This window comes from Oreochromis niloticus, linkage group LG4 (assembly GCF_001858045.2).
Source record: "Oreochromis niloticus isolate F11D_XX linkage group LG4, O_niloticus_UMD_NMBU, whole genome shotgun sequence".
NCBI lineage: Eukaryota > Metazoa > Chordata > Actinopteri > Cichliformes > Cichlidae > Oreochromis > Oreochromis niloticus.
The window spans coordinates 13,882,541-13,986,173 of NC_031969.2; the positions used below are offsets into that span (position 1 = coordinate 13,882,541).

General features: G+C 41.5%; 4 protein-coding genes and 2 long non-coding RNA genes across 7 annotated transcripts; 4 read left to right on the forward strand and 2 right to left on the reverse strand.

The window, feature by feature from the left end:
• The first annotated feature begins 6,882 nt into the window (after positions 1 to 6,882).
• On the forward strand, positions 6,883 to 18,701 carry zgc:112183 (ras-related protein Rab-37). Its single transcript, XM_003454019.5, has 9 exons — positions 6,883 to 7,575; positions 8,565 to 8,675; positions 11,090 to 11,131; positions 13,149 to 13,215; positions 13,335 to 13,387; positions 13,808 to 13,873; positions 14,614 to 14,670; positions 14,752 to 14,828; positions 17,622 to 18,701. Exons 1-9 carry the CDS (start codon positions 7,465 to 7,467, stop codon positions 17,722 to 17,724), a joined length of 687 nt encoding a protein of 228 aa, XP_003454067.1. The 5' UTR covers positions 6,883 to 7,464; the 3' UTR covers positions 17,725 to 18,701.
• A 2,036-nt stretch (positions 18,702 to 20,737) lies between these two features.
• nherf1b (NHERF family PDZ scaffold protein 1b) lies at positions 20,738 to 48,626 on the forward strand. Its single transcript, XM_005468301.4, has 6 exons — positions 20,738 to 21,886; positions 39,560 to 39,736; positions 42,362 to 42,515; positions 44,376 to 44,419; positions 47,155 to 47,274; positions 47,364 to 48,626. Exons 1-6 carry the CDS (start codon positions 21,134 to 21,136, stop codon positions 47,499 to 47,501), a joined length of 1,386 nt encoding a protein of 461 aa, XP_005468358.1. The 5' UTR covers positions 20,738 to 21,133; the 3' UTR covers positions 47,502 to 48,626.
• LOC112846784 (uncharacterized) lies at positions 21,893 to 23,619 on the forward strand. The gene is made up of 2 exons (XR_003219938.1): positions 21,893 to 23,138; positions 23,227 to 23,619. It is a non-coding gene; the product is annotated as an uncharacterized LOC112846784 (long non-coding RNA).
• A 7,948-nt stretch (positions 48,627 to 56,574) lies between the features above and the next one.
• LOC102079059 (uncharacterized) lies at positions 56,575 to 59,642 on the reverse strand. The gene is made up of 3 exons (XR_269091.4): positions 59,583 to 59,642; positions 58,530 to 58,850; positions 56,575 to 57,659 (listed from the first exon to the last, which is right to left on the reverse strand). It is a non-coding gene; the product is annotated as an uncharacterized LOC102079059 (long non-coding RNA).
• A 6,954-nt stretch (positions 59,643 to 66,596) lies between these two features.
• On the forward strand, positions 66,597 to 86,629 carry atp2a1 (ATPase sarcoplasmic/endoplasmic reticulum Ca2+ transporting 1). Of its 2 annotated transcripts, XM_005468302.4 has the most exons (26): positions 66,597 to 66,757; positions 66,850 to 66,986; positions 67,973 to 67,990; positions 68,441 to 68,523; positions 71,725 to 71,829; positions 74,073 to 74,211; positions 74,817 to 74,897; positions 74,988 to 75,073; positions 77,417 to 77,572; positions 77,719 to 77,860; positions 79,163 to 79,329; positions 79,419 to 79,507; positions 79,595 to 79,697; positions 79,789 to 79,920; positions 81,022 to 81,147; positions 81,271 to 81,489; positions 81,603 to 81,714; positions 81,809 to 82,032; positions 82,132 to 82,352; positions 82,467 to 82,669; positions 82,824 to 82,909; positions 83,079 to 83,212; positions 84,432 to 84,549; positions 84,814 to 84,931; positions 85,425 to 85,472; positions 86,320 to 86,622. In XM_005468302.4, the coding sequence occupies exons 2-25, from the start codon at positions 66,869 to 66,871 to the stop codon at positions 85,427 to 85,429; spliced, it is 2,985 nt and encodes a 994-aa protein (XP_005468359.1). In that variant the 5' UTR covers positions 66,597 to 66,757; positions 66,850 to 66,868; the 3' UTR covers positions 85,430 to 85,472; positions 86,320 to 86,622. The 2 variants fall into 2 exon arrangements, with proteins under 2 accessions (XP_005468359.1, XP_003454037.1); XM_003453989.5 differs by lacking the exon at positions 85,425 to 85,472 and having other exon boundaries at positions 86,320 to 86,629.
• A 912-nt stretch (positions 86,630 to 87,541) lies between these two features.
• On the reverse strand, positions 87,542 to 101,884 carry rabep2 (rabaptin, RAB GTPase binding effector protein 2). Its single transcript, XM_003454017.5, has 12 exons — positions 101,576 to 101,884; positions 97,138 to 97,293; positions 96,683 to 96,765; positions 96,260 to 96,610; positions 95,990 to 96,085; positions 95,802 to 95,900; positions 90,930 to 91,043; positions 90,375 to 90,453; positions 90,240 to 90,251; positions 89,985 to 90,139; positions 89,705 to 89,821; positions 87,542 to 88,895 (listed from the first exon to the last, which is right to left on the reverse strand). Exons 1-12 carry the CDS (start codon positions 101,622 to 101,624, stop codon positions 88,791 to 88,793), a joined length of 1,416 nt encoding a protein of 471 aa, XP_003454065.2. The 5' UTR covers positions 101,625 to 101,884; the 3' UTR covers positions 87,542 to 88,790.
• Between the last annotated feature and the right edge of the window lie 1,749 nt (positions 101,885 to 103,633).

The following is a 103,633-nucleotide window of genomic DNA, read 5'->3' on the forward strand; positions in this document are numbered from 1 at the left end:
TGCTTCGACTTCTGTTTCCTGGCTGCTCTCGTCTCCAGCGTCAGTCCTGAAAACGTTGCCAGCATGCTGACATCAAAATTTCATGTAGGTGGTATGAAATAGTAATCTGATGGTTTCAGACGGGGCCACACGCTACATCTAACCTGGTCTGCATTGTTTCTACTTCAGGTGCTCATACCTGCTCCCTCTGTGAAAGGGATGCAAGCAAACACTTTATGTTATATCTGCTATTGAAAACTAAAAGCATCCTGCTCCGGAGTTTCCATCAAAAGGAAGCACGCTGGAGAGCGAGGGAGCAAGCCACATAGCCTCAGATGTTCGGTCTGCATGTCACCTTGTTAGATTTTTAATGTGGGGAGCAAATTGAATGTGCAGAACATGAATATCGGTGATTAAAGTGAGGCGTACAGAGGCTGCCTGCTGTCACGCTGCACTCTATCTGAGCTCCTTGACACTGCAGATAAGAAGCAGGCGGTGGAGTCTGGCCTGCTGGAGGAGGAGGAGGAGGGTGAGGAGGACTTCTGTGTGTGGGGAGGCGGTGGGGTGAATAATGTCAATAAAGAAGGCAAGCATCTGCTGCCAAGGACCTCAAGGCTGGGTACTCTAGAAGCCAGGGAGACAATAACCATGGCGACAAGGCCAGTTGTTGCCAGAGCTGCGGTGGCAAATCAGCAGATGGCAGCTGGGGTGATGGATAACCCTCAGCAAACAGAGCCAGCGGCCGTTTCTGTGGCGCTGCGTGTTGCTTTTGTGCGTGCGTCAGATTCTCAGTCTGTAACGTGTACAAGAACATTTCATACCTGCATGAAGTCTTAAAACATGTTTGTGTGAGATCTTTTCAGTTAAATTAAGCTGGCAGTAAAATAACAAATCAAGTAAAACTGCAGTATTACCACCAAAATGTTTTTGTTCCAAAGAAACGTGTCCCCTGTAGGACCCTAATGTGGTAATATAGCTATTCTCAAAGTCAACACCCTGAAAATCCCAGGGCTTCCACCCAAATATTAAATCTTCACTCTAATCAAATTACAAGAGAAAGTACTTTGGCTCACCTGCAGTACCTTTGAAGGCCATCAGGGGGCCCTGGCTCTCTCTTTGGGAATCACTGTGTTAACGAGTTGTGGCCCCACGTGAGCTTCTGGTGAAACTGCTGCCGAAGCATTTTCTTAAATCAACATTATGTTGCAAATAAATAATAAAATTTAAAAGACCAAATTATTACACATAATTTATGGACATCTATGGTTTGATTTCTTTGCATGCGTGGATTGGATGGGTTGTTAAGACATCTGGTGAGAATTTCATTTCAACGGCACCTTTAGAAATAGATTTACTTAGAAAACTGCTGACGTGTTCAGTTCTTATTTTACCTGCTGTATCTTCCAGGTGAGATGATGGTAGTATTACTGCACAGCAAGGTTGTTATAGTTAACTAAAACTAAACTGAAACTAAATGGGAAACAAGATTTTATAAATAAAAACACATTTATATTACAGCTTGCCTGATGAGGCTTTGGTCGTCTACACGACTGTGAGTCCACTGCTTTTAAAATGTGTGTTTTTATTGTAATACCTGCACTGATTTTCCTAAATCTTCCCTCTAGTATGACTTACAAAATACAACAACACCTAAAAAGACTAAAACTCACACTGAAGGTAATAAAAACTAAACTAAAACTAAAGATTTTGAACCAATGAACTAAAACAAACAATCAAAAAATAACTGAAACTAAACCGAACTAAAACCAACAGTATGAATGTCAGTATGAAATAAAAGTTCAAACCTATGAGAAAATACAAAACTATAATGACTCTGCTGCCCAGAACCTTAGAATATATTTAGATTTAAAACCTCCACATGTGACGTTTTTGTGCTCTTTCTATAGATCCACTGTGATCTGTAATGCATATGTGACATGATGCAGTGGGGGGGATAATTATTGATCTCCTGCTGAATTTAGTTTGTAAGTTTGCTCACTTCCAAAAAACCCGGTCAGAAATCTGACTACCACTGATCTTTTAAAGTGAGCAAACTTACAAATTCAGCAGGAGGATCAATAATTCTTCCTCATGCATAGCGTGGTAGTGGATCAGTGTTAACTCTGTCACCTCATAGCAAGAAAGTCCTGGGTTCAAATCCAGCCTGGAGCCTTTCTGTATGGAATTTGAATGGATGGTTGTCTGTTTGTGTAAACCCTGTGATGGACAGGTTAGCTGGGATAGACTCCAAACTCTAATTTGGACAAGCAGAAGAAAATAAATAGATTGCACTTGCTTATTTTTAAGATATCCTAACCTGATGCTAAGAAGTTGTTTTACTAAACTGTAACTAGCCTGAACTAAAATTAGTTGGTGACACTTTATAAAGTGGCGCATGACTATAAGAAATTTCAACATATTTTATATGAAATTACAATGTAATTATATTTACCTACAAATCCTTAAAGGTAGATGAACTAGAATAAGGGGGTAGCAAGTCTGGCTTTTACACAAAAAGATATTACCCTGCTGTGAGAACATTTAAGTGCAATTTCATAGTAATTTTGCATCCAACAATATTTCCCAGACTTACATCCAAAATATGTTGTACTTTTCAGTGCACGGGCTGTATTATGAAGTGCATTCAACTCACCTGAATATTCGTTAGGTTAATGTACGTGATGGATGTTTTATTATTCAACAGTCCTTTTATGTATATTACAAATATACATGTGACGAAGACTGTTCTCCCTGACCAGCTTAAAGTAAAAATAAATGTGTGTGACCTATTATAGAGCCAAAGTTAAGCCACTCCATAATATGGATGTAAGATGGGGAAATACACTTTATTTTTCCACAGAATTCATATATTATTCAACACTTTACTGAAAGAATAGTTTGTTTCCTGTGAAATTTCCATAGGTATGCGATACTTAAAGTTAATCAAATTATTTTGGCACATTGCACACTACTTAAAATGAGTTATACACAACTTAAATGTACTCACAACATAGTCATTTCTTTGTTTCATGTAAACTCTGACTTCTTACCCCTTTATTCTAGTGTAGCTACCTGTAAGTATTTGTAGGTAAATATATTTATATTGTAGTTTAAATAAAGTACACTAAAATTCCATGTAATTACAGGGTAATTACACCTTTAGTCACAGGCTGTATTATAACATGTTACCTGTTAGTTAATACCTCTGTATGCAAAGCTCTTTACTTTGATGAGCTGTACTTAGGTTAACAGTTAGAACTGAAGATGAATCTGTGATGTCTAAGAGAAAAATGGGAGTAACAGAGAGATGGTGGCACCTTGAGGGTACAGGAGCAGATGTGAGGCATCAGTCTGAGACGTGAGCATGGATCTCGCACACATAACCCGATTACATTCCCGCTTCACCGGTGCCCATTGTGCTTCCCCCTTTTTGCTGTTATTGACTCCCAGCTCCGGCTGTCACACAGCATCATGGAGCACAGAGCTCCACACTGAGCAGCCTATGAACACACGCATTGTCCTACACTGCCTGTGCCCACACAGCGCAGGGCCTCGGGCGACAAGTAGAAGCTGCGGCACTGAAGCCTGCATGATGTTGCCTCTGTCTCTCTGTAAATCTGTCTGCAGACCATCCTGGTGGGGGACAGCGGAGTGGGCAAGACCTCCCTGCTGGTTCAGTTTGACCAGGGCAAGTTCATCGCAGGGTCCTTCACCTCCACCGTGGGCATCGGCTTCACGGTGAGTCCACTTTTCATGTCCACCGCTCACCCCACCCACTCTGTATTTGTTCTGGCTCACTCATACTTCTGCCTTGCTCGCCCGTGTGTCTGTGTGTGTGTGAGTATATATATATGTGTATGCTTTCTCTCCCTCCTCCTCCCACCTCATTAAGCCGCTGACTTCACCCGAGTGTTGAGGGACATGTCACCGTGATGGGCTGTTTGCACTAAAGTCGTGACATTTGCTGCGAAGCAAATCTTCTCTGTTTGGGTGCTGGGGAGTGTTTGACTCCTTCGGTATGTGTCAGTGAAGTGCGGCGTGAATCAGCGGCGCTTCTCCACTGCGCCAATGTTGCATTTTATCACTGCATTCATTATAATCCTTACCACACTGCAGGGGTTAAGGATTATAGTCAATGATGCCAATGCTACAATTGAAATTACTATCAGGAGAGCACAAGTGATGGATGCTGAGGCATGCAGGCTGTTTGCTGCTGGATGTTTGTTGCAAAGATGCTTCCAACAAGACTGATTTGATGCTTCGTGACATTTGTTTTTTTTGTGTGTGTGGCTGAGGGTTAGGCTGGGTGACAAGTGAAGGCCAAAGGAGACAAACAGGAGGCATGCATGGCTTAGTCTGGTGCATTTTTTTCCCCTTGTTGCCACACTGATGATAACTTTGGCTTTGTGTCATTGCCATTAGTGCAGCACAAAGGAGGGGGAAAAAATCTGCGGGAAAGTAGAAAACTGGCTTTGGCATTGCACATTTGCATAAGTTTGCATAAATGTATGATTCAAGGTTCAAAAGCCCTGCAGAAAGATGCACTACAAAAATAAATAGATAAATAAATAAATCTTCTGGAAGCGTAAGTGTGCTGGATTAAAGTCAGGGGTGAGACAGGGTGTGCAAAAAGCGCCTTTCATTGGGTGTCTGCAGGCGACACTTTGAAAGGACCTGGCTGAGATGATCAGCAAGGTGGAAATTCAGGCAGTTGTGCTGAGCTGGCTGGAACAAATTGAGATTTAAAGCTCTTTCAGTCTCTGCGTTCAGATATTTTAGACATGTCTTCTCTTCATAAGTCGTAAAGCAGTGAATCGGGGGGGGAAATGGGCACGCAGGAACTCGTAACTGACAGTTTATCTGATATGATCTGAAATGTTAAATTGACTCATTTTCCTCAGCTGCACCTCCAACGTGCTGCCCTGACACGGCTCTGTCATGTCAGTTAGTGAGTGTTTTTTCCATGTGGAGTAATTTGCTGAGAGTGAGAGACGCGAGTTCTTTAATGAGAACTGTGCAGGTTTGATTTAAATTACTATAACTGGGCAAATAAAGCAACACGACAAAAGTGGCAGGAGGTTAAAAAAAAAGACTTACACAGAGCTGTGAAAGTATTTGCCGCCTTCCTGAATTCTTAGCTTTTTTGCACATTTGTTGAACTTAAATGTTTCAGATCATCAAACAAGTTTCAGTATCAGACAAAGAAAACCTGAGTCAATGCAAAACACAGTTTTTAATGGTGATTTAATTGATGGAGGGGAAAAAAGTTATCCAAACTTACCTGGCCCTGTGTGAAAAAGTCATTGGCCTCTAAACCTAATAACTGGCTGTGCCACCCTTAGTAGCAAGAACTGCAATCAAGTGTTTGTGATAACTGGCAGTGAATCCTTCACATCATAGGAGGAATTTTGGCCCACTCTTCTTTGCAGATTTGTTTTAATTAAGCCACGCTGGAGGGTTTTCAAGCACGAATGGCCTATTTAAGGTCATGCCACAGCATCTCAATATGAATTAGGTCCACACTTTGACTCGACCAGTCCAAAAGCTTAGTTTTGATGTTTTTTAGACATTCAGAGGCCAACTTGCTGGTGTGATTCAGATAATTGTCTTGCTGCAGAACCCAGGGGCCTTACAGCTTCAGGGGACAAACTCATGGTCAGAAATCATCCTTCAGGATTTTCTAGTAGAGAGCAGAATTCATTGTTCCAACATTTGCAACAAGTTGTTTAAGTCCTGAAGCAGCAAAGCAGCCCTAGACCATCACACTACCACCACCATGTCTGACTGTGGTGGTAGTGATGTTCTCTTTAAATGCTCTGTCAGTTTTACGCAGATGGACTGAAACCTTCTAAAATGTTCAACTTTGGTCTCATCAGTTCACAGAATATTTCCCAGGAAATTTTGGAGATCATCAAGATGGGTTTTTTTTGGCAAATGTGAGCCTTTGTGTTTTTTGGTCAGCAGTGGTTTTCTCCATAGATTCCAGTCGCCTTTTTTCAGCTGTTTCTTTTAGAAATCTGTTGCATTTTGAAATCATCTCAGGAGCCTGGAAAGAAAAGTGACTGGACTTTTCGCTTTTCTTTCCAGGCTCCTTAGAGTCCTGTGACCTGGATGACTGACAAACCAGACAGACATATTGCATTTTGAAATCTTTTCGCCTGCTTCAGTTTGTCAGACAGCTTCCGTTTCATTGATTTCTTTATCCAACATGTCTGGCAGTAATGAGGCCTGGGTGTGGCTTTCAGCTCTCCAGGAAAAAACAATGTGGTTAATCACAGTTAACTCATGATTTAACAAAGGATCACACAGAGCCACGTAGATTGGGGTCGCTTTTTCCCTCCATAATGAATGAAATATCCATTTTAAAAAGAAACTCAGGAGTAAAACAGAAAACAAATGCGGACACAGACGGCTAGGAAACCACAAAACAACGACATTCCCAGCTCCTTGTTTTCTCATTATGTTAATGCCAGAGGGGGAGACGCTGCTGCCGCTGACGGGGACTCATGAGCTCATATATGTGAGCGGCAGATCGCATGTCAGTTACGTAACATTAATGATCTGTGACCGTGCCGCCCTTAGTCCCGTCTGAGCTCGGAGAGTCTCCTCTCCGGACGGCAGGTGGAGACAAACACTGTCTGCTGCTGTAGCTGGAACCTGGGAAGAAAACTGGTCGATCAAGAAACGCAAGAATAACAAAAGACTCGAACCAGTTAATCAAGACTCGATAGAATGTCCCAGGATAACAAAATAAATGTTTTTTTTAAATGGGGCACATATTATGGCTGAGGTTTTTGTGTGTGCGCAGCGATGTTGATGATGGTGTAAATGAACAGCCAAGTATGATTTGTGGGTCTGTAAACTAGTGGTCCGTCCGTCCACCTGTCACCTGTGTGTATTGGGGAGGAGGGGGGGTTGATCCTCGCGATCGAGCACCACCACCTGTGGCAGATGAGACAGCCGTCAGCGCGTCTGACCCCCGCGGCTCCAATGTCAGCGTGAAAGACACACCACCGTCCGCGGAGCCGCCGTCGACGTCCTCGCATAGCTGCTCACTTAATGATCTGCCCACGCCACGATGCACCGCTTCCCTCTGAACAATCACACTAATGTTTCCGCCTGCTTGTCATCGCTGCCTTCTTCTTGACTGCTGGATGGCGCCGCTGCAGCTGATGTTTAAGTTTTGACCGTCTTCTTCCGCGTCTTCTCACAGTGCGCGAGTTGAGGTGTGATTTTTTTTCTCCTCCTTTCTTTACTTGGGAAGGTGATCCTTTCGTGGCCACACGCAGTATGCGAGCAGAGGTGGAGGCTGGCGGACACTGGGACTGAGTTGGCGGAGATCTCACTGGAGGCTCGGTGCGCGTCTCTCTTCCTTTTTTTGTTTTCTTGGACACCTTCGGAGATCGGAACTGTTTGGGGTTTTTAATTTTTAATTTTGGAAGGGGGGAAGGCTCTTTAGCCTGCGCTCTTTCCCTTGGCACTGCGATGTCCACGAGAAAGGCATCGTTGACGGAGAAGCAGGCAAAAAACGGCACATCAAAATATGTCTTGGAGAGATGCGCTTCTATTAACGAGTATTACGATATTGCCTTCAAGGTGTGTATTTCCATCTTGTTGTGTCTGTGTTCGGGGGGCTTGTTTTTGCCTTTTTTCGTGGTGCTACTGTTGGAACAGGTGTGTACATTTATTGCACTGTGACAGCTGGGTGTACCTGCAGTAGCAGCAACACGATTATTGACTTTTCACATGTGCAGCGCTCACTGGTGATCACAAGCGAGAGAGAGAAAAAGAAATGCAATCTGAAGGCTCTGCCTTTTAGCAGGCCATTATTTTTTTTACAGTTTGCACAATGACAGCAGAGCAGACAAGTCATCCACCCGGTTTGGTGCTGAATAAGCCTCTCTTTGAGGAGGCTCTAAATCCTCGTTCGCCCAGATGTTTGCAGAGGGTGTACTTGTTGCTCCTCACAGCTTCTGCTGAATGAGAGCCGCCCAGGTTTTTCACACTGTTCCATCAACTCACAGAGACGGCAGCAAAACTTGCATTAAAGCGCAACTGTGTTAGCCCGTGTGCATTTGCACGGTGTGTTTTTTTCTTTTATTGAAGCAGACATGACTCTGTGTGTGAGCAACGTGTAATATTTTCACCTTCATGCTGCTGGATTGATTGTATAATTATGCACCCCCGTTGTTGTAATTATATTGATTGGAAAGGGGTGCCTGCTTAAAAAACAAATAAAAAAAATGATGAGAGTAAAATTACAGAGTTGGCTGATCACATCTTAACCCCCCCCCCACTTGCAAAGTGTCACATCCTGGTGGCAGCTAAGTCAACACTGTAGCGTACTGTGGCTGTATTTGCCTACATTATACAAGGTTACCGACATGATATACTGCACAGCGTGGTCGTGGGTGTCAAACTGTATGGTTCCAGCTGTGAAATGTTCATGCAGTGTGTTTAATGCAACGCACATCTGTCGGTTTATTTTTGTGTCAGTGGGTTTTTGTTTTGTTTTGTTTGTCTGTTTTGATCAGCTGTAACCTGTTGTCCCCTCTTCTTCTTCTTTGGTGGTGGGTCTGCTCTAGGTGATGTTGCTGGGAGATTCGGCCGTGGGGAAGACATGCCTCTTGGTGCGCTTCAAAGATGGGGCATTTCTGGGAGGCAACTTTATAGCCACCGTTGGAATAGACTTTAGGGTGAGAGAGAGATTCTATAGAACTCACCCAATGAGTCATAATGATGCTCAATTTCTCTATGAGCCTTTCCGTGTGTGTGTGTGTGTGTGTGTGTGTGTGTGTGCGTGCGTGTGTGGGTTATTATTCTTGTTAATCATATGAAGCAATAACTTGCGTGTGCAAAAACAACCTAATGCTAAAAACAACAAAAACAACAATAATCTGTCTGTTAACGAGCGACATCGACCCAATTATCACCCTGCAGTTTCCGCGAGGAACACTTCGTCATTCTGCGATGATAGCACCAAATGTACAAACGAGAAAAAAAAAAAATCAGTGGAGTTCACAGACCACTTGTGCTGTTAGGCTGCGGACTGCTTCATAAATGTCTTGGCAGATGCCTGCCCACGTCCCTATCTCCTGGAAAGATTGGCTGCAGCTCAGCTCAGTCCTGGAGGAGTCACCATGCTGACAGACGAGCTCTTATTCACACACACCTCATGTGCGCGCACACACACACAACCCACACAGTGCTGAATTTGATGCAAACGGGCAAATGTGCTGCTCGGACCGAGTGGACAGGCTCATCCTCAGCCTCCCCGTTTTCCTCCAATCAGAGCAAAGCACTCTCACTAATGGCAAGTCAAGTAGGGGGTTGGATGGGTAGGTGGGTGGGGGTGGTTCGAGGAGGAAATTGTGCTGCATTAGCCAAAGTGATGTATTGTCTTCTCTGGATGGAGGTGCAGACACGAAGGAGCGTAATGGATGTCTGACAGGTACATGAAGCATCAGCGTCTCTCACTCTGCCTCCCCTCGCTCAGCAGCAAGTGCTGCAGCCAGTTCATAAAATGCATCAACACCGATCAACACTTGCATTCGTTTGTAGTGTCAGACTGAGGGCAGAGAGTCACTTTTTGCTGTCACCTTTGGGAGAAAGGTGAAGAGGTTGTCTTCTACGCATGCACAGGCAGACAGGCAGCGTGTTGTTGCAGCTTGTAACATGGCCGGTCTATTTTCGGCATGCTTCCTTGTAGCAGTTACTCAGCATGCGGGCTCCTCTCACGTCATAATTTTGTGGGGGGGGAGAAAATGGAAACCCATGGCAACTAATGCAGGGGTTGAACCATGTCCATTCCGCCAAAAGCAGACGATTCAGCAGGTGGCAGCTCGTTGCTGCCAGTGACAGCCTTGCACACGTCATAGAGGTTTCGTTATTTGTGTTTCTGTGCGGCTTTTATGTTGTTTTTCTGTCTTTTTTCTTTTTTTCTTTTTGACGTGCGTGCTTCCGTGCTTTGCAGGAAAGGCAGGGAGCGTTTGAGACGACCTGTCACTGATATGAAGTTTCAGACTGATTAAGGAAGTGCACTTGCGAGTCATACTTCCTTCGTGTCGTGGTGGTTTTTGCAGTACATGCTTGAAAAATACATGTGACCTGGTTTCGTCCTGCAGGTCACGGTGGCATGAAACCCCCCCTCAAACTCTCCCTTCACCCCCATGATGACGCACGGGAGAACTCGTGTTGTTTGCTCCTCTTTTGCACCCTTCCCAATAATCTGTTTTCTCATTTCAGCCACAGCATTTAGTCTTTTGTTGTTGTTGTTTGTTTGTTTTAGCAGAGGTGGGCAGTTTATCCAAACATCGATAGTATCGATACGAATGTTGGTACTGGTATTGGATCGATACTAGTGCAACAGGATCGATATTTTGTTTCTATCCTCAGTTCAGTATGTAAACCTCTGAATTTTGTTTAAGTAATTTATATATATATAAACCTCCAACTCCAAGCATGCACTATATTCACAGATTTCACATAGATGAAAGTGTAAAATCTGTGTTTTGTTGTGTCAATCTATTATTGTGGAAAACAATACTCATTAGCCTTCATTAAAATGTGTTCCCAGACTGATGTCATAAATCATGACACACTGCTCTCACCTGCTGCCTTTATGGGTTAAAAGTATCGATACTGGGATTGGTATCTGCAATAATGGCCCTGTATTTACTCGTTATCGGATCAGTACCAAAATTTGCAGCATCTTAATCACAGCACTATTTTTTAGCCTGGTCGCCTAAACTATTTTAGACCGATCTTTTCTTTTCTTTTTTTAAAACAGGAAATCAGAGGGCACCCCTACAGGGCAGCAGGAAATTAACGGGGGAGTCCGTTGTTCTGCTGCCAGTCCTCTTTCTCACTGTTGTGTAATTAAGTCTCTTATCCCAAAGACCTCGCTGTTGTGTGGGTGTTGCAAATTACTTTCCCTGCCAGCATTCAAAGCCACTTTTAGTCGCCTTGTTTCTTTTTGTCACACACTGAGTCCATGAGCTTTTTTGGTCCGCTGTGATGTTCGTCATTCATTTCTGTGCCATTTCCGCAGCACTCCAGTTTCTAAGGCATATGGTGACTTGTCTCACGCAGACTCTCCTTGTTTTCCTAGAATAAAGTGGTGGATGTCGACAACCTGAAAGTCAAGCTACAGGTGAGAGCGTTGCACCTTGTCGGTGTCTGCCTGCATTTCACCTCATCGCATGACAGCTCCTCTTTCATCCCTCAAGCAGCTTTAATGGCCTCAGCTTTAGGTTCACCTCAGTTCATCCAGGGTGGGAGATTATAGAGAATCCAAAATTACCTGGAAAAGATAAAGTGATTTCTCCCTTTAAATGAAATCTGTGATTTTAACTACTGTTAAATATATCCAGTTAAAGATATTGTGATAGTAAAAAGGAATTTGGGGTTTTATTCCGGCAGCATGTTGTTGGCACACAGTCCCCCAAAACATGGCAGTCTATCATCATGACCTGTTCATTCAACACTGAGTGGGTGGCAACAGATTTAGACTCCTCTGCTATCTTAGCTTCTCTTTTTTTGCAAGCATTATACATTAGAAAAAAAAATCCTGTGATTAATCCCAAACTAGACGTAATGAGTAACAGCAGAAAATCTAAAGTCTCAAAACGGTTCAGCGACTTCAAAGGGGCTGGATGAATTGCAGCAGGTGGATAGGATGTATTCAGCATTTCCTCATACCATTTATTTTACATTACAAATCATAACATTTGTTTAGTGTGACTAGCTTCGCTCTTTGATTTGTGTTTTGGAAACACTGTTTTTTTTTTTGTTTTTTTTTAAAAAGCATATAGCTTAATATTGTATGTTAACCTACATAGTGATTCAGGAAGTTCAGAAGCAGCTCCACAACCTGCCAACATGCTGAATTAACAGAAACACCACGTGTCTATATACAAACAACTAGATTAATTTCATTTGATATTGAACTACAGGTGTTTTTTGGCAGCCAGCTTTTAATTAATTTAGCTTTCATGCACTTAAAGTTTGGTTTGTGTTTGTTATACATATAATAGTGTAAAATAAATGCTGAGAAATGCCTAGAATATAGTAAAAATGCAGGATTTATTTAAGGATTTATTCAAGAAAACAGCTGCTACACTAGGCCAACTAATTTAGCAGTTGCTCTACTAGAGCCAGTAATTTTGCAAGACAATGAGCTAAACGGGCAAGCTGGTCATTTATTATAATTATACTCCCGGGCCGCTTCATTAGGTACACCTGTTCAGCTGCTGTTGCAACGCAAATATCTAATCACCCAATCACATGGCAGCAACATTTAGGCATGTAGAGATGGTTAGGGCGACATGCTCAAATCGAGCATCAGAATGAGGAAGAAAGATGATTAAAAGCGACTTTGAACGTGGTATGTTTGTTGGTGCCAGATGGGCTGGTCTGAGTATTTCAGAAATTGCTGATCTGCTGAGATTTTCCAGAACAACATTTCTTGACTTGGCTGAAAAAAGAGGAAATATCCAGTGAGCGGCAGTTCTCTGGGAGAAAATGCTTCGTCCATGCCAGAGGTGAGAGGAGAATGCTTTGAGCTGACAGGAAGGCAGCAGTAACTCAAACAACCACTTGTTATGAACAGCATGTGCAGAAGAGCATCTCTGAGGGTGTAACATGGGCTAAGGAAACAGGAAATTGAGGCTACATGTTCACCAAATCATCTCAAACTGGATTCTTGAACATGACAATGAGTTTACTGTAGTGCAGCGGCCTCCACAGTCACCAGATCTCAATCCCACAGAGCACCTTTGGGATGTGGTGGAAGGGGAGATTCACATCAATGACGTGCAGCTGACATGAACCAAAATTTCTAAGGAATATTTGCAGCATCTTCATGAATTGAGGCAGATCTGAGGGTCCAATCCGGTTCTAGCAAGGTGTACTTAATGAAGTGACCAGTGAGCAAAAAGCTACAAAAACACAAAGTTTAGCTTTATCTGCAAGCTTTAACTTCTAACTTCAACTACTCAGATTCTGGATTTGAATCAAATCTTCACTCATTACTGCATTAGAGCTTTGTGGAGAGGTATTATCGCTCGCAGTGCGTGCTGCTGACAACAGGCTGTCTTGTATTTCGTGAGGGTGGATCAGGATGCACACCAGTGTTTGCATACCATGTAACTGTGTGCTTTGTTACCCAGATCTGGGATACAGCCGGCCAAGAGAGATTCCGCAGTGTAACGCACGCCTACTACAGAGATGCCCAAGGTAACCTTTGCATTTTTATATATTTTACTTCCTGATGCTCTCCGTGTGGGGGAAGGTCTAGAGTAGGTAATGAAGCAAAGCAGTGTGTAGCCCTTTTTTAAATGTTTCCTTTCTCACAGCGTTACTCCTGCTTTATGATATCACCAGCAAGCCATCATTTGACAACATCAGGGTAAGACTTTCTCAGATTACTTTCCCCCTTGTGCTTTTGCTGCCTCTGCCTCTCATTGCTCCTCTCTGCTCTGTGTTTATTTTCACTTCCTGCTCCCAAGCCCCCTCAAGCTGAACGTTAAACTCTATTTACATGCAAAGTACTGCGGGGGCCCGTAGCATCTTCTCTCTTTAGAATGACAAGATGTTATCATTTGCTTGGTTACACAGTTTCAATAATGAAAAGCAATAAAAGCATTCAAGGACAAGAGTGACTCAGTGACACCATGATTGATTGGAGGGTGGTAATAACGCACTGCTCAGGAGGAACAGCAGAGCGCTTGCTTCATCTGGTGGTGTTTGCTTCTTCTTTTTTTTATTCAATTGACCAATACCCCCCAACCTCTCCTCCTTTGACTGTCTATCTTTTCTACTTTTGAAGGCTTGGCTGACTGAAATACACGAGCATGCCCAGAAGGATGTGGTCATCATGTTGCTCGGCAACAAGGTGAGCATAGCTTCCGTTTAGTGTTACATAAAAGATTAGGAGCATAACAAGTCCTTCGCACAATTTTAACACACCGTTGTCACACTTTGTCACACATGCACGAATGCAAACTCTTAATCTCTTGATATAACGTTCACAAGCGCACAAATTGATGTCCTGATCGTGTTGCTGCGTGTCTCCTCTGATTTGTGTGCTTTTAATGTGCACACTTGTGCACACAGAGACGGCCTGTTTTCAAATCTGTTGCTTTCATCCATCATCCGGTGTTATTCCATCATCATGACTATTAAGGATACATTCATCCAAAAACAGTGCCTCACTAAACTGCTGTTGATTTGCTTCAAGCGGCCGATGCATTGAATATTTCCTGCACAGCGCTTCTGATGATGAAAAGAGACATTTTCCTGTCTCACTGCAACAGTAGTCATTGCTAATATATCTAAAAGCTCCCTCTGGTGGCTCAGAGAAAACTCACTTGTCTCAAGGGTCTTAGATGTCACGTAGCAGCAGCTCAGATTGTTAGCTGTGAAAGCAGCAGGACTGGTGGCATCGGTCTTCTGCTGGAGGTGGAGATTCTGACATTTCACCAGTCTGAAGGAGATCTGGCTCACCAGCTGGCGGCCCGGCTGCCAGATAAGAGACAGGACGTGCCGGCTGACGAGATGTAGCGGATGGCATGGTGAATCTGTGACCCGTCACCTACACTGTGATGACTTGTTTTTCCGTTTGCTGTCTTACAGTCAGACATGGCTGCAGAGAGGGTCGTGAAGACGGAGGACGGAGAGAAGCTGGCCAAGGTAATGCGTGACATTTTCAAGTGGTTATGTTCTCCACAGCAGAGGAGAGTCTTTACTCTTCTAATGTTTTTTCCATCTCAGGAATATGGAGTACCGTTTATGGAGACCAGTGCCAAGACTGGAGTCAATGTGGACCTGGCTTTTCACGCTATAGGAAAGTAAGTTTTAAACCTCCTGTAATCAATACCTATGTTTAGACAATGGATGAGATTACATTATGTAATGGAAATTAGTTGACCGGAGCAAGGAACCCACTTTGGTGTAGGTCAGCTGATAATTTTTGGTTTTACAGAATGTGGCTTTGAAGATTTAGTTGGTTTTCAGCATGCACATAGCATCATTTTACCAGGTAAAGCACCAATATGTCTGCCTAATGTGACAGTAGGCAGTTTTGTTGCCATGGTAGCATAATAGGGTAATATTATGTTATTCTTTTTTAAATTTTTCAGGCTTTTTTACATTTTTCCTCAAGTCTTACAAAGAGCAAATAATGCAGGTTTAAGAGATGTATGATCAAATATCCAAAAGTTACTTAGAGTCACATCTATTAAGAGATGGCTTTTGAACTGTACGTTGTAGAGGTGCTCTTATTTATAAATAAGGGGATACAAAGCTTGGTTCCCAATAGAAATTAGTAAAAGTATATATATATATATAATGCAGCTCATTCTACCTTTGAAGCACAGTGGAGGTAGTGTCATGATTTGTGCCAGCTTGGCTAAACTGGGACTGGGACATCTTGTTGGCTTGGTGCATTAGCAGACAACCACATGCTGCAGTGGTCTGGGTTCAACTCCAACCAGGAGCCGTTTGCTGCATGTCTTCCCCTCTCTTGATTTCCTGTCAGGCAGGAGTGTCATACAGCAGTGCATGGCCTGAATCTTAAGAGATACTGAGTGATGCAAGAAGAAAATAATGCAAAACCAACAAATAAATTAAATGGGTGATGGGGCAAAAAAAAATTAAGGTTTTGGACAGACCAAGTCAGAGTTCTGTTGCAGTTATGAGCACGAGGTGCATGTTTTGAATACTTTTGGTCTGCTGCTGTTTGTCTTTTTTGGAACAGGGTGGTTGCAATATGGGAAAAAGAAATCCCACAACATTTAATTTTTTAAACAATATGCTGCCAGCATTGTGGGGTGAGTTTAACCATAACCTCATCCGGTAGCTTTGGGATAAACTGGATCATAGACTACAGTGGTATTTGTGGCTGAATTTGGGCACATCCTTGGAGCCAGTTTATAAACTCTAATGGGATTTATTCCCAGAAGTCTCTAGGCTTATGTAATAGCTTATTAATGTGCATAATTTTAGAATAACTTTAATGGCCACATATGGGTAGGATATCTGAGGGTCAATACACTTTTAGCCTTGTAGTGTATTTAGTGTTGTATTCTGATCTCAGAATGGACTAAAGGTTTATTTAAAAAATGACCTGGTACTCAGTCTAAAAAGTAAACTAAAAAGACTGCACAGAATATACATAGCAGCAAAAAAATATATATACCTAAATTTAAAAAAATGAGTCATTTTTTAGCTTATTTAATGGAACAAAAAGAATGTTGCATTCATAAATATACACTGATTAATGTGTAACTTCTGTCAGAGTGTCCAAAGCTGACAATGTTAGATCCACTTCAAACACTGTTTCATTAGCAACAGCTAACAGAGCACCCAGCATATTGACACCTGAGGTAAACAGCAGCTTGACAGCCCTACACTCACTACAGATAAACAGCAGCCAGAGGTGTTTGTCCCACAGGGACCACCATAGCTTGGAATATGCACTTGAATTAGAAGGGGTAAGAAAACACACTTCAGTTGACTGCAATCTGGAACTTACTGAAATCTAGTGGTGAGATTTTACACAATATGTGTTTAAATTTTGCGACTTTTCCCCTTCTTGTGTGCCTCTGCACCACTTCCACCACTTGCCTGGAAGTAGCCTATTTGTCAATTTCACCACGGACCTCAAACTTGTGCAAAGAAAATTAAGAAAAGAAAAGAAAACAAAGAAAAAAGCCCCGGATTTGATGTTGAGGATCATTAGTGGCCAAGAAAGCTGGACGACCAATGCTGGCCTTGTAAACACAATCATTCACACAATCAACATTTGGCTTTCTTCTCTTTTCTAAATAAAAAATGAAGTTGCGGGGTGCAGGGAAAATCATCGCTGATGATATCTCGTATCTTAGACTTCAAAAGCTATTCTCCTTTTAAAGATAGAACCCTTTGCAGTACGAACTGAATATAAATTGCACTAAATTGTGCATGTTTTTGTGCTCGGTCGACAAAGGTAACAAACTAATGAATTCTCTTCAGCTCGGGTCATGCTTGTGGAATAATGAACGCTGAGCTTTCACATGAGGGTTGTTATCCGCTTCATGCATACGCCTGACCTCTGTTGTTTACTCTGATGTTCTCCTCTCGGTTATGTGGTTGGTTTTTTTCTTCTTCTCTGTCTCAGACTTTAAATTGATGCAATCAAGCCTTCCTCTTCAACTACTGCAAACCACTGTTTTTTGTTTAGTTTGTTGTTTGCTCCTGTTGTCTATAATTATTATTAGTATGGGACTGTTTGCATGTCAGGCTTTCTCTGGACTCTAAATAATAAGTGTGTGATTGCTGTATTTTAATGAGTTACTGAATGGAAGCAAATCTACAAAAGGTTCACATGAAGTCTGCAATGACTGCATATAATGTGTGCTTCCAGACCTGCAAATGAGACTAATGCAGGTGATTTGTAATGGTAATGTGATGGCAGTCTTAAGTGGATGTCAGATTAAATGATAGCATGCCTGAGGCATTCTGATAAAATCTCAGAACACGGAGATCCTGATATGTTTCTCTTCGTTTCTCATATTCTTTATTTGCTCAGCCTGTCTGTGCTCCATCCCACACATCCGCCACCTCTGCATCTAACTTCCTGCATCTCTCTCTTTCTCTATCAGGGAGCTGAAGCACAGAGCGACGCAGCAGCCAAATGAGCCCAAGTTCCAGATACACGACTACATCGAGTCTCAGAAGCACAAGACTGGCTGCTGTGGCCCGTAGCTGATGCTGATAATCTGGCAGAGAGAGACACATACAGATAAAGAAATGTGGAGGGAGGGAAAGTTTAAAAAAAAAAAGAAGAAAAAAAAAGGCTGGTCTCTCTTATGAAAGCCAATCCCTGCACCAAAACCTGAGAAGCAGACGTCCTCGTCTTCGCTCCACCGAGCTTACGGCTGAATGAAAGTGAATCTGGATTGGCTGCCATCCCCTATTTGAAATGTGAATTTCTACCTTTTATGTCACGTGTAGAGATATTTGTGGGGTTTTTTGTGGTGACAGTTGTGTCAAAGCTACCAGTCAGGAGTTGCAGACTGAAATGCTATATCCATCTGCAGGGATGGGAAGAATGAACAGGTTAAACAACCGCTGGTGCCGGCGATTGCCAGCGTGGATATAGCATTTCATTGCTGCGAAACTCTTTGCTTAATCCCAGTTATATCAGGCTGTGAACAGAATCCTTTTTTGGCCTTACAGTCTTTTAAATCTTTAAGTGAGTCTGAGTCTCACGATGAGATTGTAGCTAAAATGATCCCATCTGTTCACATCTGTACTGCTGTTAGATAGAATAAAGCCAACGTTTGGAGGGCGTTTACCTACTCTGTGTCTGTCTGTACATTCAATTCAGGGCCAGTGAAACGCCATCCCGAGTACTGTATGTGTAACTATACACAGTGGGATTATTTCCACTGTTCCCTCCACATGCACCACTCACACACAGCAACAGCACAGCACTCCCCCTCACACAAACGTTGTTATGTCCCCTTCGGTGGTGGATGTCAGTGTGTGTAGCCTGTAGCCAAGCTGTATTTGTGCATCACTTTTCTTTGTACGCTGTTCTTTGCTCATTATGAACGTTTGCTCGTCAGACTTGCTCTGTGTCACATTTGTCCTCTCTTGAGAGGTTGTCACGGTGATCACAAAGTGCCATGAAAAAGTGCTTTGTTGTCATATGATCTATAAAATATATATATATTTTGTAATGTACGTGCTGCTGCTTTATTGAAGTCTGTCTCGTCTGCGTTTCTGTGTGTGTGTGTGTGTGTGTGTGCGTGTGTGTGTGTTTGGGTGGGAGTCGCTGACGAACGGCAAGATGTGCTGCAGTTAATGAGCCACTGTGTGGCAGCAGCTGCCCTGTTTATTCTCCAACATGCACAGCTAGAGAAAATAAAGTGCTTTATCAATCCGATAGAAAACTGTACACATGTTAATAACTGTGGATTTGTGAGTGTGTTTTATGATGTATGTAGGCAAGCTTTTTGCGAAAGGATGCTCAGGATCTGTGTGGTTGCACAGGTTAGATGGACTCGTGCACTGGGGTGATGTGAGAAGACGTGAAATACTTAAGAACACAGTCGTGATTCACTGTACACCTGAAGGCAGCTCGCCTCCTCTTTGGCTCACATCCATCTAAAGTATGACTCACTTAGCAGACCCACTGAGGCTTTCTGTCCTTTCCTGTGGAAAAAAAAGTGCATTATTTGAGCGACTTTCCATCACCAACTTGAACCCACTGCTGCACGTGGTCAGCATACTGCTGAGAGCTTCTGCGTCTGTTCTCTTATCAGGGCTGGCAGCATTCTCAGCTGAGAAGTCAAATCCTGCCCGAGGTTTTAGCCGAGCAGCTTCCTGTCAGGATCTATTTTCACTGCCATGTCACTCATATCTCTGAGATGAGTTTGGGGTGACAGTGGAGTTGAAAACTGATGCTGATTATCGTTGACAGACAATCGCATAGCCAGAAGTGAATCTTTTGATGGAGTTTAGGAGTACTGAAAGTCGATGCAGGGCTCCTAAAACGCCCAGTTTGTTCACATCGATCATTTAAATCCTGGTTATCTCCAGCTTCACCTGTTTTTACTGGACTCCACTCGGGTACTTTAGCACGACTTAACTTTCTTTTGATTGGTCGCCCCTCGCAAACAGCAGGTGGGTGGGGCATCTGTGCTCACAGCCAGAGCAGTGTGCATGAGATGACCATATGGAGTACATTCACTCTCTTTGACGTCATACAGAGACAAAAGCAGGAAACAAAATATTTGAAGCTGAGCATTTAGAGCAATCTTTGCTCTCTAGGACTATCTGCACATATGCAGACTTCATTATTTGAGTCTGCCAAAGGAAAGTCCCCTTAAGTCCGATCTGGTGAGTCAGAAAGTCATAACTAGGTCTTGTCTGGTTACTAATTTGAGGTTGCAAGTCTTTATCAACCCCCAAACACTCTCATTAAAAACAGTATACAGTATCCTGCAGGGACATCAAACTCATCTCAGTGTGGGCCACACACAGCCCACTTTGATGTTAAGTGGGTCAGACCAGTAAAACTCCCTCTACATCAGTGTAAGAAGTTTAACTGAACATTTAATACCTGAAATATCTTAATATAAGAAAAAACTAATTTCAACAGTATGTATTGATTTGTCTACACAATAAAGAAATAATAAAAAAAAAATAGAAATAATTAAAAGAAAATTAAAAAAATAATTAAATCTGTCAGCATGATTCTTTGGAAAAAATAAAGAAAATAAGTTGAAAAAATTAATTTAGTAGCTCAATGCCCAAACAAATTTCTAAGGTAGTCTGGTAAATAAATATAAAAAAAAACAGGAACTTTTCAGTCATTTAATTGTTTCTCTATTACTTAATTACTTTGATGTAGTATGAATTTAACAAAAGCTGTAAAACTGAAGAAAATACAGTTAAAAGTTCATAATTTATGGGCTCCACCCCTACCTGAGTGGAATAACTGTTTATACAGCAGTGTGTGGAGTGAATATGCTAATGACAAGCAAATGTTTTACCTATGACTTCAGAAAGCTAAAAATAAAACTAAGAATTAACTGATTAAGATTTTAAAATCCCCAGGATTACTCTGTGTGTATTTTTATATGTATTGTTTTCATCAAATGCTGTTTTTTCTTCTTATTATTATTATTATTATTTTTTGGAAATCATCGCTCCTCGATTTGTATTTGCTCCTCCACTGGCCCCTAGTTTGCATGAAGCTGCCAGCTGGGCCGTTCAGTGAACGCACCTCCCTCTTCCTGAGTGGCTTTTCCACTTGTTTTGTGCAGCAACACTGAAAGGGAGCGTCGGCTGATTGAGTTTAATCGGCCTCAGCCCAGTCCCCGGGTCAGGACCTTCAGTGCGCACAGGAGCAGGAGCTTCGCTCAGGATTTAGACCACCTCAGCTGCAAAGAGCACATTAGGAAGAAGCAAAGCAGCAGCAGCAGCAGCGTTTCTCACGGGCTGGTCTCCTCAGCAGGGCGGGGGTGGGTGTTTTTTTTTGTTTTGTTTTTAAGAGGGTTCCTCTCATTCACACATAATCTTCCTCAGCAGCATCCTGAGGAGGCTTTCTAGTCATTTCCACAGTGAACCAGCAACAGGTTGAGCAGCAGCAGCAGCAGCGTGAATGCGAGTGAAGCCGAACATGCCGAGCAAAAGCCAGTATCTGCGCCCCCGGCTGTGCACGCTGGAGAAGGGGGACAACGGCTACGGCTTTCACCTCCACGGGGAGAAAGGTAAGACGGGCCAGTTCATCCGGTTAGTGGAGCCCGACAGCCCGGCAGAGACCTCCGGGCTCCGTGCCGGCGACCGGCTGGTGTACGTGAACGGGGAGGACGTGGAGAACGAGAGCCACCAGCAGGTCGTGTCCCGGATACGAGCCACCGTGGGTCGGCTGGAGCTCATAGTGGTGGATCCGGACACGGAGCAGCTGCTGAAGAAGCACAACTTGAAGTGCCTGAAAGCTTTTGTCACCGACGGGGTCCCCCTACCCTTCGAGGAGGAAGAAGAGGAGGAGGTGGTAGTGGTGGAAAAAGAGGAGGAGGAGGAGGAGAAGAAGAAGGAGGAGGGCGAGGTAGTGGTGGAGGAGAAGCAGGAGGATGGAGAAGTGAACGGGACAGAAAACGGAGATGAGCCGCGAGAAGAAGAGGTGGTGGAGGAGGTGAAGCAGGAGGAGACACCAGAGGAGACGCCAGAGGAGACGACACCAGAGGAGACACCTGAGGAGACGACACCAGAGGAGACACCTGAGGAGACGACACCAGAGGAGACACCTGAGGAGACACCTGAAGAGACGCCCAGAGAGTCCACGCCGATCCCAGCGACTAACGGGCAAATCCACGGACACGTGGAGAAGAAGCTGAGCATCAGCTCTGAGAAGGTGAGACACATGAAAGTGGTAAATTCCCGCATTTCACGAGAATTTTCGTGCACCAAGTTTTGCAGTTTCTGCGTTGTGAAAATGTTTCACTATAAAATCAGGCACCAGGTTTCCCACAGATCAAAACTTTCCCCCCATAACTTTTCAAAATAAAAGCCCCCTCTTTCTGTGGTTTTATTCCAGTCATCCCCACCCAGAATCTATGCCAATGATGGCACTTAGATATAAGTGCTGATAACTGCATCAAACCTCCCTGCTCTTACCCAGGTACTGTTTCTTGCAGATAATAGGTGCTCTGTGTCAGCTGCATCCACATGTTGCCAGGTTGTGGGCAGGGTTTGCTGGCAGGGCATTTGCTGTGGGTGAAAGGCTTGGGATCACAAAAACAGGGCCTCAGACTGTGCCTTTCTTCTCCCAAATAACTGATTTCCTAATGTTTTTCACAGTGCTGTGAGATACAGGGCTTATATTGCCAATGCCAATATTTTTAAGCTATAAAGGCAGCTTATGTAGGGGAGAGCAGTGTGTCATGAGATGAATCATCATCAGTCTGAACACATTTCATGACCACTAAATCACTGTGATGTTTACTTTCTACAATTCATTTTGTTGTGTTATCTAACACAAAAAAACGAACCTTTCAGCTATGCTATGATACCAGCGATCGATATTCGTACCAATCTGCTCATCTTTAGTTTTCTGGCATTAAAGAGAACTTACTTGAAAATGTGAGGACAGTGACACATTGAAGTTGAGCAGTTTTTAAAAAAAAGAAAAAGAGAAAAAAATGTACCCTCAGTGTAGAAAACAACAAAAAACAAATGACTTACATTTGTGTGCCATCCACAACAATCACCAGGAAATAGTTTGGTCCCCCCCCTCCCCTTTTAAAAAAATATATCTGAAACAAAATGAAGCCCACTAAGTGCCTTTTTTTTTCACCCTTTGATCTTTTTCTCTTTAAAAATTAGGGACACATTCTCAATCTGCGTCAGCCACTTGTTGTTTCCCGAGTGTAAGCACTCAAGAGGACGAGGGTCCCTGCAGTCTGGAACATCTGTGTCCCTCGCTGCAGCGTCTCGGATGTTTATCCCCGAGGCTGTTTGTGTCTGTGTGCGGTGCTCATCCTCCGTACTTAACTGTGGGTGGAAAGAAGGGTCATAACATACACAGCCAGCAGCCATCGCAAAGAGACAGAGAGGGACCGGCTAAGCTTTAACGTTTTCTTTAATATAATAATCATCTTCTGCAGGTGAAGTGAAGCGTTAAGTGCTGATTAATTGGAAGATGTTTCCATTAACACTTAATTGCGAGCCAACTTCTTTCTTTCTCCTTCACAGGTGTTAAAAGATAAAACAAACGGGCGATGACACTGCAAATTGAAATGAGGTTATTTTGCTGGGAGTTGGCCACAGCTGTACCGATGTCTGCCTCTTTTTCCATCTAATGGAACCAAAAATAAATTCAGAAACTAACCAGAAATGCTTGTTTTCAGGAATCATGACCTGGTTACTCAAAAACAAAAAACCCAGACCCTGCTGTCAGCAGTTTCATGTAGGAACTAGTTTCTTGCTAACAAACTTCACTTGCCAACCATATTGCCATGCAGAGAGGGACGAAGCTGTGACAGTGTGAGAAGATGCCAACTCCATGTGGACTGCATGTGTAGCTAACTCCACCCGTCTTTTGTTGGTAGATTATGATGATAATAAACTTTATTTGTATCAGAACCAGTGATTAACAGGGCTTCTGAAAAACACATAATGAACAAACAATAGATTTAATAAAGAAACTCGAGTAAAGAATAAATTGAAATAAACTTAAAATGCAAAAATTAAAGCGGAGCCATTAAACCTGGTGTCGTATGTTGTTAGAAGTCTTGAACAATCTGAAGTATTTATTGATTTCTGATTGATAACTGTTTAAATGTTTACAATAATCCAGAAGAGAAGAAATAAAACATGAGTGATCGCCTGATTGTCAAACAAACAGAACTTGGTGACCTTGTTTATGCTTTTTCAAAAATTAGATTAGAATAAAATACCACACCCGAGTTTCCGACAGCTGATTTCACATGAAAGGATAAAAGACCAAGAGAGGAGTTGATGCTTGGATACAGCTTGTCTGGACCAACAGTAAGAATTTCTGTTATCTGAGTTTAAAGTCAATAATATTTGCATTCACTTCCATTTCTTGGTGTTGATTAGGCAGTTGTTAAGTTCAGAGAGGTTTGTTGAGTCTGTGGACTTGATTGGTTGATAGAGCGGTTTGTCGTTGACGTAATGAAGGGATGAAAGAAGGATGGGCCCCATAATAGACCCATAAGGACTCCAGAGTCACCAATGTAAACAAAAAAACAATTCAGTTATGAGCTAAATCACTGCATCCCAGTGCTGCAGCCTCACAAACAAAACTTTATGGCCTGCTATATCAAATGCCGCACTTAATTCAAGTGCTACGAGAACGGAGCACTGTTAGCAGTAATAAATAGTCTTCGGGAAAGGTTTTGCTATAAAAGATAACTTTGAATCTTGTAGTTTTTGTAATCTAATGCGTCAAGGCCAGATTTATTCTTTTACATGCTAAAAAAATAACTTGTTTTACTGATTAACAGCACTCCAAAACCAGAGGAAAAATATGCAACCAGATCTGTTAACCATGTTATTTTGATTATAGATGGCTAATGTTTTGCTGTAAATGAGTAAAATTGCCTTCACCAGAAGAGCAGTCCAGTTACACTGCTTAGTAAACCCGAAGAGATGCAGCAACAAAACCAAGTGGAGCATAAAGCGATCGGTTGTCTAGATGAAATAAATGAAATTATTCATCTGTTCTCAAAAGTCTGACACTCATGCTCAACTGACACAGTGTCATATTGCATGTGTGTGTATATATATATGTTTATATATTTTCCCTCACTTGCAGTATAATGACAGCATTCACATGCCCAGAGCATGCAGGACTTTTCTGGAAACATGTTTCTGGTATTTATTTAAGATTCTTTTTTTCCCCTCGCATGAAAATAGCAACAGCCTACGCTTGTGCACAGCACTTGAGCACTGCTCAGTTATGTTGTTTGTCCTAGGAATATACAGCGATTGTTCCTGTGTTTACTCTCGATAGTCTCCACAGATGGCCTAATGGAGCTGTGGCAGTGTGGTGCACGCTGGCACGCAAACCAGCGGGAAACAAACGACAGCACTCCTAACAAATTCATTCTCACCACTCGGATCTTTTATTCCAGCTGTCTCCCAGAGTTTAACATACGGAGGATCTGGAGTGAGTAGGGAGCCTAGCTGGGAATTTCTGTTTTTGTGTAAAGGCACAAACCACAGGCTGACGAAGTAACTTGGGGACACAGTAGAGTGTATAAGAGTGTAAATTGGACTCAAGGGATGCTGTTTAAAGTCTGCTTACTTCTACGTTGCATTCACAGGCACCCTCAGGGTGTTTTTGGCATTGACTTTACTGTTTCTGGAATTTTCTTCCTACATCCTGTCCGGCATTCCTGTCCCGAGTCCCGTTGCCAAGCCAATAACACACACACACACACACACACACACACACACACACACACACACAGCCTTGAAAAACACAGTGTTGGTTTAGTGGCCACACGGACACTCCGCCTGTCTGGCTTCATCTTTGAAGCGACACAAAAGAGGGTTCGAAGAGACAACGCCCTCCCCGGAAGCTGAGGAGCCCCGGTTTCCATGGTTACACTGATGGCGCTTGTGTGCAGTTTGTGTGAAGTTGGTGCGTGTATATATATGAGCGAGGATGGAGGTAGGCGAGAGTGAGAAAGCGAGGTGTGAAAAACTGGATGAGCAGAGACGAAGGTCGAAGTGATCAGCTCGGCCGCTGTCGTCAGCGGCGAACAAAACACACAGGAAAAAAAAAGCAAAAAAAAAAGCAAAACACATCAGCCGTTCCAAAGGTCGTCGTTTTGTTTACCAGGCAGTAAAATTTTACCCTGCTATTGTGGAGGTCAGTGAAGTGTGCCCAATACGCTCTTCTCTGAGCTCTTGCTGCAAGACTTGTGGCGATGAGAGTCTATTTTTTTCTGGCGGCGTTTGAGCGATTGAGATGGTTGTATAACATCCCATCAATGCTGGAGCTGAAACAATCAGCCAGTTATTTGCTCAGTCAACACAAAGATTTATTAGCACCTGCTGTATTTTTGACAATTTGATGTTCTTAGTCATTTTCCTACTAACTGGAATACAACCTTGAGCTGTGGGAAAATGAGATTTTTTAATCTTTTTTAATGTGTTTTAAGAGGTTTCTCTAACGTGGACTTCAGAGAGAGCGTGAGAGTGGGAAATTTTGAGGACTTGACTTCTTGCTGCTTGCTTAAACCCGACTTTAAACACTAATTAGAGGGAGAGGCAGGACCGCTAGTGTCGGATGTAATTGACTGAATCTAGTTGAGATTGTATACAGAGGAAAGTGTGTGTGTGTGTGTAAGTACAGCCGACAGAAACCACACAGACTGCAGAAGCCTAAATTGAGCCGAGAAAGGGACTCGTCTATTGATGTGCTGGCTGTTTGTCACTCCTCTCTCCTCTAATCTGGACTTTCATATAAAACCTGCTTATTAAAGACCTCTCCTGAACATACGTGCCTTTTTTTTTTTTTTTTAATGCAGTCCGTACATAGAAAGCACAATTCTCAGGATTACATGTTTTCCCTAAACAAACTGTACTCAAACTGTTGTGTGGGTGGACTTAATCTATATTTGTATGTTCTCCACTGTGTGGCCTGCAGTGCTGGATTTACATAGCTCTTTTTAATTGTTTTTTCAGCAAAGACACTAAACTCTCGCTTCCGCCCCCAGCAGCAGAACTTCCACTAAAGGTTTTGTGATTTGTATCTACTAATTTGAAAGACGTGATTTGTCTTTCATTCCCTGACATCTGATGTAACGCCTTCAGAGGCAGATGCTGGGTAAATTTAACTTTCTCTTAATAGATCAGTAGTCATCTCGCTGTGAACGTTTGTCATGCAGTTGAGGCTGAAGCGGCCACACCTACACTGACTCTTTGAGCCAGCATAGTTAGGGCTGTGATTCTGGCTGCTTGCGGGCGTCTAGGGGAGTCTTGGCCTGTGCTCAGTTCCTGGGAAGTTTGTGCTGGTTTCCTGTCATTGTTGTTGGTGAAAGATTCTACCACCTCGTCATCGTGATCCTCCGTCCACCCAAACCCCCCCCTCCTCGTGGGCAGCAAGAAGACTCTCAGCAGTTTAGTGCAGAGTCAACTGTGGTCTAAACGCTGGGGAAGCAATCTCACCATTGCTTGGCAGTGAAAAGGGCACACACATACATTACGAGTACTAATGCTGGCCAGATGAATAGGGATCTCCCAGGGGTGGACTCTGAGTTATGGTTCTAAGTAAACAGTACGTCCAGCTGATAAGTTGTATGTTAGTCAGTCTGGTTATCATTGTGACAAAGCCAGGTATTGTTCAAGGCTGTGTTTGGCCAATGAATTGCGCGTCATTGTGTTTGTCTGACAGGATCAGATATTCTCCATGATTCATTCTGACCGACTGACGTTTGCTCATGCGCTCGGGCATGTCTTTGCGTTTCTATTTGTTCTGTGTGGGCGCTTTCATGTGTGTGCGCAAGCTGTTTTTTTTTTTTTACGCCCCTGTGTGAGAAAGTTCAGGAGTCACCCTTCTCTGCCCTTTTGTTTGTTAGATATGTGGGGCGGAGGATGTCATGTGCTTCATCATGTTTCATCTCGGAGATCTGTATTTGTGAACTTAACGACTTTCCCGCTGCGTGTTTGTTTATGCGAAACTAGAAGTGCAATATCAACAAATCATTAATAATGTGGACACAGCAGCAGAAACATTCATGACCTGTTATGGTCTTCTGTAGCAGCTACGTAAAGATAAATGACCCGCACTCCACAGAATTGTATCAGGCAGTTGCCAAGGAGCCATGGAGTCAGATCTAGTCAATCCAGTTCACTTCAGTTTTATTTATATAGCTCCAAATCATAACAACAGTCCCCTCACATTGCTTTATATTGTAAGGTAAAGACCTTGGAATAATACAGAGAAAACACCAACAATAAACTCATGTGAGCAAGCACTTTGGCGACTGTGGGAAGGAAAAACTCCCTTTTAACAGGAAGAACCCTCCAGCAGAACCAGGCTCAGGGAGTTGAGGCCATCTGGGGTGATGGGAGGAAGAAAGGAAAAAAGCCACACTGTGGCCAATAATAATAAATAATTAATAGAAATAACTAATGATTAAATGCAGAGTTCTGTATAAACACACAGTGAGTTAAGAAGAAAGCCCACAGCAGTTTAAGCGTATTGCAGCATAACTAAGGGAGTTGAGTAACTGATCGTTTTAAGCTTTTTATTTAAGACTGACAGCAAAAAACATATTATCTACGTTTTCTGACTCTTATTTTGGAGCGGAGCTCAAGTGGCCATTCAAGGAACTGCGGTTTTCTGCACCCTAGTATTAATATCTTGGTTAATTGCCTCTATAATGTCAAGTAAAAATGTTAAAGTGAATAACCAAAAATGGCAATATGGATCCATTTAGTGTTTTAGTAACTGCTGCTGGGCGCTACCACTGAGCACACTTTACTCACTCATCTATTATCAGCCAGCTTTCATTTGAGACGCTGTTTTTGTGTAACTTAAGGGTGGGAATTGCATGAAACTCGAAAGTATTTTATCACATAATGCTGCCCAAGATGACGAGAGTATCAGGAATGTTTTGCAAGGCAGTCACATTGCAGTTTGTTGCAATATCGAGGAAAGCAAACAGGAGCCCGAGGAAAGGAAATGAAGGTAGAGCAGCGATGAGAGGCGTGCAACAAAGGCCCCGTCGGTACTCTTCAACCCGGGAAATTGCCACGGTTTCGTTTTTTAACCCGCAGGCCATCAGAGTAAATGAGCATTAGTTTCTTAATGCCAGCACATGTTCATATACCCTGTTGTTTAAATGTCAGACAATCATGAACTGGGAAAAGAAAAAACTGTCAGGGAGCACTCCGGTGTAAGCGTCTGCAGTAAAGCTGGATCAGCAGCACACTGTTGTATTGATCGTGGAGGTAATAAATAATCAATGGCGTCAGTGTATCATGCAATTAACGGCGCTCTGTTTCACTGAAACCTTTGTGACACCAGCCAAACAACGACGCCACTGTCCCCGACAGCCAAGGCCACTGTGGCCCAGGTCAGGGGTGGAACCTGAACCCTTACTGCGTGGGTGTGTGGGTGGTGTGGTCGCTGCCTGGCAATTGGGTCCCGTGGGATATTGGATGGAGACTCTACAATGTCACATTCCATTTCGCTCTCCATTCTGCTGAAGGTTCACCACCCCGGCCGGACAATGAGCTGAGGCGCCGCGCCCTGCCGGGGCGGAGGGGGAAATGACTCGTTGTGCACCCTGAAATAACCCCCCTTCCCAAGCACAAGGTCCTCTCCACCCCCGCCACCCCCAGAGAGAGTTAATACACTTAAGTAGCACAAATATCCATTTAAACAATCTCACGCTGTTTTTTTTATAAATAAAATCCTAAATATATCGTGTTGGCGAGGTCATCTTAAGAGGTTGGCTCCAATTTTCAGAACCGTTTTTCACATTTTAGGCTCAAAGTCAAACTTGAAAGTCCATTTAAGTAATAATGAAACATCAGGTGGTTAAAATCAGCAGTTTCTAATGCACTGAGACCTCTATCCACAATTTTGGTTACTCGTGATGATGATGATGGTGATAGTGTTTCTGTGGCTATGTCTGTGAAGGTTCTAAGTCATCCAGGTCATCGTAGTCAAAGGAGCTTGCAAAGAAAAGCGTCTGGACTTCTTTAAGTTGCTTGAAGACGTTTCACCTCTCATCTGAGAAGCTTCTTCTGAAGAAGAAGAACTGAAGAAGCTTCTCGGATGAGAGGTGAAACGTCTTCAAGCAACTTAAAGAAGTCCAGACGCTTTTCTTTGCAAGCTCCTTTGACCCCGTTTCTGTGGCTAGCACACATGACAAACATACAATAGACCTTTCCTGTGCAGCGCTGACGAGAGACAGCCCTTCCTGGGCTAATTTTAAAGTTTGCTTACATTAACTTGTGACACGAGGAGGAGGGGAGAGAAATGAATTTAGAAGATTGCTTTTCTTAACTAAGTGTGGCTTTAATAATGCGACGCAGCCTCTTGGCATGTTTTGAGTGATAACAATGAGCTGGAATTTCTTTTTTTTATGAGGCCTTGAGCAGTAGCCTCCAGGCTTTCTGAAGGTCTTTCAAAGGTTGTTTTTTTTTTTTAAAAAACATTGGATGCTCTTTCACTCATTTTCAGTCCAGTCCTTGTACCTGACCATGTTCAGACTAATGTGTGTATATATATATTTTTTTTTTTGTTTTATTTATTTATTTATTAAGCCACTTAACACCAACCTAAGTGACATTCTGGCCACTTTGTTACTACCAACAAAAATACATAATTTCTTTCCATTTCTTTAGCTCAGTCTACGATTGATATGTATATCAAAGATAACACACTTTCATAGGCTTAAAATAACATTTTAGCACCAATGAGCTGATTCCAAAAGAGCTCCTAGCTGCAAACCTGGCATATCTCAGCAGGGTGTGCAATGTGTGCTTGAAAAATTTGAGGAAAGTGGACACACTGGAGAGGGACAAAACAAAACAGAAGAAAGAACTGGCAGGCCTAGAACAGCATCTAAAAGTCATGTCCTTAAGAAAAAGGAAAAATGTCCTGTTCTTCAAAAAGCCTGGAGAAATATTTCTGACGACTGTTAAAAAAAAAATGACAAAGCTGCACGAGAGAGTTTGTGTTGAAGAACAGAGGTGGTGATACCAAATGTTGACCTTCAAACTCGTTGTGTTTGCGCATGTTTCAATAAATCACTGGACCTATTTCCCATTTTCCTACAGCAAAATAAAAAGATTAGTGGTGGCTTGAGACTATTGCACAGTACTATACAGTCTCATGTGGAAAAATACAACACACTGAATACATGAGATGAGACAATGTAAAAAAATATCAATATGTACTATATAAGGTGATGTCATCATCATGTGGCTTCCACTCAAATCTGCATGTTCTGCTTTGTTAGAGCCAAATTTAAAAGTAAAGCCCTCTGACACCTTTTTTATGTTCTATATTTACTCCTCCCTTCCTCTTGGTGCATTTTCTTATAACCACATCAACTGCTGTGTATGCATGCATATTTGTACATGAGAGGTCAGACTTGGTTTGTTGGGCTCGTGCGGCGCTCAGGTCCGCAGGGGTGGAGGGTCAAGGACAGGAAGACTGGCTGAGGAGATAAAAACCGTGTTGATTTGCGATGGAACAAACCATCTGGCTGATCTGATGCAACTGTGAGTTTAAAACTGAGGACTGATGGGTGGACGAACAACAAAAACCTCTCGAGCAAAGCCAGAACCTTCACTTTAACATTTTCAAAGATGCTGAAGTGAAGTCTAGGCCCCTCTGGTATCTTATCAGTGCGTGTACCCCTGCTGTGTTGACTGACATTACCGTTCTGTTTTCAGGACTTCCCCCTAAAGAGTTCATTGTAACGGGAACCCTCTGTAAAACCTTTCTTTGCTATCTTTTGTACAGCTAGTTTGTCCCATCCTCAGATGGAAGTGTGGGGGACAGTAGGGTGCTTTGTTCAGCTCTCCGCTTGCCTCCCAGCTGGTTTAATGATCCAGCTTGAAACCAAACACCCCTATCCCGCCTGAGAGAGTGGTGCGCTCCATACACTCAAGAGGACAAAACTTGTGCCGTGGTTAAAAAGGAACCAGGTTTGCATCAAACATTAATTAAGTCTGCCCTTGAGGCTGTTGATCTCCGTCAGAAACTACACATGACAATCACAAGGAACCGGGAGGTCAGCAGTTTGTCGCGTCACTGTGTAACCACGATGCCTGGCAGCGTGTCGTTTTAGTGCTTATTAGTTATGCTGATCAAAGAGGCCAAACTGGAAGAGCTGCCCCACTCTTAGTAAAACGACAGGGGGTATGAAGTAATCAGCAAAAAGATGAAAGCGTGACTGCTTTAGATGACATCTGCATTCAGAGCCCAGCTGAGTGTGACAGGTTGCAGTTGATGATTTGCAGGACTTGAGTTTTATTGGATGTCATCAGCAGTCGACAGCAGCTGCTTGGGTTGGAGAACAGTTTATGTAATAGGAAATTTCAACATGCAGCCTTTTTTTCTGAGTATGTGAAACAAAAAAAAGAGTAGTTGAGTTGCGCAGGAATGACACAAGCCTACAGTAATAGATGGTCCGGCATGTGTGCTTCTTTATTGAGGCCTGTAGTTAGACATCAAACACTGGCTAAGTGCAGGGAAAATATGAAGTAACTGAGTGGCAAAGCTTTCTTATTCTCACACAAACACACACATAGAGACTGATCGCTCTTTCCAGCAGCTCTCCTCTGTCAAACAGCATCTGAACTCTCTGGGCCGAGTAAGAAGGCGATAAACATGATGTATGGGTGTCACCGAGGTCTCTCAAAAGATCCAAATCACTCAGTCTGGCTTGTCACTCAGCTGTTGTTACCTCTAAGGTAAAAATGAAGACTGAGTGCCTCCTGATATTTAATCAATTTTAGTTATTATAGAAACTCCAGGGCTCTGTAGATGCCAGTGTGTGCCTGCTGCTTTTTGCCAGACAGAAATATCTTGGCCACTATTGGATAGATTTCCATACACCCCACCCATCCCCCCACCCCCTCCCCTCCAAGTTGAATCGTAATGACTCTGATGATCCCCTGACTTTTATTCCAATGTCATCATCAGGTAAACATTCCTGTTTGTCCAGTACTTTGTTTTTATGGCTACACACTGTAAAACTAATGCCGTTCCCATCGCACTCATCTTTACAATATGGTGACCGTAGCAGAGGCTTACATAGACTGTACTTAAAAAATGGACATAGCCCCTGTGAAACCACAGATTTATAGCTTCACAGGCTTTTTTTATTTGTTTGTTTTGTTTGTTGTTTTGAAGCAAGAGGTTGACCATATTTGGACTGGAAGGTGGAATGCTATGGTGTTAGCTAATGCTAAGAAGCTTGGTTAGCAAGGAACATCCACAAACTGTAGGAGTGCATTGCTTAGACAGTCCTAGAAAGTGATTGGCAACTACTTGGCAACGAATGGTGGCTAAGGAGTAATATTTATTTCCTGACCAGTTGAGTGGCTGCTGAAAGTTGCTGGCAGTCATGGCATGAAATTGGTTGCGAAGAGGTATAAAGTGCCTCTTGGTAAGCATGATTGGCTTGATCACTAGCAGGATGCTGCGGTCACCCGTAGTTTCCACGGAAGATACTGACTTAGCTTGAAAAAGTGCTGTTTCCATTACACTTTTTCAAGTTTGATTACCGCTCAGTGGTTATCTGATGAGTGTCAGCAACTTACATTCAAGCTACGGGTGACCATAAACAATCATCATCTTTTGTTGCAGCACCCTCTTTCCATCCAGTTTCACCCAAACTCTAGCAAACACCAGACAGGGAATACTAACTTTTTCCCTAGTGATTGAAGGTTACCAGGCGGTAACTAGCTGGCCTGGGGGGCATAATATAACACGAAAACCTCATTCATAAAAACACACACACTTCTCGTGTGAACTGTTAGTACTATTAACATCACAACAAGTAATAATATTTGTAAGATAATAGCATTGAAAGGGCTCTAAAGGCACTACTGTCACACTGACAAGAATTACAGCAAAGAGTGATACTGTACATGTCATCCTGTGAGTTGATCACCCCTACCTAAACCCATTATAGGGCTTGATTTGAATCATAACAATGAGTTTGTACAAAACCAACAAAAAAAGTCTTATAATGTCCTCCAATAACACACTGCTCCAGCGAGTGACCTTTAAAGAGTTCATTTTATGTAAGTGAAGTGCGCTTTTCATATAGTTTTTTTATTACAGTGAAAAATTACTTTCAGATAGCAAAACAGTGGCTATAAACTTTTTTATTTCTTTGGGTTTTAACATGTAAATGTATGGGAATTGACTCTTTTTAGATCCGGACTCAAGTGGCCATTAAAGGAACTGCAGTTTGTGCCGTTTTGTTTTTAAGTTGCTTGAGTAACTATTGCCTACTTAACATCAGCTAACATCTAATTGAACGTTTGCTTCTACAGAAGTATGAGCACAAAACCATAAGTTTACTGCAGCAGTTTGCAGTTTCGTCTCTTGTCTCGTGTGCCTGTTTAAGTTTCTTTCATATCTAAATAAAACTTATAGATAAGAGAGCTTCATTTTCAGCATCATCTCCTCCCCATGTGATTTTTAAGTGCTGCCTTTTGTTCACTCAGAGGCCTGTGAGTTGAACTTTGCCATCATGTCTTATCTCCTGGTTATCACAGCTTCCTGAGGAAAGCCAGAAACAAGTCTTAAAGAGGGCCACGCAAATCTGGGTGGGGGGATCTGTTAAAAAAAGCTCCATAAGAAACCTCTAAAAGCTGCTGTGTTGTGAAGCAGCCGTGTGACTCAGAAGTGTGGATTTGGAATATTAAAATGGGACCTCGTATTGTCTCGGAGTTATTGGTATTCAAAGCAAGATAGAAGCTGCTCTCTCGCACACGAGTCGCCTGGAAGAAGGTGTGTGAGAGTGAAAACCAGCCGGCAGCAGCTGGGAAGCAGTTTTTTTTTTTCTTTCTTTTTTTTTTTCAATAGAGATTTCTCTAGATGCAAACAAATATTACGCAACTACCTTCCTACTGACAAAAAATGGTTTGGCTTTGTGTGGACTGCCCACTGTTACTTAACTGAGTATTGGTGCTGTTTCAGTATCAGCGGCTACAAGTGGTTTAATAACTACTAGATTATGTGAAGTAACGTGTTATTTTATCACGTTTAAAAGTCAGCTCATGGTCAGTTCGATCGCTTATCAGAAATTATGTCAGTGTTTTATTGCTGGAAATCACAATATGACGTCATACCCGCTGTGAATAACCCTGGTATCATGGGATGTATCAGTCCCACCCCTGTGTTGTATAAACTTAGCATGTTTGTCAGGTTTTTCTATTTGCCCTCCTTTCTTTCTGCTGTGTGCACACTACAAGTGACAAACTGATGCAGTGGATAAGCACAGTTGCCTGCATTGCCACATAGCCAACATACATGAACATAGGAACACATGACTGCAGACTGAAAAGAGTTCGAATCTGCAGCCAGTTGCTTCTGCACAGATAGCATGAGGTCAGATTAGCTCTTCTTGGCATTTTAATGAAAGTGGTTTCATTTATTAACATACGGCGGCACATCCTGGTGGCATTTCTGTTTCATGCTGAGAAGTAAAGGCAGCACAGGGGGAAGCATACTGAGGAAAGATGTGTCACCATTTCCTGTTTGGCACTTCTCTCCTTAAAGGGAAAGTGTGTGTCACTTGGAGAGTGTGTGTTCATCTTGAGACACACTTTTTTTTTTTTTGATCCAAAGAGAAGTTGTTTACACAACAGAAAAACTTGCGTGTCGTTGACTGTAAAGTGACAGTGACAGTCGTCTTCATGATGGCAAAACAACATGACAAAGTCATAAATGAAAATATTGGTAGTTAGAGAAAAGGACCTTTTTCAGGGGTGTGATGATGTCATGTGTTTCACATTAGGAAAGGTTAGAAAATTCTTTGGCTTTACTGTAACCAGGCAAAATCTGAGGAAGCAGCACGTGAAGAAGATTTAATCAAAGACTGTATATGATAGACGGCTGCCATCATGCCCTCTAATCCTTTTTTCTTTTTCTTAACCCTGATGTGACGGCAACCTGCCCTCACAGGATGAGAGAGGCAAGGTCCACTCTGGACATGAACCTGTCACTCAAAGCTGTCACGCCCCCATTAATACTTCAGTGTAAACAGGTTTAAATGTCATGACAGGGACATCAGCTGTGAAAACTAGGAGCCTGAGTACTTTTGTTTTTTTTATTCAATTGGGCTGAAAATGAGGATTTTTCTGTGAAACTGTGTGTTTTAACATTCCAGTATATTGGGATTGTCTTGATTTTAGAGCGACTGTTTTACTTAGGCATTATTTTCCTGTCCTGGAGGTTGCTTAAATGGGCTGTAATAGTGAAACTCCCCATTCCTTTAGTGTAAAGAACTTGAACCTGATTTATCTTGATATAAGGAAGAAGTGCAATTTCAACAGTACATCTCAGTACCTTTGAAACTGTACTTCATCATAAAGAGATACTGAAAGTAATCTCTTACTACTATCATTTACAGCACTTTGGGCTCAGTTATAAGAAACAAATTTAAAATTGAAGAGAAAGATTTGAAAGCTAGACTGTCCTGTAATTATAACACAGAAATTGTTTAATTCACAGAAATGCCACCATCTACTGGAAGCTTTTTCTAGTAGATGGTGAAAAAGAAAACAGTAATTTCTCTGTCATTTAATTATTTATCTATTACTTATTTACTTTGGTTTAGTATGAATGGTCATGGTGCAGGTCTGTATCAGTAGGCAAAGCTGTTAAAGTTATGAAAATGCAGTTAAAAGTCCTCAATTAATCCCAGCGTTCACGTTTTTCTAAAGCCGTGGGCCAGATTGGAGTCTTTACAGGGCCAATTCTGGCCAGCAGACTTAATGTTTGACACCTCTTTGCTTGGATTAATTTATTTTTCCTACCACATATTATGTGCTTGGACTGGGAAGTGCCCTAATCCAAGTAAAGTTTTACACAGATGTTCCTAATCTAAGCTGAGCTCAGGCCAAGAGCGAGTCTGCCTGAAAGGGAAGACACAGCTTCACAGTTCAGCATATCGCTCTGATTTAACCACGGGGGTCAGCTGGTTATACTGGGAAGAGCAGCGGTATGAGAGAGTGAGGGAGTTTACACAACATGCCATGAATGTTAAGTCCTGTGGGTCCAGCGTATCTGAACCTCATTTTGTAACCGATCATCAGGTGTTATCAGTAGTGGAACTGATAACAAGTAATATGAGTGAAGCGTAGCAGCAGCATAATCGCGCACACACACACACGCACACACACACATGCACATTTGGCATCTTCAGTTGTCCTCCTGGCTTGTGTGTGTTCAGCAGATTCCACAGATTTCAGACCCGCGTGGAGATTCCTCGGCCCTCCACTCCTCTCTGATACAAATCCTCCCTTGTTGTTCCTGCCAGAGACTCTCTCGCCCTCTCTTTCCTAAGCAGGAACTGCTAATGTCAGCCAGAGCACCAGATGATGAGATTCAGGCCCGTCTGACGCTTCGATGTGTCTGAATGACACTCGATATTTTCACCCACTTTTGGGTTTTTTTTCTTTTAAATGGCACATGGTGAACTGAGTGACTGTGGATCACACAGACTCAGAGGTCTTACATCCAGTAGATGATAACTTGTAATCATATTTGTGGTGAGAGTCAGCCTTTTTATACAGATAAAGCCTCTCTGTGCCACCGCACAGAAGCACAGCGCATGGAGCTCTCTTATTCAGGATTTCAGAATGAGGGAAGGTCAGTAATAAGAAACGCCGAGCCACCAATTCAGACACGGTCTCCAATTTTCCCTTTAGTCTCTACTTTTAAATGCCTCTGTTAGATTTATAGGACTTGTAAGGGAGGGCTCACTCTTCCTTTTAGCTTGGGTGTAACTCTAGAAGATAAAGGTTAAGCAATGCGCGAAATTTTTTTTGTGTAAGTGGTTCGCAGCGTGATGAAACTGTTGCTCTTATCGGGAGCGCATTTGATCGGTAGCGTGCACGTTCTGCTGCACGATGGGGCTCTCGAAAGAGACAAAGATGGCCAGTCTGCATCACTGATGAAACAGACAGTGCAGTTTACAGAAGTGCCTTCACATTTCAGACATCGTTCTGTATCTGCTACTCTGTGTGGTGTGACGTATCCTGTTTTGTTGCGCTATCTTGTATCTTGGTTGCTTAGTGTAGACACATCCTGTGGAGGACAGTTTCTTGCATTATTCAAGTGAACATTATCCTTTAACGTGTATACAAAACGATTACTAATGGAGTGGAAAGGAAATGATAAATATGTGTGTTTGGGGCTGACTGCCAGTCGACAGATTTTACACTATTAGTTTAACGTGGAATGACGGTGGTAAATATTGAGTTTGAGCTACAATTGTTTCTATTTATGATCATAAACTCTTACAGCTCACAGGCATACACGATTCTCTTAATCTTCTCATCTAATGTTATGATGGAAATAAAAAGGGAACATTTTCTCCTAATAGTTTAAACTGTGCTTTCAAAGCAGACGCGATGTTGTAATATAAATGGTATAATTCTGCAGAAATGAACCTTTTTCTGCTTCAGCACACAAACAGCTCGCAGGAGGCAGCTGTTTGTGTGCTGAAATGAAAACTCATTTGTCACAGGATGCATTAACTCTTTGTTGGAGTCGTCGCCTGTTTCCCTGAAGTGGGCAAAGTTCCTGTGCTGATGAACACTGTGCGGTGCACTGTTGTCAGATCACATGATTTCTAGGACGTGGAAGTTCCTTGTTTTGGAGCCACCAGTGTTCATAGTTTCCTTTTTAATTCCTCTATTTTGTATATAATTTACATGAATTCAGTTCCTGTTTTTTTTCCTTTAGGTTTTAATAGGAAATATGTGTCTCTTGACATGAAACATGTTTCCCACCTGGAAAATCGATGTTATCTTTTTTCAGGTGCTTTATGTAGGGGTGGCGGAGGTGGGATGCATGCTGGCTCAGAATAATTGGTTTACATAATGCAGTGAAGTCATTCGGTGCTGCTGTGGAGTTTTATTATGAGAGGAACTGTTGAGTCAGACTGCCTCGGTTATTATCATGTCCACTGTTCAGCGATGTTTAAAAGGGATTTTAATCAATAAGGCTTCTGCAAGAACTTCCTGCAGAAAAGCGAGTCATTCATACCTGATTTTTATTTATAGAGCTGGCTCATTGTCTTCCAGTGTACAGTTGATCTAGGGCGGGGGAGCACAGCACAGCCGCTGTGATGTGGAGGGAGTGTCGGGTCAGATTTGGTCACGGTGACAAAGATTACCCTGACCAGTGCTCCTGTATGTCGCTGTTTTGACCTCTTTGATGACAAAGCCTTTAAAGTTCTCCTTTTGCTAAATAAAGAAACTGCTTCATCCATGCAGCGGAAGGGAGGTTCTGGGACCGAGCTCCAGTTTTGGTTTTTTTTTTCTGAATGACAATATGGCTCTAACTCTTCCTGCCATCCCAGAAACAGGACAGGACATGGGAGAGAGGGGAGGCGGTCAGAGGTCAACACCCAGCTTCCATTGTCCTGCAGACCCCGAAATGAGTTAGGTTGTGGACCGGAACCGGTCCCTTCCTTAGAGCCACCCCCCTGCCTCTCTCGGTTTTTCTCGAAAAACCTTCCCAGCAGACCTCCAATCACATGCCTCCGAGACCCCTTTCCTTCCTGTTGAGCAAACAGAGTCACGTGGGCTCAAACAGCGGCTGTAGTTTACTCTCGATTATCAAAATCACAGCGGACAACAAACCAGCATGCAGCAGGCAGCTGCATGTTCAACCTGGGCTCTATATTCATGGTTAACGACTCACTGGAGCTCTCTGTGATCTTTGTGCCTCTTGTTCTTGCTGAACAGACACCCATGGTGGAGGTATTTTCATAAACATGTTGGTATACCCTGTGCATGTCACATGCATGTTGTTTACATCCGATGTCTCTCCCTCCAGGAGCAAGAGGTGCGCGCTGAACTGCGGCCACGTCTCTGCGTGATCCAGCGAGGCACCAGCGGATATGGCTTCAACCTGCACAGTGAGCGGGCGCGACCGGGACAGTACATCAGAGCTGTGGATGAAGACTCTCCAGCAGAAAGGGCAGGCCTGCTGCCCAAAGACAGGATAGTAGAGGTAAAGTGAGAGCGTGCGGGCTGTATCTCAGTAACATGAAACATTTTTATCTGCTAGGAACAAAAAATATTATCTGACTAGTTTTTTTTAGTCTGAAAAAAGTCTGAAAATTTTTATAAAGAGGTGCCAAATAGTTACAAAGTGTTTTGTTATTCATGAGAAACAGCTTATTATGAGCCTTTCAAGCTCCCTAAAAATATCCCTGCATTGTATCCTGATTAGTCTGCCATACTTCCGCTCCATACAGCCTCCACTGTTTTTCTTTGTAGTTGGATAAAAATAGAGAATAATTGTGCAGCGTGTAATCAGGCCTCACCTAAAGCCTGGTTGGAGATGGAGACCTTTGTTCACGTTCAATAATTCAAGTTTTTTACCTCATTTGTATTTTAAATGTTTGTCATATGTGTTGCAATCTTTGTAAGTATCATTTTCCTCTTTGCCTGCTCAGCCGCGGAAACCCTTGCCATGAAGCTCCCAGTACAGTTTTTTGTGCTGATGTTAATGTCAGGAGGGTTTGAACTATGCAGTTATTGAGCCAGTAGAGCTTGTCTGACGTTTACACACTATCAGTGTAACTGTGCATGGTCTGCCACTTTGAGGCTGAGCTGCTGTGGTTTCTAAACACATCCACTATGCAGTATTACCACTTACAGCTTATCGTGAAATATCTAGGAGGGAAGAAATTTCACAAACGAACTGCCTACAGCGTATGCAAAAATGAATCTATGTTTCAAGGATGGAAAATAACCAATTACATAAACAGACTGGTTAACTAAAAAAAAAAAAAAACTAAAGCTGCCTTCACACGTGAACTCCCAAAAATGTCAGGAGAACACGGCCATCAAACACGGCCTGAAGCAGTCTTTCTCGTGTGTGCAGGATTGCATGAGGTCATTTCTTTCTCACTGCTGGAAAAACTTGGTTTGTTTTTAGGACAGGGAGCCTGAACAGATCATGAAGGTGGCAGGACACAGAGCATTCACTCGCTGTGAATTCACTGCACTGTTACCTGTATTATTTTCACATCAGTGTATGTTAGTGTCATGCAGACTTTGCGTGATACTAATATGCATCATTTTTTTTTAAGGTTTCTCCCTGACCAAACCTACCATACCCTGCAGAAAACGAATCCAAAAAAGTGCATGCAGATCATTTTTTTTCTCACCTTTATTTGCATACCCATGCATGAGCCTGTTTCCCACTCATTAGAATGATGTCACACCCTTATTTATCATCTGCATATGAAATTCTGTTTGCATTCATTTTTATGAAATGTAAAAATCTTATCAGCTGTAAACAATCGGAGTAAAGGAGCCAGGCAAAGGCATAAAAGAAATGATCAGATCGGCAAAAGCAGACCTTTATGCACTGCCTAGGCAAAAATAATAATAGCCTGACAAAATAAGTGCACACTAAATTATTCACAATGTCGCTTGGGAATTATGCACGAGGTACCCACATTCTCACCGCACGGTATTCCTATAAATGAGGTGTTGTGAACACTGAACTCAGAACTGAAGAGGTGTTATCGTTTCCAAATGTTTACTGTGTGTTTAGGGGAATATGATGTGAACTAACAGCCGCCGTGTGAGGTCTTTGGTCCTTCAGAGGGCTCGACTGTAACGGCCTCACACTGAAATAATCGGCTTTTAACAAGGCCTGATGTCGGTCTGCCTCATTAGTGAAGACACGGGCCTCTTTGTATGATCTGCATAGTATAAATGCAAAAAATATATATATACAGTTTGATGAGAAGCAAGAAAAAACATAAGGTCTGAGTGAACGGACTCTTTCTGGGCAGTACTTAAAAACGCTATCAGAGCAAAGTATCGTCTTCTGATGTGAAGGACGCACGCCTCGTCTCTCTCCCTTTGAAAGTGAATAGAATTTATAACACAGTAAAGTAGAGAAGGATTAAAAGGACTACAGGGTCTGCATGGGAGTCTTTAGAGGGGCTTGCAGTCCCTGAGAGGTGCCCCAGACAGCCACACCACCCACTGAGGTCCGGGGCTTTGTGAGGAGCCGACAGCCATTGTTACTGCTGTTATTGGCTGAGCAGCTATTGTCCGGCTTCCTCTGTAGGACTGGCTTTGACGTGCAGGTCCACCCTGTGACCTAAACGCACGCACACACACACCCTTCATAGTTCACATGCTTTCCCATAGAGATTTTACACCAGAGGACTCAGCTGGTCTTCTGGGAGACACGTGACACTTGTACCAGACTTAAAGGGCAACTGTCACAGTGACGTAGTAAATAGGATTTATAAATATATACAGACATATATATGAGAGATAATGGAAAGTTTGAAGATTCTTTTGTAAGCTGCTGAAAGTCTGTGCGTGTGCAATTGTGTGTGGACACACAGGATTTCCTGTTCTGGAGCCTTTTGGAAACAAAGCGATAATATTCAGGGAAAAAAAAAATTCCTGACAGTGATGAAGTTTGTTCACTTCTGTGTGGGAATAAAGATGGACAACCATGAAAAGCAACAATGGGGACTTTTTTTTTTGTTTTGTTTTTTTTGTTTTTTTTTTGTCGTGTTTTGAAGGGTTTGCAGTCGAGCTGCAAAGTTTAAATATCTCATTCATCTCTCTTTTATTTTTGTCTTTTTGTCTTCTTCAGGTGAACAGTATGTCGGTGGAGGGTAAGACGCATTCAGATGTCGTCGCTGCCATTAAAGCCGGCGGGCACGAGGCCCGGCTGCTGGTGGTGGACCCCGAAACGGACGCCTTCTTCAAGAGGTGCCGGGTCACCCCCACCTCTGAGCACCTGACTGGTGAGAAGACGATTTCATCCTCATTGTGAGGCTTTACAGTACAGAAGGGGCGGAGCAAATGAGTGCAATAGCTGCTTTATCAGACATGTTCTGTCTTCCCAAACCAGCAGCATATTAAAACCCCGCTTTTTTTTTCCTCCCTCTTCGCTCATTTTTTTCTGTCTTTATTCTTTTGCCAAGGATCACAGAGAGACAGAGATGCTGAGCCACTTCCTGATATCTCCTCCCATGTTTTCGATCTAAAAACATCAGCCTAAGCTAACAAGACTGAAGGCTTTAATGCTGAAGTCTCTCTTCTAAAGTTTACTATTACACGGCAACTTAAATAAACCACAAGTGGATCGTTTGACCCTCCCCACCCAAAAAAAAAAGTCAGCACATTTTTTCCTTCATCAGAGGAGTAATAGCAATAATATTTAAATGTAATTACAGGCATGAGAGATGCCTCTAATTCCTTAAGGCATTGCTCGAAGACTTTCTTGCCTCAGGACTGGGTGTACCCACCCAAGCCCCCAGGGGGAGCCCTAGCATAGCCTGTGACCCGGGGTCCCTCCCCAGTGCAACAGCTGGTCCTGTGGCTGGCTGTGGCTGTCTGTCTGAGTGCCACTCTGCCACAGGAGATCCCACATATTAACATGATGCCACTGGCTGTTGGCATGGCAAAAGCCTGGGCACGCTCAGTGGGGAGGGGGTCAGCTGTCAGGGCCAAGGTCCTGAGTTGCCAAATCTTGTTGCTGGTATATATGACAAACCTGCTAGAGATTAATATGCATCGCCTAGTTTAGTACAATTCAGATTGTGTTTAGTCTGACTAAAAGTCCAAAACCCAAAAGATACTCAGATTACTTTAGAGCATCACAGCAAAAAAGGAAAACTTTAATTTAAGAGGGAGAAACCATCAACTCTTTGATATTTATGTTACAAATGACTTAAATTATTATTTCATTACTTAAATCTCTTTTGCACCTGATGTTTGTATTAAACGTCTCATGATTATTTGAGTTTCTTTGTAAAATGAACTTGAGTAAAAGCATAAAGTGGCATTAAAATGGAAGATGGGTGAAATTTAAGCACAGTGCTTAAATAATCATAGTTGGTTTATTCCACCTTTGTGGTCAGACCTAGTGCAGGATTAAAATAATAGCGCTCTACAGGAGAAGGATTCCACTGAGGTGTTTCCCAGGTAACTGCCTGCACTTCACTTCACATGCTGCCCACTCAGAGGGCACCTGCCTACACCGACTCTTCGTGTCAGCGCACACACACTCTCTCACACTCTCTCTCACACACACACACACAATGTAGCCCCGCTGGCCAGCACCTTTTGTTTGGTTTCCAAGGTGCCGGCTCCAAGTGGCCTCTCAGCCTGGAGCTGGATCTGTATTAGGACTTGGAGAGGCTCCTTTCAGAGTCAGGGGTGCAAACACGCTCACACACAGCAAAGACCTGAGGGCTCAAATCTCAGATTAGCTCTGAAGGAGCAGCTGATAGAAGCTACAATAACAAAAAGGCAATTCTTGGCTGTGCAGAGAAGCAGAGGGATCGAAGGTAAGGGTGAGAGATGGGAATGTGGTTTGAATCTTGTTTGTGGGGAAAATAAATAAACATGGGGAAAATGTTTGACTTCAGCTTTTTGAAAGATAGCTGATCAGAGGAGGACCATCACATAGAAGAGATGGCCCACTGGTGAATTATAGATGATCCAGAGCAGGTGCTGGCGAGATGAAAGTTGAGCTTAAGAGGAACTCTTGATCTAGGAAAGTGGAGGACAGAAGGTATCATGACAGTGCCAGGCCAGCAGGCAGGGAGCCTGAGAGCTGATGCTGATGATTAATAGTTGCTTTATTTTGTTTTTGACAGGTCCGCTGCCGGAGCCCGTCGTTAACGGAGGGATGGAGGAGAAGGTAAGACCCACCAGAAACACTTAGAGGTTTGCTTTAGCAGGGAAATGTCTTTTTTTTAGATTCAAGAACAAGAAGTGCTCCTGCTTTAAATGCTCTGTTGCTCTTCATGTGCTGCTTAACCCAGCGGGCCAAGGCCAGGCGAGGAAAGCAGCATTCAGCTTTTGTTTCGGAGTGCTGCGCCACACGAGAACCGATAGGCTGGTGAAATGAGTTATTAATCGCACTTTCCTGTAATTGTGTGTGTAATTCCTGTAGAAAACTCCACCCAGTCAGCCACCATTAACTTCAAATTACTTGCAAAAGTTTGACAGAGTAATGTACAAAATAAAAATCCTCCAATAGGATTTTTTTCCCCACGCACTTTGGGTTGAGGCGTGGAGAATGTTGGAGCTTCCTGTAAATCCCGCCGGAGGATTGGGTGTAATGCCGCTGAGACGCAACAGTCAACACACTCCCAGTTAGACAAGAAATCCGTTATTCCCTTTGTTACTGCAGAAAAAACGCTGTGCTTTACACCGAAAGCCACGTTTGCTTACTCACACAGCTTTGTTGTACCTGCTTACATCTCTCTAACATCTACACCACCCACACATGACACAGGCGGAGGAAGAACTTTGAAACTCCACACAGGCGCACAGTTTCTGTTAACTGAAATACTGGAGAGCTTTTAGTTTGAAGTGGAAACAGGAAATGTTGAGTCTTTTATAAATGGTATCTTTAACAGAGTGGCCTCGGATCAAAAGTAATTAAGCGCCACCACGAGGAATAAGAAATGGGAAGTAGGAAACATGAACATTGTTCTTAGTCTTTTAACTTTTATTGTTTAAAAATTTCAAATCCTGTTGTGACTGCTTTTATCTTTACTGGTTAAGATGAGGAGTAATAAAGGAAATTTGAAGTCACGGTGCCATTGAACGTAGCTAGCAGGTACCAACTGTTTTTAAGGTGGATTGTGGTATTTCATGTTATGAGGAGCAATCAACACACCTTAAATACCATTTTATAGTGTGTGTGTGTGTGTACATATACGTATATATGTTATATATTTAAAAGTTCAGAAATTAAAGACATTATTAAACATAGATAACTGGGCATTGTGTCATCTGAGTGAGCGTGCGCTATGAAGACTGGTTTTGCAAGCCAGCTCGACAAAATCTTAAAAAACCCTGTTGGAGATGCCGGGTTATCAGCATTCTCTTTGGAGCCAGTCTTTCTGCTACAGCCACTGAAAACTGGTTTTAAGCTCAACAGACCAACTACTCTCACTTCATAGAAAACCTCTCTGGGCAAACGCTGCAGCGGGTGGCGGCACCAGCTTCACCTCTGGCATTAGCTTTATTTGCTGCTAGGTTGAGACATTTAACCTAACTCTCGCTAAAGGAAACCAGATCTGCCAGCTGTAGATCGGGATAGCTGTTTTTTCCCCGATTTCAGTCTTTATGCTAAGCTAAGCTAATCAGTGACTTGCTTTACTGAACTACTATCTCTGGCTCCTTTTCACATCATTTCTTTTGTCCTGTCAACATCCCATCTGCCCCAACTGGTCGTGAAGATGGCTGCCCCTCACTGAGCCTGGTTCTTTTAAAAAGGGAGTTCTTCCTTCCTACTGTTGCCAGGTGTTTGCTCAAAACGGTTGTCTGATTGTTGGGCTTTTCATTGTAAGGTAAAGATCCTACAATAATACAGAGAAAAGCACCTTGAGGTGACTGCTGCTGCCATTTGGCGCTGTGTAATGAGTGGTTTCAGTATTCCAGCAAATTTAGGAAAATATCAAACTATTCCTTTGAAATTCGTGTGTGTGTGTGTGTGTGTGCATAGCTGCGTCACAGGAATGCTTTCTGAGGGCCTCTCAAGTAACAGAGTCTTTCGTTCCCATGTGAATACCTTAGACTTTTATGTAAATCAGGCGATGACTTGAGATAATGGCCGGGCTCGGATGAAGAGCACAAACTGAAAGAAGCTACTGTGTTTAAAAGCAGCAGCCTTTCACTTTGGGCCTTTTTCCAAAAACGTTCAAAGTGAAGCCCGACCCTGGACTTCCCGCCAGTCAGGATCTACATGTGCTGTGGTGAAGTTGCATGTTCCACGTATTGTTGCGTAACAAAAGGTCGAAGAGCTGAGAGGGAGGGGGGCGGTGGAAGCAAGAGGTCAGAGAGAAATCGTCACGGAGGTGAAGGGTATTTTTAGTGGCCTGTAGAGCAAAAATGCAGTCAGGATTTACAGGCTTAGTGCTGATTCTTCCTGTTATGCTGCAGCAAGGGTTAGGGTTTAAAACTCATGCACGCTGCTGGAAAAATGAGGGAATGTTGAAAGTTTTAACCAGGAAGAATTTCTCAGGTTTCACCTGTCACCACTCTTATCAAAACAAAGATTCACTTAGAGATTTTACTGATTAGATAACATTTTTTGCCCTCAGATATTTCCAGAAGTATTAAAAGCATCTCATGTGTCACTAAATCGAACACATTTAACAGTAAGAATTGACCTCAGAGCTGTGAAGTGTATTTAGTTGTTTTTACTAAATGTATTTTTAATGTGTGAAAATCCTCTTGAAAAAGCTGCAACCTGTTTGTCATTCATAGGCGGAAAGTACCTTTTTTCTTAATAAGGGAAAAAATAACTCTAATCCAATGCTGCCTCCTAGTGGTGAGGTTTGGTATTGACAGAAATGTTGGGAAAAAGTTGGAATTTTACAAATCTTCATCAGTGATGCTCACTGGCGTTTGTGTTTGCAGGTGAACGGCAGCATGGCGAAAGAAGCGACGAGGGACTCGAAGGTGTCCGTCAGCCCCTCCCCGTCCAACGCCTCGTCTAACGCCTCGCTCACAACCCCGCCCGCAAACACCCCGCCTGAGGTAATGCCACACAGGACAGCACAGAGTGCAGCACTCACTCTTGTTAGAGTTTCCCTGGTTTTCTTACTCGCTTGCTTTTCTTTCAACAGGGAGCAATCACAGACGCCATCCCGGCTCTCAACCTGACGCTGCAGCAGGTCAAAGAGCTCGCCCACCGGAAACGTTCCAACAAGAGAGCCCCGCCCATGGACTGGACCAAGAAAAACGAACTCTTCAGCAACCTATAGGGCACATCACCTCACCTGAGACACACACACACAAAGCAATCAGACAGATTTCTTTTTAATAATTATTATTATCTTAAAGAAAAGTTCCAGCCTTTGGGTAAATTATTCCTTTTATTATGCTCTTCGTGCTATTATAACTCAGATATTATGCTATAAAATGTCCTACTACCAAGAAAAGTGCATATGCCAATGAGAGAGAACTGCATGTGTGCGACCATGGCCATGTGTGTATGCGGGTGTGGGTTATTTGAGCTTGTGTGGATCCAAGGAGGGGGGCTAAGATTCCTTATCGGCCTTTTAAAAGTTTATACTAATGTTTAAAACACTGAAGTGTCTTCTGATAAAACAGCGCGACAATCAATACGTTTCTCTCTGTTTTTGGGAGCAAACCTCTGGCAGTAGACCGAGTTAAACTGCTTTTCATGTCCTTAATTTCACTGGATTTCTTTTCTTTTATCGGATATCACCATAGAGCTCTGTCTTCTCTAATTATTTCTTACATTTTGGGAAATGCTTACTGATGCCTTTTAAAACTGGAAATTGCTGTATTTTAAAGTGTGTTCTATTATAATATATGTACATATATCATATATCATGTATATTTTTTACGCATATGACTTAAATCCCGCACTGTAACGAACGTGGTCTCAACTTTAACCCTTTGTTGCAACAGTGTCGTCCTGCCACTCGACCATACCTGCGTTCTCTTTTATAAAATGTGAACTCCAGCATATTATTAGTGTAACTTATACCGCCCTTATAACCATTATTGTTACTGTGAATGACTGCTCACACAGTTCACATTTTTAGCATACTGAATATTTTTATTGGAAATTAGAAATTGTGAGTTGTTTGTTTTTTTGTTTTTTTTGTTTTTTACTTATTTCTGTGTTAAAAGCTATAATTGTGTAGGGTTTGGATGATGTTCATAAGAGGGAGTGGCTGCGTGTCTTTTAGATTATATGCATTTGTCCAGTATTGATAAAGGCTATCATTTTAATGACTGAATTATATGAAGAGTTTTTGTAGTTTGTGTAAGCAGTAAGAGATTTCTATTCTGTAATGCGTCGATCATCGCAGCGTTATCCTGGTCTTTGAGAATAAATAAAAGTACTATACACTGCTGGTCTGTTTGGACAAACTGTGTGTGTGTGTGTGTGTGTGTGTGTGTGTGTGTGTGTGTGTGTGTGTGTGTGTGTGTGTGTGTGTGTGTGTGTGTCTCATCATCAATAAACACCAGTGACTGGCAGCCACAACGTTGCCTCCACCATGTTCATATACTTTGAATCAGCCGTTTCTCTGGCTCAAGAGTTGGGAGTTCGCCTTGTAATTGGAAGGTTGCAGGTTCGAGCCCCGGCTCGGACAGTCTCGTTCGTTGTGTCCTTGGGCAAGACACTTCACCCGTTGCCTACTGGTGGTGGTCAGAGGGCCCGGTGGCGCCAGTGTCCGGCAGCCTCGCCTCTGTCAGTGCGCCCCAGGGTGGCTGTGGCTACAACGTAGCTTGCCATCACCAGTGTGTGAATGTGTGCGTGAATGGGTGAATGACTGGATATGTAAAGCGCTTTGGGGTCCTTAGGGACTAGAAAGCGCTATATAAATACAGGCCATTTACCATTTTACTTTCCCCTCCACATCATCTGGTAAAAGATCGTCTTGGTTTCGTTTTCATTTGCTGAAAGAATTTTCTCCCTTCTCAATTTAAGTGTTCATTTTATTTTTGGGGGGTTTTTTCAGTCTAACGATGAACTCTTATTAAAAAGTAGGAGCGTTGAACAACAAGTTGAAGCACTTTATATTGTAAGGTAGACCCTAAAATCATAGGACCCCCTATGAGCAAGCACTTTGGTGACGGTGAGAAGGAAAAACTCCCTTTTAACAGGAAGAAACTTCCAGCAGAACCAGGCTCAGGGAGGGGCGGGGCCATCTGCAGCAACCAGTTGGGGTAAGAGAAGGAAGACAGGACAACAGACATGCTGTGGAAGAGAGCCAGAGTTTAATAACAAGTATGATTCAGTGCAGAGAGGTCTATTAACAGATAGTGAGTGAGAAAGGTGACTGAAGAAGAAACACTCAATGCATCATGGGAATCCCCCAGCAGCCTGCACCTATTGCAGCATTACTAAGGGAGGGTTCAGGGTCACCTGGTCCAGCCCTAACTATATGTTTTAGCAACAAGGAAAGTTTGAAGCCTAATCTTAAAAGTAGAGATAGTGTCTGTTTCCCGAATCCAAACTGGAAGCCGGTTCCACGGAAGAGGGGCCTGAAAAATGAAGGCTCTCCCTCCCATTCTACTTTTAAATACTCTAGGAACCAGAGTGTTTGTAAAATTGTGTGTAAAATATCTATAACTTGTAAACAGTTTATATAATACTTAAACCCCAGCAGCCAGATCAATGGAAGAGTTTAGCAGCATATAAAATAGTGTCATCTGCATAAAAATGTACACTCTGGTAGAGATAAAATTGCATGTGTACAATGTGAATAAACAAACCTTGGCGTTTAATCAGAAAGACTCATATTTTAAAAATACATAGATAAAATAAAACACAATTTTAAATATAAGCGTGATGCTTTCAGTGTCCTCATTTCCTCAGATAAAGTTTTCTGAGATTTTTGATGCCATGTTTTGCTCATCGGTTACTACCTTTTGCTCTCCAACTGTCAATTTAAGTATTATAGCCTACAAGTCAGGACAGCAGAGTGGTGCCCGAGCCACTCGTCTATCCTCCATCATGTCACCGTGTCTCCAGCAGCTGTCTCTTACTAATGGCCTCGACCTTTCTGCTCTTCCTTTATAACCCCACCATCATTATCACATCTCACTGTCACACCCCGAGCTGTACACTTTCTGTCTCTAGGGTTCAATTAACCTAATTGGACTTCATGACACTGATGGAGGGTGAAATTAGGTAAAATGATGACTCGGTAAGGATACATAATAATAATAATGATGTTTGTTATAATTGCCTATTAAGATTAAACAGCAGGGTGATTGTTACAGCGACAGTATGAATTCTGCTCGTATAAACTAGAAATACTTTGAGTAACCACATAATGTCTGTGAAACTTTTTATTAAAGAACTCTTTAACCTTTGGGGGCAACTAAATAGCTTTATTGTGCAAAACAAAAACTAGGAATTTAAATTTAAGGACATCTGATATCCACTCTGATGCTAAAGTTTACACTAATCGTAATAAGAGAGCGCTTTATTTGTGAGTGTTGAGAGTGGAGGACAGTTATAGCGCTGTATGAAACTGCAGCCAGCAGGTGCTTAACTTAGCATTAGCACATAGACTGGTGTATGTGTCAATTAAACAAACAAAGGATAATATATTAAACGGTAAGCAGTTACACGTGTAAGCAGTTTCTAGTCTTAACGTTTATGTTAAAACAAATCTTTTATAGCACTTTCAACAAAAACAGTGGATTTTTCTTACTAATGCTAAACTGTACTAAGTTTATAATAGTTATAAAACTGATTTTTGGCACCAGAAGCTTTCTACTGTAGTCGAAATGAACATTCAGGACTGTTAATGCTGCTGTGGGACGTCCACCTGAAAAAAAACCTCTTTAATTCACCCATCTATAACTTATGCAACAGCAAATAGAGCTGTTTTTATTTTGTGTTGTTGTTTTTTAGCTGCCTTTGTTTTCCTCTGCTGGTATTCTATATAACCATGTTGGAAGCTGAGTGTATTCATTAGAATCAGAATGGAAGTTGAAATAGTTTCTATTCTTTTAGTCTCGTTTTATATTTACATTAACAGTGAGTTTTAGTGAGCTTTGTACAAAATAGTTGGTAAGAATCTCCTCCAAAGGGCTACTTTTTTACTTTGAGTACATTTCAGAGGTTTTACTTTTTCATTTTTACTTGAGTAAGAAAGTCAAATCTCTACTTCAACTTTTGCTGCGGTAATTGTTTAAAGGAATTTCACCTTTATTTGACAGAGTACTGAATCCATGTACAGACAGCCTTTCTAGAGTATCTGTACTTGTAGGGGAGACCGGGGATAGTTGTAACGGGGGTCAGTTGTAACACTTCCAATTTCTCCAATCAGGGCTAAGTTTCAAATGATGTGATTCATCCTGTGCATGCCCAATTCAGTTCTTCTATCACATGTGAAAAATCAGCACATTTTGTCAAACACAGACAATTTAACACGAAAAAAAGTAATTTGTATGCCAAAAAGTAAGTTTTTCTACTTTATTTCAATTTCTAATAGCATTATCTGCTTTGCAGTTAAACTCATCAAACTTAAATTATGTTATTTGTATGTCTATGGGGATATATTCTGTGTAGGTCTTTAGTGCTAATGTTTTAGCCGTTGGCTGTAATGTTAGCTGGTTCATGGCTATAGGAGTCTGGGTCAGTTGTAACAGCAACAGTTTGGGTTAGTTGTAACAATAATGCAGATGTTACAACTTACCACACTATTACTTTAACTTATATTAAACAAGTTGGGGCAACGACATCAGCAGAGAGAGGTTCACTGGTCGCCTTTGTATATGCGGTTAATGCCATTGGCAACACAATTCCTCCACTGTTTGTGTTCCCACACATACATTATGCAGACCACTGTGTCAGAGATGGACCAGTAGGAAGTATTGGTAGTGGAAATAAATCAGGATGGGTGCAAGAAACAGATTTCCTCATCTTTCTGAAGCACTTTGCAAACCACACCAAGGTAAGCCATGATAAAAAGTAATGGAATTGCGATGCTGGTGCACAACTACATTTTTTCAGCTTCATTGTTATGTTCAAAAGTTGGTGCAAGAGTTGTAGGTTATAATGCCCACTGAGCCAATGAGGCCAAACTCAAGGAAGACCAACCAAAATTAATGAAATATTCAGTTGCAGAAAATTCCATCATCTGTCTTTTTTGGGGGGTTGGAAAATGTTCAAAAGCTAGATTTCTGCATTCTGTCACACACACAAAGCTACATAAATGGCTCTATGTGCATTCATGTGTTGAATAAAAAAGATTACATGTTAATGTTTTGTCAGTACCCTTATTTCATTGTGTTACATTTCACCCCAGGATATGTTACAACTAACCCAGACTATGGGGTTAATTGTAACATTTCACTCTTTGTGTTTGAGACCATACCATGCAATGGGTAATTGTGCTGCAGAGAAAATAGCTGCACTATTTAATAGCTGAGACATGTAAATACTTTGCATTAAATTTTCAATCCACTACCTTAAAAGAGCTCCAATTTACAGACAGAAATGTCAAAAATGTTACAACTATCCCCGGTCTCCCCTACCTAATTGACACCCGTGTGTACTTTTGCCACCTCTGTCCAAAGATGCACCAGAAGCACTGAAACACAGACACTCAGTTCCTAAATAGCACAGAATCGGATAAATAACTTGTCTTTTGTTACTTCTGCTTGAGTCCAAGGACTAGGAAAGAACTGAGTGTGCCGCACTCCTATAATCCATGTTTTATATTTTACAAGCCAGCACCTGAAGGCTGCGTAAACTGTTAGTGCTCATGTTGAGGTTGAGGTTAGTGCAGGCATTAAAGGTGGGAGGATAGATCCAAATATCAATAGCACTGATATCAAGTCTGGTATCAGATCAGTACTTGTGCAACAGGATTGATACTTTTTTCTGTCCCCATAGTTCAGTGTGTTTCCCAGTGAGTTGTGTTAATTATGGGGTGGGTTTTTTTGTGGAAATGAAAAAAATATACTTAAGACATGCACTAGAAAATGTCTGAAGCTTTTTGTGTTGACTGTCAGGTCTATTTTATTTGTACTGTACAGCACATTTAAACAACAGAAGGAGACCCAAAGTTCACAAATCCCTCCAAAAAAAGCTGAGAGGTGTGTTTTATTGTGTTAATAAATTATTACGGAAAATAAAAAGCACCTTGACTTAGTGATTAGTTAAATGTGTTCAGAATTTGCAAAGTGACGATGATTCATCTCATAAATCATGACACACTGCTCTACTTTACATTAGCACAAGTTAAAAGTATCGGGTGGTATCGACAATATTTGTCAATACCAAAATTTGCAGCATCTTACATGTGATGTAAGCATGGAGGTTTATTGTGCAGTACTTTGAGCTGGGCAGTGTGTTCGGGAGAATTTACCCTCTTCTCGTGATGCTGCCTTTTTCACAGCCAGATGCACATTTTAATTTCACCAGAGAGCACTACATGCATCTTTACAGCAGGCGCGTAAAATGTTTAAGCGCCTCGGACGATCATTACAAACCAGCTGCCAACTGTAAACTCTCCGATTTCCGCACAACAACCGGAGAAATAATAGCACGTCTTTTACGCCGCTCTTCCTGTATTAGCACACCGCGATAAAGATAACGACGATGATATGAAGACGAATGGGGGGTGGCGATAATTAAGATGATGAAGGGCAGGTGTGGGTTGAGCGGTGGACCTTCACAGCTTAGGTGCAAACACAGGCTGGTTGCTAGACAACCGTGTCCTCCAGAGGGTCCTTGTAAGGCCTGGAGCTGGGGTGAGACAAGGGGTCAACACAACCCTACCTTCAAACCCCACAGCGCACTAAAAATAGACTAGGATTTAGTGTGTGTTTAAGAGAGAGTACAGTGGAGAAAATTACAGATAAAATCTAAGCTACATGGAATAAGTGACATTAGCTGTGTGGAGGAAGATGGAGGAGGAGGAGGACGTTTTGGGATGAGCAAAGTCTGACGCATTAGCAGAGCAGTGCGTAAGGCTGCTGTAATACGAGCTTTTTCCTATCTGTCTTCTCCGAGAAAGCCTCATCCCCTTCTGCCTTACTTTCCTCATGCACGCACACTCACACTCCTTTTATAAAAATACCCAAGGACAATCCTCACTATTAATAGGAAGTGTTGTCAACTGGCTCTGGAGAAATGGGACCTGCTGTTCAGCTAACTATTTTTGCAGTCCTTTGTAGTGGTGACCCCTTGCACTGTCAATTACATCGTTAATAATGCAGATTATTAACGACCCTATAACCTGTTTCACTTTTTAAAAACAAAAGTTATTTTGCAAAATGCTTAAATATGGCATGTGTGTTATTATTATTATTATTATTTTGTTCATCATGAGCTCCCTCAGTAAGCTGTTCCAGAGCTCATATTATTTACTTGGCTCATCTTTCATCACCGGGCTCTTTTGGTTCGATCACCAGTGCAGTAATTGAGCTCCACGCATACTGCAGGTGATTTAGAGGCCTCGGCATCGACATCCAGTGATCCCGCAGTCAGCTATTCCCCGATGCTGACTGCATGTACAGTAAATAAGCTGCAGTTCACCGCTGACAACAAACCACGTGTGAGAAAGTTCTGATTTAATTTGTTGGCTGTCTTTTAATTTCTTTGAGCTGTATGAAAGTAGTAGACAAGTGACATGCAGATAGACTTGTCCAGATCTCTTTTAATGTTTGACGCTGTATCCTCCTGAAACTGCACAGAAAAGCACTGCCTCGAGGTAATCATTTCTATGTGGATGTAGCTCAGGAGGTAGAGCAGGTCGTCTACCAATCCGAAGTTCACTCGTGTCTGGCTCCTCTCCTTGGACAAGATACAGAACCCCGAGTTACCAAAGCACAGAGTGGAGTATGTGAATTTTATGTTAAAAGTGCTTAGGCATAGAAAAAGGCTCTTGTATAAATGTGTGGGTGAATGAAGCTTGTAGCAAGGATGTGCTTTGAGAGCTCAAATAGAGTAAAGAAAAGTGGAAAAGTACCAACCCATGCATAAATTCTCACATCACTGTGGAGGAATGTTGGTCCACTCTGCTTCCCAGCATTACTTCATATCAGTGAGGTTTGCAGGCAATGGTTCTAATTGTCGTACCACAGCATTTCAGTCAGGTTGACGGGCAGTTGCAACAGCCTGATTCTTTTATTTTTCAGCCATTCTGCCATAAATTTGCTGCTGTGCTTTGGGTCATTGTCCTGATGCACAGCACAATTTTAGTCAAGCTTTAGCTGTCGGCAACACACCAAGAGGAAAATCTTCAGCTCCAATGTGAACTCATTGTTGCTCTGTGGTGCAGAATCTCTAAGATCATTGATATCTGCCTAAGAAAAATGTACAAGATTTGCAATCACAACCTCTGGGAAAACCAAAACAACCTGTGGTGGAAGAGATAAACAGAAGTAGATGGCAAAGGATAGGACATAAGCTGAGGAACCAGGCAACAACATTACCAGACAAACCCTGACATGGAAACGGGCCATGGAGGCAGGCCAAAGCATACACAGTGGAGAGACCACCAAAAGGATACCGAGAAACTGGGATACACTTGGCCTCAGATTAAGGTCATGGCTCAAGACCGAGCACTTTGGAGGACTTCTGTCGACTGCTTATATCCCAAGAGGGGTGTGAGGCATAAACAAGTAAGTTTAGCTGTCGGACAGATATCCTCACATTTGATTCTAGAATACTTTGGGATACAGAGAAGTTCACGGTTGACTCAATGACTGCAAGATCCTGTAGCTAAATAACAAATCCTAACCTAAACTGAGCCCCTATGTTCTTTTTAGAGAGAAGAGGCTTTCTTCTGTCAACGCTTCCTAACAAGCCATACTTGTTCAGTGTTTTTCTAATTGTACTGTTGTTCAGTTTATTTACATGTGGCTTTATAATCCATCCCAGATTAATGTGCAGCCAAATCTGCTGTTCTCAAGATCATTGCTGATGTTTTTATCCTTGAAATTTTGTTAAAACACACCTGAATTCTCCAAAACTGCTGCTTTTCCTGATGATCAGTTAATCAGGTGCATTTGATTAGCAGCACCTGGCTGTCCCTGACCCTCTTAATTCCCATGGAAACAGTAAGGGTGCGCTTAGTTTTTCACATCTCTGATCTTTTTTCATAATTACTGTATGAATTATTGAGTTGTCTCCGAAACCTGATTGATAAGGCGATGGTGACTTAAGAAGTTCATCCTTTATGCCAAATTTGAAGAATTTCTGTGAGACATTCAAGAAATATTGGTCCATAAAAATGGTCGCCAGTGTGCGGTAATAAAAAATCAGAGAGTAATTGTAAACTTAAATTGTCCCATTTGTATTAGCTGACTTGGATGATTGAGAGAGAGAAGCTTCATCTTATTAGTTGGATTATAAACAGCTTATTATCGTTAAATATTACAAGACAAAGCTCAGCAAAAATACTATACATACTGGACTGTTTTCCAGGGATAGTTAAAATAATGTGCAACTGATGAATAGTTTAATAGAGTGTGTGTGCCTGTGTCTGTGTGGCTGTGTGTCTGTGTACACCAGGAATAGGGCTTGGGCTGGGAGAGTACTTAAAGCTTAGCACCATTCCAGCTAAACACCTGTCACACACACACAAATACACACACGCTTGTTTGTGCACTCGCAATTGCATCTTGGTGCGCACACTTGTCCAGTGCATACCATACACTCTGTCTGTCCGTCTGTCTGTCTGCCTGCCTCACACTCACACTTGAACATACTGTGACATGCTCAGAAAAGTTGACACTTGTGTCTGCAAGGTCACATTTATACCTTCTCTCACACGGCTGTTGTTACATTTGGGGGGTATTTTGTGTATCACAGTGTGCATCCATCCTTCAAACAGCTTCTTTCACACATTTTTCAGGATTGTCTTTGTTTAATAGTTAAGGGAGTGCATGTAATGTGCGGTCTGTGCATTCTATTATTTTTTATTAAATAAAAAAATAGCAGGACTCTTCAGTGTAGTGGCTTTCTCCCTGTTTCTGCAGAAACAATGAGTCTGCCACAGGTATTCAATAAAAAATGAGCATAGAGTGTTAAACTCTGTACATCGCCGTGCTCTGTTGTCCTCACTCTCCTTCTCGGCTCCTTCACAGCAGGCTCCCTCCATCTTTGCTCAAATCTCATCCATCACCCTGTCATCGCCGCCGTTCCTCCAACCCTTTGCACACAGACATTCTCGGCCTGCCCGCGCTCAGGGCCGTATATGGAGGGGCCATCCTGGCAGGGGAGCCACAGGGTTAAATATACTCCCAAGCTCCAAGAATGTCAAACTGCTCCAACGGGGTGATGCACCGCTGAGCACGGGGGCACACAATGGGCACATGTGCTCATTGTCTCATTAGCATAAGCATTTTCTGTTTGTTGCAGCGTGAGCTGAAGTCACAGCTCCGAGGTCCATTCAGAAAATTCTTCTCTTCTTCTGGTAGAAAAAACACAAATTAAGATATAATATTTAAAGTCTTCATACTCATTAAAGAAAATGATAACAGCAGTAATTTGATAAACATTTCTTTGTTATTAACTGGGAATTAGAAAGCAGTTCTATAGGTTATTTATTTATTTATTTTTCCCCACTTTTTTGCTTCACTACACTTTTTCATTATAATATCTTCCTTTGTTTTTTTTAACATGAAGGCAAAATCATGATGTAATTAATTGATTATGCACTTTTCAGAAACTATTGATCAGTCTGGGATAACCCTTTAAGCTCTTTTCTTATTGTTTTTTGTCTTATTTCAGGCCTGCTTATTGAACAGGATGACTGGGTTTCCATCAGTTAGTGAGGGTGTCCTCTGCCTATGCAGCCACCCTTAGGAAAACCCAGAAACTATTCAAATGGTGGTTAAATCAGCTAAAAGTCGTCAAAAATCGCCACTAAAATCACAGAGGAGGTCATCTTCATGGGGGAAAGTGCACTTTCTTACTTTCACAGGGAAAACTGCTTAATAAAAACGCCACCTCAGTGTTACAGCCCCGTTATGCTGAAAATCCCAGGCATCTTGATTACATTTTAAAATAAGACTGTAAGTGTGAACAGCGCTTCTCTTCAAAGTGAAGGCATCGCCCTGTGTGATTGAGGAGCTGATGGACTATCCTGTAGTTATCTGAGAGCATCACTGCCCGTTCTGACTTAATCAAATTTACATTTGTTGTAAACAAGCTGACACGCTCCCTAAGAAGATGCATCAAATCATAAGTCATGGAGATTTGAAAGTGTAATACAAGCAGAGCAGTAGCTGCTACTGAGCTATTAATTGATGCCATAAATCTAATGCAAGAGTGGAGTCACCTCTGTAAACAAATCACAACCAGATCTTGGTTGTGTGTGCGTGTGTTTATGTGGCTTCACTGCAAAGTCCAAACAGATCTTCTGAGGAGGAAGTGGCTCTTTCTGTCCTTGGACCAAAGAGGAGGGAGGACGAGGGGCTCACTCAGAGATTTGGTGACATAAGAGAGCAACACGAGAGCCTGGAGGGCGTCCACACTTTATGTTCTCGGCGACACACTCAGTTAAGAGAGCGCCTGATGCTGATTTACTTCCAGGGACAGGTTTCGGGGCACGTGGCAGAGGAGTTAGGAAGTGGATGCAGGAGAGGGGAGGAATCACAGACTGGTGAAACAGAGAACACGGAGGTTTCAGGCGAGAGATTATTGAGATGGCAGGAGTTCGAAGCAAATTCACACTCATGAACTGGGATACAGCAGTCGGTCTTATAAATAATATCCATGTTTGGTTTGAATTTGGACAAAGCGTTGACCAGCTGCTCCGGGATTACTGTTTGGCCCAAAAGAAAAATTAAAGAAGTATCATTTTAGGTCAAATTAGCGATGCCTTGGAGGGGCAAGTTATTGGTTTATTTAGCTGAAGTAGCTTAAAAAAATAGATCAACATTGTGTCTGTTGTTGTCTTTATTTTAATTTTACAAAAGTACCAATAGCATTAATATGTCTCTAGTTTTGTGCCTCAGTCCAAAGATCGTAAAGTGTAACTCTTATCATACAGCAAACAGGGCTCCCGAACTAACAGGTCACCTCACTCCACATGCAGAAAAAAGTAAAATGAGTGAAGATCAGGAATGGGCAGTAACGCGTTACTGTAATCCGATTACTTTTTTCAAGTAACGAGTAGGGTAAGGGATTACTACTGCAAAAAAGGTAATTAGATTACTGTTACTTTCCCGTAAGCACGCTGCGTTACTGCGTAACTAAAACCGTGATTTTTTTGCAAGTGTCTCATGACAATGACGTAAGCGAATGCGACGTTCGTGGCAACAGCTGTGTGCACATCAACAATGGATAATATATCGAGTGCGGAGAGCGTTTAAAGCGTGGAAGTACTGACCTTACTTTGAGTTTGATTCCGTAAAAAGTGACAAAAACATTAGCGTCCGCTGTTCACTGCGAAAAAAAACCCCTTAACTTCCAAGCAAGCACTGAGTGCGCTACCACGGAATGGGAAATTCACAAACTCGCGGATTCTTCCACTGACCGCTGCGGCACACCTGCACCAGGGCAAACATCCGCCTGCTATACAGGTGAAAATAGAGCAACAGGACCGCTGAGTCTTTGATTTTATTTATTTTCTGCTGTGCTGGAATGTGCAGGAAATAGGTTTAAATGTTAAACAAATTTCTTCCAGTCAGAGAATGTTGCATATAATTAAATTTTTGCTTGATGCATAAAGTTAAAAGATTAAAACTAATAAAACAAGTTTTAAAAAGAGACATTTCCATTTGATCACATTTTGTATGATGGATTATGCAGAAAAAGTAGAATTGGGCTGAAAGATCTATCACTTTATTACCTATTCAGGTTGTAAATCGTGTTTTTAAAAAGTAACTAAGTAATTAATTACTTTTGAAAATAAGTAATAAGTAAAGTAACGGGATTACTTTTTGGGGAAGTAATCAGTAATTAGTTACTGATTACTTTTTTCAAGTAACTTGACCAACACTGGTGAAGATACAAAAATTGAGACTTGGAGTAGTGCAATGAATTACAGAGGGATTCACCTGGGAAAGTGGGGTTAAAGTCCTAAAATCCTGTGTATGGATGCTTGTTTCTGCCACTGGAGAAAAAATCGAATCAGCATGAAGTACCTGCTCAAACATTTCCAATTTACATAAGAATTTGGTCCAAAATGATAAAGTTTAAACATATATCATGAATGCTGTGGAATTTTAGCTTCATGTGTCTTGATGCATGCTCAATGGTCATGAGAATTTGCATATTAATGATCAAGGAACTGACCTCACAGCCCATTGTTCATTCAGTGGGCTGGTTTCAGTTATTATAGCTTCATACATCAAACACTTTTCAAGATATCTGATGTTTTTTAAGATGTCTGTCACTTTCAGGCCTTTTGTTCATACATCAAAATTAAAATTTCTCCTCAATGTCTCACAATTTCAAGTTATTGTTTCAGATTTGGGTTCTTTGTTGGAGGTTTTTGTTAGCAATTTCAAATTTTGAGATAATAACCCAAAATTGGATGTGATGTTTTTTTCAGTGGTGGAAAAAAGCTTCCATAGCTGTGTGAGAACGACTTGTTATGTGTGTAACACATAAAGAAAAACTATTTTAGATCCCCAATTACTGTGCTATAAAAGGTGTTACGTTTTGTGTTCTTTAGGCAGCACTGCTGTGTTTGTTTTGCTTCGTTTCTTTCATCATCTCCATTTCTACACAGGTGTAAGAGTGAATATTACCAGAATAATTTAATAACATAATGCATGAAAAAGTGCTTCACGCTCATCTCCACCTTGAGTCAACCTTCAAGCTCCAGTGTCGCATCTAGAGCGGGGGATCTTCGCTTGCAGGGTGTCACATTCTCAAATCTCCCCGAAAGAACACCGAATTTCTGCCATTGTGTCACAGCCGCCTGCCCACATGCCCACTGCACTATTTATACCCGACCAGCACAACTGCTGCTATAGGTACAGTTACAGTGAGGCACTTCAAACCACAGCTGCCCTTCCTCAGCTAATAATATGATGCAGTACCTACACACACAAACGCACAACACTCTGCTGCTGCTGCTACTTTTGGCCCTCATCATCCTCCCTTCCTGGTGCTTCCTGGATCTATCATGGTGATGAGCAGCCACATGCAGGCAGGCAGCCCTGACGTGCCCATCTCCCACACCGAGCCGCCTGCCAACGAGCTCTCACACACACTTGTTACATCACGACTTAAACTGTACCCGGTCCCAGCTACAAATCATTAAACACGTAACTGTTTCAGGTGAAAGGACAAACAAACAAGCTAATAAAACAGACGTTTAAGAGAGAAAAATGAGAAAATGAAATTTTTTAAAAAGAATTCAAAGCACTTTTTATCACACCTCTCAAAAACTCAATCACACACACTTTCATACATCTTATCTAACTTTCACACACACACAATCAGGGGAAATTGTATATTGTCCAAGGATACTTTAACATACTGACCAGAGGAGATGGGGAGTGAACCATCAACCCGCCAATTGGTATTTGAGCCACTCTGAAGTTTTCTGCATCAAAGTGTGTGTTAATGCAGTATATTTGTGATATTGTATGAACTGCGAATCACTGAACAATGACTTTAGCACCAGGGTGTACAGCACTCGAATCAAATATGCTGCGTCTAACGCATCAAACATGAGGATTTGATTATATTTCTTTATCACAGATACTCGTAACATGATTTGCAGACTTTTACTAAATTAATATAATGTGCATTTTATCATTATACTCTTACATTTTGACTACCTTCATATTTAAAATGTTGTTTTAGCTAAATGTGATAACAGCAGAGGTCTCGGGGTGAGATTTTTAAGACTATGGAGCACCGAGGGGTCGACAGTGAAGGACATCCTGTTTTAGAAGAACTGTGCCCCTCCTGTTTGTCCGTGATGCTGCGGGACTTAAATTTCCTTAAGTCAACAGTCGTGACACTGAACCCCGTGAGTGCTTGCACCTTGAAAGTGTGAAGTCAACCAAAGTAAATCTTATTGTTCAGCGCTGGAAAGAAAATGCAGATTATTTATATTTAAAAAGAATAATAGGAAGAAAAGCTTGTATTTTACATTTACACCACTGAGCTGCGCTTGTGTAATCAAGTTGAGTCGTTATCCAAAAATAGCTCGACAAATTGCGTAATCTGTCTCTGCAGTAAAAGTGTTCTTTCTAATTAAAATCTCATCACAAACACAGCCGGCTCAAATGATTTTACACGCATGATACACGCCTAATCATTCTTTCCACGTAATGATCTTAAAAGTGTCTTCTAGAAATCCCATTCTCATTGTTCAAGATCACACAAGAGCGTGTGTGTGCCTCTCCGCAGGCGGTGCAGCATTATCACTGCTGTGTTTTATTAGTATTAGAGCACAGTGTTTAGATCGAGGCGCAGTAATCTGATCCCTGGGGGAGATTGAGCTAAATGTCAGTGAGCCACCTTGAGCTTTGCACTGCTACAGCCGGGCCCACGACAGCATCGAGGGTTACAAGTGAAGCACACAAAGGAGGGTTTCCAACACAGACCGCAGCCTGCAGGGGAGACGGAGATAGACAGAAGCAAGACTGAATGTAAATGTAGGGTTAGAAAAAGAAAAAAGATGGTAAAGATTAGAGAGATAAGAGTTAAGAGGAAGTAGGGGAGTATTGTATAAGTATGACTTATGAGAGTGGGTGGCCACATCTGAGTTCACAAAAATGACCTTTGTTATCTTAAGACTAAGAAGATGTTATTATATAACAACAAGTATCTACATGTTTTTTTAAACCTGTGAAACATTTTATAAGAGGGTTTTAAACAGCATTAATGTGTGAATCCTTCATTTCTGACCATATAAATTACAAGCATGTAATTTCATTACAGTCCGCTGAATGTCTTCTGCTTCTTCTTCTGGCTGCTTCCTTTAAGGGTCGCGTCACTGCCTCCAGCTCACCCTATCCCTAGCATCCTCCTCAGGCACACCAACCCTCTGCGCGTCCTCCTTCACTACATCTGTGTATCTTCTCTGTGATCTTCCTCTTTTCCTCCTGCTTGGCAGCTCCATGTTCAGCATCTCTTATCCAGCATGTCCACTCTCCCTCCTCTGCACGTGTCAAAAACATCTCATTTTGCTACTCAGATGAAAGTATGATCTGTAAACTTAAACCTAAATGATATTTTTATTTAGTTCTTGGATTTTCATAGTTATGAATGTTGGACTTTAAAATAGAAAAATGACCATTCATCTTATTGTTGAGCTGTAGCTGTTCAACTTAACTGTACACTTTCATTTTCAGAAGCATCGGTCAGTTATTCTCCCCTAAAAACTTCAAAAAGCCCAAATAGATCAAATTTGGTCCAGTCACTTTATTTCTATAGCACATTTAAACACTGCAGACATTAACCAAAGTGCTGCACAGCACTAATAAATAATAAATACATAAATAATGCACTGTGAATAAAAGCTAATCTGAATCTAGTGTGCGTTTATTTAAGCATTTGTATGGATATAGTTGTTAATGACCTTCAGCCTGAGAACCAGAGGACAAATCTTTCTTAGAACATGGAGTGCTCTTTCTTACAGAGGTGCGAATACAGCCAGTGTGGGAGACCATAACGGACAAACGGGATTCATAGCACATTGAACCATAGCTTATACACTGATGTATCCCGACTGTGTTTGTTTGTGTTTGGTAGTTCTTTTACTTTATGCAAACAAAAGGCCGTAAATAGGGCCAAATCTTCATATTTATCAAAGAAAGAGAAAAAACGTTCCCTTTACAGGTGGTTGAGACAAACACAGAGCATCTTTCAGTCTGACATTCATGAAGTGATTATTACTCATGTGCAGGTGGTGTAATAATATGTAATAGTACAGTATGTAGGGAATTTTCTACCATATCAGGTGTCTTGAAACACAGAAGCAACCTTTTTGATAAAAGCCTGGTCGTATCGGCCTAAAAAGAAACATGAAGCCCGCGGTGTGTTAACAGGTTATTTCTGCAGCCTCTAATTGCCATAACCTTTTTTTGCCGTTGCTGGTTTTAAAGACTTGTAAGTCAATTTGCAGCTGATAACAGGTCCCAGCAGGGTTCCCGTCTGTTTACACTTGGCCGTGCATTATGTTTTCAGCATGGGCATGCACATGCATTTTCACACCTGTTGCTTTGTCATGTGATATATGTGACGACAAGGTAACCGAGACCAGACCAGTTGGGACCGTGGATGTATTATAAGAACTGAGTACTGGACTCAAATATGGCACCTGCCCCCCCTAGAATGACAATTTCTGACCTCACACACAAACCAAAAACTTGCAAGCCCCTGTGTTGTGCTCTGAGGTTCGGAGTGCTGTAACATGACAAGAGGGAAGGTGGAGAATGGGGTGATACATAGTGAAACATTACAATAGGTTTAAAAATACAAAGAGGAGTCACCTGTAATAGACTGCCGTGCTGCCTAGGGTGTATCCCAGCTCTCGCCCTATAACAGCTGGGATAGGCTCCAGCACCCCCTGCAACTCTGAATTGGAAAAGCACTTGGATGGATTGATGGATGGATGGATGGATGGATGGATGGATGGATGGAAATTCATCATAAAACTATAAAAGTCATTCATCTGCTTTCTGAGTCAGTCCACAAGTACATTTGTTTTATTGAAAAAGTATTAATCTCCACTGCATTCAAGGAGTGTTTCTTCAAATTGCTGCACGTGAGTTGTCATAACTGCTCAAGACAAGATAACCTTTATTAGTCCCACATTTTTAAAATTCATATTATTACAACAGAAAAATTAATAGAGTTAAATAGAATAAATAGAAGCAGTATAATCTATAATCTACAAAGAGTCACAACTGGCAAAATGAAATAAACATATGATTAAATAATTAATTAAATGTATCATCAGTTAATTACAATTGGAAAAAATAGTTAAATATATACACAATTAATAAAATATCAGTTCATTTCATGTAAAACATTTTAATTCATTAAAATGTTATTTTAATTTTGTGTTTTAATAAATATTTATTCATTTCCAATTTTAATTAATTAATGAAGCATGTAATTTACTATTTAATGATCGTTCATGCATTTTGGCACTGTAACAACAGTACTATGCAAAAAAAGAAAATATATGTGTGTGTGTGTGTGTGTGTGTGTGTGTGTGTGTGTGTATTACCAATTAATAATACTTATTATCAGAAAAGTTATCCATATATCTTCTTTTGATATATGGATAACTTGATAGTAAACAGGTCCAGTGGAATAAGCACTAAGATATTTTAGATGACCTTATATTTAAAACTATATTACTTTGCGGAGTTTCCTTTGAGCCTTTGATAATAGTATACTGTGTACTGTGTACCAAAGTGGCCATGACTCCTCAGTAAATGTTTTATTTTGTTAAAACCCTTGAATTAAAGTTGAAAGTCTTCACTTCAATCACACCTAGATCACCTTACAGAGGTAAAAGCAAAAGAAAAGGTGACACTCTCCATAAACACATGGTTTAACTTTATTATCCAGCCCAGTTTAAAAAAAAGTTGGCAGTGTAAAATGGTGATAAAAAATATATTGATTACCAAACTGTATAAAAACTTATATTTAATTGAAAATAGTGCAGAGCAGGCATATTGAAAAGCCACAATTGATGAAATATTTAATGAAATGTATCAACAGGTGCACCTCAGTATTAACACAGAACATGAACTTTGAAATATCCATCAGCAACCTAAGATTCTGATTCATCAAACCACTGGATATTTGGATGCTTTAGGTGATCTTGTGCTGGTAGAAGACGTACATGTGCCTGGATCACACATCACACTGATGTGGGGTTTATTTGAAGGGTGGGATGCATGACCATTCAATTTTGGTTTTCAGTCTCATGTCCTCCACTTAATAATTTCTCATCTGAGAAGTTTAAGAAGATGAAAATTTTCAAAACACATGAAACAAGTCAAGGGGCCTCCAAGCAGTCCAAATCTGAAGGTTGGGAACTGCTTAAAAATCAGGTACTCGAAATATGCCTGAAAAGTCGACATCTCTCAGTGTCTTTTACGTTTCTTTGTCCACGTGTGTCTACAGACATGTGGACACACACGTGCCCACCAGTGTCCATTCAGACAGTCTTTATGTTGCCTCTCCATGCTAACCATGCATGTTCTCTTATGCACATCTTATTTCCAGCATGCTGGGACCCCTCTGCAGTTGCTGCCCTCTACCCCCTCCACCTCTCCCCCTCCCTCCCCCTGCCTATTCTTTACCACGGGGGCCATCCCTGCCCACCTATTTGTGACGTTCTCATCCAATGAGAGGGGGGTGCATGGTGGACAAGCACCAATGGGGCAACTTTTTCATCGCTATAAAACTTTTCAGGACAGTTTGCAGGGTTGCACTTTCTGTCGGTCCAGGGCTCCGAGAGGAGAGCAACAGCCCAGAGAGAGAGAGAGAGAGAGAGAGAGGGGGCAAAGTGAGAGCAAGTGTGAACGCACAGGGAGTTGCCAGTTTTTAATCCTAATCCCACTCTTCAAGAAAGTGGTGGGTAGAATGCCGCATCATTTGTTTTACGTTTCAGTGTTTGGCCAGCTGTAATTTCTCTCCATTTTTTTTCTATCCCTTTTGTCTCGAAGCCTCTCCGTTTAAGTAAGGATGGAGAACGCACACACCAAAGAGTCGGAAGACGTTCTGGCCTACTTTGGCGTCACTGAAGACACCGGCCTGTCACCTGAGCAGGTTAAGAAGTGCCTGGAAAAGTATGGCTACAATGGTGAGGGAAACAAAAAGATGGATGGATGGCCTGATGGATGCATGGATGGAGCACTTAGATGAAGCTTTTGATGCAGAGTGGAAAGAAAGAGCAGTAGAAAATGATGGTGAATGACATGATGGGGAGGTCCAGGAGAAGGAGTACATGCATCAGATTTAGCTTGAATGAGAGGCGGCATATGTACGGGGTGCCTCGGAGGTTAACAAGATAAAATGGCAGGAGCAGAGACACTGAGGGAAATGGGAGGGGAAGGTGAAGGAGGACAAGTAGCGGCAGTGTCGGTTTCAAAGCCGTGTGTGACTTTGTGATGCTGGTCTAATTAAGGGAAACTATCCGACTGACACAAAGCAGGAGTTATGTTTGTGGAGCAGGTGCCTCAGGGTGTCAAGTTCCTGACAACTGCTACTGGTTTTAGTTTAGATTGGGGGTAATTTATTTGTATTTTGAAACTGAGCGCACGACAGTCAAATATGTTGACTCAAGGTCAACATATTTACTTTTGTCTCGGCAGATGGAGTTTGCTGAGTTGCAGTCTCATTGAGCTTTATAAAGAAAGCATCAGAGGCCTCTTTTTTTCTTGCTTATCACAGCAGGGAAAGCGTAGGCATGAATGTAAATGTACCCACATTACTGCTTGGCTTAAGGGTTCAAATAACCGGAACTGGAAAATCATGAATATTCCTACCTCTGCTTCACATTTAATTCACTGGGAAAAAAAGTCCTTAATTCAGTAAAATGAAGAGGAATCATGTTTTTTGAGAATGCAATTTGGAGTAAAGTGTTACTGTTTATTGGAGCAGGGCCTCAGTTTGGTGAAGAAAGTGTAAATTGTGCAATGTAATGCTTCCTTTATACTGTGTATTTTGTACTCGATGGTTTTACGGTCAAATCGATTGACCTGGCTGCATGTTTCACTCTGCAAATATCAGAACGAATGTAGTAAGTGGTGTGCTTTACTAATGTTCTCTGTCTCTCATCACCAACAGAGCTGCCAGCAGAGGAAGGTGAGCCAACCCGAAACATTACACACCTGCAAGCTTCCTTTAACATCCCTGTACAGCTGTTCCTCTCACTTCCTGTCATGACTGCTCCCTTGCGTGTGTGTTTACCACTTGTTACTGACTCCAGTATGGTAATGATGTATCTACACCACACACTGCTCGAGAAACTAATGGATTGTGTCCACATCGGTTGTGCATTGAACTCAAACTAAAGCAGCAACAGTCTTTGCTGCTGGTTTTGGAGCAGCCCAAAGTGGTGGGAGGATATTAAAACAAACAATCATCATTAATCAAATATGTGTTTTCACCTAAATCACAGTCACTGCCTTTTCCATTTAACCCGGTTTGTTCATCAGTCTTACATGTATAATCACAGGAATTCTTAACACTGTATCAACATTGAATTTGATTTAATAGATGGGCTATGTCTATTTATTTGAATGTGTTTATCAGGCAAAAGTATCTGGGAGTTGGTGGTGGAGCAGTTTGAGGACCTGTTGGTCAGAATCCTTCTACTGGCAGCCTGCATCTCTTTTGTGAGTTTCATGATGCAAAGCATTCGACCATCCATTTATCCAATGCAAAGCACCTACTTATGTAATATTCATGAAGTGTTCAATGCACAGAGCTTGCTCACGTTCAAAAATTTCTTCTTCATTCTTCATCATCTTGTAGTGAAAATATATATTTTTCTATTTGTGTAGAGGTGCCCCTTCCATCCCTGTCTTACATTTACTATCACCAGATCCATTCAAAAGTAAATGGAAAAAGCAGAAAATAACATAATGTTTCAAGCAGAGGAAGACTAGCCACCACAATGAATGAAGGAAAAGGACATTTTCTCAGCAGTGCATGTAAAAGTTGTGTTTGCTATTTCAGTGATGGACACCACATGTAGTAGATTCTCTAATCTCTTCCTGTATTTCAGACATCATGTGTCTAATTACTTTTCTTTTCACTCTTTTGCATAACTTTCCAATTTACCTCAAATATGAACATTTTCTCCAAGAAAATCAACTTTTAGATATCTTTCAGATCACACGTTTGATGGGTTATTTAGGATTAAGCTGAGGTTGAGCAGTTAGAAAGTCTAGTTAGCAATTTACATTCGTTGTCCTGCAGCAGCAGTTGTCAGTGGTGAGTTGTGTTTCACCGGTCTGCAGTTCCCAGAAGCCGTACAGTAAAAGTGCAAGGGTCTCAGTTTGGTGCTCACACCTGAGAAGGCCTGAAACATTCTTGAACTCTGCCAGATTTGTGGGCATATTTCCTTTAAACTGTGAGAAACATAGTTTAGCACTGTAGCAATGCTTAAGGTACATTTTCTCTCGATTACCAGGGCTGAATGTATCACAGAGTTATATCAAGATGTTAACGGGGGGTGGGGGGGGGGGTTTGAAGCTAGAGCTAACCCTGCTCATGTAGATGATTTTTAGACTCTACCTCTGATTTAAACTTCAGAATATGTGGCAACTGAAGTTAAACACCCCCAATTTGTTGCCTTTTAAGTCTTGATTTTATGTTACGGTTTATCAACCTTGTTCTTACATAATTGGGGGCTTGTCTGGGATCTGGAGCTGCATCTCTTTTGACTCTTTACCAAACACAGACACACACTTCAGCTGACAAAACATCATGCACATCATCACGTTATTAGATTACCTTTAGTGCCACTCTCATTGACACCAGGAATCCCTCTCCCCTCCTTGTTGCTCTCGCCAGTGCAGTTTTATGAAGGCGACTAGGTTCTTCACATTGTTTTAATCTTCGATTGCTCCCCTCAGGGCTCCCTCTACAGCTGTCACTATAGCCTTAGAAGGCCTGACGTGCTGCGTGTGAAATAGCGAGAGAACAAGAGAAAGACGAAAAGAGAGTGGCAGTGCATGTGCATGGCAGGACCTTTATTTTAAGAAAGTCTCAAGCCAGGACGAGAAACTATATCCTTAGACAAAGGTCAGGGATGGAAGGAACGAGGGATTGCTTGCAGCAGCAGGAGAGAGTGAGAGACAGCGAAGAGGGCGGGGGGGGCTGGGGATTGGGTTGCACAATGGCATTGTCTGTTACAATGACAAATGAGCGCAATAGATTCAGAGTCATATATGGTTTCTAAAAGAGAGAACACTAAATACTGCAAATACATGGTCATCCTATTCATACACACAGGAATGCTCGACCACTGCAAGGTGTTGACAGGCCCTGACGCTCAGTCTGGAGATCGATTGTGTCTTTGAAGAGAAGCACAGTGAAGACAGACTGGAGAGAGCAAGCAATCAAGCCTATTTTTTTTTAAAAAGGGGTGAGAAAAGATGTGAGATGAAAAGCAGGCGAATGGAAAACAAGGAAGACTGTGATGCTGAGCTAAATGCTAAATGCTATAAAGGAAGGATGGGAGGACTTTACTCTTTTCTCTCCACTTGGGTCCATGCTCCGGTGGCCTGCAACTAATCTGTGTCAGTGTCAACACGAGGCCTTTCCGAAACACACCAGCATCAGTAACGTGTAGCTCCTGCTCACAGGGGCGCACACGTGCACGAATATTGGTTTAGAAAAAAGTCACATGGGGAGGATTTCATACATAGAATATCATACAGCACAACAGTGACAAAGAGAAATGTCATTTGATCCTACAGCGGTGCAGAAATAGCTCAGAGCCGTGACAAATATATGTTTATGTTTTATGCTACTCAGCAGTAAAAGATAATACTCTCACCCTGAGCGACAGGTGCACAACAAACGTAAAGACACTTTTGTATCACGGGCTTAGCGATAGTAACAATGTATAATTTTAACTCGAGAGGAAAGTGTCGGTACATTAAATCACCAAACCCAGCAGTGGAGCGCTCATGACAAGCTAGCAGTGACATAAAGCAAAAATCCCTTTAAATAACCTGACAATGTTTCTTGCATGTGTAGTATTTAAGATGAACGGCACCTCTGTAAAAGAAAAATGGACCTCTTAGAGTTTTTTTTTTTTTTACAGATATTGTGTATTTTTGGTAACACATTATAATGTGGCCAATGACTAAGGGTGTAATTCCCTTGTAATTAAATTGAATGTTATTATATTTTCTTAGAAATTATAATATAATAATATTTACCTAAAAATCGGAGGAATTTCAAAAAAATTGAAATTCAATTTAATAACTGAATTTTCCCACAGTGTGTGATATCTGAAGTCATCATTTTTATTTTATTTATTATCTTTTTTTTTTTTTTTTTTTGCCTGAATCAGAAAAAATCTGTTAACCCTGTCATTTACTGTTTTATCACTGACTTAAATGATTACCAGCTCAGTTAATTGATTGTGTAGACATAACAAGGCTTCACTGCAGTGTTAAGGACATGAATTGGATTACATTTGCTTTCCATGAATTTCAATATTAACTAAGAGAGGAAAAAAGAATTAAAGAGGCTGGGATTTGGAACTACAGGGTGAATCGATTAGGGATGAAAAACCAACAAAAAAAATGAAAATAGATTCATTTAAGTAATTTATTAAGTAAAAATGGTCAATTATGAGAGTTTACTATTCTACCAACGTGATCCCTGGATTTTGAGTGTAAGATCTGCTAGCCAACTGTTCCACAAGGAAGTTTTAGGGTTTTTTGGTTTTTTAGTAACAAACTTTCATCAAAAATTGAATCTTAAGGGTTTCATTTTGACAACTTAAGTGTCTCATCATCAAATTTTAAACAACAACTTTTTCAACTTTGGACTCTGTCTGTGTGTGACTGTCTCAGGTGCTGGCTTGGTTTGAGGAAGGAGAAGAAACTGTGACTGCCTTTGTTGAGCCCTTTGTCATCCTCCTCATCCTCATCGCGAATGCTGTTGTTGGAGTGTGGCAGGTCAGTGAGCGCGCATGAATACACACACACACACACACACACATACAGAAACAACTGCAACCCCAAGGCCGCATACCTGCTCCTGAATACTGTCTTTTCCCCACATACACACACCTAAATAGACTCTTATACTTAGAAACAGTCACGCCCAATAAATCACGCACATCGGCGGCCTGCTCAGGCCTTGTGTCCTTTACAGAGAGCACACACGCTCCTTAGATCTCAAAGATCAAGCAAAGCCAGAAAGAGAGGCATGACGTAAACAGGAGGTGAAAAGGTGAAAGGTTAAGCCAGCAGGGCGCGTGGAGGGAGGTGACGGACCGGGTCCCGTTCCTGCCTTGAAGGTTCAAACTGCTTCGTTACAATCCACACTTTGCGATCCTCAGTAAAAATACAGAGGGACGATCACGTTACCGCAGGCTTGCGTTTTGTGCGTGTGTGGTTGAGAGGTTCATATCAACCCTGCGGCAGTCATTTGGAAACTATGCACAAGGATTCACACATGGGGGATGAGGAGGAGAATGGAGAGAGGGAGGGCAGCTGGCATAAGTTGGGCTTTACACTTTGAGGCGGTCGAGGGCAGCCTTGGAAGAAACCACAGACTGAAGCGGACATCAAGCTGTCTGACTTCTCTGTGCCGCCTGCTTTTACTGGGAAATAATTCAACATGATGAACAAGAAACGACTGTGAGCTTTTAATTTAAGGACTTCAACCTGCTGCAGCACAAGTCCTGCAAAATTATGGTTGCACAACCTCTCTTTAAATTAGATTATTTAAGCTGATGGACTTTAATTAAATACAGACATCAGGAAAGCCTCATGATAATGGAAAACAATGGCTTCAAACATCATGCGCATCAGTCAGTCACTGGTATCAGCAACCTTATCCCTCATTTCTAATGACAGTGCCTGATGATTATCTGCCACAGCAACTCTGGGTGTTTAAAGAAACTATGAAAAAAGGGCTAAAATAGCTTTTATTAGTTTGTATAAGTATGTTTTCCTGGAATAAAACAAAATCCGTGCATTCTGCCCTCAAACATTACAACATAGAGTGATATTAATTAATATTTATTATGGCTCAGTGGTGCAGTAGTTAGCACTGTAACCTCATGCCAAAAAGGTTCTGGGTTTGAATTCACTGACGCCTGTGTGAGTTTCTTTTAATAACAAGCACAGGAAACAGGAAAACCAGGGCTGAAAATGTGGGACTACAACAGAGGCAACAAAGACAACTTTTGCTTTAGGAACGTATATAAAATCAATATAAAATCAGAAAATACAGGATATTTTTTTAATTCATTCGCTTATTTTTACCGACCTTTAGAGGTACCTCTCATTTATATTTTGCTTCTAAGATGCCAGACTTTCTTAAAATGTTATAAAGCAATAGTTCTCCGTGCTTTCGAAGGTCTTTGAAATTTTTTCTTTGAAATTTGTTTTGCTTTTCCACTAATTTTCAGTCCTGTCCTTGTACGTGACCATTTTCAGGGATGATTTTTTTTATTTTGTTATGCACCTACCTCAAGAGCTGAACCAATTTTTAACTCCCACTTTATTACTAGCAGCCAGTCACATCACACATCATACATTCCAGTTTCTTAAGTTTTATCTATAAAAAATGCGATAACACAGTTTAAATGGCATAAAATAGTATTTTGTACCAACAAGGTGATGTGAACACATGCACAACAAGCTCTTCTTTGAATAAATAACTCCACAATTTCCCATTTTCTTAGCAAAATATAAAGAAACAGGTGGTGGATCAAGACTTTTCCAGAGCTATGTATACAAAATACTTTTTATATAACACTTTTATACCCTAACCGAGAACTCAAAGAATTTTTTACTACAAACCTCATTCACCCATTCACATAAACAACTTTATTCTATGTCTGGGCACATCATCTAACGCACACACAAACACTCAACCTGTTTCATTTATGCATTGGGGCAACTTGGCCAAGGACACTTTGCCTGAAGACTGGAGCAGCTGGTTTTGTTAAGCTTTTTTTTGTTATCATATCAAAATATTTTATATTTAAATACATTTCTATTCAGGTACATTTAAAAACAATGTACTGTGCATCTTTTTAAAATAATGATCTTTTGATTAAAGCCTTTTTATCTGTCTAAAAACTGACCTTTAACATGTCACAGTGCTGACAACCATCATGCAAAGGACTGGAACATCAAGGAGCTGGAATGATTATGTGTTTGCTCTGTGTGCACTTTTGAAACAGGAGCGCAATGCAGAGAGCGCCATCGAGGCCCTGAAGGAGTACGAGCCTGAAATGGGGAAAGTTTACAGGGCAGACAGGAAGAGCGTGCAGAGAATCAAGGCCAGGGAGATCGTTCCTGGTGATGTAGTGGAGGTCTCTGGTAAGCTTTACCTGCTGCGTTTATTCAAAGCCTGTCCAGCCACTGAAATTCCATAAATGTGATCAGAATTAAGATGAGATGAACTCCCCAAAGCAGTCTACACATAAGCTTGTTCTAAATTCCAAACCCTTGACTGGAATGGGTCATTTAAATTCAAGTGTTTGAAATCTGAACTTCTCAATTTTGCAAGTGTGTGAATACAAGAGTAGTACTGTGCTTCAAAATCAACATGGCCCCTTATAAGGCAGTGACAGAGAAAAAGGAGTTGGGGGGGTGAGTGAAGGAATAAGCTTGAGTATAAGCACTCGCTCCTCTGTCTCTCCCCTCTGTTTGCTGTACACCTGTTCTTTTCATTTCATGATCTCCCCAAGGTCTCCCTCTCCCTCCGACTCTTACTGTGGTATCGGTTTTCAACAACAACACTATCCATCCAGAGTGCTAAAACCAGTCAAACACCCCCCTTCCTCCCCGCCTCCTCCAGCCAACTGTAACACTGCAGTCAGATTGTCTTTGCACTGTAATACTGCCAGACCAATAAATCACTAAAGAAACAAATGTTAATGAAGGGCCTGCTTTTGTGTTTGGGTTTGTTACGTGAACACTAGTTGGTGACAAAGTGCCAGCTGACATCAGGATCATCTCCATCAAATCTACAACCCTGCGTGTGGACCAGTCCATTCTTACTGGTATGTGTTTTGTCGGAGACAAAGAATAAATAAATAAATAAATAAATTTTTCTAATTTCTGTCGCCTTCCCTGACCGCTCATCTCTGCAGGTGAGTCTGTCAGCGTGATCAAGCACACAGATCCAGTCCCAGACCCCCGAGCCGTCAACCAGGACAAGAAGAACATGTTGTTCTCTGTGAGTCTTTTTCCTGCTTTCTCCTCTCCTTGACCTTCATATTTCCATCAGACATCTCAAAACCCACCTGCTGACTGATTTAACTTCCAGTTGGACCTCATTATTCCATGAAAATAACCATTACAGCAGACATTTTGCATGTCATTGTTGGGAACCCACAGGTGTAACTTATAATGATGAGAAATTCTGGACGTCATTTTGGATGTCAGCACAGGCGGCACTTCATTATCAACGTCATGCTGACTTCCTGATCTGTGCTGCTTAAAAGTATTAAGCAATTAACTCTTACTTCATGAGCCAGTTTTGATATTTCAGAATAGAAAAAAAACCTACGTAATTAAAATTAATGGCTGATTCAGTTAATTCAACACCTACAGGGGTCCTGATACTGTGTCTGCATCAAAAACTGTCCCATAGTTAAGGGAATTTCCAATCACTGTCTATAGCCTTGCTTTAGATTTTCTTTTTGTAAAGATGTTCTTTTATTACATCACTACAGTAGCATTAGTTCCTTTATTCACTAACATGGTTCATGTCTATAAGTGACAGAAACTGATACACTGCTATACTTTAGCTAACACACTTTACCAGAGACTATTTTTAACAATCGTTCAAATACAGACATTGTACAAAATACCAAGCTAATATCAGTCTGGTAGCATGCTGGCATCTAGACTATATATAAAAAATGGACATAGTCACTTGAGTCCACTCTAGAGACTGAGCAACTCCTGGCCGCTAAGGAAAATGTGTATTCCCTACCCAGATGTCAAGGTTGAGGCCAGTTGCCTTGAAATTGATTGTTAACCCTTTAAAGCCTGAACCATGAAATAATTGTCAGAAAATTCAAATTTTCTGCAAAATTGAGTGTTTATTTAACCTTGTGGCAATTTGTTTAAATGCAGTATTAATTTGTATATATTAATTTTAATTTGCATCATATTTGCTACATCAAAACATATTTTTTGTAATGTATTACTTTGAAAGGTATTGTGCAATGTATTTGATGTCTTTGAGGGGGGAAAAGTATAGAAAACTCACAAAAACCAGTTGGTGAAAACTGGTCACAGAATACTCAATACAAAACTTCCTTGCTACTTCCTTCCCTCCTTGGTCACTAGCAGATTTCTACAGGGGCCCATAGTTTGCACTGACCTTCCGAGTTTCTACTCTGAGCGGCAGAGAAACTGAAAAGTGTGACACAAACTAGAAGTGGAGACCATTTGCTTTCAGTGTAAAAGTTGCGCCTTTTCAAAAAATGTTGGCTGCAGCACTGAGGTACAACATTTACTTTGAATGCAGATAGTCCGATTCGCATTGCAGTTTCTCAAGTTTCACTACCGCTCGGCTAGTTAGCAAGTGTTTGCAGACAAGTTGGTGTCTTCCATGCAAACTACAAGTAATCACTGCAATCTGCTCGCAACCATAACCATAGCAATCACTGGGGAATACATATTTTCCTTCAAAGCCAGTGGTTGTATCAAAAATTATGTGTATAACATCAATCAAAAAACATGTGCAGGTTTATTAATTGCTGTCATGAAGCCTCTATAGATATCTATCTGTGGATATTGGATGTACTCTTATCTATAAGAGACTTTAGAACCAATAAATACACATTGCTACAGTGTACTGCTAGCTTGTTTAGCAACATGGATATGGTAATCATTCTAAGAATTATTTGGATGCTAGTTTTACCCACTGGAAAAAATACACAAAAATAAAAGTAAAAGTAAATTTAGTTACCAGAAAAGCTGGACAGTCTGCTGAATATCTGGTCATGGGTTAGATTTGAGTGGGAAACCAAGAACACAGCCTGCTTTGTTGTCTGTTTTATTATGAATGGGACCGTACTTTTCTTTGCCACATTATACTGAACAAGGAACCCACAGACTGAGACCATAAACTCATCAAGAAAATGTTAACAAAGGTCACCAATCAAGTGAGCAGCAGCGCTGTTTTCTCATAGTAGTCCCCCTAGGTTTAATTTCTGCATTAGCATTAGCATGCTGTTGGCTAGCAATTATATGGTATTGTTTACATATTCACCAGCTGATTGTGTTAAGATAAGTACCCTTTGTAATTAACACTACACAACATGCATTTTAGGTTGTTAAAACACTTTTGAAGTTATTTATAAACCAAATTACAATAAAGACTAAAGATTTGACCTCATGGTGAGGATGAGTAGTGTCAAAACAAAATGTTACCACACTCATTATGTTTAACCCTTCAGTCATCGCGTCTGAGTTTACTGGCTGCCTCATAGTTGTGTATTTCAGGTCCAGATTTTCCATCTATCTTTCCAGTAGACATGTCACTCTCTTTCAAATCTCTGTTCAGGGCACCAACATTGCTGCCGGTAAAGCCACCGGCATTGCTGTTGCGACTGGTGTCTCTACCGAGATCGGCAAGATTCGGGACCAGATGGCTGCCACCGAGCAGGAGAAGACCCCTCTGCAGCAGAAACTGGACGAGTTTGGAGAGCAGCTCTCAAAGGTGGGTGAGACGGGCAGCGTTTCAGAGATTGTTTTATCTGCAACAGTAAATTTCATTCATGTCATAAACATTTTAATATTGCTGGCTTGAGACTGAAAATTACAACTAATGTCATACACGTGCCCCCCTTGCTGCTTGCCCTGCAGGTCATCTCCCTGATTTGTGTGGCCGTGTGGATAATCAACATCGGTCATTTCAATGACCCCGTCCATGGAGGCTCCTGGATCCGCGGCGCTATCTATTATTTCAAGATTGCTGTGGCTTTGGCTGTGGCTGCTATTCCTGAAGGTAAGCCCCCTGGATTAACTTCTATTTGATTGCTCAACCATATGAAACATTCACGTCATGTAGCTCATGATGCTGCTTCCAGTCTGTTCAAAAGTGTTTTTGTTAAGTAATTTTTTTTGCATATGGAAAGGAATAAATTAGACACCTTCATTCATGTTCCTATTATTAAGAATGAACAATGCTCTGGACTTTAAAAGGGTCGGTAATTTGGAAATTTCCATGTAAAAGTTTTATTCAGGTATCCACTATAATAGCTTTGCATGTTTAGCAGTTTATAAAAGTACCCTTCTCTTACTATAATGATCGTTGGGTATGTATGTATCAGTATGTATTAGTTTTCAGAGCAAGTTTGCTCATTTCAGTTCAGTTTTTATTGTATGAACATGTTAGATGGAAATTTCCGAATTACCAACCCTTTAAAGTCCAGTGCATTGTTCAGTCTTAATGGTTGTGAATAGGACCCTGAATCAGACACTAGCAACCTTCCAAATAAAGCTGCCTTGGCTATAAGCCGGTTCTTGCCACTCCCTATCCAGCAGACAGTGCAGAAGGCTTTGGAGACTCTCCATGAGCCTCTTAAGCTGAGTTTTCAAAGTTAAGGACCCGATTAGAACTGACAGAAACAGGTGTATGCCTCAGAAAGCAGCTGATGACCAGTACATCTCTGATTTGCACACTAGTTTTAAGCCCTTTTATTAAACTGAAAATAAAAATGTGCGATTAAAGCTTGTATGGACAAAACCTCCTTGAATTCAGCTCTTAGTAAAACATTTGAACTTTCATGTACCATCTTCTTTGTGAGGCAAGAACATTCTCATTTTTAAGGTCTCCCCATCAGTCAGCTGTAAATTGTGCCAAAGTTAACTGGAGAGCACAAACTGACGATGCCAAAAGAACAACATAATATGCACACATAGATGCCGCGATAATGTCACTAAACTGGACAATCTCCAGACCTTGACCACACCATTGTTTTTGCCAAGAATGTGAACGCAGATCACCCTCCATGTGCCGGAGTGCTGAATGACTCATACCAGCCCTTCCCTCAGGAATAGCATTGGAGAGCACACACAGTATTCTGGATGCGCTCCAGCTGATGTGTTAAGGGCTGTGCAGGGACCCCCACTGTTGTCACCCTGCCAAGTGGCAGAATCCCTGAAGTCCAGCTGTTTTTTAATCAAACATTTGTCCTCATCTCTGAAGTTCAATCAAGTTTTGTCCAGCATTCAACTCGTTCTTGTTTTAAAGCAGCTCAGTTTGTTCAGGGCCTCTCTGATTAAGCTCTCCCACTGCCCGTCACAGGCCTGCCTGCTGTCATCACCACTTGCCTCGCGCTGGGAACACGTCGTATGGCCAAGAAGAACGCCATCGTCAGAAGCCTGCCTTCTGTGGAGACCCTGGGCTGCACCTCGGTCATCTGCTCTGATAAGACCGGCACCCTCACCACCAACCAGATGTGTGTGACCAAGGTGGGTACACACAAATAAGCCTGCGCACGTTTTCATTCAAATAAAAGGAGGTCTCATAAAATGTCATTTTTTGCCATGTTTACACACAGATGTTCGTCATCGATAAAGTTGAAGGCGACAGCGTTTCCCTCTGTCAGTTTGACATTTCGGGCTCAAAGTACACCCCTGAGGGAGAAGTGTAAGAGACAGAATCAGCACATGACTGCCATGACCCAACAGACTTAAAAACCAAACAAAACTAATGAGTTGTGTCTCTTTTGACCAGAACAAAGAATGGTGCGTTTGTGAAGTGCGGACAGTATGACGGATTGGTTGAGCTGGCAACTATTTGCGCACTGTGCAATGATTCTTCTCTGGACTACAACGAGGTCTGTGGAGGAGGAGTTCATGCTTCCGCTGAACAGCCTTCTTAAAATGCACTCAGCAATTTTTAATGAACTCTTTGTCTCGTTGATGCAGTCCAAGGGCATTTATGAGAAGGTGGGTGAGGCCACGGAGACGGCCCTGTGCTGTTTGGTGGAGAAGATGAATGTGTTCAACACTGAAGTGCGCAGCCTGTCCAAGGTGGAGAGGGCAAACGCTTGTTGTTCCGTAAGTCTGTCAAATATCTGATACAGCATGTAGTGAGTTACTCTTTATACAGACAGCTTTACTGTCAGCAGGAGCAGTATGTGAATAACTAAGCATACCCTTACTGCTTCCATGGGATTCAAGAGGGTCAAGGACAGCCAGGTGCTGCTAATCAAGTGCACCTGATTAACTGATCATCAGGAAATGTGAGCACCTCTATAAAAGGAGCAGTTTTGGCAGTTTTGTAGCATTAAGGCGTGTCTTTACACATTTTCAAGGAGAAAACACATCAGCAATGATCTTGAGAATAGCAGAAGAATTATAAGGCCACTTCTAAATAATTTGAACAACAGCGCAATTAGAAAAAGACTGAACAAATATGGCTTGTTAGGAAGCATTGGCAGAAGAAAGCCTCTTCTGTCTAAAAACAACATAGGGGCTCAGCTTAGGTTTGCAAAATCGCATATGAACAAACCACAAGACTTCTGGAACAATGTCCTCTGAACATACGAGACCACTGTGGAGATGTCTGGCTGTAATGCACAGCACCACATCTGCTGAAAACTAAACACAGCATATCAGCACAAAGACCTCAAACCAACTGTCAGTACCATGGTGGAGGAGATTTTGGCTCATTTTGCAGGCATAGCACCTGGGCACCTTGTAAAGTCAAATGTCACAGCTAAAGCTTGACTGGGATGTGCAACGGGACGATGACCTCAAGCACTGCAGCAAATCTGCAACAGAAAGGCTTAAAGAGAACAGAATCAAGGTGTTACAATTATCTATTCGAAGTCCAGACCTCAACCCAATTGTAGAAAGACCTCAAAAAGCATAAAGGAGTACAGTACACAGTTATTTTTGGCTTAGTGACACGGATAATAACACTAAGCGCTGTGTCGTTTTTCATCCGACTTTGAATTTAAATCATTTTAGGATTGGGACTAGTTAACTTTTTTATTATCTTCTGATACATAAAAAGCTCTCAGTTAGCCAAAAAACAAACAAACAAACAAAGCAACAACTGCATGGCAGGTGCAATATTTAAAATATTTATGTTTAATATGCAGGGCCTGGTTTAAGGTTTCTCCAGTTCACCTTCTTGCCTTCACTTTCTGACAGGTTATCAAGCATCTGATGAGAAAGGAGTTCACCCTGGAGTTCTCCAGAGACAGAAAGTCCATGTCAGTCTACTGCTCTCCTGCTAAGTCGGCCAAAGCACCTGTGGGAAACAAGATGTTTGTCAAAGTGAGCGTGGAACATGAGCCAAAGATGAAAATAATACTTGAAAAAGTTGTTCTGAAAAAGCTCCAAGAGAGACAATTTGATGTTTAAGAATCACAAACAAACGACTGCATTTCCTGTCTTCAGGGTGCTCCAGAGGGAGTTATTGACCGCTGCACTTATGTTCGTGTGGGTACTAACCGTGTACCTCTAACTGGCCCGGTGAAAGACCACATCATGTCAGTCATCAAGGAATGGGGCACCGGGCGTGACACCCTCCGCTGTTTGGCCCTGGCCACATGTGACACACCTCTGAGGAAGGAGGAGATGAACTTGGAGGACTCAACAAAGTTTGCAGACTACGAGGTTGGAGAGTGAAAACAAAAACATTAGGTCACTGTAGTCCCTAATGGAAGACTTGAACATTTCATTTCTTGCTCAGCTGTAGCACAGCTGAAACTTTTCTTTCTTATCCCCAGACGGACCTGACCTTTGTTGGCTGCGTTGGTATGCTTGACCCTCCTCGGAAAGAAGTCATGAGCTCCATTGAGTTGTGCAAGGCCGCCGGTATCCGTGTCATCATGATCACTGGTCAGTATACATATCAGATTCAGAACAGCAGTCTCATTTTAAAAGAAATCGAGCAAAGATCGACCTTTTGTGTCCCCCAACCCCACCACTCCAGGTGACAACAAAGGTACGGCTGTGGCCATCTGCCGCCGCATTGGCATCTTCACTGAGGATGAGGATGTCACAAGCAAGGCCTTCACCGGCCGTGAGTTTGATGACCTCGCTCCATATGACCAGAAGAACGCGGTTCGAAAGGCTTGCTGCTTCGCCAGAGTTGAACCAGCCCACAAGTCTAAGATTGTTGAGTTCCTACAAGGCTTTGATGAGATTACAGCCATGGTGAGGAGAAAAGAAATTAACCTTTGATGAGTTTATTGTGCTTGATTTAACAAGTCTAACACGCTGTTCCTCCCCATTTCACCTCGACCCGTCACCCAGACTGGTGATGGAGTGAACGATGCCCCCGCCTTGAAGAAAGCGGAGATTGGCATCGCCATGGGCTCTGGCACTGCCGTTGCCAAGTCTGCCTCTGAGATGGTCCTGGCTGACGACAACTTCTCTTCCATTGTGTCTGCTGTTGAGGAGGGCAGAGCCATTTACAACAACATGAAGCAGTTCATCCGCTACCTCATCTCCTCGAATGTGGGCGAGGTCGTCTGGTGAGCACATTACACTTCACTTAACTGACACGTTCACGTGAGTTCTTGCCCTGCATAAGAAAGGACTTAAAACTAGGAGAAAGATTGAATTCTGGTTTTTTTTCACCTCTTCAGTATCTTCCTGACTGCTGCGCTCGGTCTTCCTGAGGCTCTGATCCCCGTCCAGCTTCTTTGGGTCAACCTCGTGACTGACGGTCTGCCTGCCACCGCGCTGGGCTTCAACCCGCCTGACCTGGACATCATGGGCAAACCCCCCCGCTCCCCCAAAGAGCCCCTCATCTCTGGCTGGCTCTTCTTTAGATATCTGGCCATTGGAGGTATATACTGATACTGCAGACACGACCAGCAGCTTCCTTCAGTAGAGTTTTTCAAGGATTTATCGCAACATTGCATAACACACCAATCATCTTCAAGACTTTAAATGTAGACTCATAGTTTTCATGGACATATCTTTTGTAATACTTCTTCCAGGCTATGTTGGAGCTGCAACAGTGGCAGCAGCTGCCTGGTGGTTCCTGTACAGTGACGATGGTCCAATGGTCACCTTCTACCAGCTGGTTAGTATCAAATCGTCTTATTTGTGAACTTTTCTTCTAAAATACTCTTGAGACTCCTCGTGTAAAATTACAGCTGACCTTTTAAAGATAAAGAACCATCTTAGCCTCTCACAAGCGCTGCCGATTTTTTTTTTTAAAAAGACCATCTATGTTTGTTTCTCTCCATCAGTCTCACTTCATGCAGTGCAGTGAGGACAATGAGGACTTTGCTGGTGTCCACTGTGAGGTATTTGAGTCTGCTCCACCAATGACCATGGCTCTGTCTGTACTGGTCACCATCGAGATGTGCAACGCTCTGAACAGGTCTGACTACACTGTGAACCCGAAAGGCATTGTGGGTACATCCATCTAGTCAAATGTGCCACCAGTACATTAAATGTTTGGACATTGGCACCAGTTTTTGTAGTTTTGCCTTTGTAACCATCACAGTGGATTTCAAACCAAATAGTGAGGATATTATTGAAGTGCAGATCTTCAGTTTTAATTCAAGCACTTTTACACAAATTTGGCATTAACTATTCATTCACCCAACAAGCAAAAGATCCCAGGAAAAGATACAAATCCCTCAGAGGGTATCCAACATAAAAATCTGCCTGATCAAATATGCAGAGTTATCTGCTGTGGCAACCCCTTGGAAATAAAGGCACTTAAAAGTTTCTTCTTCTTCTTGAATTATATATAATCTCCTATTTGCAGATGCTCAAAATTAAACCGACAAATCACCAGAATTTTAAATGTCAGGATTGTTTGTTTGGGCTTAAACCCACTGTGGTGGTGCACAGATTATGTGCAAACTGGTCCAAATTATAAAAACAGTGTGGCTATCCGAATAAGTTACAATAATTTATGGTAGCTGAGTAGTAGTGAGAGCCATTATCTACAAATAAAGAAAATTTATTATGAACCTTTCCGGAGTGACCAGCCTACTAAAATTACTCCAAGAGTGCACTAATGACCCAGAACAACATCTAAAGAACTGCGGGAAAGGGAGTCCTGCAGTATTTACTCAGGTTATCTTTGTATAATATTAAAATTTGTTTGATCTGAAACATGTAACTGTAACAAATTTGCAAAAAAAAAGACAGTGAGGTCAAATTAAATCTTCAGTCAACTTTTTTCCATTTTTAGTGTATATAAAAATATTTCCATCAGCTACTCTTAGACGATTGAGCACTGACTAAACTGTCACAAACAGAAGTAAAATTCAAATGAGGTCCACTTTAAAAAAGAAAAATAGAAGCTGACGGGTTCATTTTGGAAAAGGTCCAATTTTGCTGCAGGCAACTGCAAGTGACAAATAAAGGCTTCATTCATTTTGACCTTTTCCAAACATGAAAGCTGTGTCATAGTTCCCGTAGTTATAATAAGAAGACAATGAAGCACTTTGCAAACACATTACTATGCAGTCGCCTCCACACATGCACTTTTTCACGCCCTTTTACATTTTCAGTTTGCATTAACGTACCCCATCCGCTCTGCCTTCCTCCTATCCTCCCCCACGTCCCTGCTCCCTCTACACCAGCTTGTCTGAGAACCAGTCTCTGGCGCGCATGCCCCCCTGGAGCAACGGCTGGCTGGTGGCTGCCATGAGCCTCTCCATGTCCCTTCACTTCATGATCATCTACATCGACCCCCTGCCCGTGAGTCTGGCCTCATGCAACACACTGCACATCTCCATTTATATCTCCACACACACATTTCCTCTCTCCCTGTTTCATTGCTTAAATGCTAGTTGCACATATAACTGAGAGAAACTACAATGGAGAACTGGAGAAGAAACACATGTATTTCAGGTCTGACAGATAAATAAGCTCCAGTATAACACATTTACAGCTACTTCTTACAGGAACTTGTGCGCTGAGTGGCGCTCAGTAGTTTTAACATGCCACTGCTCTGATTCACAGATGATCTTCAAGCTCACTCACTTGAACGTGGAGAAGTGGATGGTGGTGCTGAAGCTTTCCATCCCAGTCATCCTTCTCGATGAGCTTCTTAAATTTGTGGCTCGCACATATCTGGACGGTAAGACCTGCTTGACAAACACTGTTCCATTTTTCTGCCCCCTTTACGCGCAGGGTAACAAATATTTAGAAATATCCATGATTGATGATCCAGGAAATGTGCAGTATTAATCTCACAGGACAGCTGTTTGTAATTTAAAAATGATCATGTTGCACATTAATTACTGCAGATCAGATTAAATCTATGAATGAGACATAAACATGATGCTGCAACAGTCTGTAGCCAGAAACTGGGAATAGCTACATTCTCCTGTATTATCCCTTTTTAATGAACAAGTTAAATTAGGAGTGATGGTTGCAGAATAATTTTCCTCCCAATTAAACGTATTTTTAATGTACTTTAACATTTAACCTGTTCCCTCTTTTTTTTTTTTTTTAATCCCTGACGATGTCTCCCACCCTTTTCCCTCTAATCTCTATTTCCTCTGATGACTTTTACCTAATCTTCCTCTCCTTGGATGCCCTTCTTCACTGTTCCCTTTCTGACAATCCAGCCTAAACCTGTTCCCCCCTCCTCCTCCATACCCCTGTAACAAAACAAGGTACTCCCCTCTGACTCCAGCTAAAGGTTTAAGCATGCTGCATCTTGCAAGACTTAAAAGACTTTCTGGACTAATGTCTGTGGACCCGAAGTGAAGCTGCATTTGCCATGAAATCAAATTTTAATGCATGATTTGTGTTTACAGCTGGAAGCTGTTGCTGCAAGCTAAACGTATTGCTTTAAGTAGCTTTTAGATTAACACAAAAAATAGTAAAATCCAGATTAGTACACGTGGCATGCTCTGACCGTGCAATCTCCTGCAATCAGAGTTTGTGCATTTATGCTAAAAAGGTAAAGCATAATACGAACATTACGGCATTATGTTGAATACTTCTCACATCAGTCCTCGTTGTTGTGATTTTTAAAAAGAAAAGTTAGTTTTTTGTTTTTGCTTACACACAAACTAAAAAGGAAGTTGGATATTTGAGGAATTAAGTGGTGCACTGTGAGGAAATTAAGAGCACGCACGTGCAGCATCAGAGATCGCAGGCAGACGGTTTGCGTGAGAAACAGCAATTCTGGCTCAATCCTGTTTCATCTACACTCAAACTTGAACATAACTACGACAGCAATTTTCTTGCCCTTAAGCAGAAAAGACCCTGCTACAAGCTTTCCTTTGAAACCATTAAACAGTCTCCATTAATCCACAGAACATATGTGCGTGAGTTAACTGCTGGATTTTAGTTTACTCCAGGAAACAAAGCAAATTGCCTTATTTCTCACAATGTCCAACTTTTGACCTCGAGCTAGCTTCAACCATGGGCCTTTTTTTTTAAACTTTAAATACACCCATTTACCCCGATGCCTTTACATTATATACCCAACAAGCCTTTGTTTGGTCCCTCCAGGCAAAGTCTAGAGGTGAAGAGAAGCGGAGAGTGGCTGAAGCAGAGAGGCACCGAGACACAGAGGATGGAGAGAAAGGCTGAGCGCTCCAACTGAATGAGAGTGTGCAACATGTCGCTTGATCAAAAACCCCGAGTGGCATGAATACAAACACATAAGCCATCTGATGATACACTGAAAAAAAGCTGAAAACTATTTTTGTCTGTGTATGTACTGAAAATAATATATAGTGAAAGAATTATTAAAACTATTGTGTTGATTTTATTCTTAAAGAATAAAGATATGTATTAAAGTAACCGTCAGTTTTCTGAATACCATCCTTTTTTTTTTATATTACGTACTCTTAGTAGACGAGCAACACAAGATTATGGTTTTAAAGGGCTATTTCACCCATTTTGAGCAGACTTTTGACCTTCACAAAAATGCAGACATCAATACTCCCTCTATATTATTTACTGAGATCTGCCACTTCATTCACCTGCAAAATATGCAGAATTCAGGTTCCACATTAGTCCACTGTCACTGAATTCAGGGTCAGAGGTGATGTAAAGGTTGATGTAAAGCAGTGGTGTGAAAACCAGCAAAGACTCCAATCCAGCCTAATGCACAGCTTTGAAAAGGTGAAAGACGATACAAATTCTGTACTTTTAACTGTATTTTCACGAGTTTTACAGCTTCTCCTGCTGGTAAAGACCTCCCACCGTGAAGCAGACTTCAGCTACACCAGATTGGTCTCCGGTAACCCTATGTTGGGCAGGTTACATTGATGTCCTTGATTTGGTTCCCTTCATAGGGAGGTCGTCACTGGGGAGAGGGAGGTCTGGCCTTATCTGCTTAGGCTGCCGTTCCCACAACCCAGTTTGGAAGAAGTAGAATAAGATGGATGGATGGATTTCAGATTTATAATTACAGGACAGTCTGAGCAATCAGCTATCAGAATGTTGCCTTGTAATTTTGTACTTTTATTTCTAAAAATTTAAGCTCAGACATCTGTTTTACTACAGCAGCATTTCTTAAAATTGCACTTTACTTAATATATTTTAATACAAAGGCCCTTGAGGTGACTCGGTGCTATATAAATAAAATGGAATTGAAAAGAATCTTAAGATATCTGAGGGAATAAATGTGTAGTTGAACGTCTTCACACTGGTCCAGCACACTTGCAGTGAGATCTAAGTGTATGTGGCCTGCGATGTAAGAGGAACAGACAGCCAAGCACTCTGGTAGCTTTAGGACATACCTCGCTTTCCAGTGGCGACATTTATTTTTTGCACAGGTTGTTATACAACACAACAGAAATAATAATGTGGTCAGTGTTTAAAAGACAACAGGGTGGTATCAATCTGGGAACCCTGCTGACTTAACATTTAGGAGCAAAGGGCAGAATTCCTGGGCTTCCGGCGCAGCCAGGATGTTCGTATAACCAAATATCCAGTTCAAGGAAGCGTAATCATTGTCAGGTAATACTCGACAGTTTTAAAATACACAGACGGTTTACATAGTAATCTGATTAAGTGTAAGTGTAGGATCGAGACTGGGCTCTGACTCTGGCTGTGCTGTCATTAACACAACAAAACAAGTCACTGTATTATCTGATCTTTGTTGGAGTAGCTGGGATTTTCCTGTAGAGATGAAGGTTTAGCTTCAATTTCAAGAGCAGCATCAACTTCCAAATACATTAAATCACATTTTAAATCCGAACCTACTGCATGGTATGCAATTACACTGTGTAACAAGCTGATATGCATCGTTCAGTTTCCTGTAAACTTGCTCTGAAGCCAAGGGTTAAGAAACTCGATCACATGATTTAATTATAAACCTAAATGTTAAAGATCTGACAACCTGCCATCAGTTTCTAATGTGCAGTCAAACCAAATAAAATAGGTTAAAGTTACGCATTAATATTTCTTTACTGACACTCTCCTAATCATAAAACCCAGAATGTTGAGTCTAAAAGCTAATATGGTTTTAGTGAAGACGGGAATGTTATATGTATTAAAAATCACATCTAAATGCTGCAGATTTAGTGGCGTCAGTTCATTATTGCACCCGATCCACTGCCAAGAAAGGTCCTTATTCACAGAGATGCAAAAATATTGATAACTTGCATATTAATTACTGATAGTGTTGGACCCCTGAGTGTTTTGCTGGAGTCGTGTCAGATATACAAAACACACAATATTTACAAATGTCTTTGTACAGGAATAAATGTGTTACTAGACGTAAGGAAAAAAGAAAAACCATGAGAGAGTGTGAGAAGACTTTGCTTTGGTCATTAAGCACCACTTTCCTTCATTGACACCAATCCAACCTCCCCGAGACCTAATGTTTCCGTTTAGGAGTAATTCCAGTGTCGCAACATGAGTGCTAGCAGCATCGTTCCAGCAGTCACTCCACCGGATCTTTTCATGTAGCCATGGTTAGCTTTCTTGGTCACTCTTGGGATGTTTCATCTCTTTGGCTCCAATGCATTTCACGGGGTATCCACAGGTGGGGAGCTATCTTCACCATGTCCCTCTTCCAGGATTTCCTTGACTTGCTCCAGACTCTCTGCCTGCCGAATTAACTCCAGCTTCACCTTAAAGGGGAGAAAGGTAGGCAGATAAAAATCAGCTAATTGATGATGTGCAGCATCCTGATGTAAACAGTTTTCTGCTTATTCTTAGATAAGATGGATCACCACAGAAACATGGTGTCTAACCAGATATTTAGTCTAGACGCCAATTCACCGGCCTCTAGTAACACTGTGAGGAAGCACTTTTTGACCAGGATGTCCTTCAGTGTGCTTATTAAACAAAAATGTAACACTGCTTTCGTGCATCTGTACAATATCTCTAAAACTAGAAACATCTTGTCTCAGAGTGACGCTGAAAAACTAGTTTATGCATTTATTACTTCAAGGCTGGACTACTGTAATTCATTATTATCAGGATGTCCTTTAAAAAACAAACAAACCCTGAAACGGCTTTAACTGATCCAAAACACTGCAGCAAAAGTACTGAAAGCGACTAGAAAGAGAGACCTTCGCCCATACTGGCTTCTCTGCATTGGCTCCCTGTTAAATCCAGAATTGATTTTAAATCCTCTCTACTTTATTTTTTGTCAAAACATACAGTTAAAGCTGGATCAGGTGACCCTGAACAGTCTTTTAGTTTTGCTGCAAAATTTCTAGGCAGCTGGGGGCTACCCATGATGCACTGTGCACAGTGTTTCTTCTTCACTCGCCTTTTTCACGCTCTGTTTATACACATCACTGCATTTAATCATTAGTTATTATTCATCTCTGGTTCCCTTCCACAGTGTGTTTTTTTGTCCCGTCCCATCCCCCCTCCTCATCCCCAACTGATCTCAGCAGGTTAAGCTGACCACTTGATGGTTGTTTCTTACCTGCAGTGACTGGGAGAGCTCAACGAAGTCTCGCTGCACGGCCTGGCTGGTGTCGACCTGAGAGCGCATGCTGATCACCTGGCTCCGCAGTTCCAGACACTGCTGGTTCAGAGTTGCCTGACAAACACAGAAATAACAGTCACATGAAATCCCTGTGTTTGACTTTAATATTTCTCACCTGTATATAAAAAAAAAGGCTCCTAATGGTGAATGCTGAAAATAAAAATAAACCACCAAAAGAACAACAAAGCTTATAGATCTAAAAGCAGGCTGCAATTACTTTCTCGCTGCTGAGGGTCTTGTTGGTGCTTTGCACATGAGAGAGCGCCACCCGGAGGGCTTCCAGTTCAGTGCGACACGCCAGCAGCTCAGCCTGCAACTGCTCCCTCTGAGCGTGGATCTTCTCTGTCTCGGTCTTCAGACTGGAAAACTGCACTGTACATTAAAAAAAATACATATAATAAATACAAATTATATAAATACATCCATCAGAAGACCTACTAATCTAATCTAAAGCTATAGGCTGGTCACTCACCCTCTAAAACTTCTGATGACATCAGATTCAAGTAGAAGGAAGCAGATGGAGAAGGAAAAAAAAAAAAAAAAAACTTTGTTAAGTCCAAGAAAGGCAACACAGCAGATTCAACAGGTTATAAAATAATCCACAGACCGTTCTCCTCTGTCCGTGTGTCCAGCTGCTCCCTCAGGTTGACTATCTCAATGCGAAGGCGCTCTTCACAGTGTGCACCCTGCAGGTTAGAGTTTTAAAAAATGAAGTCACACTAACCCCATCAAAAAGCAAACATTAAACCTGTCTTGATGCATACGGGCTAGAAGCTGCCACAGCACAAATACAACCTGACCACCACCTCTGCTAATGATACACATTAAACAAACACAGTTATTATTTTGCTGGAAAATTAAACCCTCTCTACAATCTTAAAATGCCGGAAGTGAATGTGAGAGGTCTGAAATATTTCCACTGATCTGCCACAAGTACTCTAAATAAGGAAAGCCACTACTTCACAAAGAGGAACTCTAAACAAACAGACAAGCATCTCAAGGGTTTCTGTTCTCTCTCTCCGACGATGTGTAAAATGTCATAAACGTCCTAAAAATATTTCACTGTCTGTGCTGAATTTCACGTTTAAAATCATAGAGTTTCAAGTGCTGCTTGCTGCAGCACTTGAAGGTGAACTAAGCTATAAAAACTCAAACACTGTACATGTAGTGCTGCTGAGAATGATGAGCCGGTGTCTGGTACATCCTCCTCAACCTCTTCTCCTTTCAGTCTGGAAAGCTCATTGCACATCTTCCTCTGAGAAAGGGACAACTCCGCCTGGACCAAAAGAAAGCAAACAAACAAATGTAAGTTGGAACCCTTTGTCCTGCCATCCTAATAACATTCACATCGCTTCATGGATAATAGTACAAACTAGAAAGGGAAAATTTCAGAAGAAATTTTATGTGTGCCTATGCCGCTGGTAATCAGTGTAGTTTGCCATTCATACAGCTACAGAGAGCAAAACTCAGCAGAGCAGCCATTCTCCACCATGAACTATGGTAAAAACAAACACCGCTTGTGCCTCACAGATGACAGCTTACAGTTTTGGGTAAAGATGAAGTGACTTTGTACAGCCCCGATTTGCAGACGCTGTGCACACAGGTTCATGAGCAGAAGTCCCATTGTACCACGGCAGACCCGACAATGTTTGCATGAACACGCTTTGAAGCATTATGTTATGGACCACTTTTCACACATGGTTGGTGTACCCACACAGCCAGCTGTAGCTTTTCAACTCACAGCCCGACACACACCAAAAAAACAGCCGAGAGAGCACAGACTACGCCAGAGAGGCGTGATTGCAGATGCCCCTCAGGTGGGTCCACTTCCCCTGCAGCGGCACTGCAGACCACGCCCCGCCACACACATCAACCACGTAAAATAAATATTTATGCACTTTTGCATTCACTTTTTGTTTTTTGTTATTTTTACACAGTGTTCTGAATGATTAACAATGGTCTACAGCCAATCTTGTGTATTATTATACAAACTTTGGTTGTAAGATGCCGTACCTGGCCCCCTGGCGGGCAGACCCGACAATGTTTGCATGAACACGCTTTGAAGCATTACGTTATGGACCACTTTTCACACATGGTTGGTTTACCCACACAGCCGGCTGTGCATTCACTTTTTGTTTTTTGTTATTTTTACACAGTGTTCTGAATTATGAACAATGGTCTACAGCCAATCTTGTGTATTATTATACAAACTTTGGTTGTGAGATTCAGATAACTATTTAATAAAAGCTAAATATTTTATATGAGAGTAAGAAAGAAAAGTATATCTTTGTGTCCACCTTTCTCTGTTAATGCCCTAGCTGGCCCCCCCGGCAAAAGCTTTACTAGATCCGCCGCTGCACAGTTACCAGCTGTCAGCTACACAAAAAAAGGAGCTTGGTCTTTGTCTCTCAGAAACAACTCATAACTTCCCTTCAACTCATTCATGTCACCTAAAAGGTAAACCTGTTTCTCCATCACCAGCAGGGGCGGATCTAGAAGGGTGGCATGGGGTGGCAAGTGCCACCCTAAAATGATCCCTTGCCACCCCAAGTGCCCCCCCAGTTTTGCATATGACAGCGTTGTTTATTAAAATAAGATAGCATTAACAGTTTGAGCGTAGTTACAGTCAACAGTGAATATAAATGCTAAAACTGAATATATTGGATAGTGTTCCCCCCCCTCCACCATTAACAAATGGTTCAGCCCATAGCAGGACTGGCTTTTTTTTGTTTTCAGTAGCAAGCGATGCTTATGATTGTGCCAGAGCACATTTTGAACAACACCATGGGAATTTCGGATTTTGCACAGGTGGTTGGATGTTACACTCTGGAAATGGAAGGAAGGTGAGTGTTATTAACCCTCTGTGGTCCACGGACACGCTGCACCTCCAAATCACATGACTGACGTAGCAACAAGCTGCAGCCACGCTGAGTCTCTATTTCAGCCCACATTGAAAGTTCGGACTTAAAAGTTCTTACATTTTAATTACAGGCCAGTAAATCCAGAGTTATGATAATATATATAAGCGACGCTTTTTTCTAAATACTGTCGTCACGTTTTTTTTGTGTGTGTGTGTTTTAAGCGTTTTCTAAGGACAGCGCGAAAACAGTAAAGGAAGGGGGAAAAAAAGCCACCTCTTTCCTATCGGTGGAAAAATGCACCATGTCGACCAATTAAAAAAAAAAAAAAAAGTCAACACGTGGGATTTTGTTGTTTAGGAAGAGGGGAGAGTTTTGGGTGTGACGGTAACGGCAGCGAGACAGAGCGAGCGAGTGAGAGAGAGAGAGTTTTTAGATGTGGGAGATTTGTGACGTTTAGTGTGGAGTGTATACTTAGTGTATTGTGTTGTCTTGTGTAGCTGTTCTGTTGTGTAGTCGTTGTTTTGTTGTGTGTGTCAGTGAGGGCACTAATGAATGTCACAAAGGCACATTTGCAACGTAAACAGTGTCACTAAGTAGAAAACCAGCGGAGTGATACACCACCTGTTGTCAGGCCTGCAGGTTTATCCCTGTGCTGTTCTCCTCTGTCTTTTGGTGGACAAACTTTTTTTTTTTTTTACTGGCACACATCATTTGTGGGGCATCTTATTGCGACACCTGATTGTTCTCTCATTTTAGTTTTAGTAATATTTTTAAATGGTTGTTGAAAATGAAAGAAACGGCAGGTGTATTGGCTGCATTTTTAGATAAATAGTTGTATATGTTTACAAAATGTAGAATTTATATTTGCATTTCAAGTTATAAAAATTTACTCAACATGTCTGTGGTTTTTTTCACAGTAAAAAAAAAATACTACTAGGATTTTAAGTTCTTTGTGTGATTTCAGATCAGTAATACTAATGCAGTATGTCAGTGAAAAAAACAACTAAATTCAGTTGAGCTGAAAAGAATGAAACCAAACAAGGCAAAGGGAAAAAAAATAAAATGAAACAATCTGAGGGTGAAATACAAACGTAAACTCAAAAGGAGTCAAAAATGTCCGGTTGTATTTCAGACCTCAGTGGGTTCATCCAACAAATCATGAAAAATTAGGTTTAAATTTTTGTTCATGACAGTGCAGATTTCTGACATTTCGTGTAATTTAAGCTGTAACAATGTGATTGTTTTCTAACAAAGAACAGTGTGAAACTTGAGTTAGACTTGTGTTTGTAAATGAACCGCCCCATGTTGTGTAGCTTTCTGGATTTTATACTTATTGGGCTACATGTTTATTTATTATACAGGCTATACTGTACATAGAATCAAAACTCACATATTTTATGTAACTAAAGTGTGTAATTATGTGGGCTACAGACGATAATTAAGTTATAGACTATAACGTGTATACTTACTGCATTTGAATCATTTTAACCATATGTAACCACCTGCATATGTGTTTGGGGGGGAAAAGGCTTTGATTTTGCCACCCCATTTCATTTCTTTGCCACCCTCATTCCACCCTAAGAAATTTTCTCTAGATCCGCCCCTGATCACCAGTTCAGCTCTGATGATTCAGTAAGGACATCTCCTGATTTCATCTTCATGCTCCAGCAAACATCAGCTGATACTAGAAATTAAAATCAAAAGAATTCTAACAACAGCTGATCAAGCTTAAACGTGCTGCTGTTGTTTAGCGCGATAAATAAGAGCGAACAGCCGATCATTGATCAGTTTCATGATTGACGTTTCAACACGCGAGAGAATGACAGGGGAGGCTTCATAACGACAGAATAAATCATAATGTTTTCTCTGAATGTGGGACGATTCCGTTTGTACAGCACGGCAACTCTATGAACTAACCCGAATGAATAAAATAAAGTCCAACGTCAGTAACTTAGTGCGCACACAGCTGTATATAAGCTCCCGTGGCAGTACGATTGTAAAAGGTCAACGAAAATAAATTACACCTAAACTCGGTTTATATCTGACCCAAATAGAGTGCAGTTCATAACTTCTTACCTGAAATTCAGTTCACCTCACGCTCCTGCCTTCGGTTTCCAGCATCATCGGCCCATATAAACGAAAAATAAGTCCAGCTAAAACACATACTGTCGGCGAGCGACCGGGTGCTGACACGAGTTTCACCCGCCTCAATATAAGCCAAGCCTGGGTGCTTTTTCACGAAGGGTCGCTAGCGGCGCGCTAGCTAGCTAGCCGGCTATCAGCAACACGTAAGAGAATTGTCGCTAATATAGGATGTCTCCATAAAACGAGCAGATATTTGAAGTTTACACCCCTACATTCTCGCCTGAAAATATCTTAAAAGTGTATTTTGTGACCTAGAAACACGAATAAAAGACGTTTAAAACGAAGTGGTGTCCGCCATTGTTTAACTCGGCAGAGGGGTGCTATGAATTATGGGATATGGAGTTTTGTAACAAGCATACAGATTTTCAGCCGTACTACTCCCGGTATACCACTAGAGAGAGCCAACCCACCACAAATAAAGTCTGTTTCTATGGAAATTGGCCTAAATTTGCACTAAAATCTAAATATTTCAAAAACTATAAAAGTCATAAACACCAAAAGTGTATACCATACTAGTCCAGCTCCAGCCGCACAAAATGATCTAACATATGTAACCCTATTTTCAAAACTGTTTGGCAGAGAAGCGCGGGAAAATTTTCACTAAAATATTAATATTTAAAAAACTATAATAGTTATAAACACCAAAAGTCATAGCACACCATTCCTGATCCAGCCGCACAAAATGAGGTAACATATATGAAGCTGAAGAATAATAATAATAATAATAAATCCGACGAATAGTAATATGTGTGCCTCTTGGCATAGGCACACATAATAACAAGCACTGGAGTCTAGAGTGTGCTGGATGATTGAGTCATCGTACACTTGAGTTGTTTGTGGAAATAAACACTGACAGTTCATTTCTGTTTAGTAAATATGTAGCTGAGTGTGTAATACTGTAAACAGAGGGAAAGCCCTCGCCTGGGTCTGTTAAAAGTTGAACAAACCAACCTAACAGCAAACCTACAGCTCGCTAAATGTTGTTTGTTTAATCTGCAGGAGTTATCTGAGTGTCTCATGTTACTCACCAGCCGGCTCTGGACTGCATTCTGTGACTGGCTGAAAGATTTCTGCAAATCCTGGAGGAGAGACTCTGAAGCCTGGACCTGAGACTGGAGGGTTGATACCTAAGATCACACATATACATACACTTATTAATGCACATATAGATATGCACATACATACAGACACACACAGTCAGAGCTTGTTCCTGTACCTGTTTGTGCGTGTGGTTGCTCTGGGTATCCAGTTCTCTCTCCAGCTCCTCCTTCTCCGCCTGCAGGCGACTCACTTCCCCTCGCAGCTCTGACAACTGACCGAAAAAGCCACAATGCAAACTCATTAGACCACAGAAACTGACTGGAAGCTACTTAGACATTAAAACTTCTCACATTGGAGCTGTTACACAGCGTTTTAGGGGGCTTTTTGATGAAGTAGTGCAACAAATATGCAGAATAATTAAAAAACAAACCGGTTAAATCCAAACCTGAGCATTGAGCGCGTCCCAGTCACTGTGTGTGACCAGCCGGTGCCCAGCCGGTGGCAGGTAAATGGCTTCAGGCACCAAAGTACCCGTGGAGACCAATGAGTCAGTGTCGTCCTGAGCGTGGTGTTTTCTGGGCAGCGATGGTGTGTCCAAGGAGAAAGAGGACAACGAGGCTGAGTCACAGTTCCTTAGTGAAAAATATCCTTCTGTTGTAAGTGCAGCACCTTCTCCCTCCGGCACCGCCTCCAGCTCTGGTGGATGGCTGTGCGTCGATGGCGCCGATTCGTCCTCAGTCAGGCTGTTGATGACTGACGCGTGTTCGGCATCCACCCTTCCCTTCCTTCCACTGATCTAACAAGTAGAAAAATCACATGAAGGGAGCCCAAAACACCTAGAGGAAAAGCAACACGGGCACACACTGACCATGTGGGGTCCACTGGATCTCTTCCACTCTACTGGTTGAGACTGCAGAACAGCTATCCTGGCCTCGTACTGAGCTGCTGTCTCTGAAAACACAAGCGACAACACATAATGATAATCTGTGAGTTCAGCTGTTGACTTTCAGCTTTCATCTATCGGGACATTAACATGATTATCACACTCAAAAAATACATCCACTTGCGCTACTTTTGTCCAATATTTCTTAAAGCCATTGGCTCTTCCTTGGAGCAAATTACTGAATAAATATTACTGCCAGAAACTACATTTAAACTGGTGCAAAAATGTATATGGGACACCCCTGATGTCCAGTTTTAGTTTTTGGGAGATTTGATTAAAAAAAGAAGATGTAGAAAAAACAGGGCTTTTGTGGTTATGCAATATTTTGCCACGTGCACACAAAAAAATCCAGGCCAGGCCAACGCACAACAATCACCGACCTCTGAGAGCCTCCTGCAGTGACTGGATCTCTTGATCACATTGTTTTTGCAGCTCAGCCAGTTCCTCCTGTTTGCTCAGCTCACAGATCGTCGCCACGCCCTGCCAGTGTTCGACCTGTGCTCTGCAGTCTGCTAGCTGGGCCTGCAGGCTCGTCTCTGAAAATGACAGGACATCACATTTTTGTGCTTTTCCTTTAATAAGTTAGAGCGAAACAAATTTATTAGACCACCAGCCAATAAAAGGTCTGTGCAACAGCTGCCCTAAATGAACAGTTTATGGTTCTGTAATGGTTAGTCCAATGAAATGGATTATATGTTTGAGTTTTTAAGTTAAAGTATAATTATTGTTGTTATCAATCATACTTGCAAGCTTACCGTTTCACAAAAAATAGGAAAGCACACAATTATTTTTTGATTAACATGTCAAACTACAGTTATTTACTTGCTTTTCTGAACAGAAGAAAATCTGTTTTAGCAGTTGGATGTTAGGCTTGTTGGCTCAAATCTGGGTATAATAACAGATTTTTAAAAATATTTGTGTTTTCTTATTGTTACCACAAATGGTCTAATAAATTTGGAGATACACTTTTACGCAAAGATTTGAGATAAGTTAGAAATTTTGATTTTTTCTGAATCAAAACCTGAAGTTATAAAAAATAATGAAATGAATGTTTCTCTTTCAGCTAGCAAATAATAAACTTAACTCTGTCATTTTTTTTATTATCCTGAAAAAATAAGCAGTGTAAAAGTTTAGACACCAGCTTTTTAACATAATATCAGATAGTCATAAGCTCAATAACCTTCAGCTAAGTCACCACAGATTAAAATAAGCCAAGTACCGTCATTAGGAACTGATAAAGTGTGCTCTAACCTTTGTGTTAACACTCAACAAACATGGGCTACTAGGTGCATGAGGAAACACATACAAAACAGTCATACAATATAAACATCCCTGTACCAAACCCTTCAAGTTTGCTTGTGTAGACAAATTTGACCACATTTTGATATATATATATAGTGACTAAAATGCTTTTTTCCCCTTCCTAGTAGTGCTGGGCGATATGGAAAAAATATTTATCACGATATGAATTATTTTATATCACGATAACGATATATATCACGATATACCACCTGACCTGTGGTCATCTGGAAAGTATGCAGTCTTTAAACAGCGAGTGGAGAGGGTGCAGTCTTTGTTTTGAGTTACTGTAAAGCATGTCGCAAATCCGGGTGCATGTAAAGCAGCACCATGTTGCAAAACAACAAGACAGAGTTTCTTTGTGAAAAATGTCATTTTTTTATACTTTATTTTCTCTTGCATAAAGTTAAGAGTATGTAAAGTGAGAAGACAACATTAATATATTATATTATATATATTTAACCCTTTAAGACCTACCATAGAACCAAGTCCACCAGAGCTTATCTTAAAATTGATTTATTTTGAGTGTCTTCATAGTTTTATTTTTGAGATACACTAATTTTTATATACTACAGGAAAAATGAAAATAAATAAATGCAAATTTGCAAAAACACAGCATGTGCATCAAAATAAACGATTTACAGCAGTGTAATTTGACTTCTAAGCATCCCAGAAACGATACAGAAGAACATAAAGTCAAACATGACTTTTAAAAACACCAACATAGGCTTTGAAGCTTAAAAAACTACATTTTCCGCGAAAATGACATCACTTCCGGTTTCGGACATGTAATGGCGGACATGCGATAGTTCGCGCTGAGTTATATTCCAACGTAGGAAGTGTTATGAACAGCTGATCGGATCGGCAAAGCCTGTTTCTGGAATATTATGTTTTTGTTGCTGCAAGTCTGGAATATTATGTTTTTGTTGCTGGAAGTGCTTTTTATGCAATTTTTGCAAAGCTATGTGTGGAAGGAAACCGTGACCTAGGGCAAGCTAATGGAATAAGATGTAAGTACAACTCCTACCGTTTCATATGCAAAAAAAACCATTATTGCGCTACCTTACGTGGTTACAGTTCTACAGGGATTTAAAAATAGTTAGGGAAAACGGAGTTTGCCTGCTCCGACCGGTTTTAAAGGGTTAATGATATATTTTATGTAATAATTTGTAAAATTCGGGTTAGAAACGATAGAAACGATAGAAGACAAATGGCACGATAGAAACTTTTCTATCGTCCACACGATATATATCGTCATATCGCCCAGCACTACTTCCTAGTTTGATTTTTCTGTTCAGTTTTATTAACTACAATAACCTTGTTAGGAAACAGCTGATGGACTATTCATTTAAAATACATGTTTCAAAATGTCTTGATGCATGCTCAATTGATTTAGGTCAAAAGCTCAAATAGGATTGCTTTTTTTTTAATAAAAGTGAGGTAATTTAATTATGAATTTATTTAATTATGTTTGTTTCTCTGGTTTTTCTGGAATCTAGTCCTAAAAGAAAACAAAACATTTTTTTGGGCCGTTGTAAATTTTAAAAAAAAACTGTAAATGATGATCTATCTCATACAAACAACTATTATTAATTAGGAAAAGCTTTGACGTGACTATAATGACCTCCAGGAAGGTTTCGCTGACACAGGGGTGGGTTATGCTATACTGTTGCTACACAGAGCTGAAAAACATGGTCTGGAAGAGGAAAGGAAACCTTATCTATGACTCGGTCACAAAAGCCAATGTCCGAAGTATGCAAAAAATCTCGATAAGCTGCAGTCATTTGGACACAGCTGCTGCGGACCTATTGGGTTAAAACTTATCTCTTTGGCCAAATGGAGAAACAAAAAAAGCAGGAGCATTTGACGAAAAGAGTATTTTGACAACTGTTCAGCATAGGGCGGAAATACACAGGAAACACTGCACAGATTTGGAATTCAAATCATTCAGTCCATCAGGGAACTGAAAGTGAAAATCGACTGGCCACAGTAAGTGGTCAGCAGAGATATCTGACTTACACATTATTGGAAATCTATAGTTTGAGCCTAAAAATATCTCAGAACTTGAAATTGTCTGCAAATTACAGCACTTAGCTCCTTCTGTAACCTGAAATCAAAGTGGTTGTACTCAGTAAAAGACCTAAACTCCAGTACTAAACACCAGTATATTTATTTTTTAAAACTAAGTTTTAACATCTGAAGGAAGACACAGGTTTAAAGTGTCTTGCTGCAGTCTTTTTGCATAAAATCAATAACAAAATATCTGATTTGACCAAGGGGCTGGCTTGGACCACATCACTGATTAGTTCCACTTTCAGTCTAACCATTTATTCTTTTATATGTAATAAATTACCTTCTTCAACTTGCTCACTTGCCCACACAGGAACTCAAACCCCCAAAGTATTTATTTTATAACTTTAAAAAAAAATAGAGCAAAGCAGTATTTCTCTACAATCTCTAAAACAGCTTCAGTTTACAGTATATTTTTTATTTGAAAGGAGGGAGGGATGAAAAAAATATACCTCAACACATTCCTCCCCTCTACATTAGCTTCCTTTATAAATTAAAAGTATCACTCCTGGCCCTACACTTACTTGGTATTGGGATCGATACCGAAATTTGCAATAACTTACAGCATCACTGGAAAAGAGACGAGTGAAACTTTATACTTTGCTACTTTTAGACAATCTCATACAGGTTACAGTTATTTGTAAGACACCTGTGTTGCTTGAGAAATTTACAGCAAGCACTTGTTGCACTAACTTTTACTGCTTACCCTACACCTAAAAGGTGATTTGTAAACTTACTCAAATGCTGCACTCAAGGACACCAGGAGATGGGTGTACATTAATGTGAACTTCATTCCGCACAATGCTTATTCACTGCTTTCCAAGGGCACGCACATTGTTCATCACTACATCTATATGACTTTGTAATGCAAAACAGCCTGTGCACTGCTGCCTCCTACTACTTATTAAATCACCCGAAAGGTAAACTCATGCTTTAATGTAAGTATTAATATTTCAGTGACATCGTGTGCACTGGATAATACGAGTATTTTAACAATATGCCAGCTAATGAAGGCTTCTTTTACTTTCAGTTACATTTTCAGTGCTATAATCATATTTATATTTACCATTTGTCATAAATTACCTAGTGGTTTTAGCTATAATGCTACAATAAGACCAACGTGTATGAGTGAAGTGGCAACTAAACAACATTAAAACCCACTTTCCCTCTTTTTTCGAGGCAAAAAGTAAACGTTAATACAGAGCTAGCCAGCGGCTAGCATCGTCCGTTCATTTCTATGGGCAGTAATGCTAACAGGCCGTCTCCCGGCTACGTTCCCCAGCGCCCCTTCAACACCAGCAGGCTGAAGACAAGCAACAAGTTAAAATACTTAACTACGTTTAAAGCGGTAAAGCGGCCAGTGTCGCCACGTAGCTTACCCTGATGGTGAATGTGGTGATAGTAGCTAGCTGTGAAGCAGATTAAAGTTTTGCTTTGTTTTTTAATTACCTGTGTCTTCATTCTTGGAGCTCATCTTCTCGTCTGGCAGCTCCATCATCAGAAGAGGAAGGGATGTCAGGGGAGGGGGGAAAAAGAAAAGCTAATCAAAACAGTGATAAACCGGTCTTGGTCATTTTTGTGCAAGCAGCAGGACTTGAGCGTGGAAATGATAAGCACAGCGTCAACTTCAGGAAACAACTTTCCCCGGTCTAAGCCTGCGGAAAACACGTCAACCTCCTTCCTGTGCACAGATGCCTGTCCCTGTTTGCCTCCAGTGTTTAGTCTGTTAGTTCGGCTGTGTTTTTTAAATGCGTATTAATATCAAGATGTCGTGGTGCTCAGGTTTGAGTTTTATTACTGCTGCTTCCTCCCTGGAGATTTTACTGTACATCCTGATATGTCCGGGCTTATGACCCTGGAGGTCAGTGAACCATAGCTTGATCCAAATTTCAGCCCACATACAAGAATATCATCAAACACACATTACTTATTATATTAATTAAGATTTTTATCTCTTTATAGTCTTAAAAAACTGACTTAGACAACTTTATTTGGAGGTGATTAAATGCTCCTTTTAATCTCACAAAAATGTATTTTTTGACTGCAAAAGCCACCGGGGGAGTATCTGATTCATTTTTATGTAGAAATAGCAAAGAATACAAAGTAAGTGTGACTGTAAACATGAATCAGTGTTTATACAAAATAAGTATACCCTCTGCTGGAGGAATACTGGTAATGTTGGTTAACTAAAGTCAAACCAAAAACTAGGTGTGCTTACAGAAAAGACTCAAATGAGTGAAATGAAAATAAACAGGTGATTGCTGATCTTTCTAGGCGAATTTAAAAAAAAATCTAATACCTTTGCTTTACTTCTGTATTGGTAAATACACTGTAGTCCTGCTCCATAACCAAGTACACTTCAGCCTCAATGAAATGCTATGTCAGTTTTACACAAATCCATCAGGACTCAAACCTTCCAGAAAAGTTCAACTCGTTAGTCCACAGAATATTTTCCCAGAAGTCTTTGGGTCTTTCCAGACTGACAGATGTCAATGACTTTCTTTCTCAGCTTTTTTTTTTCTGATTGATCTGATACCTTTAAATGTGACACATATGAAGAAAAAAATCAGAAAGGGAGCAAATAGTTTTTTAATGTGGTGTAACAGTGAAGCTGCGAGGAGCAGAGATACTGTAGTGATGGTGTTTGATTTTAAATACATGGGGTCAACCATCCAAAGCAGCTGACAGTACAGAAGAGAAGTGAAGAAGTGCAGGCAGGGTGGAGTGGGTGGAGATGTGTCAGGGTGATTTTTGACAGAAGGAAAGAAGCAATAGTAAAAGGGAACATTTACAAGACCTGCTGCGATGTGTGGTTTGGAGACACTGACGTTAATGAAGACAGGAGGCAGAGCTGAAGATGTTCTGATTTTCAGTGGGAGGGATCAGAACAGGCGAGATCAGAAATGAGCACATCGGAGGGACAGCTGAGGCGGAGCAGTTTGCAGACAAAGTTAGAGAGGCAAGGCTGAGATGTTTTGGACATGTGCAGAGGAGAGATAGAGGATAAATTGCACAAAAGATGTTGAACATGGAGCTGCCAGGCAGTAGAAAAGGAAGGTCACAGAGATTCGTGGATCTGGTGAAGGAGGACATGCAGGGGGTTGGTGTAACTGAGGAGGAAGATACCAGGGATAGGATGAGGAGGCGGCAGGCCTAAAGGGAACAACCGTAAGCAGATTATGAGGCATTCATAAGTTTGCAAGAAACTATTTTACACTGACAAAGTGGCATTCACAGGTCAAACCAATGGTTAACCTTTTAAAAAGAGGAAATTACATTTTCTGAGTAAAACTTTGCACTCTGGTCTCCTAGCACCTGTTTCCTTTGGGTAGCAAAAGCATAACTGAACAGGAAATATCCCATGGCAGTTTCCTGTTTTTGCTCTTTTATTAAATTTTTTTTAAAAAACCTAGAAAAACAAACTGGAAACCACTTAAAATCCTGATACCACACAAGTCTACGTCTATGGTGTATTCATCTGGAAACCTGATGTTGTTTTGTTGTGAT

Coding starts and splice junctions, on each gene's coding strand:
- nherf1b (XM_005468301.4), top strand. CDS start 21,134: ATGCGAGTGAAGCCGAACATGCCGAGCAAAAGCCAGTATCTGCGCCCC. Junction 21,887..39,559: donor TGAGCATCAGCTCTGAGAAG/GTGAGACACATG, acceptor CTCTCCCTCCAG/GAGCAAGAGGTGCGCGCTGA. Junction 47,275..47,363: donor CCGCAAACACCCCGCCTGAG/GTAATGCCACAC, acceptor TTCTTTCAACAG/GGAGCAATCACAGACGCCAT.
- rabep2 (XM_003454017.5), bottom strand. CDS start 101,624: ATGATGGAGCTGCCAGACGAGAAGATGAGCTCCAAGAATGAAGACACA. Junction 91,044..95,801: donor ATGCAGTCCAGAGCCGGCTG/GTGAGTAACATG, acceptor CTTTTGGTCCAG/GCGGAGTTGTCCCTTTCTCA. Junction 90,454..90,929: donor CATTCTCAGCAGCACTACAT/GTACAGTGTTTG, acceptor TCTAACCTGCAG/GGTGCACACTGTGAAGAGCG.
- atp2a1 (XM_003453989.5), top strand. CDS start 66,869: ATGGAGAACGCACACACCAAAGAGTCGGAAGACGTTCTGGCCTACTTT. Junction 79,330..79,418: donor ACCAGATGTGTGTGACCAAG/GTGGGTACACAC, acceptor GTTTACACACAG/ATGTTCGTCATCGATAAAGT. Junction 79,508..79,594: donor TACACCCCTGAGGGAGAAGT/GTAAGAGACAGA, acceptor TCTTTTGACCAG/AACAAAGAATGGTGCGTTTG.
- zgc:112183 (XM_003454019.5), top strand. CDS start 7,465: ATGTCCACGAGAAAGGCATCGTTGACGGAGAAGCAGGCAAAAAACGGC. Junction 7,576..8,564: donor ATTACGATATTGCCTTCAAG/GTGTGTATTTCC, acceptor GGTCTGCTCTAG/GTGATGTTGCTGGGAGATTC. Junction 13,874..14,613: donor TCATGTTGCTCGGCAACAAG/GTGAGCATAGCT, acceptor GCTGTCTTACAG/TCAGACATGGCTGCAGAGAG.